Source organism: Meriones unguiculatus, chromosome 1 (genome assembly GCF_030254825.1).
Source record: "Meriones unguiculatus strain TT.TT164.6M chromosome 1, Bangor_MerUng_6.1, whole genome shotgun sequence".
In the NCBI taxonomy this organism is placed as follows: domain Eukaryota; kingdom Metazoa; phylum Chordata; class Mammalia; order Rodentia; family Muridae; genus Meriones; species Meriones unguiculatus.
Genome location: NC_083349.1, coordinates 172,992,606 through 173,112,565, shown reverse-complemented (window position 1 = coordinate 173,112,565; position 119,960 = coordinate 172,992,606). Strand labels below are relative to the sequence as shown.

Here is a 119,960-nt window from a genome sequence, read left to right as displayed (position 1 = left end):
TTTGATTTACATACTTTTCCATGCAAACTAGAGTATTTCTTTGTATATGATTCATCATTTGAAAAATATCTGTAGTAGTATTATTTGTCTTATCATAATGTTATTTTTTATCAAGTGTGTGAAATACATATGTGATGTTCTTCCATATACAATAAAGATATTAACCTTTTATTGAAAATATATTTTTCCCATATGCCTGCCTTTTACATTTTAGGTTACAGTCCCACATAAACTTGTATTTCCCAGAGGTTAAGAACCTGTACTACTCTTGCACAGGACCTGAGTTCAATTCTCAGAACTTATCTCAGGTAGCTCATAGTTGCCTGTAACTTCAATTTCAGGACTTCTAATGCCTCTGACCTCCTTGGGCACTTGCACTTAAGTATACATACACACAATTAAAATGTTTTAATTATTTAATCTTGTAATGAAATACATTCATAATCTTGTGATTTTTTTGGTCTAGTCTAAAATGTTAACACTACTTTAGAAACAAATTTAATTTTATGCTAGGTTACTTTGTGATTTTAATATTTGATCACATTTATTTATTTAGTGTTTATGTGTTCCCATGCCATGGTATGAATGTGGAGGTCAGAGGACAATCTTCAGAAGTCAGTTCTCTCTCTCAACCACATGGAATCCAGGCACTGAATTAAGGCTATCAGCTTGGCAGCCAATGCCTTCACTGCTTTAATCAATCTGAAATATGGATTAATTATGCGGTGTGAGGCATATCAAAATTGATCCCACTTTTTTCCCTTAAAAAGATAGTTAACCAAAATAAAATAAAAGCTAACGATGAGACTGCAGATTTAGCTCAGCCTGTGTGAGGACCAGGATTCACTATCCTGCAGGAAGGGATGAGCAATAAGTTTAATAATTCCCACACCTCCTGTTGAGAAATCTGTTTGAAGTTTTCTTCTACTATCTTCATTTTCATAATATATTTCTATATCCTGAACACATGAGATTCTGGGAATTTATGAGTTTGTTTTTCTTATGCCAGTTTTAAGAATAACTATTATAGACTGTATTTTAAATATTTCTCTCCTCTAGATTTTTTTTTTAGATAATCCCTGCCCACCTGTTTATTCTTCAAGATTAATTTTAGAACTTTTTAACTAAATACTCTAGATTTTTGGTTACATCCATTTGGCTGTAATAATGAATGTAGTTTACATATTACTTTGTGGAGAATCTACATCTTGTTTTTTGTTTTGTTTTGTTTTGAGACAACTGTATCTATGTATCACTACATACATGTATCATCTATGTATCACTACATAGATACAGTTGGCCTCACACTGATGCTCCCTTAAGGAAACATCAGGAGCCATGCCAGGTGTAAACACACAGACACCTGGGCCAATAGGCTGTAGCTGTCGATGGAGGGGAGCTGGGGGGACATAATCTTTAGAGGCCCCAATAGCAAGCTCCTGACTTGAGGAAGGGGCCTTACCTGTCCTGGCCTGTCTTCCCTGTCCTGTCCAGCTCAGCAGTCCCTTTCATTTGTGAGGCCTCCATGCCACCAGCTTCAGCCTCTGCTCAGGTTCCCTCAGCTTAAGAGACAGCAGAGCCATGTGCTCTGTATTTTCTTCTCTTTGGGACCAGTGCCCTACCCAGGGCCTCAACATGTGTTCCCCAGACACGGGAAGGAAAGGGGAAAGGGGAGAGCAGGTAACCCCTGTGTGTAAAAGAGGTTTGTGTAGATCGCTGTATTTTGCAGCATTGATGTCAGTGTGAAAACAGGCCTCTTGGGGATTGTGTTAGCTTCTGAACCACACTTTAGTTTCAGAATGCTTACCTTGGAAAGACCTCAGAAGGAGGAAGGGGTTGCAGCATTGTCACAATTATACCTCAAGCCTTTCTGTATTTGGTTATAGACAAGCTTGGGAACACAGAACTGCTTGACATATTACGGGAGTTGTGTGGCTATGGGTGATGCTCTACATGCTTGTTGCTATCTACCGCAAAGAACAGAAACTGAAGAAAGCTCTTGGTCAAAGAGGATGAAAGCAATAGATCTCACAGCACCATGGAGCCTGTGTTGTGGAACAGCACTCACCTGCCTTTCTCTGAGAAGCTGGTGTGTGGGAGGGGGAGGGGTGATTCTGTCTAGGAAGAGTTTCAAAATGTTTGGGAATAGCCTGCTTGACTTTTACTATACTCTGGAAGCATTAAGATTTTTTTTTATCACATCTAGGTATGGTGGCATAAAGCTTTAATTTCATGAGAGACAGAGGCAGGGGGATCTCTGAGTTCAACGTCAAAATGATCTACATAGTAAGTTCCAGGCTAGCCAGGGTTACATAGACCATATCTCAAAAAAAAGGAGAAGGAAGGAAGAAAGGAAGGAAGGAAGCAAAGATTATTGGGGCTGAAGAGATGGCTCAGTGGTTAAGAGCACTTGGCTGCTCTTCCAGAAGTCCTGAGTTCAATTCCCAGCACCACATGGTGGCTCACAACCATCTGTAATGGGATCTGATTCCCTCTTCTGGTATGCATGAAGACAGAGCACTCAAATGTATAATAAATAATTTTTAAAAAAGACATGTAACAAGCGGCCCCACCAGTACCAAAAGAGCCTGAAGCGGGAGAAGAAGCATAGTTCAACCAGCTGACCAATGCTGTTTCAACATTTTCCAAGAACAGTATTTTTAAAATCTGACTGATGGATCCGTTCATACAGGGCTATAACCCTAACTGCTTGAGAGCCTGAGGCAGGAGGAGCACAAGTTCAATGCCAGTCTGGGCAGATTAGACCTTATCCCAAAGAGGGTTGGGGCAAAGGACAGCTAGAGATTAGCTCAGCTGTAGAGCCTGCCATGTGTGAGGCCCTAACTTCCAGTTTCTAGGAGCACACACTTGCACACATCACACATGTACATGTACTCACCAAACACATAGACCTCTGATTAAATTGAAAATGCTGGCACAGGCTTGTAATCCCAGCACTAGGAATACTGAGACAGGAAGATTATGAATTTGAGGCCAGCCTGGGCTACAAAGGGAGACCTTGACCAAAAGAGAGAAGGAGAGAGGGAGAGAGAGTGTGTGTGGGGATCCGTGGTTGAGTGCTAAGTGTAAAGCCCTGTGTTCGATCCCTAGCACTGAAGAATAAAATTTTTTCCTTTCTTATTGGAAAAATTTATATGTGACTAAAGTGTTGACAACGTCGTCATTCCCAGAACTTGCTAGCACAACCTTCACTCTGCCCACCCCACCCCCATTGCCTTAGGTTTTTTTTAGTATTTTTTTTTCTCTCCTCACTTTTATAAGGGGTGGGAAAACTGTCTTGAGCAAGCAGAAAATTTTATCCAAGGTGTTTGGCAGCGAATCTGGGTTCTAGGAAAGATTTATGTCTTGGTGTTCTGGCATGGCTTCCTGTTAGCTCACTTAAAATAACTGAATAAATGAGCTCACTTTATCCTGTCAAAGTGGAGCCTAGGACGGCTTGGTACCCAGCTGGGGTCCATGGGGACCTGAGGCAATGTTCATGTCTCAGTCACTTACTCTGAGCTCAGCCCGTTTTTATGTCTATCTGAGATCATTAAATCGAGGTGGGCAGGGGGCAGAGAGACCTAGGAATGAATAATGTGATGGAAACTCCAGTTGAAGTCAAGGGGACACAGCCAAGAGCATGGTTCACTTATGGGGATTCACTTAGAAGGCTGTCTGCCCCTACCTTGTCTCTCCCAGTCACCAGTCTTTGGGACAGGAGCAAGGCTAGTTGCTTTTGAGTTTTACCTTCAGGAAGGCTCTTGTAGAATGTTCTCCCTAGCTGCAAGGTAAAGAGGCAGGGGGCTGCCACAAGTTCCAGGCCATATTATGTCTTCTTTCCTGATGACTTGTTATCATTATATCACTAAACCCTGGAACAAGGTCGGTAGCTCCAGCAAAAGGAGCATGAATTCCTCCTGGTTGTACTTTTGGGGCCAGAGCAAGACCCATTGCTCTCATGTAGGCTGACAAGATGGCTTGGAGGGACCTTTTTCCCTCTTGATCTGAGTTCAATCCCTGGGACCTATTTGCCAAGAAGCTTTGGTGTCATCTTAAGTAAGCAGAACTACAAAAGCATAGAAAGGGTTTTGGGGAGATGACTCAGCCTTTTCTTCCAGAGGACCTAGGGCAGGTTTCCATTATCCATATGGTGGTTCACAACTGTCTGTAACTCTAGTTTCTAGGGGATCTGATGAGCACCAGGTGCTCATGTGGTATACACAGACATACAGGCAGACAAAACACCCATGCACATTTTTTTTTAAGAGCATTAGCTAGAGTCCAGGTTCTACATCTGCCCATCCAAGCCCACCTGTATAACCCTCCACTCTTGCCCCATGCTGAGCCTGGTTCTCTCTGCCAGAATCCTCCATGAAGGCTGGGGGACCTGGAACTGTTGCAGCTGTTTGAATTGGGGTAACTGAGCACATGCCAGTGTCTGTAAGAGATCCAAGAGAAAGAGCGGTGCTGTCTTCAAAGAAAATGAGTTCTGAGAGGCGCCATGGACACTTTGTGCCACTTTATAAATGAATGTGAGACAATGAGTGACTTCATGCAGAGATCTGCGCCTGCTCAGATCTCTCCTGCATCAATACTACCCAAACCCCAATGACTCTTCAGCTACTTTGCATCTTTGCTGGTCTTCATAGAAATGCCCAGGTAAATGCATTCTCAGACCAGCATGCTTTAAACCAAGTAAGTAACAGAATGCTTCTCTTGAGTGACCAGGTCTATGAACACAGGGTAAAAGTCAGACTCCAGCAGTGGGAGTCTCCTTGTCTCCAGAGCAGCAGCCTCGGCGCCACCTGAGAATGCTCTAGAAATAGAAACTCTGGGACTGGAAGATGGCTCTAGGTAGAGTGTTTGCCGCACAGACATGAGGATTATGAGTTCAGATTCCCCAGGCACCCACATAAGAGCATCCATCAGTAATCCCAGCAACAGAGGGCAGACACAGATCCTAGAGGCTGACGATTGGTGGGTGGAGTTAGTGGGAAATCACTTACCTACCTGCTTAAATGAAATGGTACCCTATGCTGGTTCAATGAAGAGACCCTGTCTTCATTATATTCAGCCTCTGACTGCCACATGAGTACATGTACACACGTACACACACATGAAATACAAATTCATAGACCCCAGCACATACCACCTAAAGCAGAAACCCTGGGGTGAGGCCTACCATCTTTTTTTCTCAGCCCCTACAGGTGATCATAATACCAGCCGAGAGCCTCGTAGCCAGTATAGACCGCACTAGTGTGTTCTGGTTGTCATATCTGCATGTCCCAGTGACTCCAGCATTGCTCTGTTACCTTCTCTCCGAGTCTTTGCCAAAGCTGTTGGCCATTTCCTACATGCCCCTTCTCTCGGGGGTCATTTTGAAGACAGAGCTTGAGAAATCAGATGCAGCCTTTTACAGTTTGCCCAAGAAAGAGGAGTAATGTGAACGGGCTGCTTCATCAGGGCAAACACCTTGTTGTCTACACAGCCCAGCACAGAATGCCTCCTCACCTTTCTGTGTCCTCTTGGATCAAAATTCAGTAGTGAGGGGAGAACCAGCAAATAGTTGAGCACCCCTCTCCTACCTCAGTTCTCTCAAGATTAGTCTACAATGATGGGAAAGCGCCACACCTGAACTGTGTTAGGAAACAATTCTCCAGTGGGTCTCTTACATATCTATAATTTTTTCCTTTGGTTTTTCAAGACAGGGTTTCTCTGTGTAGCCTTGGCTGTCCTGGACTTGCTTTATAGACCACGCTGGCTTCAAACCCACGGAGATCTGCCTGCCTCTGCCTCCCTGAGTGCTGGGCTTACAGGTGTGTGCCACCGCTCCCAGCTCTAAGATTTTTAAAGGCAGAAGCCTTGACTGTATCTGGAACATTTGAAGGTAAGTTATCTGAAACCCGGAGCCTTAGAAGAACCTTCCTCCAGAGCAAAGGGCAGCGTTTCTCTTCTCAATTTCAATAGACACACGTTTCCTAAACTCAGGGGTCCTTTCCAGTGTAGAAACCCATCACATGTGGGGCCATGGGCTGGCTGTCTTCACATACCATGGGGTGGATCTCAGGGAAGTGGGCAAGAAAATGACATTCTAGCTGCTGATTATCCTGGAAATCCCTTTGCCTCAGGCCCACGAGTGTCTTCCCCAGCATCCCTGAAACTAGCAGACTAACTTGTTAGGTTGCAATCAGGGTGAAACAAAAGACCCTTCCTATTTCTTTTTCTGTTTGGTCGGTTGTTTGAGTGCTTGACCGATTTTGTGGAGACAGGGTCTCACTATGTACCTCTGGCTATTCTGGAAGTCACTATGTAAACCAGGCTAGCCTCGAACTCACAAAGATCCACCCACTTCTGCCTCCCAAGTGCTGAGAGGTGTGCAACAGTAGGCCCGGCTCCTAGTTCTTGACTTGTCACTACACTGCAACAGCTGATCATTTGAAATGTAGTGAGCATGACTAAAAATGGGATTTCTCGTTTTCACTTTAAATGGCTGCATCTGGCGAGGGACCAGTGTTACAGCAGCATGGCATAGAATGTCTTTGCATAAAACAGAGTAGCGATCGGTAAGGGCTGTTGTTCAGGGAACAACCGCTTTGAGAGATCAACATTGGAACCGTCTGAAGGAGCGCATTGTTAGAATACAGCTGCTGCTCAGGACACAGCAACCCTTCCCCTTTCAGGTACCAGGACAGATTCCCTACAGAAACATCTTGAATCTCTGGCTAACAGACTTCCAGGGTTTCTCACCTGGGGAAGTGAGTTCACATCAAAGGCAGGATTGGTTGGCCATACCACCTGTTCCCACCTTTCCTACTTCCTGCCTGGGAAGCAGAGAGCTTGGCTTGCAGGTCTCAGCTCTGAAACTACCCCCATCCACAGAAAAATATAAGGAGGACCCCCCCACATTCTTCTGCCACGTGGGTTCTGATTTTCTCCCTTCAGAGCCCCCTCCTTTCTGCTGTCTGTGGCATTAATCACTCTTCTAATGAACCCTATGCTTCCAACAATCTGTCCTATTGTCCCCTTGTCTCCACATCTAAGACCTTTTATCTATGTTATTTTCAGCATTTGAGTAGAATGGTGGACAGGCTAAGAAGATAAAGATGTCCTTTCATACACACCCAAAAAAGGTCTACTGTCAGGGCATCGAGCTGAAAGCAAAAATAGTCATGGTTGTCTGGAAATGGAAGGTGTTGCTGATAGAGGAAATGCCTTTTGAAAGAGGTTAGGAGGCCATTAAGGAAGATATGGTCAGAGAGGAGAAGCCACTAAGCAGTGACCCTTGCATTGCCTCATCCCCGCCATGTCTTTCTCCCCTCAGCTGGAGAATGCCACCCATCCTCACCTGGTTGCCTGGGACTCCCTTTGGGGTTCAGCTCCCCAGACTCCTGCCCCTCTCACCTCCTGGCTCAGAACAATCTCCTCTTTGATTGCTGGCTCCACCCACTGCCCGTCCAGTCATCTGCACCTAATCAGGAATAGCTGGGCCTGAGGGATGATAAACTGGGCTTCTCATTTCAATAAAGTTTGTGTAGAATATTGGAAACAGCTGTGGGCCTTGACTGGCCCTATAGAACCTGTGGGGGCCTAGCACTGGGGGAGGAGGATTGAGATGAGGGAACATCAGGGTAGGAGCCTGTTTAAAAAGATGCTTAGCCACCAAACCTGACAGAGTTAGCCAGCTCAGGTCAACATCAGCTTCTGCCAGGAGCCCCTGGCTATGCCATCAGAAGACACCTTCCAGCTGGTAGGTCTCCACCACCCAGCTGGCACAGACTTACATTTATTGTCAGTTATTTCTACAAATGCCACACCGTTGGTTTAACAAAAATTTCACTTCAATTTGCTCTCTTTAAAAAACTGTGATCTGTGCCAGGTGATGGTGATGCACACCTTTAATCCCAGCGCTGGGACACAGAAGCAGGCAGATCTGTGAGTTCGAGGCCAGCCTGGTCTACAGAGTAAGTTCTAGGATAGCCAAGGCTACAAAGAGAAATCCTGTCTTGAAAAAAAAAATGTGATATGCATATGAAGTAAAATTTACCATCTTACACACACACGTATATGTATATGTGTATGTGTGTGTGTGTATGTATATGTATATATATGTATATATATGCATATATATATGTGGGGTTTTTTGAGACAGGCCTGTTTTAAGTATAGTCATGTGATTTTATAACCCATCTCTAGAATGTTTCCCTCTTGCAAAACTGAAATTCTCTCTCAGTTAAATAATTCCCTGCTGCCTCTTCTTCCCAAACCCTGGCAAGCACCACTCAATTTTCCATTTCTATGATATGACTCCTCTAGGGACCTCATATCAGTGAAATCATACAGCGTTTGCCTTTCTGTGATTTATTGTTTTAATAATTGCACAATAGTATATTATATAAGAGCTAGAGAGATAGGTTAATCAGTAAAGTGCTTGCAGCACAAACATGAGAACCTGAGTTTGATGCCCAGAATCCATGTGAAAAACTGCACTTTTAACCCCAGCCCCCTCTGGGGGTGCAGACACAATTCCACCCTCCTCAGTGAACCCCAGGCCAGTGGGAGACTCTGCTTCAAAAAATAATTTGGATTCACTTGAAGCAGCTACATGCATGAACTCATACCTGCGTTCACACTTGTGTCCATGTGAACATGCATACACACACATACAAAATATTACATTATATGGACATATGTATATCATTCTGCCATTACTATACTGCAATATATATATATATTTACTTTTTTCCCCCTGTGGCTTAATTCCCAGACTTTGTTTAAATTGGCCAAAATGATTCATATTTTTAGTTTTCATATGCTTTGATCAGTACCATTCTCAAAAGGGTGACCTGGTGCTGTTTTCTCTCAACTTCCTTAGCTCCAGGTGTGATCATTCTGAAGTTTCAGTCTAAGTCCACTGGTACATGAGAAATGGTATCACATTTTTAAAATTTGCATTTCATTGACTATTCATGAGTTAGAGCAGATTTTCATAAATTCATTGGCCATTTGGGTTTTCTTGTCTATAAATCACCTATCCATGTCTCTTGCCCTTTTTTCTTCTAGGTTATAGTCCTTTCTTATAGATGGGTAAGGACTGCTGTGTGTATTGTAGATATTAATCCTTTATTCATGATATATGTTGAAATATTTTCTCCAGTCTGTGTATATCTGCTATCTTCCTTTTGGTCTGTAGAGTTCAGATTTACTATTTGGTTTAGAAAAATCTCAAAAAAAGAAAAATCTCAAACTCTAGATTGTTAGTCTCCTAACATTTAAATCCTGCATCTCTTTAAAATAAGAAGAGCTGGAAATTTCAGCTATTTTTTAAATGCAGACATGGTTAATTGTGCTTGCACAATTTTTGAATAAGCTGTGGCTGAAATCCCTCCTTTATTGTTCTCTATCAGCTGTGTGCATTGGTATGTATTTCTGAACTTGGTTCTTTAACTATCCCAAGTTGATATTGATCTGTCTTTTTCTTTTTGACCTTTACTTTTAACTTATGATTTGTTCAAGATGATTTTATTGTTTTTTTTTTTTTCCTAAAACCTTCTTGCATCAGGAGAGAGTGTCTGGCTGCTGTTATTTTTATCATTACTATTAAACAATTCTTGGGACTGAGGGATGGCTCAGAGAATAAGCTTGCCATCACATCTAATAACCCAACTCCCAAAGGCCTCAATTTCACATGCCGTGGTGCAGGCTCATGTACACACACACACACACACACACACACACACACACGGTGTGGCTCAGCTGTACTTCTTGCTCTTCCATGGGATTAGGTTCAACTCCTAGCACCTACATTAGGCAGCTCACAATTCCCTCTAGCTCCAGTTCCAGGGGAAGCTGACACCCCTAACCTTTGAGGGCACCTGCATTTGTATGTAGGCACACAAGTACATATGCACACATGTACACACACATTTACATAATTTAAAATAAATAAAAGCAAATACTTAAACAAGTAAATGTAAAACGAGCTTAAATTCTTTCCAGCTCTAAGAACCTGTGAATGCCAACAACCCTTCAAAACAAGCCAGGTTCAGGGTGTGGAGGTTGAGGGGTTGTTCATACCTCCTCGTGTGCTTCTTCAGGAATCAGCACCTACTATGCACATCACTGCTCTTTCTATAAGCAACAAGGCTTCAGGACCCAACTTTCCAGCCATGGTAAACAACAGGCTCTTGTTTCTCAGCCCTGAGTGTATATTCTCTACATTTAGCTTCTAACACTGAGCTTGGCCCCTGATAAGCTTATTTCTGCTCTTCCAGCTGCTCCTTCCTGGTCTCAGCCACTAGAGGGAGTGTGCAGGCTGGAGCGGAAAGCTGATCAGGCTCCTAATGCTCCCAGCAAGTAGCACCGCAAAGGTGCCTCCCTCATCCCAGCAGCTGCGGGCCCATCCTCCAGCATCAGGTGAATCCAGTCTGCAGACTTTCCACATTTGTTCGTTCAGCATCTGCCCTATGACCCACAGCCATCACCCCTATACTCCCACCCAAATGACTCCAACACCAGCGGCTGGGGCAGGTTACTCAAGGTACACACAAGCCCTTCCTTCTCACTCCAGGACACCACCACCAACTGAGTGGAATCCCCTCTTCAGAGGTCCCTTGCTTGAGAACCTCTGCTCTGCTTTCTCCAACCCTGAGCGTGGGAGGCGTGCTCGCACGTATAGCTTTTCTATACCTTTGCCTTCACTTGTTACCCTCCCCTTACCTAATTAACCCCGGGCCTTGTTATCAATTCCTTATGTTTAAATGTTCTTTTTCAGCTAACGAATGGTTTCTATCTCCTGACAGGATCCAATTGGCACAAGTAATGAGGAATTGAGGTTTTTCTGGGGCTGAAAGCTGCTTCTCTTGGCTGTCCTGCACACAGCTCCCCCTCCCTCTTCCATTCCCAGAATTATTTGGCTGCTAGTTACCGAGGAGACGGCTGACAATTTCCAGTTGCCAAGCCTCCCCCTGAAGCCTACGGAGACATTCTGGGAACTCCCTACTCCTTCCTTAGCCTTAGCCAAAAAACTTGGAACACCGGGCCAGGTTGAGGGGGAGGGCTTTGAAAAGAGAGAGAAGGCAGCCAGTGCTGAAAGATTGAGAGAGACTGCAGGTTCCTATGGACTCCGGTTTTTTTCTCCCAGGTGCCTGGCCAACAGTCAAAGGCCTTGATGGATGCCCGTCTGCTTTGTGCACACAGATACTCATTGGATTCAGTTCCGATGTTAACCTGAGCGTGGTCTTCTAAACTGGCCTTTTACCACAAAAATAACTGCCCCCCATACTATCACCTCAGGCCTAAAGTGAAGCCCCTGCTGCTTCTATCCAGGGAAGAGCCTGGCAGCTGACATCTGGGGTAAGAAACTTGGACATTTTGTTGGCACCAAGCAGTGCTTAACACCCACTGAGACCTAATGTGACAGCCCATGCTGTTTGATAGTAATGACAGCAATGCCAATCACAGCAAAGTGACTCTTACTCTACAAACTTACGTGTGCAAAAACACACATTGCTTTATTTCCTTAAAATCAAACAGAATATTGGAAGGGTTCCTCTCCCTTCTGATGTCTGCCAGAATCTAGGAGGTTCATTTCTGTATTTTGAAGAGGTCTCCAAAAGTTATATGTTGCTAAGGCAACAGTATTAGGAGATGGGCTTTTTAAAAAGTGGTTAGGACTCTTTCACTTGAAATGGGATTGGTGTCCTTACAAAAGGGATTTGTGAAGAGAGTGTATTCCTTTTTGCCCTTTGCCTTCTGCCACATTAGAACATGGCACTCATTCCCCCAACCCCTTGCCCTGAGACAAAGCATCAAGACACAGTCTTAGAAACAGAGAGCAGCCATTGCCAGACAGCCAAGCCTTCCAGCACCTTGATCTTGTGTGTGTGTGTGTGTGTGTGTGTGTGTGTGTTTAATTTGGTTTTGGGGTTTCTCTGTGTAGCCCTGGCTGTCCCAGAACTCACTCTGTAGACAAGGCAGGCCTCAAACTCAAAGATCCACCTGCCTCTCTTTTCCAAGTGCTGAGATTAAAGGAATAGGGCAACACCAGCCAGCCAACACCTTATTCATAAACATCCCAGTCCCACAACTTTCTAAACACCATCTCTGCTCTTCTGCAATAGACTAAGACACATGGGAGATACCACAGAAAGGCCTCTAACCCCACCACCTCCATCCAGGCTGACACTTTCTTTGTCCCTGCCTGGGGTGAGACTGGGCATTGAGGAAGGCATTCACTTCTCTGTCCCTCTGGGCCATGGCCTGCATTCCCCAGGGTCATCCTCTCCTGGGTGCCACCTGACCTCTGAGGAAGAAAACCTCCTCATCTCTGCTCTAACGACCCCCAAGACTTGGCCTTGCTCCCAACTCTTCCCCCAATACACCTCACACACCTACTTCATAGAGTCCGACTTTTAAAAAAAAATTAGGTAAATGTTAACTTTTGTTCCTAATCTCATGGCAGTGTAGGACTGGACACATGGCTAAAACATCATTGAGTTTATTTTTGCACAAGTATTTTAAGGTATATAAAATACACTATTATTTAATCAATGGATACTTTAATATTTGTTTTAAAATACATACAATACATAGCCATGAAATATTACTTCACATAATCAAATTAATAATAATTTCCTGATATTATCTAATAAATTATGTTACAGAGGAAAAACTGATTCAAATGAATAAGGAAAATGTGTGTGTGTGTGTGTGTGTGTGTGTGTGTGTGTGTGTGTTTTACTGAGGACAGAACCTAAAACCTTGCATAAGCTAAGCACACTCTCTCTCACTGGGTTACCCACCAGCCTTGTAATCACATTTTTAACCTATTGGGAAACAGAGGTAGAGAAAGGGAAGGCTTTACAGTAAGTGGCCCAGGAAAGGCCTGGTGTGAAGAGGCTCTTGGGACTGCGAGCCGGTGGAAGGTTATTAATTTCCAGACACTTCTGGCACCAGGAACAAGGCCTTCTTTCCCACAGCCCCAGCAGGTGTGCTAGCTCCTGTCACACCCTCCACTTCTCTCTTCCTTCCTTCCTTCCTTCCTTCCTTCCTTCCTTCCTTCCTTCCTTCCTTCCTTCCTTCCTTCCTTCCCTGACTTGCACATCTCCCCTTCCCTGCCACTCCAGCTAGGACCTCCTTCATTTCCTCTCTGGTCTCCAAGGTGCAGTTTACAAAGTGGCTGATCGGTAACTCTGGCTGGTCCTCTGTCCCTCTTTTCCTTCTTTCCATTTTGAGCACAGCAAGGATGTGCTGACAGTGTGCAGCCTCTGACCCGTGTCCTCTCCAGCTCTTCAGCTCATCTCCTGCTGGTGTCCCCAGGGCCTCATGTTGGCTTCCAAAAGGTGCACATGAAAAAGCTATCAACTTCCAGAAGCTTCCTCTCTGCTTCCTCTCCTCCAGCTGTCCCCATCCTTCCACACTCTGCTTCTCTCTAAAGCCCCGACACTGCAGAGTCAAGTTCCAAAATGGTTACAACAGGCCAGAGAGCTGGGTCAAAGCACACAGCACAAAGGACAAGCCAGCAGTTATCTCCAAGAGGCAGGGGTGAGTATAAGGCAAGAGGTCAGAGGACAGGAGTTATCTGGCCTCAAGTTTAAGCAGCCAGTGAGCTGCAGCCATTGCCTGTGGCAGGGAAGAGGGTGGAAACCTGGGTGCCTGTGTCATTCATGCTGCTACATAATCAAGAGAAGCAATGAAGTGCTTAAAGAACTGTGTCCCTTCAGATGTAAGGAGGTCTTCCCAGCCTTCCTCATGGGCCTGAGTAAGGGCCCAAAATGCAGCAGTGCAATTGTTTCCTAACAGCCAACACAGTTTACCTAACAAGAGCAGCAACACCCTCATGCTGTACCCAGCTAGAAGGATTTGGAGTACTCCCATGAGAAGAGAAGGAATTCAGCGGTTCTGCAGACCCCTGGCTGGGCAGCGTGAACCACCGTGCCAGAGTACGCAGAGACAAAGTGGAAAATATCCAGAGCTGGAGAGCTATATGCCATATGGAAAACAAAAGTGGACAGAATTTGAGCATGTTTAGAAAGTGTGCCTAGTACAGCTTTCTCATGGAGTTGCTGAAAGCGCCAATGCCATCCATCTTTTCCTGCCTTCAGACTCCCAACAGAAACTCGAGTGTCTTGTGTACCCCAGCTTGTCAGTCCACAAAAGCACATGAACTGAGTCCTGTGACAAATCTCCTCCTAAGGGGCTGGGGTGTCATTCAGGGGCTTGCCTAGCATGTGTAAGGCCCTGTGCCATCGTCAGCACAACACAAAGTTTGAAATAAAATGCCTCTCGCTAGGCATACACACATCGTATTGGTTCTGTTTTTCTTGGAGAAAACTGACGAATATGCCTGTTTTCCTGACTTTCTAACCTATGGTGTCCCTTATTTTAAAAACATGTGTGAACTGAGAAGCCCACCTGAATCTTCTGTGATTCTGCTGCCCCTTGAACAGAAAGAGATATTGGGGCAGTACAAACCCTTCTCACAGACAGGAACACCCTGTAAATGTTTCCTTATTCACATTGGCTCAGTTCTACATTCTCCCCAGAGACAGGCTACTGAATACCTTGAGTGGAAGGTAGTACAAGGCCCTCCACTCTACGTTCCCAAAGCATACCTAATTGCTTTTCTTTTTCCATTTTAGGTGTGTGTGTGTGTGTGTGTGTGTGTGTGTGTGTGTGTCCTCATGAACTCCCCCCCGCCGCCCTGTGCATGTTCATTTGAGGAAGCACACATGTAGGGGGCAATGCCTGTGTGAATGGAAGCCCAAGGTTGATGTCAAGAATAAACCTCATCCAGTCTTATTCAACGAGACAGAATCTCTCCATCAAACTCAGAGCTCATCTCACTAGTGAGCTTGCTCTGTCTCTGTCTCTGTCTCTGTCTCTGTCTCTGTCTCTGATGTTGGAATTACAGGTGCCCCTATGACATTTACATGGGTTCTGGGGATCCAAACTCCAGTTCTCAGGTTTGCATGGCGCGTGCTTAAATACTGTGCAATCTCCCCAGCATCTAATGGGGTTCTGACAATTCTGACTTGGAGTAACATGGAGATCAAAATGAGTGACCCATACAAACTGGTCTCTAGGATCAGGCACACCTGTCTTCACTACATAATTGGAATCTGAGTCTCAGGGACCTCCTACTATTCTGTTCACTACCTGAGCTGAGGAGCTTAGGGTCTCACAACTCCAAGAGAGCATACGAGACCTTGGCCATGGGTTAGGCCAGAAAGACAGACTGTTCTCTGGGCTACTATCCTTGGGCAAATTGAGAAAGGCCAATGTACCATAAAGAGTATATATGAACCCAAGAAAAGCCTGCCTAGCACTTGCCTGGACACTGATCCTGTCACCAGAACCTGACACCCGACATCAGATCTCCCTTCTCTCTGGGGTCCATGAATCTCACCCTCCCCTCAACCCTGTCACAGAGGATGGAAAAATCTGACCCCATCTCAGACTGTCATTCAAAGACCATGAGGGCAGCAGGACATGATAGGAGACACACAAGATGAGGAATCAGAGAACCCTGGAGAAAATGTTGAGTCCTACTCCAGTTCCAGATGCCACACTTCATCAGTTAAATTTAGCCAGGAGCACAAATGGTGCATCTACTGCATGGTAGGCAGGTGTGTGTGTGTACAACATGCACATGTGTGTGATATACATAAGGTGCATAAAAACTTAAGGCTTTATGAACTATGGCCCTACCCAAATCAAGAAATAGGACATTACCAAAATCTAAGTGTTTGAAACACACTAATATAAATTTTCATGCAATGTTCACAATATATTATAACTTAGAGTATAATCTCATTTTTCTATAGAGTTACCAAAGTTCCAAAAAGCTGGAAACTTCCTGAAATCCCATAGTCCTTCATTCATGTTTGGCTCCTTCTTCTACACCTCTTGCTACAAATGTGGGAACAACCCAGGAAGGGATAAAGGCCACCCATCAATGTGTTGAACTTATCGGTGCCCTTCCTGGGAAGGCCAGGGTCGAGCAGTTGGCTGGAATGGGGCAGGAGGCCTTATTCACCGCCACATTCAGTGATACTCTCTGATACCATTCCATTAGAAATGCAGGGGCCCATCGTCCTCTCAGCCAGGTCCTCTCCTCCCTACCTTATGGATAGAGTGAATTATCAGGTAAATAATTCATGAGTTATCAGGGCAACGAAGGTAATAGGAGAGCAGGGGTATCAGGAGGGTTTTGGTTGGCAACCTGATCCTGATCCTCATCCTCTCAGGACACTTGTGCCCTGAAGAGAGAGATTCAGAAGTTAGGCAGGACCCTCAGGTGCCCTGATGGGGCCATGGTGGGTGTGAGTGCGGATCAGGGACCACTCAGCTGCCGGCTGCTGATGCTCTTCTGTCTTCTGCATCCAGGGGCCTCAGGTGAGTGACACTCAGGTCTTCCTCCATCCCTGTCTCATCTTAAAAACAAACAAAAAACAAACAAAAAAAATTAGACTCCTGGTCTCTGGGACCCTTCTCAGACTATAGGATTCCTACTCATTAATTTGAGGTGGAGGCCATGGGTTTGTACTCTTAGATGGTTTGATGGATGGATGTTGGGGAAAGCAGGCTGGCAGAAGGACACCTCTCTACATCAGTTAGCATCTAATCAAGGAATTCCCTCAGGCTTCCTCAGGGATTATCTCTTACCTTCAAGCCCCAGAAATAGCCCAACAGACTCTTTGAACCCCACTGGTCTGCCTGGGCCTACAGAACAAGAATCAGGCTCCAGGAAATGAGGGGGAGTGCACCCTGGAATCTAGGTCAGCACAGACACCGTGGTTGTCTCTTGTGTTCCCAGGCCAACCCCACTCAACCCCCAACAACCCCAGGGAGGAGGATGTGTCTCTCCAAGGAGTACGGGGCAGCTCAGTGGAGCTAGACTGCAGACCCGGTCCTGCCCCCATCGCGGTCCTCTGGAGCTTCACTCCACTGGGTTCCCTGGTTCTCCAGCCTATAGCAGTCACCAATGGAGCCTCTACAAGGATAGAGTCTGGGGCGTCAGCTCTGGGGGTCGTGAGTCTGAGGAACAGCAGCCTGGTGATAGAGGAACTCCGAGAGGGTGCCCATGGCCACTTTCTATGCCAGACCCTGCTCGTGTCTGGTGGCCAGGTCCATACCACCTACTTGTACCTCACACTCACCGTGCTGGGTAAAGCACCAGATCTGGTTTTTGCCAGTCTTAGGCTGACCTGTCAGCTGTTTTGTATCTCTTTGCATGACTTCCCATTTTCTTTGCATGTGGTATGCCCCAGATTTAAAGGGTAGCTCTTCCTGGGAGTGAGGAAACCTGGGATTTGGAGGAAGGGATGTTCCAGATTAAGTGACTGGACAAGCCCATGGACAACAGGGCAAGGTCCACTGGACATTGGTCTATGTGACAAACCCAAGGCTTCTCTGTCGTCTGGTCAGTGCCTGTGTCCAAGCCTCGGGTGCAACTGAATGACTCATCCCCGGTAGAAGGACTCTCCGTGGTGGCCACGTGTGCTGTGAGGGAGGGCACAGAGCCATTGACCTTCTCCTGGCACCATCACACACCCCAAGGCTCTGGCGAGGTCCTGGTGGGTCTTTCCGAGCCGAGGCTCCAGCTAGATCCAGTCAATCGGACGCACCTAGGCTGGTACGTGTGCAGTGCCAGCAATGCCGTCAACCAGCTGAGCAGTGATGGCGCCTTCCTAGATGTCATCTGTGAGTTGAACTTGGGACACTGGCTGCCCCCTACCTACCCAAGTTTTCTTCCGGTTCCACTCCCCAAATTCTTTCACAAGTGTGCCCCAGCCTTCCACAGATTCCAAAGGGCAAGCTGCAGACGATGATTTTCCCATCATGGCCCAAAATGCCTCTCATGTCAAGGTTTTTAACCTTTGAAAGTCATGATTTCCCCTCCCCACTCCCCCGGGGAAAGGGCGTCTGCATAGTCAGAACCTTACTTACAAGATGGGGATGAGCCTGAAAATGGGTCATTGTGTTGATTACACAGGGCTCTAACTGGTCAGTGGACCCCTGGGGTTGCAGGGAAAAGGGCCATAGAGTAGAGAGGACAGCAAGTTGGCCCAAAAGTTGAGGCTGAGAGTGCCGGTTAGAAGCCAGAAGGTGAAGGCTGAAGAAAGACAAAGCTGCTCCAGTGTCCAGTACGATGGCCACACGTGTGTCTTCGATCACTTGAGAACAGGGCCAATTTGAGCTCTACTAACAAGGGCAAATCACATCCATGATTTTGAAAACTTACTTGGAGTGAGGAAATACAAAATAGCAGAGCAGTAACTTTTAGATTAAGTAGCTATTGAAATAACGTCCTGAATATATTTGGATAAACATAAGTATTAAAATGAAACCTGGTGTGGTTTATTTGATTGGTTATTTTTACTAAGAGTTGACTATTAGAATTTAAATTCATATGGCCCCATGCATCTGTAGAGCAGTGGTAGTCTAGAGAGTTTGGTTCATTCGCTTGTTGTTTTTATTTTTTGTTTTTTGTTTTTTTTTGTTTTTGTTTTTGTTTTTGTTTGTCTCTAGGCTGGCCTCAAACTCACTATGTAGCCCAGGCTAGACTTGAGCACCTGATTCTCCTGCCTCTACCTCTTGATATTCAAGAGTTTGTCATCTGGCCCAGTGGTCCCCAGTTTTTAAGGAGCAGGGACTGATGGCGCCCTATCAGCCATAAACTAGGTAGTGTGTGGGGGTTACAGACTGCAGACATGGAGCCGTGAAGAGAGCAGGATATCTAGGGAAAGGAGTGGAAGCAGAATGGAGGCTGGCAGAGACTCCCATCTCCTCTGGGAATTGGAGAGGATGTCAGGAGTGGAGATCCTAATTTTGGAGCAGGAGAGAAGGTTGGCACCCAGCAGAGTGAATAGGGCTGTCTGTAAGGTTTATGCTCAGAATGTTGTCCCATGTTTTCTTCTCTCTGGAGTCTGGAGTGGCCAGACATTCCTATGATAATACCTCAGTCCCAGACACCTAGAGCAAGCAGTTATTTGACCTCGTTCTCATCTGCCTAGTAGGCTCCCTGCTTCGGCCCAACCCTGCAGTCCAAGCTCAGCTTTCACAGTGTGCGACTCCTGCCGCTAGCCGGTCCTTCCCACTATGGACTGTACTGTGCCTCTGGCTGGCTCACCCTTCCCAGTCTGTGATTGACAGGAGGCTCCAGCACAGGGCTTACGGACAGCTGCTGTGTACTGCGTGCTCCTGGAATGGGCGAAGAGAATCAGCAACAATAGCATGAGTGAATGAAAAGACAAAGGATGGAGAGGTGTGATGGACCCTCCTTGTCCTCCAGATGGTCCAGACAAACCTGTGATTACTGTGGAGCCACTGGGATTCATTGAGGACGGGTTCTGGGCCAGTGAGAGGGAGGAGGTGATCCTGAGCTGCCTGGCTGCATCCAATCCACCCAGTCACTATGTGTGGTTCCGTGATGACTCTCAGATCCACACTGGGCCCACCTACGTCATTGCCAGCGCTAGCCGCGCCCACACAGGCCTGTATACCTGCCTGGCTCACAACCGACATCTAGATACCCACACGCAGACCACTGTGCAGCTCACCATCTACTGTGAGTGTTGTGGGGAGGGAACCCAGACCTGGAGCTTAGCCTTGAATGTGCACTGGCAGCCTCCAGCTATCGGAGGGACGTGGTGTCAAAGTTGTTGGCAGTGGGGTAAGGGGTGTCTGGAGAACTAGAGAAAGGCTTAAGGGAGACCACGGGAAGAGGCTGGGAGAGGGGAAGCTCCTAGCTTTCCATAGTCCCCTTCCAAAGCTGCCATTCCCATGGTCTCAAGGCCCTGGACTGAGGCACAGAGAAGGGTGCTGCAATAACAGTGAGGCCAGATGCCCAGGGGCAAAGATGAAAACCAAAGGCCTTTCACAGGGGCCTCTGGGATCCCACAGGAACTCTGAACTGCCTACCCTTCAACTCCTTGTTCCTTGGCCTGAAGGTTTAGCATTTTCTTTACCAACCCTCACTTGCCTGTTTCCCTCTCCTTTGTCAACTCACTTCTCCGTGTCCCAACCTGGGCCTGGCTTGCTGGGCATCGGCAAGGGAGCTGCTTCAGCTCCTTCTCACCCACCTCTCTACCCAGATCCCCCTGAGGGGCAGCCCTCCTGTGCTGTGCTCCCTACCCTTGGAGGTGTGACCCTGCTATGCAACTGGACTGGGGGTTTCCCAAATGCCCAACTTCACTGGGCAGGGCCCCAAGGGATGGGCCCGACTGCCCCCAGCAATGTCACCTGGAGTTATCCAGCCACCGGACTTCCAAACGGCAGCATCTTCACGTGCATGGGACAGCACCCAACCTTGGCCATGCCCATTTTCTGCAGGGTCACTCTCTGTAAGTAGACACAGGTAACACCCAGAATGCTGGTATTCCAGGAGGTGTGGGTACGAATCAGGGGGCATCTAGAGGGAACTGGGGTCTTGGATTAAGGCCTGGACTTCTGACTCCCAGACATTTCAGGGAACAAGGAGATGGTAACACTTAGTTCTCAGTTTCCTGCTCTCTTCAGTTCCCACTTGGAGCCCTGGCCTGTGACACCCTCAACCTTACATTCTGTTTCTGCCTGTTACATGTTGATCTGGAAACAGACCTTCAGAGCTCTCTCTGCCAATGTATCTTCCTCAGTACAACCACACCCAAGACAGAGTTCCAATGTGATTTTGTCTTCAAAGACGGCCCTTACCATCACTGTTTTTCTACCTGTAATCTAGTACTCACCAACTTATATACTAGCTACTTAGTGTGCGTTCACATCTTTGTTCTGCCACGAGGTCAGCCCTGGGTAAATGATGAGGAATAAGAGTTGAGTGGAGGAATTAGCTGGGGAGAGGTGGGCCTGCCAAGCCCCTCCTCTTCCCACAGGGCCACACTGATCCTATCACTCCTTTCCAGGGGAACCTCCAGGGAACCCAACCTGCCGGACCACAGCCACAGTAGGTGACCAGTTCATCATGCTGAGCTGTGAGTGGCCTGGAGGTGAACCTCCTGCAATGCTGAGCTGGCTGGACAGACATCAGCAGTCTCTGGGGGACCCGCGCTCTTCGCCGGCGGTCTACCTTCTGCAGGCTCAGAGTGATTTGGCAGGCAGAGAGTTCACCTGTCAGGGCTATCACCCACTCAAGGCCCCTGGCTCCCACTGCCAGCTCAGGCTGGGTGAGCAGGACCTAGTCATGGCTTTGGGGTATGGGAGAGGGAAGCCCTTTAGAACCAGAAGGTGGGCAGTGTTGGGTTGCAAAGGTGAGTCGAGAGACTGATGTGTGTGTGTGTGTGTGTGTGTGTGTGTGTGTGTATACTTGCGACTCTGTTCTTGTGGAAGTCAGGGGACAATGTGTGGGAGTCGTTTTTCTCATTCTACAAGTGGATTCTGGGGACTCCATGTGAACTCAGGCTGTCAGTCTTGGTGGCAAGCTCCTTTCTACAGAGCCATCTTGCCAGCCCCACCCCCCCAATCAATAAATGAGAGAGGTTGGTCAAGGTCAGTGTTGTCCAATAAAAATATAATATGAGCTATATGTAATTTTTGTTGCCATATTAAAAAAAAGTAAGAAGAGGTAAAACATTTAATTTAATATAGTTAAAATTCTTTCCAATGTAACAGTGCTATTTATGAGTTATTTAACATTTTTCCACCCTGTCTTGAAAATGCAGCATATTTATAAGTTACCATACATCTCATTGTATACGGGCCTCATTTCTAGTGCCCAGTGGTCACCTGTGGCTGGTGGCTATGTTTAGTATTGGACATCACAGTGACTGCTTTTCTCATTTTGTATTTGCATAAAGGAGGTGCCTGACCATGTTCTTGGCTTTCAGTGTTTTATGTGTCAAAGATCTCTCTACCTGTGTCCGCTGCTTAATCTACGGTTTGGCTCCTCCTTTTGTCTTCACCCACTCCCCAGTCTACGAACACGTGAAAAACAGGATTCAATACTGAAAGATTGGAGATGTCAGGAGAGTGAACAGGAGCTATCGTATGATACAGGCCTCACCAAATGATTCCCACCTGCTCTCCGAAGTCTCTGAGACGAGCATGCTTTGGTGGGCTTTAAGGATATCCTCAGCCAAAATACTTCCTTCCTGATTACTCAGCTTCGGAAATTCCCTTGTAAGAGATTTGTTGGCACCTGACTGTCACGGACCTTAGGAAGCTGAGATACCTTTTCTGTGCCAGCCGGGAGATGGCAGGCCAGTGCAGGAAGGAGACCCCTGGTAGGTGCTGTTGCAGAAATGAGTAAGCAGAGCCCCTACCTGACGTTACAGACACTAGAATGTGGGAGAACATTCAGGAAACCTGCAATGACCAGCAGACTGTAGAGCAAACCATATCAGAACTCTGAACAGGAGGGCCGAGTGGCCTAGGAAGAGCTGCCTTCTCTCTTCACTCCGGCTACGGGCTTCCCACCAGCCAGGGGCAGCTGCTTATTCAGCCTCACCTTCTCTGTCTCTGCAGAAGCCCCACAGCTGGCAGTGGATGAAGCCCGAGTGTCAGTGCTGGAGGGAGAAGAGGCCTGGCTGGGCTGTGCTCTCCAGCGGGGCACCCCACCTGCTCAGCTCATCTGGCTGGGACCCCAGCAACAGCAGTTTAAAGGAAGTACTTACGGATTTGTGCTACACCCTGAGGGCACCCACCTGCGCCTTCAAGTCCGAGATGCTGACCCAGCACACCACAGGGGCACTTACCAATGTGTGGCCCGCAATGCCTTAGGCAATAGCAGCCGGAATGTGCTGCTGGAGGTCCTGAGTGAGTGTCAGGATGTGTGTGTTCCTGTGGCAGGGGATGTAGGTGACCAATGGCTGCAGAGGGCTTTGCAGAAAGTTCTGAAAATCACCTTCTCCAAAATTTGGGTTATCTCCTAGGGCATGACCCAGATGGGTCATGAATCAGATCATGAATCTTACGGAATCTTAAATATACGAGCATAGAACTCCACACCCCTTCATTTTGTCAACGAGAAAATGGAGAGGGAAGCTGCTCAGGGATGTATGCACCATCCCACCTCTCCTCTCTGCAGACGGTCTGTCCGCAGGGGAAAGCCGCGTGGCTGCTGCCAGCCAGATGCCTGTATGTATCTCCATCTTCACTCACCTCCAGGGTATCCAGCCCCTCCCAACGTCACCATCAGCCACCTGACCTACCGGCGACAACGGAGAGAGGTGCAGCTGCAGTGGGCCATCCACGGCCCCGGGAACCTGACGGGCTTTCTGGTGGAGCAGAGGGCCAGTGTCCCAAGCTCAGAAGCTGGTGTTTGGGAGGTAGCAGCTAGTGACATCGAGCCAGAGAGCAGGGACCGGCGTCTGGGAGGGTTGGACCCAGGGGTCCTTTATGCCTTCCGCATCCTGGCTATGAATCACCACACTGCAGGATATCCTTCGGAGGTGAAGACACCAGGTGCTGGGCTGGCAATAGGGAGGAACTCGCCTTTCCCCGCCTCAAAGAACTGAAACCTGGCCCCTCCTCCCTTCACAGGGTACCCTGCTCCAGTCCTTTGCTTCTACCCTTATGGCTCCCTTAGCCTATCTATGTGTGCATTCTACTTGTCCTTTACTATTGTTCTTTCCTCTCTTTGGGCAGCTCAGGAAGCCCCAGGCATAGGAGGAGACCCCTAAGCCAATTTCAATACAAAGAAACTAGAGAAAGAATGGGATGCTGAGGGTTTAAGAGGAGCCCATTCTGTGCCTCAGTCTCACCTCTCAAGGAATAGGAGGGCTCAGTTTCCTGTTGTTCCCTCTGTCCTGGGAATTCCTTATTTTATAGCCTAGCTCCTTCAGCCCCATGATGCCAAGAGAAATAGTGGCCTTATGTATCTTCTGCCAGAATGGGGATTTGGCTGGAGATGTAAACCATCAGTACCAGGCAGCCAGGACACCCCCATCAGTGGGAAAGGGCTGAACTCCACATTCCCTGGGTCCCCCTACAAAGGGTAGCAGAGCCTTTGGGATGACCAGGGCACCATCTCTGTACCCCGTGAGGCACTGTTGCCCAAGTTCATTGATGGGGCTAATTAATACAATCCATGTTCTCACCTCCTAGTGGACCCTGCCTTCAGTGCCTACCCAGCTGTACTGGGTGCTGCAGGCTCAGGAGTGGTGGTGACATTGGTGGCCTCCCTGTTGGTGTTCCTGTATGCTGCCCGGCACCCACACACTTTCCCCTGTGAGTGGGAATCTGAATGGATAGGCTGCTTGACTGCATAGGGTGGCCAGGTGTAGACCTACCCATAGGAGAATCTAGACTTTTTCTTTGCTGTGATGTTTTGAAGGTCAAGATCCCAGCCATCCTCAGGTACTGGGGCCATTCCCCTTAAGCTCTTGAGACCCTGGTATGGGAAACCACTATGAAGGAGAGGGCCATTTTCCTGGGCTCCATGCTGCATTGGTCAAGTGATGCTCTTTCATTTCTTCCCACAGGCCTCAGTCGTCTGCTTGTTCCCATGTGAGTGTGCAGCTTATCTTTTTTGGGTCCAGACTTTTCTTAGCTGGAAAGGAAGCCTGGGAAGGTGCAGATGCCCCTAACATTCCTTTCTCCCTTACCCACCTCAGGGAGCACAGACAGCAACAGAGGGGCTCCAGGGAAAGCTTTGAGACACCAGCAGGTAGGCACCATCTGTGCCAATGACTAGAGTCCACTGCCGGTTGCCATGCATGCTGTGTGGTCTCTCTTGTCCTCTGAGAGCAGCTCCCCCCCCCAGCATGCCCACTCACTCCTCGGCCACTCATGCTCTCTTTCTAGGCACTGAAACAGCAACTACGAGCTCAGGTTCAGACCCTGTACAAGAATCCACTGATGCTCCAGTGAATGTCACCATCACAGTGACTGCAACTCCACAAGGTCCATGACGCCTCAAACAGGCCGAGGGAAGGCAAGCAGGGCAGAACAATCCCATCAGACTTCAGCCCTAAAACCAAGGAGGCAACTCGCCCTTCTGCATCCAACACACAGATACCAACGACTGCTGATTCATTATCCGAACTCGAAAAGCGGTAAACGGTCCAGTTGCACTGCCCACATGACAAAACAAGACGTGATCCAGCTTGTGGCAGATAGAGAAAAATACACAACGGGAGGCAACGGGGAAGATATCTGAGAGCAACTGAAAATGGCACATACAGGGAATGTCTCTGACACCGGGGAACTAAGAGCTAACTAAGGTCTTTCTAGAACAAAAAAAAATCAAGAAAAGAAAAAAGGCACTGGTTTGAGCAACCCCTAACTCAATTATAGCTAATGTCTAGCAGAGATATTCAATTACAACTTCTGAGCGGGTTGCTCAGGCCATGTTTTATTGGCAGGAAGAACTGGGTGCGTAGGTATGAGTTCCCTTTGTCCAAATGCAGCTCAGGAGCATCACTGTCCCTGCAGCGGTCAGCCTCCTGGAATCTGCCAGCAGAGGTATTCAGCAACACTCCAGCCACCGGGCCTCGGGGAGCTGGCTGACAGAGAGCAGAGGCTGTTCCAAAGTCACACTCTTGACAGCTGCCAGTGTGAGTCACTGGCTCCGAGTGTGTGTGAGCTTGAAATCTGGGTGAAACACAAGTGCATGCTTGTTTGTCTGACTGGAAGAATCAGGACTCAGAGCTGCTCTGCAGAGGACTCAGAGGAGAACAAACAGCGACAGAGCCAAGGCTGATCTGCCAGCAGTCTGGAACGCGGCGCCTGACAGGAGACAGAAAACTGGGGAGAAACCTAAGACGCTTCTTTGGTTCTCTTACATTTAGGCTTTATTTAGAAAAGGGTTTCAGCGTTCTGCACAGTTCTCAGGACGGGGCCTAAGAGTTAAAAGCAGTTTCTTTAAGTATGGGAAATACAAAATGGCCACACCCAACAGATGGGATTCTGTTGTTTTTCTGGTCAGGGAAGATGAGTGACTTCCACTATTTAGGTCGGTAAAGCAAGTTGCTTTGGAAGTACAACATCCCACCCTAAAGCCCACACTCCAAGGATCCTGCAGCAACAGGCAGATGGAGAAGAATCTCCTCTCACTTTGCTTCTCTCTCATCCTCCTGTTTATCTCATGCTAAGTTCCCTTTGGGTCCTTCAGACTCCCCCCACAGACAGCTGCCCATGGTCCTGGTCCCTCTTAGTCCTGGCAATCAGGACAAGGGAAAGGTGGCTGGGCCCTTGGGTGTTCAAGGGATTTGCAAAGCCACAAGGTGGAGGTTCTGAAAAATTTCCAAATAGGACAATTATACATCCTAGTCAAAGCCACAGGCCCACCCTGTGAACACAGGAGTATGTGGGTACCCCTCTTCACAGGCTATTGTGTGTGGAAGCAGCATTCTGTTTTAATATAAGATCATATCAACCAAATAGAACCTGCCAGAACTACATCATTTCGAGTATGTACAATTTCAGACATAGTATCACAACTTTAAGGAAAATAAAACATTTTTTCAATATAGTACAAAACTGCACCTCAGAGTCAATGCTGTAAGAGCAAGCAATACGGGTAAAGGACAATTCCAAATAGTTTCTTGGTAGTCTGATGCTGGCAAGAAGTGACATGATCAGCCCGGTAGGATGCCTTGGTCTTCAGAGACTGAGTCTATACAAAGAGAACCCAGCAAAAACTATTTGACAACAAGGTCACTTCAACAGTTTAGAATAACACAATTAACCTATACCTTGTACAGCGCTTTTCACTAAAGTCAGCACATAATTGAAAAACACAACCAGGGAGAGGTGACATGATTTACTAGGACCAGGTTAAGTTTAATCCACAACATGAAGTGGCCCTACCGACTTCATGGTCACTGAGCCTATTGAAGGCCAAACCTCTACAGGGTTGGGAGAGGGAAGGAGTGGGGTGAGGGTAAGGACAGGGTGCCAAGGAGAGACTCTCGAAGATGAAATGCTCAGCAAAGAACTCTGCTGGTTTGGGATGAGGGCAGACAGAGGGAAGCCCCACCAGCTGCAGTCGGAGCCTCACCGAGAAAGGATGCAGCAGGGGTGGACAACGGCACATGTTCTGGACTGGCTCCACAGAGAGTGAACCTAACACTTCCACAAAGCAGGTGAGTGGAGGCAGGGGTGGTGGATCAGGAAAACTGGGCTCCAGGGCAGGCTCTAGCACCCTCATGAGCTCGGAATTTCATGCCCGCTCTGTTTGCTGTGGGGTTGGATGCGAGAACACGAACAAACAGGGAGCTAAATACACAGTAGTTCTCCGCAAATGCACGCTATGCCCACATTTTCCTATGGCCTCTTGATTCCTGGGGAAGTGACACTCACTAGGACCATTTCCGGTGACGGTGTAGGGCATGAAAGTTCAGAGAAACTCACACTAAGGAGAATTCAAACTCCTAAAGGCAATTATATAGATTTATATTTATATTTATATATCTCAATATATAAAGCCATTTTTATAAATAAAATACAATAAAAGGGATAACACTTAAAACAGCGTTACTAATCATAAATAAAGCAGTCCACAAGGAGATTGCCCTAAAGATAAAGTCATTTTTCTATTCCTCATGGGCAAGCCCCATGTCAAATTCAATCTTTAAAAGCAGTTCTGATCTAAGACGCATGCCAACACACTTGTTTCACGAGTCACGGTGACCAACTGACCGGCCACAGACATCTGCTTCCTGCTTTCCTGAACCCCCCTCTGAGACAGCTTTGTTCTAACTCAACTGGCAAAACACACAGTGTGTCTCTATGTCGAGCGCACTAGGACTTTGTCCTTTGCAAGTCACAGATGTAAGGCTACGGCAGCTAGCTGCCTCCCAAACTAACTGCAGCTCTCTTCTACTACAGACACGAACCCTGGGATCGTCGAACTCACTTCTACAGCCCCCGCTACCCTGCTATGGGGTTCTATTCACTGCATCTACAGGGGTAACTCTTGTGTAGTGGCCCTGCTGAAACAGCACATTTCCACTAACAGTTCTATTTATAAAAGATACAGACGTATGTAAGGGAATACTGACAAGTTTATATAGAGTTGATTACTTCAGTTTCTTATTCACTTTCGCTGCAATTTGTGGGAAACTAAAGCAAAATGTATCCTAGGATTGTTTGATTCCACATAAAGAGGATAATTTTCTGGTTTTGTTTCCCAAGGGATACACCATCTAAAAACAGAGCAGCGATCCATCAGGGCCTGGTTCAAGCTACAAAATGCATTTGTAGTGCCTAGGGTTTCTGTTTTACACATTTGGAGGGAGAAAAGAAAAAAAAAAAAGCCTTCCAAAGGCAGCTGTAATGCCCTTGTCACTCAGAGAACAGTAACTGTGATGTACAGACCCTGCTGACCAGAGCCTGAGCTCACAAACCCATTCTTCAAACTAAGCCTTTCCTGACACTCTGCTGTGGTTTGGATACTGTTTTCCAAAGGCCTACGTGTTACAGGCCGGATTCCCATGGCAGCATGTCTAGGAGGTGGTAGAATCTTGAACAGGGGACCAGTGTGAGGTCTTCAGATCACTGGAAACATGTTCTCAGAGGGACCTGTGCACTCTGCTCCTGTTCTTCATGTCCTACCTGTGGCTTAGAGTATAAGCTATTTTGCTCCACCATGCATAACCACCATGATATGCTCCCTCAACACAGGTCCTTTCAACTACAGACTAAAAGTTCTAAAAGTGGGAGCCAAGATAACCTTTTCTACTTAGAAGGTAGTCACCTCAGGTGTTCTGTTGTACTGGCAGAGCTTACTCAAGCATGCTCACTCCTGTCTTCCAGGATATTGCCTATGTTGGAAGTGACAAAAATGACAATCTTCAATTGGTGTAGCAACGTGAGCACAATGGAATAGAATGAAGAGCTTCACGTAAATAGGTCCCTTCAGGCCCCCTCTTTCTTCTTCTTTTTCTTTAAGCTATCACTTTAAGTCTTTTTTTTGTACATACCCTTGCAAATAGTGCAAAGAGCTCATGGTGACTATTTTGTAAATTAACGTAATTAAAGCAGTGGGCCATGAAGGCATTAATTTTCTTTCTGAATGTGGTTCCCTTTCTACATAATGCAATAATCCAATCAGACCTTACATACTTCCATGTTCATAACACTGGCTAATTGATCATTACTTTTACCCAGGTACAGGGAGAAAATAAGTCGATATTAGCCCTTTTCTGGAAAGCAGTCATAAAATTTGTCAGCTGAGTTTGCAATTATAAACATATGATCACAACTACAGTTGATTTCTAAATGTTCTCAGAAAGTCTGATAACATGGGAAAAGTGAAAGTTTTCCATCCAGAAATGACTGGTGGCAAACTCCAAATTGGCTTGGGCAATCCTCCTTCCCACAACTAAATAGGCCAAAAGATGGGACCCAGCACAAGTTCCTACTGCCATTAAAGGTTCTGGGAAATACAAAATGATCCCCCTCTGCTCCAGATGATTGAAAACTATATTTAAAAAGTAGGGTGAGGGGGTTCCTATTGAGGGAGAGAAAGAAATGGAAGAGGGAAAACTTAAGGCATAAATAATATAAAAGGGCACACATTTTTAAGATACATTCATGACATTACTGCTACAAAAAATAAATAATGATTTTCTCTGATTTGAATTAATGTCCTTCACACAGTTTGTCCCCAGGCCTGTGCTGTGCAGTTGCTGGCTTGCAGTGGGAATGTCAAGAAGCCTGTGTGCGTGCTCAGGTCTCTTGGGCTTGCTGAAGGACTGATGACAACCCATCCAGAGGAAGGCCAGGAGGAAACCACGCTGTCTTCTCAGTGCAGTCCTCCAAGACAGGTGACAAAATAAGGGGATTCCAACTTAAAACTTTTTCCTCTGCTTCTGAATGCGCACTGCTATCTCCTGAAAAGCAGGGAGATTTGGATACATTACAGACTAATAAACGATCTTCACACGGCTGTTTCTGAAAACAGTATGTCAAGTAAACACACACACACAAAAAGGCCACTTAGATTTGGGTTGAATCTGAGAAGAAAGTACATTTATAAAATCAAATTTTCATGAGTTACTATATAAGTCATTTTGAAAAATTAAATTGATTTCCCCTTAAAAGCCCCTAAAAAAGCACCTTAAATAAAGCTTATAGCTCCTACAGCGAACTCAAAGAAATGCAGGGCCCATCCTCACAAAATGCACTGTCCCAGCAAGTCCTCTGCTATGGTACTAATGAGCCCACACTGGTTTGGATAACTTCCCCTAATGCAATGGGATTAGCAAGCTGAGCCATCTATTGCTATACCACCCTGAGCGTGTTGGCAGGGTCAGCTTTGGTTAGTATCTGGATGGGAGAGAATCTAGGATGAAGAATGTTCGAAGACTCTCTTATCCATTCTTATCTTTTCTTTAGGTACCCAACACTCCCACTTAAGTTTCCTAAGCTATCTGTGAACTGACCACAGAAAACTTCCTGATACAGTTCTCAGGCCACTGGAGAGCAGAAACGTAAGGAGCAAAATGCCTCCCTGTACCTCTGTTGAACTCCGCTGTGTCTTCTGTGGAATCAGAACTGACGTCACTTATGTTGTCCTGACAGCATGTATGCTGGGTAGGTGCTGCTGCCACACTGCCCTTGATGCTCTCCTTGGGTCCCTGGCCACAATCAGGAGTTGTGGAAGCTGGACACACAGGCACCTTCATGGCACTGAGGGGCTTCATTTCCAGGCCATCCTGAGGATAGGAGGCTACCACTGGGACCACAGGAAGGGGACTGTTGGTTTTGGTGAAACACCTGCAGAGTTTAAGCCAAGAAACAGAACTGAGTGTTTTAAACTGAATGTGTTAAAGCTTATTTTTAAATATAATGAGTATTTTATTTTTGCTAACTTTTAAGAATTATGCTTAAAACTAATAAACTCATTAGAATTTGAAATACCAAGACCCTGAAAATTACTGTTATAGCGTACAGTGATAGGAAAATGTAGCAAAGGAAAGCAGCCTAAGAACAGAACCTTCTATGAGGACCTGACCAACATACTTCCCTTTAGTCCACTGCCAGAAGACATCTTCCATTTCATTAACTAGTTCTTAAATACAGCACACAGAAATTAAAAAAAAACAAAAACAAAAACAAAAAACACCCAGCTACTTCAAGGAATGAGAACGAACAGAAAGTTTAGACACATGGCCACATGAGAGAAATGACCTTCTGATAATCAATATGAAAGGTGTGAATTCAGACGGTACATTGGTTCCTTTTTCTCATTGCTATAATAAAACACCCGACAAAGGCCACTTAAGAAAGGAAAGGTTTACTGTAGTTCCAAGTTCAAGGGTGCAATGCATCGTAATGTGGACATAGCTGGACACAGCATCTGCAGTCAGGATGCTGGTGTTTCATTTGCTTTCCCCTTTTGACTTATTCTGGGACTCCAGCCCATATTCAGAGTGGGTCTTCCACCTCAGTTTATCTAATCTAAGAACTCCCTCAAAGCCATGTTCAGAGGTTTGTCGCCTAGGTGATTCTAGAACCTGTCACCTGACAGACAATATTATCCATCACAGGTGGAAGAAACCTCCCTCTCAGCACTGGAAGAAACATACAGACTAGCCATTTCAAAGTAAAGAGTTTTAGGTTTGTTTTTTCCATTGCAGAATTAATTCACTTGAATTTATCAGTACTGAACATTTCATTTCAATTCCATTCTGCAATCATTCCCTGCCTCCAGCTAAGTGTTTTCAAACGAAAAGTTTGAAAACTTCTATTTCTTTGATTCTTCTGTCTCCTCCAATCGCTGTCATGCTCACTCTGCACATTTACCATTTAACATACTATGCTTTTTCAGACCTGAGGTTTCTATTTGGATTTTTCTCAGCCGAAACATCCATATTCCCTGGGTATTTACTTTCCTTGAAGCCCTTGAACATATTTATAATATCTGCTTAATGCTATTGTTTGCTAATGGCGATTTGACCCATCTCACGATCTGCTTCTACTGTCCTAGTGTCTCTCCCCACGGGGCACCATATTACTGTTTCCTTAGGCATACAGCAATTCTTTCTCAAACGATTTCTCCTTACTTTTCCTGGTTGTTTTACTGCTGTTGAATTCTGTCTCCTGACACATTCTTTCTCAGGCCCTTACCCCAACACTAGAGAAAGCCTTCAGGCGAGACCTGGACCGCCTCTGAAGGTGGGGCTCCAGTTTAGTTTCTTCCTGCAATGGTTACTCCTGAATACATCTTCTCATTGCCGTCTATTGAAGATCGAGCTGTTCCTCTGTTACTAGTACATTTTGTTAATTTCTAAAATTGGGACTAAGAAAAGTTTGAAAATGATACCATATTGGGTTTTGATGTAACACAGACAAGAAAAACATAGACGCAAGCAGGTATATGCTAGAAATAAATCATTTGAAAGAGTAAAGACCAGAATTCTTTATTTCCATCTTTTACACATGGGAGGGAAGGTTTCTAGGGCCAAAAAAAAAAAAGAAAAGAAAAGAAAAAAAGAAAAAGAAAGAAAAGAAAAGGAGTCCAATTCTGCCAGCTCAAGTCATTGGAAAGAGCATTCTGAGCAAGACGATACAGGCGAGTCTGAAAGAGAACAAGAAACCTGTCAGTAAATCCAGTCATTAATTTAAGTAAACCCAACTTCTAAGTTCAAATAGAAAAAATACACTAACTGTATAGTTAATGGAGTTCAGACACCAGGGATCTAATTTTAACTTTTGATAATATGGGAAAAACATGAATACGACCCACATTTTTCTGTGCAGGTCTTCAGCCAGTCTAAATGAAGGAACAGGGACAGGCATGAACACACTCGAATCAGAACCAGAGTCCTGGTTTGGACATGTCACATCAAAAGAGTAGGTTTTAATTCTGATTTGCTCTCTTCACTATTTTATTCAACTCAGTTTATTTATTTTTTTTTTTTGAGACAATTTTTTTTTTTTTTCCCCGTGTAGCCCTGGCTGTCCTGGACTGGCTTTGTAGATCAAGCTGGCTTTGAACTTACCGAGATCTGCCTGCTTCTGCCTCTCTGAGGGCTGGGATTATAGGCTCGTGGCACTGTGCCAACTTCCACTCAGAACTTTTGACAGTGTTCATATGATCAGTGTCTCCCTCCCGCATTGTATTATGTTGTTAGCCCCTCCCACTCTCCTACTCAGTGGACTGAGTTGTCTGGCTTTAAACTTCAGTCTCCCAGGGGTCAGGCAATAACTGTCCTCAATGTCACATAGCCAGGCACTTGTCCTTGATGGTGCCACTGTACTAAGTGAACTTCTGGCCACTGCTTCCCTTTCTCTGAAGGAATCTGAAGGTAATGAAAGGCACCAGGAATCTGAGTTAGAGGACAAAGAAGGATCAGAAAGAAAAGTTCATATAAAAGAAGTAAAGTTGAACTAAAGGGAAAACCGCCAGAATCTGAAAAAAAAAAAAAAAAATCAAGACAGGTCCCTATAAATATAAGCATTACAAGTAAAATTAATTCATAGAGCTAATGTGAACGAATTTCATCATGTTGAAATAACAAAATACCAGGGACTCACCAGACAGTGAAAGGCCTTCTTCCTTGCTCTTGGTTTTCTCTTTTCCTGTGCTCTTCTTTAAATTAAGGCATGTTGTAGAGGGAATTTGTGAATGAAGTCTAAGGGCTTTCAACATCATGATTTCTAAAGAACATTTGTCAGAGTGGCGTGCAGTTATATTCACGGGGCAGGCCCGGGGACCAGCGAGGCAGAAGAACAAGGGCTTCCACAGGGATGCCACTGATGAACGGTAATGTCCCGGGAGCACATATTAAACACATCTTAGCAGGAGAAAGTACAGCTTCTTGTTACATGTTCTGTAGCATGTGTTTTTTAAGTAAGTAGACCAGAAAGCCACACACTCCATTTTGAACTGTACCTCTCCCTCATCAGTGTCTGGTGGACAGTAATACTAAGTTACATTTGTAAAGTCTCTAGGACCCAGATTTCACCATGATAAAACACACTGATTTAAAATTTTCTAGTACATTGAATCTTGACTCAGAATCGGCAATTAACCACTCGGGTAACCAAACGTAAGCAATTGCACCTCCTTCCTGTTAGTGTACTTCCAGATGTCAGTGTCAGCAACGGGAAAACAGCCTGGACTTGAGCTGGGCATGTGGAGATAAAAGCTTATGGTCCATAGGGGGATGTGACCTCTCTTCTGAATGTGATCAGGGACAGCCCGAGGAAATGAGTCTGTCACTGGTAATGTCCTCAGACATTTTCTAAGGCAATCACCACAGAGTATCTGTAAAGATGTAAATTAAGAGACCACATCTCCACAGAGTGAAAAAGGACACAGCATTCACTGAGACTTTTACTAGAAATAAGAGGTAAATTGGGGTAGACCTTCTTTCCAAAAAGAAGGGATTGAGCAGTTAGAGATGTATCAGAGGTTAAACATCACTGCTTTTCAAACAAACAAACAAAGAATGTTGCTTCTGTCCAGTGCTGTTCAGTTCCCAGCATCAAATCAGATGGCTCACAACCACCTATAATTCCAGCTCTCCAGGCAATCCAACATCCTCTTCTGCCTTCCAAAGAAACACGTGGCGCAAAAAACACAGACACATGAATAAAATGTAATAAAATCAAATCTCAAACAAACAAAACAACAACACAAGGCTGGTTTTGTTCCCCTCAAAGTGGATAGATAACCATATGTAAAAGAAAAGCGGAACCTTGGACTTTTCTGCTTTCTTCTCTGGCATTATAGATAGTTCTGAGGTTGCTAAGTGGTCAGAAATACAAGAGGGGTTGGGTTATGAAAAACGGACTGCTAAGAGGAAGAGTTTAAGTATGGTAGACAATTAACAACCACCTCGGTCCATCAGACAGTCACTGGAGACTCCTATTAAAACAATATCCTCGCTTCATCTCTGCATCCCATTCTCATCTGAGCACATCTGACATTAGTTGTGGATGGGCACTCCCAGACTGAGCACATACAGACATTTAGGATTATCACTACACAAAAACTTGGCAGCCATCTGTAATATCTGATTTTCTAGACACTATCCCCAGTGGCTTTCTTTCTCTTGATTATCAGCCATTCAGCCTGGACTTCTTTTTCTTTCCCCAGATGAATTATAGACATTTTTTCCACGCTGATTTTTACTTCCTGCCCATTTCCAGTCTCTCTAGGACCCTTAAAGTTAATCTCTCATTCTTTCCTGATGGGACCTCTATTCACTCATCTGTGAATTTCATCAGTGTCTTCTCTACTCTCGCTTACAAATTATTGAGACTGATGTCAAATAGGCCCAATTTAATGTCAATTCCTTCCCATTAAACTAGCCAAGCAACTAACGAACCACAATTGATTGCATATCCAGAACTGTACCGTTTCATCTGCACTGAGGAGAAGAGAAAGGCAGAGAGAGTTTGATTTATCTGATTACAATCTGTTTAACCCTTGAAATGTGGGACAGCACAATGTTTTCTCAATTATGTCTTCAGTGGAGGGGGTGCTGACCAACACAATGGTTTCTCCATTACATAGTCAGCGGAGGGGACTGGCTCCCTGCATTCAACAGGCCTCCTTCAATACTTCACCAAAATCCTGAAAATGTTTTACTTTTCAGTTAAGAGAATACAGGAGGGCAGGCAGTCATTTACATGCCCTGGGATGCAGCAATCCCACCCCCACCCCAGACTGCTAGAGGTGCCTGCCATCCCTCTTACTGGTTGCTAAATTTTTGTTGTTGCTGTTTGTTTGTTTGAGTCAGGGTATCTCAATGCATCTCTGGCTGTCTTGGAACTCACTATGTAGACCAGGCTGGCTTCAAACTCACAGAGATCCTCCTGCCTCTGTCTTTGGAGTACTGGGATTAAAGATGTGTTACCACATCCTGTCTGTTTCCCAAACTTTTCACATCAGTACTCCAGTTAATAAGCGAGTCAACTTTACTCTCCTGAGTTACTGTTCAAATAGGGGAATGGGAAAAGGAATTCATCAAGGTAAGCAACAACTGTTTTCTTAAAGCTCTACTCTAAGACATGCATTTCGGTTTTAAACCTGAGAAGGCAGAGGAAAAGGAGGAGCAAGTTGCAGGGCAGGTGAGATGCTCTATAGAGAGACTCTAAGCGAGCCCTACCTAGTTCTTACTCGCCTGTGGAACAGAAACTTCCAGGGCTAACCCAGATCTCCCACAGCACACTGCTGGGCAAGGAGCTCTTTGTTTCCTAGCTTTCTTTTCCTATGCTGTTTCCTAGAGAGATGGCTGTATCTGGCAACCTACACTCACCCTTTCCCTAGCCTCTTCAACAAGCTGTAGTGTCTTACTTATCTATAAAGTCTCAGTCCCACACTGCCTCTCACCTTCCAAACTATGCCTACAGTGTTCTTGAAGGCCACAGTTTTAGCTGCTTAAAAATCCTTCACTGACCTGCTGTGGCTCTAGAAGACACGGTTTCATTAACCTTTTACTTCTGGTCCTTTTCTTTAATATTTTCTAGGAACATCAACCTTTCTTAAGTTATGTGGGGAATTTGGGCCTCCTGCTTTAAAGAATCCACATAAAGAGAGCACTCGGCTTGGAGAGCGTCAAACCCAACTTGCCTCCTTTACCTCATTTTATAAATTCTTCATAGTTAGCAGAATGCTACCTGCTTAGGGAAGTCTCGTATTGCCTTTTCTTTTCTTTTTGTGGATCTAGTTTTAACTACATTTTCATCTTTATGATGTTGTTTTGGAAAACACTAGACCAGGAGCCCCAACAGGCAGGGACGAGCCTGTTTGCTTAGTTCTATATCCCCTGCACCTCTGGCTCACTGCAGACTGGCATCAAATGTATGCTGAATGAACAAACCTTCCTTTGCTTTCTCATTCTCCTTTCCTCATTTCCATTATTCTTTGAAGATATTACCAAGGCGGTGAGAAAAAAAAAAAAGATAAGTAACATCTTAGAAAAAGAATGAGTGGTTGAATTTCAAAATAAACAAAAGCAAATCAACAGCTCAAGTAATGTGTAAAATTAACCAGCCAAGGCTATGGTCTTCTTTAAAATTTGAAAATATCAAACTGCAACTATAGGTACAGTTTGAAAAAAATGTGAAATGGATGTTCCTACATCTGTATTGCAGTCTGAGCAACTCCACCCCAACAGCAGCATTCTTGCCCATCTCCTTAACTGGCAACAACTGGTATCAGAGCCTGAAACACCTGAAACCAAATTCCTCACTTCTTTTCAATGTATGGCTTTATTAGATTGCCTATTTCTATGCTCACCACCAATCACCAAGCAGGTCAGTCACATATGACAACGTCTATATATTTGGAATCTTCTTTTAAAAACATTATATTAAATTATAAAAAACATTTGTTTGTTTAGTTGTTGTGGGTGTATACATGGGACATGGCACATGTATGGAGGTCAGAGGACAACTCGTGGGAGTTGGTTCTCTCCTTCCACCAGGCGGACCCTCGTTAATCAGGTAGCCAGGCCAGGCGGCAAGCACCTTAACCAGTGGCACCATCTCACCTGCCCTAATTTTTTTAGATCCCTATCAGGCAATGGTTGAGTCATGATGCCAACTTGAGAATTTCACTCCCCCTCTCTAACACAACCTATGCACACCACTATGTGTCAAGCAGAAACATGTCTCTGGACAGACCACACTCCTCAAAAAGCTTCGTGTGAATTAAGCCACTACTTGATCTGTTTCTCAGCATTTAACACATGGCAAGATCACAGGTTTAAGCAGTGGCAAAGCACAAGACTACTTACTCTTAGACCAAGGATCCCCTAATTACAACATTGTAATGCGTAAGGAGAGTTGAGATCTGTGACGACTGCAAGAACCACGAAGGATGGAACAAGACGCAAAACCACTTGTTAAAGTAATCCGCCTGATTTCTACCATGTGTCAGCCAGCTTCATGAACTTCCTCTGTAGTGTTTGAGAAACAGTCTTGCTCTGTAGCCCAAGCTGACCTTACACCCATGGCAATCGGACCTTCTCAGCCTCTCAAGTGCAGGATTACTGGCAGGAGCCCCCACACCTGGGCTTACAAGTTCTTTCACATGTTTTCTTAACAAATTGTGATAGTCTGTGGCAACTCTGAATGAAAATGCACTTTGACACATGAACATTTTCAAAATGAGTGTCATAGAACTGAAATATGTAGCTCTTAGTACACAAAATAGGCAGACAGCTCTTGCTAATATATAAGCCTTTACACGGCAGGTAAACACGAAAAAGTAGCAATGATTTATTGCTCTGTTTTGAGAACTTCTAAAACAATGTACTTTTTGTTTTCTGAGACAGATCTCGCTATGCAGGCTTGCTTTCATTCCAGCACAGCCCAGCCTGCCTGCCTTAAAAGGGTACACTTTAGATACTTTAGATTGCATGGTTGGCTAGATTTTCCTGGTGTCACTAATTCCCAGGGGTAACTCTTAACCTTTTCCTTCGTTTAAAAGCTACAGATTGAACCCTTCTTGATAATGCATGATCCAGACTTCAAGCTACACTCCAGGTATTTTATGTACTAAGTTTTCTAGTTAGAGAATTTTTAGGACTATGTAATTCAATACCATCGTTATGGAAAAGGACTAAGATTTCTGATCCAACTTCAATAATCCTTTTGAATTGATATATACAGAATTACATAAAAGAACTTAGAGGCCCCACCCCCCTATATCAGGCTGGCCTTGAACCTAGAACTCTCCTGCCTCAGCCTTGCAAGTAGCTAGGATTGAAGGCTTATACTATCAGGTCCAGCTAAAAATCAAGATTCTTATCCAAATGTCTAATATTTCTTTGCAATTAACAGCTAATATATATTTAAGGTAATAGTATGGAAGCTTTCTGCTATTTAGTGTATCATAGTTGGTGAAATTCTGTTTGTGTTTGAGACAGGGTCTTACTATGTAGCACAGGCTGGTCTTGAATTTTTAACTCTCCTGATCACAGCTCCCAAATTTGGGGACAACAGGTTACTGAGATTATAGACATGTGACACCATGCCTATTTTCTGTTACCCTTTAAGTTCCACATGCACACACGTGTACCCATACCCATGTCTACACACACACACACACACACACAATTTTGTTGTGTTTTTTGTTTTGTTTTGAGACAGGGTCTCTCTATGTAGCTTGGCTGTTCTGGAACTCACTGTGAAGACAAGGCTAGCCTTGAACTCACAGAGATCACCTACCTCTCCATGTTGAGTGCTGGGACTAAAGGCATACATTGCAATGGCCCAAATACAATTTTTCTTAAGTACTTTAAGATTTTAAGAATTAAGGAAAGAAGAAGAAAAGGGAAGAGAAGAAAGAGGAGGAGGTGAAACACTGCAAAAACTAGTAGGAAAATTTCAACAACATTATTATGGAAAACTACCATATAAACAGGAGATCGTTTTTGTTTTGCTTTGCTTACTGCTTGAACATAATCAATTGCATTTATCCTCATCCCAACACAGATGTCAAAATAAGAAATGGGAAAAGGCAAAAACTATATATGGAGAGGAACCCTACCCTTCAACAACACTGTTAAGAAACAAAGCTGTTGGTATTATTACTGTATGTCTAAAGAAACTGAGGCACAGAAAAATAACAATTATAGCAGATTAAAAAAAATACAATAGCTTTACACTGAGGATGGTGGAGTACTGTGTAGGAGGCTAACTGTAGGGAACCAGTGAGGCAGCAGCACAGAATGGTCACAGCAATGTGGCTGGGCACAGTTAACATACCTGTTGTTGTTCCGGCAATTCCGACAGTTAAGGCATTCCAAGGGGTCAATCTGAGGGACTGCTGTGTACATTCCTCCTCCCTGGTCACGACAACATTCAAGGAGAAAGAAAAGAAGAGGCTGAAGGGGCCAGAGACCATTTGCCAAATACGCAAATACACATCGATAACAAAAGGGTGTGTGGTACATTTGCAAGTATTACATTGCCTGAGCAATGTAAAACTTATTCACAAGTGAGCCCTGCCGGTGTTACACTAAAGCTGAACTGCCACATTCCTCCAGGTACTTCTTTACTAGAAAAAGGCAAGTAAATGGAGGGAGGTCAGTCACTTCCCTTCAGTATTTCAAATTTATGCCTTAAGATATATTATGCATCATAAGCGCCGACTCATGTTTTCTTTTCTAGCAGTCATGGAAAAAGCTTATGTGATGCCAGTTAGAGAGACAGGGTGTAAAGTTTGTTTGAATGATGTCACAAGATCAACCCATCTTCATTTTCCTGTAATTATTTCGATTAGGTCTGTTCACTGGACGGCAGTTTTAAAACGTCATATTTTTCCAGATGGAGTGGACTCTCAGCCAGCAATGACTTGGAGGGAATATTAATATTCTGGTGTTGCTTTTGGCGGAAACTCCTCGGCAATTAAGAAAAATGCCCAGATTAACACATACCTCATTGTAAAATGTTCACTTGACATACAGAATGGCAAACAGGAAGTTAAAGACTGACTGGCCTTAGAATCAGAGTTCTGCGTTCTGAAGAAAAACAGCAGAGCTGAATGTGAAGGGTGGGAGGGGTCGTTACAGTGTGCCCACACCTCAAGCAGACCTTCAAGGTTAGAAAAGGTTCAGGCAATTGCTTTTGCTTTTACTTCTCATTTCATTTATCTTGTAACATCAGCCAGTACCTAAGCAAACCAAGACTAGAAACTTCTTTCAGTAACCCTGATCCACCTAACAACAGGAATGATTAGGAAAACAGAGAGAGAACATCCCTAGACTACAGTCAGTCCATGTGTGCAGACTCCACAAGTTTAGAAAAATGATGCCGGTTACAAGAGCTGCTGAACTTGTCAAAGTCAAAGTGATTTTCATGATCACTAGTACAATTTTAATTTATTTATTTCTTCCCTTTTAGAAGAGTAAGAAAATGAAGAGTTTAGAATCACAGCTGGCAACTTCTAAAACTGTGTACCTAATGGGGCAGTTATCATTTAAATGGCAAGTCAGCTCTGAAAACCCAGAGATCCGTGTTGGAAGCATCAGTCTTAGGAACTTATAGGAAGAGCAGTGCTGTTCCAAGCTGAATGCTTTCTCTGTCAGCTTCCTTGACTGAGGCTAGGTAGGAGTGGACTAGGAATAGTTTTTAGAAAGTCTGAAGGCAAGCCATGAGTTGTTCCACAAAATAATGAAATTATTATCTTTTGGTAATAATACACTTTGTAGAATGTATAAACATTTAGTCACACAAAAACCACAGGTTTTTAGCTTTATGATATAAATGTATCTTAAAGTTTTGTGGTGGTGAGAGTTTTGGTTTCTTTAAAAACCCAGTTATGTTATATGATTATGTTCCTGTTTTAATCCTGGCTGTTTCAGTTTGTCCATAGCCGTTAACTATGATTGTCTCATGCTCTGAGCGCCGCGGTTTTTGATAGCTGCAGATAGATTAATTCTGGTGACTCTGGAGAGGGTATGAATGGGAGAGTCCTGTGCACTGCCCCCCCACCCGGTCCCTGCTGCTGTGTTTGCTGTTGCATTTGCTGGATTGCTGGGTATTCTGATAATGAAGACTGGACTTGCCCAAAGGAACCCAATGCCCCTAAACAGCAAGAATTAGTCTAAAGAGGTCTGTGGCCTCTTTTTCCCTCTAACCTTCTTTCAACCCTTCCTAGAGTTGTGGAGTTGGAAGGGATTAGGGTGGAATGAGGATTGGTGGTAGACATAAAAACCCGAAAAAGAATGCCTACATTTTGTTTTGTAACTCTAATATTCCAATATCTTTACTAAATTGAAGATGGAAAAACAACTTTTACAGATTGTAGCAACTGTCTTTGAATCAGAATAATAGTAAAAACTAAACCAATGTTTAACTTGATCAACTAAACAAATTACCTGATTAAAAGATAAAACGGATACCCAGCCAGAGACTATAATAGATCAAACTTCTTTGTTCAAGAACTCTATAAGCAACATTATCTAAACTATGCCAGTCATTCTAGTCCCATCACAAAAGACAAAATGTGCTAACCTTCTCACAAATAAGGAAGTTTCAAGGGCTTGCAACAGAACTCCTTGTGGCTAAAGAATGCTAATACTCTAAAATGTAAAAGCTTATACAGTTACAGGGTTTAAGAAAATACTAGACAAAACAAACTCATGATGGTTCAGAAGTCATCAGCCTGTGGAGATCATCTGCACGTTCTTCATAAAGCTGGATGTGTTATTCAGTGTAGAACACTTGCCTAATATAGGGAAGCCCCAGGGGATACCTCCAGCACAGAACAGAGAATCTGAGTTATATCCTAGCATCTGGAGATTTTTACCTATATTTACAAGTGTTCTGAAAGGTCAAGAAGCTGAGCAGCACCAGGGCCTACACTGTGTACTACAGTAGCAGGGACAGAACTGGACTTGCTTCTTCAATGGGGAGCAGCAGCCACCAACCACCTCCTTCCACAGGGGCATCCCAGTGTGCTTCAGTCCAGTCTTCCCTCTGCCAGACTTAACAGCATTTGAGTCCTCAGACTCAGCTCCAAGGAAATCAAATGCCTGGTCTTTGCTCAGCAGTGTTTCCATTTTGTTTCAAGAATAACTTCCAATGTGTTCTTTCCTGCATTCTACTTTGTGGTAAATAATTTAAAACTAGATGAAGCTGGCAAATATAGCTTTTACTGATGTCAGAAAACCAACGATTCCTCTGGATCTGGAGCTACTAGAGACACGGCATACCCGCGTGCATGACTTACGAGGTGCTTACAGAGAAAGAAGTCAAGATCACCAGTCCTGTCACCCTGCTACCCTGCCACCCAGAGAAGCAATCATTTATAATGAGGTCTCTTACATTCACTAGATGGTGAGGATGCTCAAACTCCACACACGTCCTGGTTAGCGAGTTTGTGTGTGCAGAGTAAAGCCCTCCATTTATGCTTCCATTCAGGATCCCGTTGACTCCATTGGGGCCTTTATGGTGGAGATGAGAACAGCCATTGCTGAGGCTGCCTTTGCTGATGAAGCCTCCATGAACACTCCCATTGATCCGGGCCGTTCCTGAGAGTGTGGTGTACTCTACCATCTGTCTATTAATCTCAGACCCCTGGTAGAGATATCCTGGAGGATCATATTCTGTTAAAAAGAACAAACAAGCCCAGAAGGAAAAGCAAAGTCAGATACTGAAGAAAAATACCTTCCTGCTGAGAACTTTTATTAATGAAATCACTAAGAAACTACAAACAAGACTAAAGTAAAGCCTGCTGAACTATTCTCACAAAGCTTTGGTTAAATTGTTGCTGTTACATCTTTTTACAGTGACTCTGCTAACTGAAGGAAAAGTTTACAGGGAGAAATCACTCCCAAGGGAATAAATCATGAAGAAGCAAATCATCCAAATGATGGCAATGGTTGAGTAGGAGTGCTTAGATTCCCACGCACTTCAAGAGTTCAAAACAACTGTCAGAATAATGAGTAAAAAAACCAATGCTTTAAATAGCAGGAAGCACCATTTCTAGGTAAAAACAGGATGATAGGTGTCCATTTGCTCGCTATTCAATAGCTCCTGCTATCTTCATGTATGCCAAGGGTGTGAGGTACCAAAGGCAAAAAAGGTGTTTCTGTTCCTTATGTTAAAAGCACTTGAGCAAATTCTGATTTCCAGAGGGACATCTGCCAGATACATTTAGGAAAAGCTACAATACCCCTGAGAATCCTAGCCTCAACACTATCCCGATCTGTTGCCTGGTTCTCCCTCACTCCTCTCCTTCTCCTTGTCTTGTGCTTTCCTCACAGATGTGTATCTTCCTGTGTACCTAACCTGTGCTCCTTCAGAGGCCCTATAGTCTTATCAGTTACCTCCATTGTTTAGCAAAGGGTCTGACAAGCAGGAGACAATGAGTTTCATCTGGTGGCATAAATGGCTGAATAAACACTCTCATGATGACTTTTTATTTTGTAAAGATATTTATCATCACAAAGGAAAATGGCTTCTTATCAGATCAGTCTTGCTCAGATGACTTACAACAATATTTTACTATTCAACACACTCAGAATTTAAATAACACGTTAGAACCACTTAGAATAAGGTTCAATCAAATGGCACAAACTTTGCTGCCCGACATCCCCAATCCGGTCGTGTCTTTTTAGGAAGTTGCTGTCTGATCAAAATGGATGATTTTTTTTTTTTTCCATGAGCTTAAAAGAATTGGACAATGGTCCCTGGAATTACTTGTCACTATTGGTTTCCTCTTGCTTTTCTTTTATTTCCTTATTCTTGAGCCAAACAGGAGAATCTTTCCCTCACCAAAATCTGATATCCCTGCTTGATTTGGTCATAGTGTTTCAAATAGTGGGGAACAGGACAGGAAGGGTGTTGGTACTGAAACAACACCATCATCAACATTACAATCACACCTCTTACTTGTGGTATTTGTGAGACAATACACAGAGTCGTTTGGGTAGAGCAGTTACAGATGCAGGCACATCTTATCTCCGCTCATGACAACCAATGACAGTAACTCAGAACACTCTTCACTACCTTCCTTTCCATCAAGCCATTTCTGTTTCCTGTTGACTAGACTTGCACCAATATGAAGACATTCCTACAGTGATTCCAGAACTGATGTTCAAGTACTCATCCTCTTTGGTGGTCCAACAAAGCCAGGCTTTCCCAGCACCAAGACAGCTCTGTTTACTCAGAGACCTGCTTAGCTTTGGCTTTGGTGTTTACTTCTACTGGGCAATTTAATTTGATGCTCCACTTACTTTGGCTGGCAGCATGAATGGTTGTAAAGTCACCTCCCCTGAGTGGAGAGTATCTCAGAGCTTTCATTCCATGGCACAAATACATGAGAGTGTTATGAATCAATATTTATTCTGACAATATTTTTTCTACCCATCTTTAGAAAAATATAAGGAAATACTTATAAATGACTCACTCTGTACGGCATTCTGTTGGCGACTTTTCCACAAACACAGTGCAATGAAAACCATAAGAATGAGGACCATAACACCAAGCACACAGCCAACGATGAGGTACAACATATCACTGCTCCTGGCAGGGCTGGTTGCAGGCCCCACGTTCCCTCCATTTCCTGAAGAACTGGGAGGGGTACTCAGCTCCTTCATGGGATACTCTGAAGCTCCAGGAACACGCTTCACTGGATGAAATATTTAAAAAAAAAATTAAGTTAGAGTGAATACAGAGTTTACGAAATAGACTCTCCGAAGGAGGTCTGGCTAGAAATGCAAGCCGGTCTGTTTAGACTCCTCACAGAGACGATCTGACCACCAATGAGTCATAGAGAGGGATCCAAATCTGAAATTCTGATCTGCCAAAGTTTTGGTCCACAAATTTTTGAGAAATTCTAAGAGCCAAGACACATACAAATTGGTTTGACCTAAACAGCTGTATGATAATCCGCTGAACTGTATTTGCAGAAAACTCCCAGGGTTGAAATAAAATACTGCAACTTATAGACAGAAAACAAACAAACAAAAACAAAAACAAACAAAACCCCCCTTTCTATGTGATATATTTTCCTCTGAATAAGACTTGGAATTAGTGTTTTATTATTCTACCATGTAAAAAAGGAATTATCAACATTAAACAATTACCTTTGAACTACAATAGCAATTACAAACCCCACATGCATCCTATAAGCATCCCCAATGAAGCCTACTAGAGTCAACTGTCTCTTAGCTACTTCTTGGTTATTCTGAGCAACTGTGATCACAAGTGATATTTAACAAGTGTGATGCCAACTTCATTCTCCCACCTGCAAGTCCCGTGTTCTTACTACTCTAAACATCATAATTAAGTCCCACTCTGTCATAAGCTGAGTATGGTGACCTACAGCCCATTCCCGTATGCCAGGATCCCTAGGTATAAACCAAGCCCTACCACTTGTATCACTTTCACCTCCACAAACCTGTTTCTGTGTTCAGAAAACAGAGAGACACAAAAGAGCTCCATCTTAAGGCTGTAATGAAGAGTGCTATGTTTTGTTTGGCTGTCTCCAAACCCTTGTAGGAATGTAACCTCCATGCTAACAACATTAAGAAGTAGAATTGGTGATTAGGTTGTAAGGGCTTTATCCCCACTGAAAAATCAACGTCATTATTCTAAAGGTGGGTTGGTCATATAAAAATGGGTTTGAATTTGGACCCTTTTGTTTGGTCCCATTCACTTGCTCTTCCACCATGCTCCGATAAAGCATTGGAGGCACTATGCTCTGTCCTCCCAGGCTCCAGTCAATAAATTTCCACCAGCTGTAAACTACAGCTGATAATGAAGTGTGCCATTCTGAACACAGCTGTAAGACTAGAACACACATTACGACACTGTTTCAGTCTCTTCCTTTTTGGCAGTGCCAGGGATGTAATGCACCACTTTTCACATGCTAAGCAGGTACCCTCTGAGCTACAACTCTAAACCAGTACTGTTTCATATTGCACCTGGTAAGATGTATGCACAGGTATGTGTGTGTGTGTGCACATGTGTTTTCTGATGCCCCTCAGAAGCCAGAAGCCAGTTGGATCCTCTGGAGCTGGAGTTATAGCACGTGTGAACCACATAACATAGATGCTGGGAACCAACTGCTGTGCTCTGTGAAAGAGCAGCCTCTCCAGCTCTGCCTGGTAAGATTTTTAATGTCTTGAGTAGAGAGATTACATACTTTGTTTGATTACTGTGAGGATCACAGCACTCTAGATACAAGCAAGAGATCCTCCCGAGTCCATTACAGTATCTGCTTTAGAGAGGTATTCGGATATAGGCTACCCAAATGAAATTCAAGATCAGGTTTAGGTGAACAGATGTTTAATGTGGATTTTAATGGGAGAGTTTTTCAGCAAAAAGACTCATGATTGAGAATTTATAAGAGGGAACTAAGCCTGGCTTTGCAACTCAATACCGAGTCTTTGTTTCCTTGTTTTATTCATTCCCTCAATTTCAAATAAAAACCGTAGCAGGCACTGACAGCTACTCTGAATATTCAACAACTTCCTTCTTCCATGGTACCTAAGTCTTCTTTAAAGGTTCCTTCTTAAGGACTGTGGATATAGCATACAAACCCTTGATTTGAACCCCAGAACCACATAAACTGATTATAATATTGCATGCCTATAATCTCAGCATTTAAGAAGGAGGCTTGGAAGTTCGAAGCTATGTAGTGAGTGTGAGGCTAGTCTGCATACATGAGACCCTGTGTAAAATGAAGATAATTATGATGATAATGATGGTAAACTTAAAAAAAAAAAGGCAATACTGGATCTCAGCATCCCTACATGGAAAGCCAGATCCCTGGCTCACTATGAGCAGTGTTGCACTCAAGTCCCACTGACATCCAGGAGAAGGCAAAGAGGAAAGGGAAGACACAGAACTTCCTAAATGACCACAGATCTGGTTCCCTACTTCTTACTAAGCATTGGGACAATTGAGATCTCCAGCAGGGACTTTGGTGTTGCAGACAGTTGAGCAAAGCCTCAAGGTGATATAAAGACGTCTACTCCTGCTCTATAAACATTCAGATTAGCACCTCTTCTATTCTCATGTGGTGTTTTCTTTTAAAGATCTTTTTGTAGGCATTCTCTGTGTGTATAGGCAGAGTTGAGAATGACAACTTAGAATCTGTGACTGATATCTTAAACTTAATACAGTACATATGTAAACATGTAGCTAGTATATGAACCTGCTATTCAAGACTATTTTAAGCAGATTGTTAGGGCTTGGGTGTAGCCACTAAAGTCTTCATGTGCTGGAAGCTTGGTCCCTATTGTGGCCATGTTAAAAGGCAGTGAGATCTTAAAGAGAAAGAACCTACAGGGCAGTGCCTGGATACCTGACTCAGAAGGAACTGAGGTCCTAGTTGTCCTGAGAGAGCTGTTAAAAATGGAAAGCAACGGATATCACAAATGCTCACGTAGACAACACAAGGTACTCCTCTAGGGGCAGTCTGAATGCATGCATCTAGCAGAAATTTCCACATATAAATATGCCAATAATTCTAAGATATACTTTGAGTTTGGAATTCTAAGAACTGGCCAGGAAGAAAGGCAAACTTCCACATCTCTCCTACCTTTAGTCTCGCAGATCATCACATTGCTGAACTCACTCTCCCCACCTTCATTAAAGCACTGCATCTTAATGTCATAAGAGGTTTCTGGCTGCAGGTGACCAATTGTGTGCCACTGCTTTGAACCTAGAAAAGACACACGAGAGACAAGCTGGAGACATCACATAGCCTTGATGACACTTGGGTGCTCATTTAGCATTTTCAGAACGAGAGTTACAGTATCCCTCACCATTTCATACAGCTTGTGAGATAAAAATATACTCCATGTAAGTATTTTATTTGTTACTGTTTCATGGATGAACAACATTTCTACTAAGTGGTATGTAAAAGAGGTGAAGAGATAAACTCAATTAAAGGTTATCTGTGTATTGATAGCAACACTGGTTTTATTAAAAATTAGTGGCAAGTCTCTAATAAAGTACACAGAGGGGAAAAACATCTCAAATCCTCATTTCAGCCCAGCAAGTCCAGTCATTATGCCTACCCACTAAAATGTCACAGTGCTAATGAGATAGCAAATAGTGTGTGATGCTAAGAAGGTGACCTGTTGCAGAGGCTTTCACCTGTTGCAGAGTTTCTTCCATTGCTACAAACACATCATGGGCCAACAGACAATCAAGCACTTTAATAAACTGCTGAGGATCCACAGAAGGCAAGCTCTGCTGTAGAAATCCTTAGCCACTGCTCCCGAGGCCACTTCTTTTGAGTCAGAGTCTCAGAACAAGTGTCTCCACTATTAGGATTCTGTTATCTGTGGCAGGAGGCCAACGTTTCATTTAGAAACACTCCCAAACTGAGCACTGTGGTGTAAATCACCCTCCGTTTTCACTTTCATGGATCTGTGACAAACTTTCATAAACAGGGACACTTTTGCCAGATTTAATTAACTCTTCAAGTACTCTTAATCCCTTCTAGAAAACGACTCTTCAGACTGTCTCCAATGTTTCTTAGAAATCCAAGCATACCACTGACCGATTTAAGAATTAATTAAGGGGATAGAAAAAAAAAAAACACCAAAAAACCCACACCACAGGCATAAGTCAAATACTGACAGAACCAGTATCACAGGCTCCTTCCTAATTCAACACAGACATAAACATTCCAGCCCCCTTCCAAGTCACCAGCACAAAAACTCCTCGTTCACACAGACTGGCATTTCACAGGGGAGAAAATGCACTTGTCCTGAGAGGCTCCAGGAGTGGGTTCTAGACTTCTTATACCTGTAAAGAGACACCCCCCCCCAGTTTGATTTTCCTGTTTGTTTTTTTCTTCACTAAAGAACTGGCTGGAGCTAGAATGGGCCTATTTCTAAAATATAAAAAAAAATATCTCCTGAGTCTATTTCTCTCTCTAGCTTTTGGGCTTTCTTGGTTCTGCACCTAGCTATAAACATCTCAATTAGACCCAGAGCACTCACTGTAGAGAACAAGTAATTGGGAGTAAAGCTTCTGAATGGTTTTTAGGAGAAAGAGTTACAATATACACCTCGGATTTATATTTCACTGTTGTGTCCAATCTTTCCAAAAGAAAGCAGAAACTACAGGTCAGCAAAGAAAAGGAATGTTTATATTTGATAAGTGAGATAGCTATGTGCACTATTGAGTCTAAACCCAATCAGTCAGTGTACAGCCTCTGCTAAGCCTCAGGCTTAGAACTACAGAGCGGAGTAACTTTATACACTGATTTCTCTGGAACTCCACTTAACACAATAAAAATAGTCCACACAAAAACACTAGCAGGCTGAGAACATTTGTAGTTTATCTAAATGTAGCAAAGAATTAGAAGATCAGACAATATAAGAAATGTGAGTGTTCTTATAGCCTTTACCATTAGAGAGAGAGAGAGAGAGAGAGAGAGAGAGATCTAAATTTTGAATCAATATGCAAAAAAGTAATCAAATCTTTGAAGAAAATTTTAGGTGTGTATTTTAAATGAGCATTTTGTCCTTGGATTTAGAGAATAAACCAATAGCCTCCATCACCACCAGAAGAATTTCAAATGCGTAAACTTGAATATAAAGAATAAGCAAATTACACAGTACAGTGGATCCCACTTAAACATCTAACTGCTCAGTGTGATGCATTTATAAACAAGCTTGGGGAGAACCAATGGAAACTCCCATCTGTGAGCACCGCTATACATGAAGTGCTGTTAAATTCTCTTCAGTCCCAGGCTCACATTTAGTTCACAGCGGTTTCAAAGATTCCTCTAAAGAGCACAGTTTAAAAACTGCTAACCCACAGGGATTCCTAGAAAGTACAAGCAGGAAGGTGAGGAAGAGGGACAGACACAGAGAGCTATTCACGTCACTCAACATCTGCTGTGTTTAGAACCATCTTATGCCAAATGTTTAACCAATGTCAAGAGTTTTAAAAATAAAAAACTGATATCCCCATTCTTCTAAATCATCTAAACTAAAACAAAGGCTTGGGCAGAACAAAATGGAGAAGTCATAATTATCTTTCTGCTTTTTCCTACAGCCTTTGATTGACAGAAAGTATGCAAGCTCAAGAGCCACACACACTATGTGCAGTGCGCTGAATGTTCCCAAGCCAAACGCCCAAGGCACCGAAGAGAGCCCTGCTGCCATTCCACTGCCTCCTGTGTTCCCTGTGTTCATTTCTCTCCCTCAAGATGGCCACTGCCTTGCCTTCTGAGAGCACAGAATAAGTGTGCCACTGAAAATTACAGAGAAGGAGAAAGAATCATTCCTTCATTCAAAGAGTAGTCCTGTGCAGCTACCATACTCAGACTGTAAAGTTCTTATTATGTTACAAAAGTAACTCTACTGAATAATTACTAAAAGAAATCCTACAGGGGCTGGGAAGATGGCTCAGCAGTCAGGAGCACTTGCTCATTTTGTAGAGGACCTGATTTGGTCCCAGCACCTTCACGGCAGCTGACAACTAACTACAGTGCCAATGGATCTGACACCCTCTTCTGACTTCTTTAGGCACCAGGCACACACAATACACAAACATACATGCAGTCAAATATTCATATATATATAAGATAAAAAATAAAACCTCAAAAAATATTTGATATGATAGAACATACTAACTAATTTTTTAAAATACTATGTATTTAATGGCAGGAAGTCATATGGTAAATCCTAGGCCTAGGGCAATTTTCTGACAAGTTTTCTTGTAATATGTATTTATGTATACAGGAATGTATTGTGTGAGAGAGAGAGAGAGAGAGAGAGAGAGAGAAAGAGAGAGAAAACTCAGAGCCTAGAACTTACTAAGCACATGTTCTACCACTGAACTATATATCCAACTAAGACATTCAGACTCATGGTCTGCAAACAGAGCTTGGAATAAGTTTTTCTCCCACACCAAGAATTTATCTAAGGGAGTACCATGTGGCTTGCTGCCATCTTGAAGCCATGTGACTTAGCCACCATCTTCATTAATTTGCTATAACATGCCATGTTAGATTCAACTCTTGTTTAGATAAGAGAATACCTCCGACCTGGGCTCAATCATGGTGCTTTGAGAATAGAATCTAGTCTCTATCCAGATAGGGAGCTCCAGAGCCAGCACCTGCGCTCCTACCTTGAAGCCAACAAGGAGCATAAGGGCTTTGGCAGGCGCTCAGATCAGCTTAACATCCTTCAGGACCAGCTGGACTCCTTGACTGCTGCAGTGCTCAACAATGAGAAAGGACTAGCTCTGACTGCTGAATACAGCATGGCAATCACCTGAACCAACACAATGGATCAAGTTTAAGACTCTCCTTTTGACCAGAGGACTCCCTCTCTGATGGACCCAGAACTATCCTCTCCCACAAAGACCCTCCTCAGCAAAAACAAACAAACAAACAAAAACCAGCTATAATGCCTCTACCATACATTTTTATATCCTCTCAGTTAATATATCCTATATATATTAACTGTTAATTAATAACAGTTAGCAATGCCAGTTTCCTGCTGAAGGACTATGCTTCCCATCTTCCCTTGCAGACTACAGAGGTCATTTCTACCCATATAAGAGGCCATATCCCCTCTTCTTCTGTCGGCATTTTGGCTATCTGCACAAAGAATGGCAAAGATGTGCCCTCAACATGAATAAACATGGTTCCACCTAAGGTTTAAAAAAAATCCCATCTAAGATATCACCAAGAATCAAGCATCTGGCTTGTACTCGATGCTTCCAGACTCAGGGAACCTATTACCCTGTGAGAGAATCTAGACATTTGTGTTAGAAAGGTCTTCCCTATCTCATTTCCTTATAACCATCTGTCTTGGTTATAAGACAGAAGCAGCTCCCTTCCTACACAAATGTCTGCCAGTTTGAACACAACTCTCATGTTGTTTTTTGTTTTTAGCCCAAGCAGTGACAGATGCCCACTGCTTTTTTTTTTATTATTTTTATTATTTTTACTCCATTCACAAGTGCACAAGTGCATCGATTCATCCAATACCAAATGCCTCACCACCAAAGGGTCTGGGAACACAGCAGAGGGAATAAAGATCCCATGTCCAAAGGAAGTAAATATTTAGTAAGAAGAGCATATAATTTCATATACTCATTTATCTATATTTTGATTAAATGCTATGAAATAAACACAAAGGGTTTAATTTTGGTTAGAACTTCAGGGAAGATCTGGTCTGAGGAAAAGGCATACAAAGTCCCAGAAAAGAGTGAGAATACCCATGCAAATTGTTAGGAAAGGGGAACGGTGGGTGACAGGAACCATCCTGCACCAAGGACCTGAGGCTGGTGTCCACGATGAGAAAAGATGTAAAAGGCAAAGGGTGGAGATGAGACCAAACAGGTCATAACAGCCATCAGCCACTGCACCTTAAATCCAGCAGAGGAGCAGCACTGATGTCCTTCAAACCTGGGCTGTTTCTTATTTCTTCTACAAAACACTCTAGCTTCTCAACAGCTCTAGGAGTAGGTAGCATGCTTAAAATGTGATTGTCCCAGTACAGAGGTCTACAAACTATTTGAACAAGACTTTAGTAAGAAGTTACAACTGATTTATACATTCAAGTTAGTGGTCATTAAAAAAAAAAAAGTCAAAATCTTTTTCAGATGAACCACTGACAAGTCATCTTCTCTCATATGTTTATAACTGCCTCTGCAACAAAATTAGGCCATTGGAGGAAGGGAGGGAGGGAAAGAGAAGGAAGGAGGGAGAAAGAAGAGAAAGAGAAAGAGAGAGAGATCTGGGGAATTTTGGCTTCATTAGAACAAATTTTTTTTCAAGATAAGTCTTTGACTGTTCTCAAAGACACCCCAAATCAAACTTTCAGAGCCGCTGAAATTGAGACAGGTTCAATATCATTTTCTTCAAGGATTAATTCATCCATCTGGGCTTGAGAGACAGAACAAGCAACACCTGTCCTCATCTGAACCCTGTAGATATATTTTTCACCCAAGAAATTTCGGGTTTTAACCAAAGACCTGTTCTCCTGGGTAACGATGTTGATGGGGAAGTGCGCATACACAGACCTCATCTTGTAGCGGAAGCCCAGCGAACCACCCTTGATCATGTTCTGAACATGACTGCAGGTGGTTCTGACAGTGGCCAGTTCCTTTCTGCTACCCCACCATTTGTCAGCCCGGAGCCTCTTCCTTTTCTTCCCAAGAAGACTCAGCTCTACACTGATGTGATTGAAGTCCCTCCGCAGGGTTCCCCTGGGGCCTCAATGACTGTGCGCCCCTTCAGAGTGATGCTGACATTTTCTGGACTGTCGACCATCTGACCACTGAGAATGGTCTTCATTCTCACAGTAGATGGGTCAAAGAAGCATTGGAACAAATTCAATAGCTCAGTTCTAACTCACTCCAAGCCTGTGATGACAGGTTCAGGATGTCTAGCTCCTCCCCATAAAAACACCTTTACAGGGGCCCCATCCAACCAAGGGACTCACCTTCAACAACATCCCTCTTATAATCACTGTCATTGTCACTATCTGTTGGTCGATAATAGATATAAAATCCTTGAATGGGAGTGTTATTGTTACTTGATGGAATATACTAGAAAACAGAAGCAAAGACTTGTCAAAGGCAAAAATAAAAGTAATATCTAAATTTCCTTATCTCTATGATGATGTTTCTCTAGCTTTGTTTTGCAATATATGTAGTGGCCATTTTTTAGCCTGATTCAGAGATATTCAAAGGTATCTGAGCATTTAGCTTACTACAGAACTAAACAAAAATAAAACAGCATACATTTCATTAGCTTCAAAAATAAATGTACACTGGGTCAAAAAGAATAAGTCATTGTAGATGTTTTTATATCCTCAGATGAGGGTAGACTTAATCTTACTTTTGTTTGAGATTAAAAGTGTATATACTAAGGGCATATCTGTATTCCAGCCGGATCAGACTGTAATCGTGGGCATGTTTTCATTCCATCCAGATCACATAGACCTAGAAGGTCTTTAGATGTGATCCCTTGCTAGAGCAGCCACATTGTTGAATTCAAATTCCTCCACGAATCATAAAGTGTTAATTGTTAACAACATTTGGATGAGAGCAAAATAATAATTTTATTTTAATCCTGTCTCTTAGAATGTGTTTCGGATAAGCATCAGCACCTTTCTATTTCCCTGCAATTAGAAGCTAAACAGCTCATAGTGTCACATCACAAGAACATTATACTGCTGGCATGAAATCTTATTGATAAGAAGTTCACTTACGTACCGTCCACTTTAGCATGATCTGAGTATCGCTGACAGCCTCTGTGTAGGCAATATGAGGTCCAGTTATTGGGCGGTTGGAGAAACGATTTGGGAAGCCAGCCACCTGATAAGGACGGGATGCCGAGCTCCGAAAACTCTCTCCATAATGGTTGATAGCAATGACCCTAAATTTGTATGTTGAACCTTGGGGGATGGCACAAAAACAAAACACTTGTAAATATTTAAAAAAAAAAAAAAAAGTCCTGTAATAATGCTATGATGCATCTGAAGAATAAATTAAAATTCTAAAGAAAGTTTTCTTATCACTCAAATACAATCACTGGAAGTTTTTCAGTCTAAAAATATACTACTTAGTTCCACCCATAGCTAAAACTGCTGCCTTCTCCCAATACAATTAGACACTAACATCTGCTACACTTGAATATTCAAAACTGCAGGAGCAAAAGTGGTCATGAGCCCAAACAAAAGTATAAGTTTATTCACACTTTTTTTTCCTTTTACTAACAATCTTTTTAACAGCCTCAAGTTTTGGGGGTAATGGGACTAGAGAAACAATTTAAAATCTAGGAATGAAGAATAGTTGAGGGGTGGGGATGTAGCTCAGTGGCTGAGTGCTTGCTTGGCATGCACAAGGCCTTGGATTCAATTTCCACCACTAAAACAACAAAAATAGTTAAGCAGAGGATGATATACTTATAAAGTTAGACATAAAACGAGGGATGCAAAACTGTATTTATGACAAGATTCCAGGGCATATAAATGCACAGAGGGGACAAAAAGGCTAGGAAGAAATATACCAAATTATAAACACTGTCTATGCATGGGTATAGTTCAGATAGTTTATTCTCTTCTTCATATTTTATTTTCAAAATAAGCATTTGATTATCACTTTAACAACAATAACAAAAGTATTATCACCTGGTTCTAAACTGCGTACTTCCACAGAAAGTTTGGAGGGAGGGATATCCTCAGCAGCCACCAGCCAATCACTACTCCTCATCCGTTTATATTCCACCTTGAAGGCAGTGATTGGAGAACCACCATTTGCCCGGGGAATCCAAGTTACGTAGACTGAGGTCTCTGATGCCGTAGAGATAGTAGGCCGATCTGGTGCCTCTGGGACTAAAAATTGGAACATTTATTTCACTATCACCACGGTATCAGAAAGAGGGGTAACCTAAATTCCAAACCCTGTGCTAAAGGTCTCTCCACAATTTTTTTTTTTTTTTTTTTTTTTTTTTTTTTGCCATTGTCACAATTAAAACCTGACTCTCTGTTCTCTTTAAAAGCTGATGGGAAATAAGATGTAGAAGGAAGGAAATACAGGAAACAGGAAGGAAGGAAGGGAGGGAGGGCGGGAGAAAGGAAGAAGGAAGGAAGGAAGAGTCAAATGATTACAGATATGAAAATTAACTCACAAAGAATGAAAGTTAATGAATATGATAGTTTCTGCTACTGTTTTAGATTTATGGCTAAAGCAGTGTACAAGTAATTATGTTTTTGGTTATGGTATATAAATAATTCTCACAAATGTTATTTGAAATGTTTTCCAAATTATATAAAACAAACCAACAACCTACTGATACATTGTTAACTATTACCCTCCTTTAATATGCCTCAAAACCCCAGGAATTACTGCTTTGAAACAGTCTGTGAGTACATGTATGGATACAATATGACAAAATCAATACTAACAGGGTAACAAGAAAGGGAAAGGATATGAGGAAGACAGGAACAGTGCCACAGGAAGATGACACCAACATACAGAAAGTGGGTCAGAGTCATGTCCAACAGCTTGCAGGGAACACTGCCAAGGCACAGGTGTTGTCCTATGCCACAGGTTAGAAGGAAGAGACCCTGTGGCAGATGGAAACATCGGGGGTGAGGTCACCAGCATTTAAATCAGAGGCCTAAATTCCCTTGCTGAGTAAGCAATCTGGATTCCTTCGGAAGTCCTAAGGAGGGCCCACAAAATAGTTACACTGCACCCCTGTAAACTGCCATTCTGCTTTCACTTTGGCCACTTGTGAATTCTGTGGACATCCAGTTCTCAGCCAGCCAGTGGGTCTTTTGGTGTGCAGACAGCTGAGTTTTTAAATGGACATGGAAGGGCAACCTGAGCCATGATGACAGAATTGGTGAAGACACTAAGGAAGGAAGCCTGTCTTTCTCCTGCGTCCATGCTCTCAAGCAACTTATCCAGTATCTCTTCAACCCTCGCTTCTAAGGACGGAGGAAGTCACACTGTATGCAGAAAGCCAGGGTGTGTTACAAAGCAAATGGCTTAAAGGATAAACAGCAGCAGGTATTAGCAGGCAGCCGGGTGATACTTACTAGATTCCTTTCCACTAGAAAGCAATGGAAACAGAATGAGCAGAAATGTTAATGCAGATCTTTACAGAAAATCGAGTGACTTTCTCAGGGTGACTTTGCAAGATTCAAACTCACCAACTGCCACAGGTCAGATAGGAAAGAAAGTTACTGAGGAGAGAGGAACACAGTCAGCCTCTGCAACCAGAGCAGCAGCAGCTCCACCCCCGCCTCTCACACTGAAACCTCACAGCCTGTTTTCTTATCTGGAAAGAAGACATGCTCTCCTCCTGGTAAGCTTGTTATAAGCAGCAAGCAAATGATTTTATATGCGTATTTCAGCTTGGAGAATTCAAAGTAATCTTCACCTAAATCCATAATCTTTACCTACAGTCTTTGATCACCCACTCATCTTGTAAAAGGCTCCTTGCAGCCCACACCCGAGCTCCCTCAGCTACATCCTCCTTCGCCTTCATTCACTGGTGTCATCTTCATATTTCTCTAGGTGCATCTTTTGCATTTCTTCCTCTTTAAAATCTTTTAGGTTTTTTTTTTTTGCGTGGGTAGCATGAATGCACCTATCTGCTTCCTTACACCATCATCATCTCCAACAACAACGCCACACTAAATGAAATCTAATCTCTACACTGAATGTGATGTGTCACTTGTCCATCTGCTATAGAAGGTGTTTCTGCGTTTCCTGTTCCTTCATCTGGAAGCATCATTCTTGTCTTCTGGGGCTTAGCTCAAGTTGCCCATCAGCCCTGCGAACACTGTGTGACCTCCTCTGTATCAAGCAGATGAACTGGGCATCTCTCCTCGGATCCCAGAACATCAGGAGTATAAACATAGGCAGAATGGACAAGCGGGCTGTCACTGGCATGGCTGTGCATATTATCTATTCTGTTGCTATGGGTTGAACTCTCTTCTTTTTAGCAGTCAACTCACAGGTGTGTGTGTTCAGATGTCTGAATCACCCTCTATACTTTAAATCCTTGAGAGCAAGGACTATTTTATCCCTGCTGTGCTGGCAGTTACTGACTTCTACATGTTGAGTTAAGTGACTAGTCTAAGGATGTCTTCACACTCACAGCACTGATATTCACATATGTAGTGTGCTTAAGGTAACCAACAGCAGCTTTAAAGTGGGGTTCCTCAGCTAAGTAAGGTTCACAACACTGAAGAGGGCAGCTCAGAGAACTAGGATCAGTTTTTGTATGAGACCAATTCACAGGAAACTATACAAATGTAAAAGGGAAGTATGGATACTCGTAGATCATAGTAGCAAGCTGTTAAGTATTCCCTATATGTCCTGACTTATCATAATTACCAAAAATGGCTTGATAGCAGGGTATGCCGCTGTGGCACAACACTTGCCTGGCATGCACATGGCCCTGTGCTTAATTCCCCAACATTACACACACACACAACCACATTAGGCTAGAGTTAATAAAATGTTAAATTTAAAATTACAACGAAATTTTACCGCCCATTTAAATTCCATAAGATTAATTAAGTATAGCAATAAAAGTAGTTGACACATAAATATGACACATAATCTTTTAGCAAAATAATCTATCACTGGTACAGATATAATACACACTTAGATAACTAATCTCTCACACACGCACACAAACACATACAGAACTACTTTCAGAATTTAAAATATAAATTATTTTCTTGCCAAAGAGAAGGAAAAAAAATCTTTGTGAATTATAAAGACTTAGTTGTAGAACATTTTTATCATGCTGAATAAAGTATCATGTTGTGGCACTAGACTGCTAACGTTTAATAGTTGAAATGGGATCTGAAAGAGCAATGCTCAGGCTAGAGACATGGTTTCTTCTGGAGAAGCATTTGCTGGGCAAGTGTGGACCAGATTTGGGATCTCCAAAACTCACAGTCCAGCCAGATAGTTGTGGCAGACCCCAGAATCTCAGCTCTCAGCAAACAAGAGACAGGGTTTGCTCAGCAAGCCAGTTAGCTAGATTAACCAGAATCAACCCCAAGCGAGGGAAAAACTCTGCCTCAGAATATACAGTGGAGTGTGACCAGGGAAGACACCAGCATTAACTTCAGACCTATACTCATTACTCTCACTCTCTCTCTCTCTCTCTCTCTCTCTCTCTCTCTCTCTCTCTCTCTCACACACACACACACACACACACACACACACACACACACGCGCGCACAAAATAGCTATGCAGTGTAGAACATAACCTAAATGAACAATGTCCCATTCTATCCCATCCATGGAAAGTGAAACAGGACAGTGACATTTATCAACAAAGAAGATAAAGACTCTACCTCCACTATGCCTAGAGGAATCTGTAAGCACAACTCCAAAATTGCTGTTGGAAGCCTCTGAAATAACAGGCCGCTTAGGGATGCTGCCCACAGGTGGAAAAGATGCCTGGGTGTTTTTTGATGATGCCATTTTTTCTGTAAAGTAGTGAAACAAAGAACAATAAGCTTATATACATTAAAAAAAATAGAAAATACTATAAAACATAACTTGCTATGAAGATCTGTATTTCTGTGTTAAACACACTATCTCCCTCACACTTAGCTGATGTCAGGAACTAGGACAAATGCTTTGTCTTTCTCTAGTATTATTAAGAGAACTCTAAATGTGTCTTTCTCCATGGTACTACTTTAATTGACATGTAGAAAAAAACAACTGTGATGATTGGTTCTGATGTAAGCTTGCCACAAGTTAGAATCATTTGAGTACAGAACCTCATGTAAAGAACTGAAGACCCATGCCAAATCCTTCTGGTAGAAGGCCAGATTTGCTTGATTGGCTTCCCTTTTTCCCTAAGTGGATTCATCACGCTGCTGCTGTTGTTGCTGATTTCAGTGTTTAAAGTCTCTATGACTGACTGAGGGCCAGGAGCTCTTCGTGAACCTTTCTGGCTGTCTCTATCTCTCTGTCTCTGTCTACAATGTCAATGTCTATGTACTTGTATTGGTTCTGTTCTTCTAGAGAACCTTCCATGTCTATGTCTGTCTATGTCTATGTTTGTATCTATGTTCTTGTATGGGTTCTGTTCTATAAAGAACCTTGGCTAGTATAACAACATAAGCAGGAAAGCCATATGAGGACTTGAGCAAAGATTCCAATTAGCTCATTTTCCTTCTTGCTGAACATATTCATTCCAAAATAATATTCATAATTAAGGAACTTCTGTTAAGGTTGTTTCACAGAAAAATGCAATACTAATTTTAATGTTTCAGCACACAAAAATGAAATTTTTGTTGTTGTTGTTTTCTAGTTTTTAAAGTAAAAGTAAAACAGCTATTCAGTGGTTATAGGTCAAACTATAAATAACTAGGGCCTAATGGTGAAAATTTAACTGAAGATTCATGTAAAATGGAAAGTACTCATTTCTGCTGGACAGCGAACAAACGGGGTCTTTTCCCAAAGCCACAGAATGCATTCTTCTTAATCCTCAGAGGCCATTTCTCTTCCAGCAGTGGGGTAGAACATGCTTCTTTAGGGTTCCCCTCTCTGCCCAGAAGGATTTCCCTTCATCTGGGCCACTCCAGCATAGCCTCTTCTACCTAGACTCCCCTCACAAGCTGCTTATCAGGAAGGTCCTTCAGGAACTGTCATGGTACTGCTCATGTTGTTCTGTCTTTTCCCCACCCTACGTTCATCCATTACGCCTGACTCTGTAACTCCAGCACCAATGTTCCGGATCCTCCTCGCTCAATGCGCATCACGAGTAAAGACTTGGCAAGTTTCACAGAGTTTTGTGTGACCGAGCCACACCGTCACACACAAACCCAGACATCTTCCCACCTTGCTTCATCACTTTGGCCCTTTGGTGATCCTGGTGTGCACACTGAGCACACCACTCTTTGCTCCTTGGTACATGCCAGTGTGTCTGCCAGGAACCTCCTCTCCCTGATGTGCAAAGGCTTTCCACTTCCCCTTCTTTAAACATCTTCATGCTAATACTGCACACATCCCTAGCTACTTATAATAACTCCAACTCAGACCCTTCCCAAGTCCATCCCTGAAGTTATTTCTTTGTTCACTCCACCCCACAATGTGCTTAGAACTTAGAGATATGCTCCTCCCACCTGAACATGAGGATTAGCTTTGTCTATTTTCTATATTGCACAATGCACTGTCAGCATTTGATAAATCCCGGAACTGAACTGAATGTTGTCTAGAGCTGTTATTTGAGTGTGCATTTATCTTCCTCATCAGAGCCATAAGCTCCACTAAGCTGGATCTCAACTTGAATATCTCTCATTTACCTGCCTCACTCATCCTAATGCTGCTCATCCTGAACTTGCAAAACTATATATGAAATATTATAATGGAATAAATAATATAACCACCTAAATATAAACTCTCAAAAGGTTCTACAGTGTGTGTGTGTATAATGGATTTATATCTTATGATTTCTACTATCCAAGAGGATTTTTTTTACTAATAAATTGGCATTAAGTAGCCAGTTCTCTTTGATGGAAGACAACACTCACCTTTGCTGGTCCGGAAGGTAAGCATGGCAGGCTGTCCTTCACCAACTGCACTTCTAGCCACCATTAAAACTTCATATAGACTTGATGGCTCCAGCTCAGTCAGATGCAGCTCATTTTCACTCCCTGGGACACGAACCGTGTGCCAGCTGCCCACTGTACCAGTACCATCATCCAGCTGCTCAAGAGAAAGCCAGAATAATGAGAGGTGAAGGACAGGAAATTACACAAAAACTAGCATTCGTCTAATTCCAAAGAAGGTTTCAGGTTATTGTGAGCAAGAGCTACAATGCCTTTCAGCTTATGAAATGTATTAATCTTGTTAAGGTATTAATATAATTAAATTTTGCTTTAATACAAGCTTGCAGAGGAAAAATATCACACAAAGAAACAACACATACATGCTCATGCATGACCAAAATAAATAACCAAACCGTTTAAAGATACTAGCATCAGTACGAGGCCAGCCTATAATGAATGGTCATAGATGATACCAGAGGACTTTGCCCCAACAGGCAATCTTTATTTGATGAGTATTCTATAACCTTAGCAAAGGACAAAATTACAGTTTTCAAAGTTGATGCCCAGTGGTTTAAAACATGAGATTTGATAGAAAATGGTGACAGGGACTAGAGGCAGCGTTCAGTGGTAATCACTAGCCTAGCTTGAAGCCTTGAGTTCCATACCCTAGCACAAGGTGGAAAGGAAGAAAGGAGAGAAAGAGAGAGAGAGAGAGAGAGAGAGAGAGAGAGAGAGAGAGAGAGAGAGAGAAGAGAGGAAAGTAAGTAGGGAGGGAAAATGTTATGTTACTTTGGATTCAAACTTCAATTTGGGGAAAAAATAGTTATACATTATTCTTACTAGTTTCTCAAGATCTGTCAATCTAGCATGACTGGTGAGGATTCCTCTGACAAACATATTCTGGAACACTCGCTTTCTACCCTCACATAAATGTAAAACATAAGGAAATGTCTCACACATACACAGGGTTAAGGAATAAGAAGATGAAAATGAATGAGCAGGCATTACCTTTCGGTACTTCACAAAATAGGCATTGATGGGCAGCCCGCCATCCCTCCCTGCCCTCCACACCAGGTTGTACGTGTCTGGCATGTGGGTCTGTGGGGGGCTCAGGATGTTAGGAGCATCAGGGACGGAGGCATTGTTCTCTGCTGGCAATGCCATTCCACTGGCATGCACCTTCACTGGAAACACGTTCAGCAAGCTGGACTCAGAATCATCTCTCGGGTCTCGTTCATCATTCTGAGCAGCTTCAGAAGGTGTGACTGACTCTGCTCTTGTATTTGTTTCAAAAGGAACTGCAGAGAGGGAGAGAGGAATAAGGGGAGACTGGTTGAAGAAGTTTACTTTTCCAGCATCTTCTACCCAGTTAGTATCAGTGCCCACATTGACATTATTACCACAACTTGAATCCAAGACATTAAAATAAGTGACATTTCACTGTTTTGTTCAGAGTGACATATAATTTCTGTTGTCAATCTGTCTGCTCATTGGAAAACAAAGAGATAGTTTGGAAAACCAATAGCATGACACAACAGTTGACCAGTGAAAAGACATTTTTTTTCTTAGCTCTATATTAATATTCAGGGTTTTTTTTGGGGGGGGAGTAACTAACTCAATTTGAAAGACTTGGTGAGTTTAACATAATGAATAATGTATTCTACTGTGAACAAAGTGATAGAAGAAAAACATGGACGATAGTGAGATGGCTCAGTGGACCAAGACACCTGCTGCCAAGCCTGACAACCTGGAACCACACAGTAGGCTCAAACCAGCTGCTACAAGTTGCCCTCTGACCTCCACAGGCATACCATGTTATTCACACCCCTCCCCACATGCACAGCAAATATTTTTTTTTTGTTTGGTTTGGTTTTGATTTTTGGTTTTGGTTTTAATGGCCAGTATTGTTCTCTCACCCTCTGGAAAACTGGTTTCCAAAGTTACTACCAGAATTCCCACTTATGCAGTGCCCTCCAGCCCTGAGTCTCAGCCTAAGCCTCAGGAAGCCCTGTTTCTTCTGCCTGCACTTTTGCTCTTATGCTTTGGCTGCTCCACAGTCATGTGCCAGCTGGTCTTGTGTACAGATTTTCTAGACAGACTTGAAGATGAGGTTCCACTTCCACAAAAGTCCACATGAGAATGAAGCTACGTTGGCTGTGTGCTTTAATTATAGCCAACATACAAATTACTGACCCCAAAACAAGAAAGTCAAAGGAAAGAACAGCCCAGATGGATGTAGAACAGAAAAGAGTGGAATGAAATAGCCAAAGGGCTGTGTGAGTCATTACAGTAGGTACTTATCAACAGGTATTCCACCTGTGATGGGCCATCTTGATGGGACTTCTAATCTCCACAGAAGCAAACCTCTAGACATGGTCAGGAGGCAGTTTCTAGACTGGATTAACTGAAGTGAGAAGATCCATCCCTAAAACAGGTAGCACCATTCTCTGGGCTGGATCCTGGGCTGAGAAGAAAAAGGGAATGCCAGCTGGACACCAGTGCTCCTCTCCCGCTCTGCTTCTTGACTGCAGACGTCACGTGACCAGACAAAATCCCAGCATATAGGGACTGAGGTGGGCACAGAACTGCTATGGTAGCTGCTGGGAGAGGAAGACTCGGTTTTCTTTAATGATGTGGCCTCTGGTAGGTTAACCATGCACCCTGGCAGCCCCGCTCCCAAAACCAGCTGCTCAATACAAAGTGGACTTGTTAGGAAAAATAATCTCAAAGTTGGGTAGGACAGGATGGTAAGGTAGAGAGGGTCATTATGGGACGAGCTGGAGAAGAAAGGGCAAACATGTTCAAAATAAATGGTATAAAACTCTCGAGGAATTAAACTATCATTTAAAAGATGCCACTCTATAATGAATAGAACTAGAAAAGGTCATCCTGAGTGAGATAACCCAGAAGCAGAAAGACACACATGGTATATCCTCACTTATAAATGGATATGAGACATATAATACAGGATAAGCATACTAAAATCTCCTAAAGAAGCTAAAACACAAGGAGGACCCTAAGAAGATGCTTAATCCTCATTCAGAAGGGCAAACAGGATGGACATCAGAAGTGGGAGAAGACAGGAAACAGGACAGAATCCTACCACAGAAGGTCTCAAAGTGTATAGCAGGATATCAAAGCAATATATCCAAAACTATTGAGAATTTCTTTTTTTTTTTGCCAAGAATGGTACATGTTATCTAACATGAATCATCTCATTTAATTCTTGGGTGGAGAGGAGTACTTCCTCCCGCTTTACAGGTGAAATGGAGTTCCAGAATCTAAGATGACAGCTTATAGAAGAATGTTAGTAGGAATCTGTGAGAAGAACAGGAAAATGTGAGAGATCTGTAGAGACAAAATAAGCTGTCAATGTAATAAAACCTAAGGAATGACAGCTTGGTTTCCCTCCGGTGATATTAACACTGGTCCCCTATTATTCACTCCTTTATAAAGGGGAACATTTACCTGTACAATGAAGTCTGACTCCTGCTAAAAGAAAGGTATGATTTTAGAACCACATATAAATAAAAAACCAACAAGACCCAGACTAAAGTGTAAAGTCAGGTTCCTGTTAGTTTAAGAAGAAAAATGTCCTAGAATCATCCTTCGTCAAAGAAAATAAGAAGCTAGTGTGAAGCAGTGCAGAAGAAAACTAAGGTCACTGAGACAACTTCAAAATATTGCTCCTGGAAGGAGCATGTTTACCCAGTGAGTCAGGGCCGAGCGGACATTCAGGGAGGATGTTGTGCTTGCTCCTACTGAAAAATGAGCTCCAACTAAAGGGGATTAGCTGTGGCTTGGGTGGTAGGGAAAGACTCTTGTTTCATTAGTAGTTTCCTGGATCCTCCGGACAGCTGACCACTGGGAAGTGGTGGTATCTGGCCACAAAAAGGTTTCCATACTACGCACCTCAGTTTATAATGTGTCAGGAAAATGCTATTCTGCAGCCTGCCCACTGAAAGAGCATCACAATTCCATTTCTGTTACTTCAGGTGCTGTGCAGCCTGCCACAACTTTTAAAATGGGGGGGGGGGGGAGATTAAGTAATCTCTACTGTTGCAAATAATACACTTTCAGTCATTAAAAGATTACATTAGATACTGTTTAAAGATCTCGGCCCAATAAACTCATCATAAATTAAAATATTAAGTGGAAAAAGTACATTTAATATTCCCGACCCATCAGACACCATCACTTGGCAACAGCACAGGTCTATGTCCCTCTCTCCTGGAATGGCTGACAGGGAGGAACAGCTCACGGCTACTGCCCAAGGTCAGAGCACCACAGCTCTTCTCCCAGGAGAAGGCGTTGTTTCTACTGAATGTGTATCACTTTCATACCACTGTTTTAAATTGAAAAATTTTAAGGGAAATCTTCTTAAATTGAGGACTGCCTAGATTTTCGCAAGTGCTCAGAGATATTATCTCTATTTCATTTTATCCTTAACAAAACTCTGTAAATGGCATTTACCGGACAGGATTAAAGATCTAATGTAAGCAAGCAGGATTATAAAATTTAAGTGTCTCAGATATCTCATACTTAAAGTGTGAGAGAAAAAGTGTTAGCATTTAAATATGATGCATACAACAGATATTATATGAAAGTTTATTGGCAGGCGATGGAGAGAGAGAGGGAAAGAGAAAGAGAGAGAGAGAAAGACATGGTGGGAGGAGGTGGCCCAACAAAGAGAGGGGTGAGAGCAAGAGAAAGAGGTAAGAGGCAGGGGTCCTTTTATCCCGCCCTGTGGGCGGTGACCAATGATGGCATCACGGTATCCAAGCAACCTGGGAATGGGCTGCTACATCAAGACTTATGAACTAACGAAAAGTATCTTGTTCCATCAGCTACAACCATAACAATCTATATCTCCTTGTGCTGCTGTGCACAACAATCGCACCTGCTAAGTTCTATCCAGCAGCTCGTGCAGACCTGCTAGCAGCTAAAAATTCTAATCTGTGCCACTCTTATTTTCCCTAGTGGAACATGTATATGCAAATCCACACATATGTGCACACGCATACTCATATATCTAAATTTATATAATACTCAACTGCTTCTGAGGCTATTAAAGTCAGCATCTACCTCCTCCTGCCACAAACATCGCCACGACGAGTAACTAGAATTTACCAGGAATTAGACAGCAATAATCATAACCTAATACATTATATTTATAGAATGTTTTCTATTACCAGACAGCACTGTAACAGTTTTCTTGTCCTGACCTCTTAGACTTGTATATGAATCCTATGAACAGAACATTAGTGACACAGATCAGGAGCAAGCAGAGCTCAGCAACTGGCCTGTGGTTGCAATATTGAGCATTATTTGAGCACAGCCTGTAGACTTCATTGCCACACACTGTACCACCTCTAAGATGCACTGGACAGCACGTGTAAGAGTGCAGGTCCCTAGCTTTCCCACACTTCTCTTCTGGCCTCCAGATCTAGAGACTCCCTTTTGACAACAGAAAACAAACAGCTATGCTAACAGCCAAACTCTAGCACCAGCATTTCTCTGCCAAGACCACCCAAGGCAACTCCTCCGCTTTTAGGACATCTATAGAGGACAGGACAGGAAAGAACACCCAAGCTAGCCTGGGAAATAATTAAGGCAGGGAACTAAGGAGCCCCAGAGCCACTATGTGCAGAGAAGAGTGCGAACTCCAGGATAGACACTGACCTTGAACCCACAGGTCTATGACCAGAAGAGACATCAATCAAAGGATTCAGGCAGAAAAAAAGGTCACATGAAGCCCTTTAAGGAGTGCCTAGGGCAAGAACCTCATGTCCCCATTCTAAAGCAGTACTGCATGCCCTGTGTCTCAGAAGACAAACACAACAACAATCTGCTCAGCTCACTGACAACCGACTGATAATCAACTACCTTAACAGCCACTCCACAATCTACACACATCGGGAAATGCTGCTCTACATGCACACTGGTGCAAGGTCAGAACTGGAGACCTCAAAAATCGCATGAAACTATGAAGTCATAGCCATGTCAAATCAATGGAATATAATACTATTATATATCCCATTAGAAAAATAACATATAGCCACATAGGGGTATTTGATAGAACCCTAGGTCTACCTTCTCAAAACAAGCCAAGCCTTCAGACTTTGGATCTTACTCTTCAAGCTCTCCTCCTATGAAATAACCTCTTCAGTGCCTTCAAAACCCAAAGCCATTAATCATGAAGACAGATTATATTTTGAGCTCATTCCCAAGTAAGAGTTAAATAAGAAATGGAGACCAAAGCCCACGTGGTTCCTGTCCAACAAAATACCTCCAAACACAGCCCTGCACTTCATTGCAACTGGGAAAACATACATCCATTAAAATAACATTTCGAATCATCTTTTCCCCTACAATAAAAAGGTACTGTTCTACTGAGAAAAAAAACTGCTGAAAGCAACTCACCAACTGTGAGGAGCACTTCCGACTGTGAGGTGCCGTGTTTGTTTGTAGCTTCACAGGTGTATTTCCCAGCATGCTCCCGAGTAACTGACTGGATAGACAGAGAGCTTGAGCCAGCTCGGGACATGATGAGGTAGACAGGCTCCAGGTCCAGGTCCCCAGGTCGGAACAGGTGGGACTTTCGGGACTTAGACCTAAGGACCTGTGATGGATGGCTGGTTATCAATCCATGGCGGCCGTACCAATGAATGACGGGGACAGGCACTCCCGTGGCATTGCAAGACAAAGTCACAAAGTCTCCGTCCATCACCTCTACATTTGCTGGTGTGGTGACTATAACAGGCTTCTGTCCACTGTCTATTGGAAACATAATACGCATAGTCAAAACTAGGAACATGATAGCATCTGCCCTGCAAAGTAATTTCATCCTAGCACAGAAATGATACTGCAAAGATATCCCTTTTCTGATTAGTTCTCTTCTCAACTTTCACCCTGTAAATCTGACAACAAAAAGTGGAATGTTTCTGGGGCTGTAGAGGCACTTGCCACCAAGCCTGACAACATGGGTTCAATCCCTGCAACCCACATGGTTGGAAGAAAAATAACTTCCACAAGTTGTCCTTTAACTCCCACACATGTAAACACACACACACACACACACACGTGTCAACATAATTGTGAGAAGCAGAGGAAGCCCTGAGTAAATGTGTAAGGGAAGGATGAAGTTCTGAGTGAATATTTGCAATTGACAAGAACCTCAATGCCTGAAACCCATAGAAATTGGCAATGCCTTCCCCAGTTGAGAGTCAGGTTCAGGGAACTGGCAAAGCCTTGCTCTGGTCCCTTTGTGAATGTTGACAGTGTGTGCAAAAAACAAATGACTGCAGCTTTGTCCTCCTGAATGACTGCAACCTGAGACTGTGCCCCTAGAAATCCTCCTACCAGGGGTAGCTAACCTCTGCTCCTGTGCTGTCCATAATGAAAGCACTGAGTTTCCAGGTTATTGCCTTTCAGGTGTCCTCCATTAGAGTGGGCAGAACCCACCCAGTGCCAGCTTTTCTGTGCCCTTCATTCCCTCATCACCCTCTCAGGCTTCCAGTTCCAAGCCATGTAAAATGTTGTGTGCAATTTTTTTGCACATGGGGATGTAACCCTGGCTGTCCTAGAACTTGCTCTGTAGACCAGGCTGGCCTTAAACTCAGGGGTCCATCTCTCTACCTCCCAAGAGCTGGAATTAAAGGGGTGTTCTACCACACTTGGCTTACAGTGTGTAATTCTTAAAAAGGAGAATTTTCCACAGTTGTAGGTTCCTCTAATTTCCTACCTAGACTTCTTATCCTCCTGAAAGGAATATATAAAACAAATCTATTGAGATTCCAACAGGTGAAGGAGAACCTCAGACCATAACATAAAAAAGGTAAAGTATAAAACTAGATAATATTCCTTCAAGAAAATGTTCAGTTCTGGTGAAATCTAATTAGAGAAAGCCAGAAAGAGAAAGAGAGAGAGAGAGAGAGAGAGAGAGAGAGAGAGAGAGAGAGAGAAATCTGTTTTAAGTGAAAGCTGACATATTATTTCTTACCATGGACATGAACACCATTTTTGTTTCTAAATCAAAATGACACTAAGTCTTTTTTTTTTTTTTTCAATGTAGTTTATTCAGGAACCTTGAACAATCATCTGACCCTGGGGAGACACTAAGTCTTACCTTCTGTTTCTGGTATTTTCTGAAGGGATTTTTAAGTGAGGTCACAGTAAAATATTGAGCAGCATAGAAGACTTTTTTTTTCAACATGTTTCTTTCTCTCTAGACCTACTTATCGTGTTTGATAAAGCCAAGGAAACTTGATCTTCATAGATTTCTGAATTTTTGCCAAGTGAATGAGTAATAATGCTCTCACCAGCCATAACATGAACATCCCTGAGGACTGACAAAGTTGAACATCTCCTGGCAGGTTTATGTACCATTCATAAATGCCTTACATGACTTGCTAAAGCATTTGGCTCATAGATCATACAAATACCCCGATATATTCCTCAAAAGCTCTCCCTTGTGAATTTATCTTTATGTACCATGTGAGTTAGAGACTCAATTTTGTTTTCTTTTTCATTTTGATAATTAATTGTCTCAAGTCAAAACCTGAAACAGATATTCTCCCGTGGAGTGTACAATACCAGTTCAGTCAAGTCCTTTAATGTAAATATCTTTTTTTGTCAGTCATTGTCGTATCCAAGAGTCTACTTGTTCCTGCAGCAGTATAACACTTTTGAAATTATTACTGGCTTTTGATGTTTAATGCAAGTGCCCCATGCATGCCTTTAGAGTGTTCTAATTATTCTTGGACCTCTGATTATCTTTATAAATTTTATAATCATTTTCTCAAGGGTACACACACACACACATACACACACACACACACACACACACACACACACACACACACATTCTCATGTAATCCAGGCTGGACTCAAATTACTTACACAGCAGAGGATGACCCTAAACTCCTGATCCCCTGCCTCTCCCTTCCAAGTGTTGGTGATGGGCAGGTGCCATTAAAGCCCAGCTAAGGTCTTCAAAATATTCTGATAAGATTTCAAATGAAAGACAGGCGTGGTGGCACATACCTGAAATCCCAGCACTTGGGGAGGCAGAGGCAGGCAGATCTCTGTTAGTTTCAAGGCCAGCCTGGTCTACAAAGCGAGTCTAAAACAGCCAAAGCTGTACAGAAAAGCCCTGTCTCAAAAAACCAAAAAAGATTTCAAATGCAGTAGCATACATCTACAGAAATGTTTGGAAAGATCAGATAACTGTATGATTTCAAATTTTGCTATCCATGGCCTAGAATAACTTTTATATAACTTTGTTACTAATATAAAAAGTGATTTTCAAATAGTGTTTATTGTTTGTTGTTGGTATACTGAAAGGCAAATGATCTGTACTTATTTAGATCTTCACCTAACTTCTTGCTAAATATTAGTATTTTAATAAGAAAGTACATGATAAATAAAAGCTAGCAAGCACTTTGGATATTGTACAATAGCAATATTGTTTGTAAATTAATAACTATTTCGATTATTTCCTTCTAATTTCTTTTGTGTCTTTCTGTACTGGCTGGATTCTCTCATACATGGATGGATACTAAGAGTGAGTTTTAAGGACAGTACCTTTTACATTTTTGTGGTAAGAGATATTTCATCTAAGTCTTTGTTAGATATCTTTAATTAAGTTCTATTCTCATTTTTCTCACTGTCTTGCATAATCTTGTCTAATTTTTTCTACTTCTAATGAAGTAATTATGGTTTTTCTCTTTCATACAGTTAATAGCATGAACAGCACATTTTATGGCAGACTTCTGAAATAACTGCTTCAGCAAATACATATATACTTTTTATTTTCCTGGCTTGCCGATATTTTATTTATGAATCCTTTTTTTAATTTTATTTTTCTCATTAGTTACATTTTGTTAATTCTGTATCCCAGCTGTATCCCTCATTCCCTCCCCAATCCCACCCTCCCTCCCTCATCTCCTCCCTGCCCCTTATTTATGAATCTTAAACCTATGTTCACAAATAAGACCTGTCTTTAGCTTACTTCCTTATCCTATCCTTCTGTGATTTTGGACTCAAGACTATACTGACTGAAGAGTTTCCATTTCCGCTTTTCTCTGGGAGAGTTGTGTAATATCTGGAAAGGTCTATTAGTCGCCAATTTGGTAGAATCTACAAAAACATCTGGCCTGGTGTTTTCATTATTGGAAAAATTTAACTCTTAATTCAATTTCTGCCATAGCTGTAGGAAAAAAAAAAAAACAACACTCAGGCTTTTTATTTTCTTTAAGTCAGCCCTGCTAAGTTCTATTTTCCCTTAGAATTTGTCCCTGTGATAGTTTGAATCTAGAGTTCCCCACAAATGCCTATGAGTCAAAAGCTTGGTCACCAGCCTGCCATGCTACTGATAATGAAACTATCAAGGGCTTGCAGATAATTCACAAGATGAGGCCTAGGTGAAAAGAAGCAAGGTTTCTGGGGATGTATCCTTTGAGGGAAGACTAGGAACCTACCCCCTTTCTGTATCTCTGCTTCCAAGCCAGGTCAGCAGGTCTCCTCTAGACTTTCTCCAGCCGCCACACTCTCACTGTGCTGCCTGCCATACACCCAAAGCAGCAGGCCCCAGTGACCATGTCTGCAGCTATGAGCTAAAATAAAGCCTTCTTCCCATTAAATTGATAGTCTCAAGTATTCTGTTAGTGGTAGGAGGCTAACACCATAGCTCTGTTTATAATTTCAATTTACTGTCCCAACAGTTACTTTATGACTTTTGATTTCTATAATGAGACTTACAACTTCCTTCCCCACTTAATGTTGTCCATTTATACCTGCTATTTTACTTAATCAGTTTTGCCAACGACTGTTCACTTCATTAGACTTCACAAAGAACCAATTTCTACACTTATTAATCTTCTGCTTTACCTTTCTTTTCTTAGATGCTCTCTGCTCTTGGCCTTGTTTCATCTTCTGCTTTCTTCAAATCTACTCTAATGTTCCTTTGATTTACTCAATAATTTTCAACCTTACTCGTTTTCTTTGGTAAGCACATAAGGCTATAAAAGTCCTAAATTCCATGTTGGCCGTCTTCCCACAGGATATGATTGATTGTGCTGGCTAGTCTTATGTCAACTTGACACAAGCTAGAGTCATCTGAAATGGGGGAACCTCAATGGAGAAAATGCTTCCATAAGATACAGATGTAAGGCATTTTCTTAATTAATGATTGATGGGGAGGGCCTAGCCCACTGTGGGTGGTTCCACCTGGGCTGGTGGTCCTGGGTTCTACAGGAGGGTGGGCTGAGCAAGCCTGGGAGAGCAAGCCAGTAAGCAGCTCCCTCCACGGCCTCTGCATCAGCTCTGCCTCCAGGTTCCTGCTCTGCCTGAGCCCCTGCCCTCACTGCCTTTGATGAATTGTTAATATGAAACTGTGAGTGAAAGAAACCCTTTCCTCCCCAACTTGCTTTTGCTCATGGTGTTTCACCACAGGAATAGTAACCATAAGACATTGATCTTTGGCATTTTTATTGCCATTCAGCTTAAAGTATTTTAAACTTCCACTATGATTTCAAAGTGTAACTTAATGTTTCCAAAGGCATGGTAATTTTCTTTAAAATATTAGTTTTATTATTAGCTTTTAAATTTGTCATACCAATACCACGGTCAAAGAAGTGTTCCTGAAAGCTTTATAGCTCACATCATAAACAATTTCCCTATTGGTAAATCGATAAGGAAAATACCCTAAAGTTAAATTTTCAAATGGGCAAAAGATAGTCAACATGTAAAAAAGTAAATCTTAATGTCTCACAGGCAAATGAAAAGATACCTACCTTCACCAAGAATAAAAGTACAGACTAAAAGGTATTTTCTTTCCCTAATAGGATTTCAAAGATTAGAAAGAAAAAAAAAAAGTGGGTTTAGGAGATGGTTCAGTTGCTAAAGTTTGGATTCTACCACCCATATCAAGCTGAGTATGCAAGCCCAGTGTAGGGAATGGGGCAGGGAAGCAGATCCCCAAAGGTCACTGGCCAGTCAGCTTAGCCCGAGTGATGAGTTTCCGGTTCAAAACATAAAAGAATTAAGGAAGACACCCAAGTCCAACCTCTGGACTCTGTGAGCACATGCACACACACATACACAAACTGACCCCACTACTCTGTCATGGTGAAAGTGTAAGGAAACAGAAAATGTAAAATGCTCATGAAAGGATGAACTCATGATAATTATGAAGAGAAATTCAATAATATCTATTAAAATATCTAATATATACATAGGTTTATTCTGAGAGTTCACTTTTAGGAATTTCTTTTAGAGATACTCACTAAAGATTATATACTGATTTATATTTAGAGATTATATGCAGAATAATTGAGATGTTCATCACATCTCAAACAGCTATCAACAAGATGCTAGCCAAATAACTACAACTATAAAATGGAATAGCAAGCAGCCATTTTTTCCAAAGAATAAAAATATGCTTTCGTGAAACACATGAGAAGAAATTCAAACTATAGGTTAAGTAAAATATTTAAAGAAAAGAATTCTACCATAATTTGTGTTTTTAAAAACAATATAAAATGTATATATATATATGTATACACACCTTGTATATGCACATAGAAGTTTATTCAAGAAACTGATAAAATCAGTTGGTCCTAAAGAAAAGACGTGGCTGGTTGTTGGATGATGGCAGGGATGGGGATGGCAAGAGAGACTGTAGTTTTTAATGTACACTCTATAAACTATGTAGCAACTGTGTAAAATTCATGTTTTGTAACAGTTTACTATTTAGGGCCTAGAGGAACCCAGGAAATCACACATGCTATTCCACACCCAGCCTATAAACAACTTTTTAATTGAAATTTTGTTTTGTTTTTTTGGCGTTTTGCCTGCACATGTCTGTGTACCACTTGTGTGCCTGGTGCCCATACAGCTCAAAGAGGGCACTGGATCCCTGAGGCTGGAGTTACAGGTGGTTGTGAGCTGCCATCCAAGGGCTGAGAATTGTGCCTGGGTGCTCTGGAAGTGCAGTTGGTGCTGCGACCTGCTAAGCCATCTGTCTATACCAGAACGATTTCAAATGAGCTTGATTAAATAAGGTGGTGTCGTCATGGAAATGGCAGGCTGTCACTACAAAGGACTATGGAAAACAAACACCGTTCTTGTATGGTGATGGCACTATTTTCTTTCAATAAACATGACTTGATGGATGCTGGAGAGATGGCTCAGAGGTTGAGAGCACTGGCTGTTCTTCCAGAGGTCCTGAGTTCAATTCCCAGCAACCACACGGTGGTTCATAACCATGAGATCCGGTGCCTTTTTCAGGTCTACGGGCACACATGCAGGCCTAATACTGTATAAATATTAAATAAATAAATTTAAAAAATGACTTCATGTCTAATTACTGAAAAAGCCTACCCATGAAATAAAATTTCTTGTGATTACATGACCTGAAAGCATACCTTGTTCAATTTGAAGTCTTCCAGTAGACTGCATAAATCCAATCCCATTGTCGGCTATACACTGATACAGCCCAGAATCTTCCATGGTAACCCCAGTGATCTTCAGTCCATTCCCTTCGGTTAGATGCCGTGAGGAGGGGTGAATAGGCTGTGCATTATGAAACCACGTACGGTTGGGAGCTGGGTTCCCATGAACATCACAGGTGAAATGTACGGTGGCTCCCAGAGACACCTTCTGATCATGTAGTCCTTTAGAAATTGACGCATGCTCTGAAAGTAAAGCAGACATGTGTAACTACTGCACAAGTCATGGAGAATCTGTCTCTAGCACTGAGTAATGAAATCTCTGTGTTCTTCACTAATATCCTTCCATCTGCTGTAGTCATCAAGAAATACTGAAAAACCTACTTTTAACTTTCACCAGTAGAATAAATATGTAAATACTAGTCAGGGTCTTCTTTTTCATATTAATCCACCCACTTTAGACCCCAACACCTATGCATACACATGCACACATGCATGCACACATACATCAAACTCTCCCTGGTTGGCATGTAGTTAGGATGAAGAATAGGTTATGCCAAATGTTCTATGCCACCCAGAGATACAGCCCATTCAGCATCCCTTTACAGAAATGATCCCTGTTCTGGCTAGTGGTGTGGATGTTTCTTGATATCCTGTGTCTCATTTTTAGCTCACAAATATCCTTCAAACATCAGTTGGGCCAGGAAAATGGCCCAATTTAGAATGAAACCTTCATCATGAATATGTAAGGCCTTACCTAGCACATTAACCACGTAAGTGGCGTGTTTTATATCTCCGGACTTGTTGCCCACCACACAGGAATAGTTCCCAGAGTCCACTGGGTCGATGCTAGTCGTGACAAGATGAGAATACAGCCTTCTCCAGTTGCTTCCTGACACAGCGTCCTGACCATCCTTCAGCCAGTACACTCGTGAGGCTGGGACCCCACTCACCACACACTCCAAGGTAACAGGGCTGTGAGGAAGGACAGCTAACTCCTGAGAGAGAGCAGGGTGAAGAATGTGAAACCCATCTGAAGAAGGACCTAGAAAAAGAAAGGAACACAAAATAATATTAGAAATGGCACACTTAAACCCTCTCCCTCAGCTGAGCTGTGTCTATCCCGGGAGCAGCTTCCATTTCTCCTTCATGTGACGAGGCCCTACGCAAAATATTTTTTCTCTGAGAGTCAAAATAAAAATACTTACTGATTTTTTTTGAAGATTTTTCTAAATTTTGGAAACGTAGGGTTTTTTAAGCCTAAAGCCACCTAGCCCTTTATTATGTTCTTCCCCAGCTCAACATCCATAATCCATAACTCAGACATGATTTTTGTCATATCTGATAAAAAGCCCATTATCTCTTGATTTTATACTCCAAAAGTTAACCACCAATCTGCTTATCGTGGTTGTAAAATTGTTGTTTAAAAAGAAAAACCGTTTCAATGGGGGCTGGAGAGGTGGCTCTGCAGTTAAGAGCACTTGCTGCTCTTGCAGAGACTCCAGGTTCATTTCCCAGCACCCACATGGTGGCTCACAACCATCCACAAATGAAGTGCCAGTTGACTGGTTATGCTCCTTAGGCACCAGGCACAGAATGCAATACATATATGCAAGCAAAACTCTCATACACACAAAATATGTAAGTATTTAAAAACTAAAAAAAAAACAAAAAACAGTACAGTACTACCCTGTAACATACTGATGGATAGAGAAATGACACAGTGGTTAAGGGTTCTGTCTGCTTTTCCAGAGGAAGATTCAGACTATTCCTAGTCTGAACAACCATCTGCCTCTCCACCTCCAGAGGATATGCACAGACATAAATGCAGGCAAATACCCATATACACAAAATAATAAAAATAACATTAAAACAAAACAAAATAAAACCAGGATTGAACTCTCCTTTACCAAGGCTTCATAAGCCATCTTGTGAGGACTCCCCCTTCCCTAGCCGCCATCATCCTCCCAAATACTTACGACTCACAAGGAGCTTCCGGCCAGTGGGTTCAACTTTCAGTTCACTTGTGACAGGATTATAAGCAGCACATTTGTATGAGCCCTTATCCTTTGAGGATACATTCAAAATCTGAAGATTTCCTGAGGGAAGGATTATGTAGTTCCCTGGGGAAGGTAGAGGGATGTAGTCAGGGCCTGGGGATGCAGCTCAGTTGGCAGACTCCTTCCCTAGCACAGAGCCCTGGGTTCAGCCCCAGCAGCATGTGGGAGGTAGAGGAAGGAGGGTCAGAAGGTCAAAGTCAGCCTCACCTACAGAGTTTCAGGCTCTCCCTTCCTGCAGACCCCCATGACTCAACTAGCACTAGCAGAGACTTGAGATTTACATATAAAACTAGCAGCAAATGTGCAGCCAATGAAGAGAAAGGAAAGACACGCCCAATCGAGCTCATATACCAAAACCCCATTAGAAAGCCTTGAGCAGACGGTCAGAGTCAGAAAGCACAGAAGCCTTAATTGGACAAAGACACACTAAGCACAGAACCATCTGGACGAAGCTGAACCTAGAGCCGCCATGGTGTTCAGTCACTTGCTGCTCACCATGTTTCTCAGCACATATACATGGAGTAGCTATTCTCTGCCTCTCATGGCCTGGGCACACGTGACACGGCGATGCAGAAAGCAGACAAAGGCCCCACATCAATGCACCCAACGTTCCAGTGTAGAGTATGGGGGGGCAGATAAAGGGGTGCCTAACAAACAAAAATATATATGGCACACACCAGGGGTGACACCGTCTACCAAGTAACAGGCAAGAAAATGACAGATCATCTTATTTATCCACGTCCCTGTGGGCCATCAGTGGTATCTAAGTATGTCACTAGGTGACTGAGGAGCAAGCTCCTGGAATCAGTTGTCTAAGGAAACTCTCTGGTCTCGGTGTCCTCCACCTGCCCTCTGAGAGCACATCCCAGGCAGGACTCACCTGTGGAATAGTTCAGCCACTTCCCCCGGATCTTATAGCGCACCTCAGCTTTGGGGTTACTCTCTGGTACCCTGCAGCCAATGAAACCCGTGTTTCTCTCTTCTGCAGTAATAACAGGCATAGTTGATGAATCGAAATCACCCAGAGCTGGAATAAACAAGTAAACAAGTGAATGCAAAACAATTCAAAGGAAAAGTAAAACTTGGAAACATGCAGAATGGCCTTTCGTGGCAGCTAACCCCTGTCCTAAAGATGGCAGGATCTTTTTGTTTTGTTTCTGTTTGTTTTTTTGACAGGTTTCACTACGTAACATTATGTAGCTCAAGCTGGCCCTGAACTTGTGATCCCCCTGCCCCAGCCTTCCAGCTGCTAGAATTACAGGTGTGTAACATCACAGCCAGCAGTAAGCCTTTTTTCATTTGAGAAAGGTGCTGAAGCAGAGGTGTGTGGCTGAAGACTGACAGCTAAGTGAGTCGCTGCCTTCAGGAACTGTAAGGGAAACAAACTGCTCCAAAAACACCAAAGAAAACTGCAAAGCATAATTACTTCCATTCTGTCAAGATAAACTCTTTCCCATCCAGAGGGATCTTCCTCAAAACTCACTTTCCCCACGATAAAACGGCTTCTGGGAGTGAACCCAGGGCAGTATAAAACACAGCAGCGCACTGAGCCTGGACGCACCGACTTGGGACTGTCTCAGTTCAAGCAGTTCACTGAGGGCTGAGCAGGCTCTTTATTACCCCACCACCCAAGGACGCCAGCTGCCTGCCTCCAGGAAATCAACCCTCTAGTGTGTGTCTTGGAGCTGCGCATGGGTCACAGCTCTACAAAAACATTTACTCTTCTCAGTTATGACAAACTCACAACTCCAGGGGAATCCAGATTTGTTCTGTAAATAGGGGTGCCCTCACAAAGCCGTTTTCCATTACTGGAAGCCATCGCCATTTGAAAGGCAGATGGCTCAAACTCACTAAGAGAAACCACACATTCCAGATTTTCCATAAGTTCAATTCTTCACATTCCTTTCTTTACACTCAGTTTTCCCGCCTGCTTCTTTAGCCTGGTTTAAATTACATAAATTAAAATCCCCTGGTAATTGAGGGAAATAAAACAATTAGATGTGAAAGAAAGATAAAGGAGTATATAAAATAAATGAGTGTCAAAAGCCAACATTTTTCTTTGTCTGTACCAATATTAACGACTTTAGAAGATGCACAAAGATACTGCCCAGAATTCACATTAGAAAACTGTCCTGTGCTGTTTTTTTTTTTTGGGGGGGGGGAATAATTTCCACACTATTACTAGAGATTAAGCTAGAAGATTAGGCTGGCCACAGAGGTTCCTGTATCTTTCCCCAGCTACCTGCAGCCAAAGCAAGGTTAAGATAAGAACTCCTCAGACTCCTCTCATATCAGTGCCCAAGTTCTTCCCACTATTGAAATAAACAGGAAGGAATAGAAAGCCCACAGATTTCGAGAAAAACATCAGCTAACAAGATTCTATGTAAACTCACCTGCGGTTGACACCGCTGCAGGGCCACTCACAATGGCGCCCACACTGTTATTGGCAACGCACTGGTAGCAGCCAGAAAGGGAAGGGTTAAGAGACAGAATAGTCAAAGTCCCACGATGAATCTTAATCTGTTCTGTGTTTCTGTCCAATCGTTTTCCATTATGCAACCATGAGATTCGGGCAGTGACAGGTTTAGCAGAACAATGTAGGACCACGGGTCTACCAAGCTTCTGGACAGCAGAGAGTGGCTCGGAGATAAAATACGGTGCCAAGTCTACAAGGGAACATTGCCACGTTCAAAGAGAGAAGGAGGAAGGGGGAGAAAGCAGAAAAAAGGTATATTAAATGTATTTCATCTGCATCTATAACCAAGGCAGTCGCTTATGTCTATATGTGGTAGTTCTTAATGCTTATAAAAAATTCATAGGTCCATCTTATAGGTCCCAAACTCACAGAGATCCTCCTGCCTCTGCCTCCCAAGTGCTGGGATTAAAGGTGTGCCACTATGCCAGGCCCCTACAGTGTTTTTAACAGGTAATAAATGCTACACAATAAATACACGTTGTTATACACACACACATACACACATATATCCATCTTCACCTAAGTATAAAGCAAAAAGGTTAAGACGAGGAAAGGCTTCAGCCCAAACCTCATCATACTCCTCTTACCTGAACTCACAGAAGGACACAGAATCACAAGAACATACAGCAGTGTCCATAAGGCTCCGAGGTCTGGATGCATAGCGCCCAACTACAGAAGTAGGCAGGGAAAACTTCCAGAGAAAGCCTAGGCCTCAGCTCACTAGAAAACATTTAGGAAGAAAGAAAATTTAAATCATAAGAACCACTGACATCTTTAAACTGAACACCTTATCTTAGACTCCTCATGATCCCTATCTTCTCAATCCACACACACTAGACACTAAACCAGGGTTAGCAGCTTTATTCCTTCTTCCTGGGGATGAGGACACTTTTTAGTGGAGAACTACTCAGAGCTGATGGAGAACACACTGACATGGGTTAAGAATGAAAGAGGATGAGCCATCAGGAGACCCTGAACCTTGGGAGACAGATGAGGGCATGGTGGGTGACAATGAAATGCAACTGTATTTGGGACACCATCTAAAGGCAGAACCAAAGAACATACAGAGGCTGGGAGATGAAGTGTGAGATGTAGAGGCATGTCAAGGGTAACTCTTGGGTTTTGGTGTAAAAAGAGTAAAGAATGCCTGTTTACTAAAGTAGAAAAATCCAGAGAGAAAGCTACAAATTGAAGGCTGGGAGAGTAAGTGGTTCCATGTGCCTCAGAAACATTCAAGGTATCTACTGGACACCCAGCTGCTACAATGAGGTCCAAAGTTGCTTAAATGAGTCATAGGGAGAAGTCAGAGCTGGAAATGTAGATTTCAGATGTTAGAAAATATGCTTAGAGAACAAGAACCGTTAGAGATTGAACAGTGAAGGAGCAATGGGAATGCAAAGAGAGGAGCAACAAACGGGGTAAAATCCAGGAGAAAGCTCTCTCTAGCTTAAACCAGGTGAGCAGCAAAGCAAGACAAGTTGTTATTGGAAAGGTCCAATGTAGATGGCGGGTCAAGAGTTGAATGATTCAGCAGAGAAAGGCTAACTCATTTCAAGGGAGGAAATGTACAAAGCAGGCAACAGTGGGAGAAAAGATAAAGACTTCCCAAATGTTGCCATGTAGCAGAAAATCCAGGAGAAAATGGCTACAGACTGACAAATGGCTCTGACAAATGTCACCTGAGGAAAAAGTTGTTTCTCTGATTGCTATTGTTGTTGTTTTAAGCTAGAGAGAGTACAGTACATTTAGAAAACTTTTGAGAAGTCCATAAATCCCAGTACTGGCAAGGACATAGACACAAATCACTGCATATTGATCGGTGGAAATAAGAACAGTGAGTTCTTTTGGGGGACAATTTAAAAATATATAACAAAATAATGTACTCGTGAAACAATTATTTTTTCAATATTCATTATATAGTAGATACCATCCTAAGAGCTAGACATGGGGCAATTGCTATCACAAAAATACAGGAACACAGATATAACTTTAACCCTTACATTCTAGTAGGAGAAATGGACAATAAGCAAGATAAATAAAATGAGTAAGTTTAACAATGTCTGTGTACCCTTCCGCTATAGCTAACTCCCCTCTAAAACCTAGATATCTTCCTACTTTGCTCTCACTCTTCCATGGAACTTATCTGGTAACATAGGTTATCCTCCTTAAAATCAAACATATTCAATGTTGTAAAATTCTACTTTCTAGAAGAAAGCATTCTATAATGTCCCTTAAAACAAAGGACTACTTTAATATAATGAAATTTCCATATGTGCAATCATATTTAATAAAAACTGACATCCAAGTATATTCTAGCTATATCATTTGTTCCTTCCTTCATTTATTCACTCGTTTGCCTAATTTTAAAACTCAGCAAAAGTGTACAAAACCCCTTCCCCTGTTCTAGGCATTATGCTGGGCAAGGTAATCAGGAACCTCTGAAGATCCTGCCCCGTGTTCCTGCTTGGCCAGGGCTGGAGATAGACTCTCTGACTATGGAATACAACAAAACAGGATGACTGGCTATAGTAACTTTAGGAATGAGAAGTTTATGTGCACAGTCATCTACACAAGAAAGGTCATGTTCACCACGGATAAAACTACGCAGTAATATAAAAGCACCAAATCCTGTGAGTCAGCGTCTCAGGATCTGCTCATCTGAGCCCCAGAGTTGGAAAGCTTACAAACTCAAGCCTATCTAGATCACTGACATCCTTTCCCTTTTACCCCCTGGCGACCCCCTTTAAGGAGTGGGAGCAGATGTGCCGGCACACGCTTTCGCAGAAGGGGTCAGATGTGTGAAAACCCTTCTGGTTTATTTAAATTCTCCTAGTCTAAGGCTAAGGACAGGCATGGCAGTGGAGAAGGCAGAGTAAACATTCACATGACTTGTTAACAGGAGACACTTTCTGAGAAAAGTGTGGAATGGAGGATTGTTTCTTCCTTTTGACAAATCTTTCTTCAACTATTTATTTATTAAAAGGCAGGAGCATGGATTTTACAGTGAACTTTAACCCTTGCACATGACCTAATTTACAGCCAATCTTTAAAGTTTCACAGCTCATTATTTCTACCTAAATGCCTCCTTGATAGAAGCCTCCTTGATAAAGCCTACTGAGGTGTTTTCTCTTTTTTATGAGAAAATAGTTTTTTTTTTTATTCTTTACTAATTACACTTTATTCACTTTGTATCCCCCCTGTGGTTCCCTTCCTCCTCCTGTCCCAATCCCTCCCTTCCTCCACCCTCTGCATGCATGCCCCTCCCCAAGTCCACTGATAGGGGAGATCTTTTCCTTCCTTCTGATCCTAGTCTGTTAGGTCTCATCAGGAGTGGCTGCGTTGTCTTCTTCTGGGGCCTGGTAAGGCTGCTCCCCCTCAGGGGGAGGTTTCACTGTGTAGTTATGGCTAGCCTCTAACTATGTAACCTAGACTAGCCTCAAACTTGCAATGATCCTCTCTGCCTCTAATTCCTTGATGCTCAGATTATAGGCTTGATCCATCATGTCTGATCATTCAGTTACTTTTAACATGATCTCAGGTAATTTTGGAAGTTAGAGAGAACCTATGCCCCTAAGACAGTTAGTAAACATCTGTGGGCTTGACTTCTGTATGTGCACAGCTCAGTGTTAGAGGACTGTAAGGATAATAGAGCAGCAACGGAACCCCATTTACAACCTCATCACTATACATCACTCACCACACAGAATGTGAGACCAGAATAAATCAGAGGACCCATGAGTGATACAATTAAAAAAAAAAATCAATCAATGCCATTTTCAAAAGTATCATTTTTGTCAAAAATAATACCCTTAATGTTAGTGTTACTACTATTGCAGTTATCATTCTCTTTCCTCTCTCCTCCTTCTCCCTCCCATCAACCCCCTCCCCCCAACACATACACACACCTAAGGCTTCTCTAACTCATGGTCTCAAAAGGAACTGATCTGTCACTTTCGTATGTTCAGGTGAAGTTTATCCCAACATAATCACACCCTTCCACTGCAGTCCTGAAAAAGATGCTTTATGGTCACTGTGCTTCCAGGAAAGGCTTTAGTAGTAAGGATGCTCCCACAGACTTGAGAGTACCAAAAAGAAAAGAGCAGCTACAAGAAGCAGGCCTATTTATCTACAAATCAGGTCCACTCTTTCTTCCACACTGAAGAAAAAAAAGTACAATGTCATCAAGCAGAGTTCTGCTCCTTGGGTCTTGAGGTTCTGAGAAGAACTGCTGTTTCCTAAGCTACTGAGATTTAAGCCTTTTCCTTCCCTCCACACAGGTGATTTGTGCATATAACAGCCATAGTTTCTGTGCCATGCTGGGCTCAGCAGAGGCTCTGCTGGCAGTGGAAGGCTAAAGGTATGCCTCATCTTAGCTCAGAAAGGAAATACTTCCCTAACGTTTGCTTAACTCATTGTTCAGGTTGTGAACTTACTGCTTTTATAACCCCTCTTCAACATGCTGCCAGAACAGTCCTTTGGGGAAAGCCCTTCCTGAGTTTTAGATTTGATTACTTTGTTTTTGAAGCATCACTTCTGCTTTCCTAAGGCTGATCAAGGCTCTTTTTTAATTACTCCTCTCCCCAGCACCCCCCATCTCCCCCAAGGCTGATCAAGGCTGTCTTTCTGAATTAACCCCCTTCCAAGCCCTCCCTCCTTCTCTTCCCATAACTGTGAACAAAATCTTGGCTTTGGGATCAGTATAGTTCTTCGAAATAGGAAATTCTTTAAGTTGGTTTGCATTTTAAAGGAATCTTTTTCTTCATGAAATGTGATCTTAAAGAAAGAATTGATTCCTATTTTCAATCAGTTTCAAACTGTGCCATTCAGCACCTGCTGAGGAAAAAAAAAACAAAAACCATTTTTCTGCAGTAACTGAACTCTAGGACATACTTAGAGAAAAAAATCCCAGTTAAGTGCTGGCAGATTAATCCAGGACAGTTACAATCAGGGAATTCAAACACAAGACCTTTAAAAACCAAAAACAAACAACCACCACCTGCATATTAATCATATACAACTTTGAGTCTCCTGTTCTTCATTCAAAACATTTAATTTAATGAAGCTAACATCACATCCTGTATAAATTTTCACATAATCTTTCTCTTGTAACAGCATTCTTTTAGTTGACTAGTGAACACAAGACATCTTTGGGGGAGATGCTGTGAGAAGTGCAAAGATGAGGGAGGAGTAAGTCCTGAACAGAAGTAAGTTACAACTCGACTGGAAAAGGAGCATGAATGCAACACCAGAATAAAAAGTTTATACACGCAATAAGAAAGCAAAAGGTATGTAAGAAGAGTTCAAAGCACAGGAACATATTTTTCATTCAGCAGATTCTTAATGCACACTTGCTGTATACCAGCCACTGGGCTATCAAGGAAAGTATGGTGTCTACCATGTGGGCTTATTATGTCATGTGAAAGATGATGGGTGCAGAAGCACTTATAGTGCGGACTTCTCAAACAGCCACTGTTCAGAGAGCAACTTTTCTTTTTTCAAGACACAGTTTCTCGGTATAGCCCTGGATGTCCTGGAACTCACTCTATAGACCAGGCTGGCCTCAAACTCACAGAGATCTGCCTGTCTATGCCTCCCTCATGCAGGGCTTGAATGCGTATGCCACCACATCTGTTTCAGATAGCTGCTTTTGGTCAGAGTGGCTGCTGAACAGCTTTTTCACTTTGTGGATGGCTTCTTTCTGTGCAGTGTATCCTTTCAGAGGCTAAAGCACAACTCTTCAAAATAAAGTCGTGTCTTGGCGTTACACCTTTAAAGATATAATCAGAAATTTATGATTCATTTAGTGAGAAGTAAAAAATTGAATTGATGTTGATTTTAAGACCCCCCCAAAATAGGGGTCTTCGTGGACAGGTGCCAAGTAGGAAGTCAGTGAGAGTATTCTCCTTATTCGTCTAGAGCCATGGCCCTATTTCTACGGGTCATGAAACAAGTCTATTTCATCTTTATTTTGCAGCAGAGTCTTTTTCCTTGTTGGAACTTTAAGTGAACTGGGAACACAAGACAGCTAAAAGTCATTACAAAAAAAACAAACAAAAAAACTTCAAAGAACTTTTTCATAGTCCCTATTGTCTATCGCCTTTACAAATCTGTGTTCGGTGCCCAATAGATGTCTTTTTCTTATCTATGAAAGGTGGCTTTCATTAAGATGAAGCCTAACATAATGTTTCCACCACAATCAATAAAGATCACTTTCACTAAGTAAATGGGTTTGTAGGAAACGACAGTTTTTCAGAATGTAAAGCAGTTAAGTGCGAAGAGATGGATGAGAAACAGAATCAACACATGCAGGTAGTAACGGCAGAGGGGAATGGGCAACGGAATCATCTGTGCAGGTCACACAGGAAGGACAGAATATTTACTTCACCTAGACCTGGGGGTTAAGACTTCTCAGTGGAGGCAGGAGAACTGCTGCAAGTTCAAGGGCAGCCTAGGCTACATATATAAGGAACCCTGTCTCTTCACTGGAAGACAAACTACAGTAGATGAAATCAAATTAATAAATCAGGGATTGTGGGGGGAGTGGTGAACGGGGTAAGGTACAGATTCTAAGCAAAAAGGATGGACAGTGTGTATACAGAATCTACACATAGAGAGTAAGATAGTATATGGGTTGGAGCCTGGAGTGGGAAAGTTACACAGGTACATAGAAACTAGAGCATAAAAATACAATATAAATCATATTAAGGTATTTGGCTTTCATCCTGAGAGGAGGAATATTTTCTACAGAAGGCATGCTCAGACCTGCACCTCTGAAAAGCCATTTCACCCTACAATGTGGAGAATGGTTGAAGACAAGTTAGAAGGCTGGTGTAAAAGAAAAATGGACTCACACTAGAGAAATTGCCCAAAACTTTACAGATTTAAAAATCCTAAGACCTGGACATACTGAAATGATACAAAAGGTAAACCTGACAAGATGAGGTCCACAAACAAACCAAGCCTGGGAAAGAAAGTTCCGCTCAGACATCACTGGAACCCATTTGTCTATCCATTTCCTGTTTCCTGGCTGCTCTGACAATAAAGGAGGAACCGAAGTGACTGTCTATATCTCTGAGTTAGACAAGTGACTGCAAAGATGATGTGCATTTTCTCAGACAGGAAATTCATGAGAAACAGCAGGGGCTTTGTGCATCCTGTCTGGAAGGTACTGCAGGGCAGGGGGTGCACCTGTGGAGATGCAGAGTGGGGATTTAAGAGCACTGATGGCCCAGCAGAACAGGGATTTGTGAAGCAAGGTAGAAATCTGGGGGCCAACAGCAAACAGAACTGCTGGCCCGAATAGAGGAGGGTACCCTTTCTGAAGAATCAGGGACCTCTCGTTCAGGGGTAAGGGTCCCAACAAAGGCTGCTGCTGGAAGAATTTAAAAGGTGGAGGCAGCCAGGCACAGTGGAGCACACCTGTAATCCTAGCACTCGGGGAGGCAGAGGCAGGGAGGCCAGCCTGGTCTACAAAGCAAGTCCACGACAGCCAAGGCTACACAGAAAAACAAAACAAAACAAAACAAAACAAAAAAGGGGAGGCGGCCAGGCATGGTGGCACAAGTGTGTCATCCCAGCACTGGGGGAGGCAGATGGATTATCCAGGAATAAGACTGAATAGGATTGGTGTAAAATCAGTCCTTAAATGTCACTAACTAAATCTCAATACCTCCCCATGCACACTTCTCACGTACCTTTAAAAGGTGCTATGACCTAGGTTATCAAGCCTATCCCATATCCCTAAACTCTCACTCCTTCATAATTATTAAAGGCTTTGCTGGGTGAGTCTCCTCACTGCATACATGAGGTCTCCCAAAATGAGAGAACAGCTAGCATCCATCCTTCAGTAATTTTACAACAGGGACTGGAGGAGGGTGAGGCAAGGAAAAGCAAAGTACCATCATTTTAGCCACAACACGCTCTCTAATCATCTGTCATTCTGGCTGGGGTGGGCCGGGATAGCCTTACAAACTAAAGCATCCTTTAAAGCAGTGGTGTCAACCAATAATGATGGATTCACTCTGGGACCTGCTACATAGCCTGGAGGTGAGAGAAGGAACCTGTCATTCTCACAGGACTGTTGTAAGCTCCTGACTCAGAGTCCTGCTCTCTCGCCAAGTGAAGCCCTCTCAATGTGAAAGACAGACAGTGGCATTCGTGCACTTATTAGTGACCTTGCCATCATTCCGGTCATTCCGGTCTTAAGTGCTGGCACCTACAGATTTTGAAGCCTTTTCCCACCTCTCCTGTGCCTCACTTGAGGCAGCCAAACACACAAACGAGCCTGCTGCCTGAAAAAGTGTTTCCTTTCACTGACAACCAGCAAGAGTAGACAGAGAAAATGGAAGTGACGTGGGAGTTGTGGCACCAAAAAGGCCAAATGAGCAAAGAAATAATCAACTCCACATGAGCCACTCCAGCACTGACACAATGGAATGGGCCTAGGACTAACCCCAGGAAAGGTCACAGGGATCAAGGGTCACAGTACAAAAAAGGCAACAGCCAGGGGCAGCCAGCTGCAACAGGCATCAATGTGGTCCTAATTAGACACCAAAAGAAGCCCTGAGTGCAGTTAGGCTCAATTCACAATATTTGTGTGTTTTTAAAAGAGACACAAGTGTTCCTTTCCACTCTTTCTAATGGATGACTTCTTCCTGCTCTTGAGTACAGGAAAGCGAGAACTGTGGAGACCAGATAATTCTGGCATCCACCATAAACTGTACAGAAGGATTATGAATATTTAAGAGCATAGCTGCATACAAATGGTGAAATGCTAAAGAGGAACTTGGGAAGGATCACTGAAAAGATAAAATACAGCAAATTTCAAGGAATTACTGTACAATACTACCGAGTCAACACTTGCCACAAATGCATCACTCAGTGGATTTTCAAGTTTATTGTTGGCATTGGCTTCGTGGGAAAAAATAACAGAATTATGGTAACCACAAAACAAATGCTCAAAGAGAAGTTTTTTAAGCTTGCTAAGAACTAGCTAAACTAGAACAGACTGGTGTTGTAATGATGCCATCAGACACTTGGCTAGCCTTCTGTGATGGGGGATGAGAAGGAGGAAGATGGAAAGAGTTGAAAAAGAAATGATTAGGTAACATTACTAATACTGTTGTTTAAAAGCTCAGAATTTCACTTACCAAATGATGCGCTATGCCAGGAATTTTCCTGGCAGTTTCAAAGCACAATCCTCACTGGGTCAGGTTTAGATTTCATCTTAATAATGTAAGGAGGGGGCTTAAGGAGGAACTAATTCCCATCAAGTATATAGTAAAATATAAGTCAAGCAGTGATAAAACAGCAAATAAGGGGGAATCAGAATTCTTAGAAAGGCATCTTTGGTGCAAATAAACTTGTCAGTGTTCGGAAATCACAGATCTGTCATGGTAACTTTTATACCTCTCTACCTGTTGAGTCATTAGCTTTCTAGAATCTAGAACATACTGGTCTTAGTTTCAGGTTTTCTATTTCATCTTTAAACTTAACTATACAAAAGAATTGAAGAACCCTAGATTTCTTTGCTCCATTAAGTGATGAGAATTAGGTCAGACACAGCTTCATCAAACCCGCCATTCTACCACGGATGAGCAGCTGTGCACTGATAATAGGGCTCTCCAGGCCCATTCAAAAGTTGACACACAAGTCAATCACAGATTACCACCTAGCCAGCACATAACGGGCCCAACGTGACTGGTAAGTCAAAACAGAAGTAGAAGCACACAGTGGTCCATAGCAGGAAACCTGCACTTCAGAAAACATTACATGATCACAGACGTTAAAAACAAAATAATGATTGGGCTACAATGCCCTGGTGAACAAGAAAGTAGGAAAACAGGTCAATTAAGTTCACAGTGTCAAAAAAGAAAAAAAAAAAGAAAAAGAAAAAGAAAAGTTCACAGTGTCTTTGTAGATGTGGCACTTCAGAGCATGAAGCACTTGCCCAACCAGAAAAGCCTGAGAATTCATTAATGACACAGGACCAGCCTGTCTACAAATAATTTGCTAGAAAAAATGTGTTAGGCTCAACCTAAACCAACCAGAGGCTATTATTGCACTGTTACATTACACTGGGTGCCAATAAACAGGGCAATCAAAGGAAACAAGTCTGGATCCAGGCTTATTATAAGTCCAAGACATATGTGTATATACACAGACACATACAGATACAAGAGCCAATATGGAAGACAAACATCCCAATGATGCTACTCAATGTACAACTTTTTAAAAATTTCTCTATTCATTGTTTTTTTTAAGATTTATTTATTTAATGTATGTGTATGAACATACACTTTGTTTTCATGCATACCAGAAGAGGGAATCAGATTCCATTGCAGATGGTTGTGAGCCACCATGTGGTTGCTGGGAATTGAACTCAGGACCTCTGGAACAGCAGTCAGTGCTCTTGACCGCTGAGCCACCTCTCCAGCCCTCTATTCATTGTTTTCAACGCCAATGTACAAATGAGATATGAAAATCATTCTCACTATTATTCCTGCTTAACCCCACAGAGCCTCGACTTCAATATCATGATCCAATATTTTCATTAATATTTCAAAAATAATCAACGACATAAAAAGTTTTAACATACTATAAACAGTACTTGATAAACTCCAAGTTTCTTGGAACAGTAACAGCAATATGAGAGTAAATATAATTCTAAAATTACCATCCACTATGTCATAGTTTTACTAGATTAGGCGACCTTATATTTGTAGAATATACTTTCTATGTCAGTATACATAAAAAGTCTTGTTTTGACACTTCTTGTCATTGTTGACTTTCAGGTATATGAAGATTTTTTTTGTAGTGACTTTCTTTTAAACTTCTTTCTATTCTTTTTTTCTTTTGAATAGCAAGAAAGCTATAGGTTGGATTGATAATTTAACTTTTCCAACATCTCTTGATGCAAACCATTATTTTAAGAATAATTATGAATGGGATTGTAACTTGTAGACTGAAAATCACAAGGAGGGCCAGAATAGGAGAGATGGCTCTGCACATAAAGGCATTTGCTGCACAAGCATAACAACTGAAGTTTGACGGGTCCCTGGAATCTGCATAGAGCTCCAAGGACAGAACAGACCCCATAAAGTTGTTCTCTGACCTCCACAGGCACACCATGACATGTGTGGCCCAGCATGAACATATCACATGTGCACACACATAAATAATACATTTTAAAATCTTAAAATATTTAAAAAAAACAAATTTTCAATAATTTTTACAACAAAAAGACTGTTTCTACTATTATAACAAAATACCCAGGACTAGGTAGAGATCTATTTGGCTCTCACAGTGATGAAGGCCAAAAGGTTCAAGAGATCAATGTAGTATCTGGTAGGGTGGGGTCTTTGTGTTGTACCATTCTGTAACCGAAAAAAAAAAAAAAAAAACAAAAACCAAGCAACGGAGTAACAGATGTAAGGGGCATCATTCATCAGAAGCCAGGATAACTCACACCTTGGGGTGGCATTAGTCCCTCATGAGGGCAGAGCTTTCACACCACCTAACCACCCATTAGAGAGCCCACCTCTCAATGCTACTCTGAGGATTTATTTAAATTACATCAAGTGTCTATAGTCAAAAGACCTCAGAAATAAAGGATGGGTAAGGGATGGGGCAATAAAACAGAAGATTATAGCGATCTTGAAAATGCTATATCTCTTACATTAACACTTTTATATAATCAGTAGAATTTCAGGTGTTTTTATTATAAAAAATCAAAGAGATAGATTTTATTTGCAAATATTTTTAAAACAAAATTATTGGTTGGCCATCTAAGCTGATATATTTCCCTTTCCTTAACTATGTTCAGGCAGAGATTGGCAAGATGGCTCAGAAGGGAAAGGCACCTGCCACCAAGCCTGACAACCTGGGTTCGATCCCCAGGTCCCACATTCCACATAACAGACTCCAAAGACTGTTCTCTCTCTGTCTCTCTGTGTCTCTGTTGCTGTCTTTCATTCTCTCTCTCATTCTCTCTCTAAACAGATAAAAAAATGTAATAAATAAATTTTTAAGCAAAACAGCAAAAGGCAACAGGCAACAGTCAGCCAGCTCAGTGAATAAAGGCCATTGCTGCACAGCTAGGCCACCTGAGTTCAACTTTTGGAACCTTGGTAAAATTGGAAGGAGACAACCAAACACACAGTTATCCTCTGACCTCCATACACATGCCATAGCATGTACATCCACATGCATACTTCACATATAGACATAAATGATTTAAATTTACTTAAAAAAAAAAAAAGAAGAAGAAGAAGATTCAGAGGAAAACATTTCCTAACAATGTGGCATGAGTTTTCTTTGCAAGAAAAAAAGCTCCAGCCTTAGAATTCTATGACATTTTATACTGCTCTACTTACGAATGAAGAGAACACAGAAGTCTGCATTGTATCTCCTACATTACATTTCACCTCATCCTTCGTAAACTCCAAACACTGCACTGATGAAAGGAGTGAGCAGAGAGAAGCTCCAAAGCCGAAGCCCAGTGCCTCCATGAACAAGACAGAGTGTGTGTGTCTACTCATGAAACAAATAATAAATACTTTCTGGGTAAGAGACATGACGTTCATAGTTTCATTGTAAGAACTTAAGTGATGGAAATCCCTTCACTTTATACTCAAAAACAAAAACAAAAGTGTAGAAATCTGCCCAGTAAACCCTTGTTCTGTAAGTAATGTCCGTGACTTCATGGTTGAAGTCATCAAGGCATTCATGGAATTCTGCAAATACTGTCAGAAATGTGTATATAGTGAAAACAAAGTTCTTCTCCTGACTTAAGTCTTATCTTTAAAAAGAAAAAAAAAAAAAAAAACCAACAAATAAAAGAATATTACCCATTTGAAAACTACTCAGGTGGGAGACAGCAAGCTGCATTCGATTCATGCATGGCATATGTGTGTATAGAAATACCACCCAGAACCACATTAATATATGCAACTAATGCAACTAATACATGCTAATAAAAGAAATTGAAACAAGTGATATCGTTTTCAGCATTAAGGGTGGGGGAGGAAAACACTCAGGTACCAAGCTCTCCAGGAATCTACATTTCAGGCGTCTCCTCTCGCCACATAATCACCTCCCTTCTCTCTGCAGGCTTTGCTGCCAACATAAGCAGCTCAGGGGCGAAGCCCAGATGGCAGGTGTGGGTGTTCCAGAACATCAGATATTGTTTTGTTTATCTGAATTACAATCTTGGCTCAAACGACCTGGGGGTGCAAATAAAACATGCTGCTAATTAAAATAACCAGCAGCAGTACTAATAAAACATCTAAAAAGCAACTATTTTATAGAGAGAGGCTTTTTCGGAGCTTGCCTCCTAACCTCGGGACACAGAACAACCAGCTTGCCATTAAAACTAGCTGAGGCATCCCAGTTTCTGCTAGAGGAGGATAAAAAGCAACTTAAATCCGGAGCCAGGCAGAGTCAGACATGACATGGAGGCAGCGTAGCTACTTGACAGGCATCTCACATGTGGACAAACTCCTGGCCTACAGAATTGCAAAGAAGCCACAGCTTAATATCAGCTACCATGTTGATGACTTGCTGAGTATACACTACAGCCAACACTTGCCGGGTTGTGGGGTGTTGATAATCAAATTTTTAAATTTTAAAACACATGTGTGTTGAGATTGTGGCTCAATCTTAGGACAGTTGCCTAGCATGAACATGGCCATGGGTTCAATCCTCAGCACAGCAGATGATGGTAATGATGGGGGAGGAGGAAAATGTTTAAACCACCTGTGTGTCCTATGCATGAATGCCAAAATCTGCCAAGCAAGTATTAATTTTTTTAAACTAAGAACTGTTATCTGTTATGATTGTTTCATACAAACAAGACCAAAAAAAGAAAAAAAAAATGGGAATTTATTTCACAATGAACATAGCATTAGAAGCAATCATTTTGCCTTGGCTATTTGTTTTGTTTCTCATTTTACTCCAGGCCAGTACAAAATTATCACTAAAAACCAAGCTGGCTTGAAGATAAATGTAAAGAAACAACTAAAGACTTGGGTTTTCACTGTCTTAAATCAGTATAAAATTTTTTTACTACTTTTATCTGCATTTATTTTATACTGAATTTATTATTCCCATGCCATCAGCTTTCGTCTCTTCAGTTTCTTCTGAGATATTTTTTTTTTCTTCTGTGCATCTCTTCTGGCTTCGGAACAATTTGTTCCTTTTCAGTGAGGATCATCTCAGTGTGGCAGGGGGAGCTCATGTATGGGTTAATCCGGCCATGAGCTCTGTAAGTTTGACGATGCATCTTAGGTGCCTTGTTCACCTGGATATGTTCAATGACTAGAGAATCTACATCTAAACCCTTAAGTTCAGCATTACTCTCTGCATTTTTAAGCATGTGCAGCAAAAATTCAGCACTGTTTTTTTGGCCACCGACCCTGAGTACAGCCCCACTGTTTGGCCTGGGCGCTCCTCCTGACTCCACCATTACACCGCCGTAATGGCATACACTGCTTCTTAAAGTGACATCTTCCAGACACTTGGCGGCTTTTCAGATATGCATACATACCCTTGATGGCCTGGGCGGTTTCCTGGGTGTTCTTAAAGTGAACACGAAGATTTGAACCTCTTGATTTGCATGATTTCATAGAGTTTTCTGGGTCACGAGAGTAGCAAACCATCTTCACGGATGACCTCTGGCCACTTTCAGGAAGAGCGAATCAATATACTTTTAACAGCCGGATAACACTCTTTATGAAACAGGCTGCCACTTCCTCCTACCCACACCCTTATCCCCACGTCAGCATCACTGCTTTCCTCAGTAGAACAGGTCTCTGCCACTCACAAACAATCAGCCATAACAGAAGCCCATCCTGAACCTTCACAATTATCTTTCCTGGCAAATAGGCTGAACATTTAGACCCTTCAGGAAAGCTGGAGGGTCAAAGTCAGGTCACCTACCGTACTCAACCCTACATTCAGCTCAAGTAAGACCCCACTACTCACTTAATCTCCACACACAATGCTCTAAAATCCTGGGTTTTTAAACCTTCCTTCCTCAGCAATGGCCTTGACTTTCACTTTAATCGGACTTCCCATGTGTAAAAATTGTAGCTACATGAAGGGAAAGTGCAGGCCCCACTTTACCGGCCCTGTTATACTGCAAGGGAAGGGAAGAACCTAGCCTAGACTACTTGGGGATGACAGTATGTGAACCAGTTCTAAAAATAAAGAGCTTTTCAAAAACCATTTTCTAGTGGGCCCTTAACCACTTAACCACTCTGTCAGCTTCATGCAAGAGAAGTTTCCACGTTTTGCTCACTACTGTAAGTCCAACACAGAGAAGAAGGTGTCACAAAGTTAATTCTTCATACACTTGATAAATGAATCACCTTACGCTACAAGAACCCAGCAGTGTTTCTGAGAATGGCATAGTGGTTACTTGATGAACTACTGATTTTCTATGTTAAAAACCCCTGCTAAGCCAACAAGAAATGGTCAAACATCATCAGAGAGCTGCTTTAGAGAACTTGCATTGATGTTCTGTGCTCTGACCACTGAACTGTGTCTTCTGATAAGGGCCTACATTTTCATTACTTATTTTTATGCTAGTGTTTACTCAATCCATTTTATATCAATCTTTAAAAGCTCATAGCCAACATTTTTATTACATATAATTTAAGACAGGGTACCAAGAGGATTGATTAGCACAGCATATAATATGGCACTGAAGACAGTCCGGAGGCTACAGTGAACACAGGTCAAAGAGGGACTGTCATCAAAAGGCCCCTTTCCGCCCAAAGAAGACTCAACAATAGAGAATTTAAATCACCAGTCTGCAAAACAGCCACTGGGAGGCTGAGGAACAACAGTGGATACACAGAAGCCTCAACATTATCACTGCTCATAAGGTCTTGTAGCCAAACGCACATATGTATGACAGGGATCATCAGCACAGGCTAAATAGCAGGATTTTATCACACAGTGAACTATAGTCAAAGTAGCTAATCAGCAAGATCTTATAAGTCGAGGATATCTGGAGTTGTGAAACTGGTGCACAAGAGGAAGGTAACTCAGTGCAAAAAATTCCAACCGCAATAAATCCTAAAATCATCAAGTCAATCTGTCTATTTCTTGCCAGCACCTGCTTTTCAGTCTTGAATATGGAAAATATCTAAGTAAAACCAAGCACACTTATTCAACAATCTGTCACAACACCAACTTGACTTACTAGTGAGGATTTAGTTATTTCCTGTCAGTGCAGGGAGCATCAATTTGTTGATTTATTTACATAAATAAACTTCATTTTCATTAGTAGGTATGAAACTAGGATTTTAAAATGCTGTATTTAGATCAGAGGTAAAAAAGAAGGAGTCAACTGTTTTGGCCAGTAGTTCTTGGTCAGTTTTTATGGCACCTTCCCAGTGGTAACTGTGGGTTATTGATGAAGGTGTAGGGCTACCACACACATCTTCACAAAATCTGGTTGAGAACCATGTTAGGAGATGAAGCAAGAATTATATCTTAAAAAATACAAGATGTGCATTCTCAAGATTATAAAAGCTAAAACAGTCTTGTAAATGCTACCCAACTCCAAAGCCACAAGACTGCCACCCTACAAAAGCTCTATAAATGCAATACAGCCAAGCTTTATCCTCTCTTTTATAGGCCCCAAATGGGGTATCTTAAAGCCTGTGCATTGGTGGAATTGTGGTACAGAGTTTTCTCCAGAGTATGAGTTCAATACCACTACAAAATTACTATGCTTCCCTGAAAGCCTGGATTTCTGTGTGTGGTGGGGTGGCGGTGGGAGGTAGGAGTTGAGGGCAGCTGGATCCAACACCCTACACAGAAAAATGCAGGTAGAACTTTTCACACAATCTAGTCATACCGTGTCAATGGGAATGGCCAGAGCAGAGGACAGCAGCTATATGCCCAGATGTATAATGGCCCAGATATGCTATTATAAAGGTCAAGTTGGTTTCTTGCAATTAGAAAGCAAAGAGTTGAAAATGCCTTAAAGCTAAACATTTCTAAATTGATTTAATTTTATTAGTTTTTTTAAAAAGATTAATCCCATTATACTAAGGAATATATAATATCAAAGCAATCCATGTTAAAGATGTTATGCTAGGAAGCAGGGCCTCAAGTAAAGGGCTGAGGCTACATGGAGTGCAGAATGCAAATGGACCATGCACAAGGCACCAGGCCAACTCCAATACCAGAAACAGTATAAAGTCAAGTTACTTATACACTGAAAACTAAGACACTATTATTCTAAAACTATTTAATTGTCACCTAAGATATGGTATACATATTAATACATATTACTATAGATAGAATTATATCAGACAGTTTAAACTTGGCAAAAACAAATCAGAACTAGTATCTACTCTTGTTCAGTTTTTTTTTTCTTTTCTTTTCTTTTCAAATTAAAAAACAAAAAAAACCCTCACAGACCAGTATCATCAATCACCAGGAGGGTCTGGTTCTGATATTATATGAGCTCTGTCAGCCTTAATCAAATTGCCTGCCAGATTGTAGATAAGTAATGACTTGCTTAGGTTAAGCCAAGCCAGAGCTTTTCTTCTGCAGTATATACATCTCTGGAGTGAAAATAAACAGCCTCACACCTCGCTCTGGGAGCTGCACTGGGCTGTGATTACAACTCAGCTTTCTCCAATGGAGGAGGAGGGGCAACTTCAGCCCCAAGGATATCTACTTTTCCCTTTCTTCTCAAACTGGACACCAACCATTTTAAGCCACGTCACTAAGCAGTTAATGGGTATTCTGATGATCTAGGCCTAAATAACACAAGTTAGACATGGTGAAATGCTTCAACACTGGCTTCTGTCGTAGCCAGCATTACTGTGCTAGAAAACAAAACAGAAATTGTTAACAATTGACCAGAGTTATTTAAAAAACACTCAAAACATGCAGAGCTTAAAACCCCACCCTCACGTAACCAGGAAATAAAAAGCAAAATTTGGTCTCAGTGTCACCAGTCACATTTTGGATATAAAGACTACTGGAGAACAACCTGTAAGGTCAGAGGCAGGACATACCAAGTTAGAGATTGTATTTGTTCCACAAAAACAACAAAAAAGAAATAAAGAAATGAACTTTGCTTCTAAAAATGTCCCCTTTGCTTTTGCTTTTACTATAACTGAAAGTCTTTCATGTTTCACATTCAGCCAAGATAATGCTGTAAAAGAATGTCTAAGTATCCAAGTATTTTTTCCTGTTCCAAAGAAAAAGGTTAGAAAGCCAGGATCCACTAACTAGGCGGAGAAATGAAATACAAGACACCAGGGAGTCAATTTTAGCTTAGCAAAAATTCATTTCAGTGTTTTCCATTAGGTCAATCGACTCTAGAATGTCGAAATTGTGGTTTAGAATTATCAAAGACCAAAAAAAAAAAAAAAAAAACCCTCAGAATTTAACAATTTTCATCTACTACTAAGTACATACAAATGTGCACTTATGACCTAAAATAAGCCTTAAAAGAAAGTTAGAAATTTCAAATAAAACTTGTCCAGCATCCAAAAGGGAGATTTTTGAAAGGCCACCTGACTCTGAACTACATTAAAAACTTTTACATCTGACACCAGTACTCATGGAGGGCCTTCATGATTTCCTTGCTTGCAAAATCTTTACTATCTCATACATTTCTTATAAGTAGAAAAGAAAAAAAAGACAGCTGTGAAACACAGTGCAAAGTAGAAAGGGCTCTGTAGAAGTTGTTTAAGAAATAATCAGCATCAGAAACACAGGGAAGAAGAAATCTATTCTATATAAGGAATAAAAAGAAGCACAAAACAAGAGTTTGTAATTGCTCCTGCTCGGCAGGGGCCTGAGGACAGGGTGTCTGTGTCTCCTCCTGGGCCTGTCTGTGCATGCAGCGTCCAGGCTAGGTTAGTGCCTCTCGTTCTCAGTCTCCTGAAGGCACCATTCTTAGAAGTCTGCAGGGCACCCCAAAAGAAAGCGTCTTGCTCTGCAAAAGCAATACTTCACTCTTTTGTCACCGTATTATTTATTGTTAGATTCCCCAAGCGCACAGGCAGCATTCAGCCTAGGTGAATTAAGACACAAAAGACGCTAGTATTTCTCAGTGAATTAAAAAGAACCTTTACAAGCAAATGGGGACCTTGTTTGCCTACTAAATGTTAAAGTATACCCCCCCCAAAAAAAAAACTTCACATTTCAACTGTATTTGTGCAAGAACTGCTCAAAACTGTTTCTCACTCTGAGTTGTTGAAGAACTATAGAATTTTATTATGTAGGACCTCCTGGTTTGATTCCATACCTGCTAACATCTATAATTCCAACTAATGAAACATGCTCTCCTGTGTGTGTGTGTGTGTGTGTGTGTGTGTGTGTGTGTGTGTGCATGTAAGAGAGAAACAGAGTACATACACAGCCGCCTAAGAAAACAAGAGCCTAACCAAATGTTACAGTTTCTGCTTATGGAGCTAACCACTTCCTTATCTTTTCCCTAGTAATCTACATATTGGAAAAAAAAAATCTCAAACTAAGAAGTAATACACTGAGAGGGCCCTTTAAATACTTTTTCTGATCACTTCCAAGGGTGAGGAGGATACATTTGTCTGGACTTTCCCAAAGTTCACATTTAGGAAGCCTACTTTGGGAGTTAACAAAAATATTCCTATTAACATTAGTAATGTGCACATAGTCAAATCCCTGAACTAAAATTTATTTGATGCCATAAAGGCCTGATAGCAAACCTCTGCAAGCTGCATTGTATAATTTAAAACCCCACTGTGGCCGCTGTCATAGCAACAAATGTGAAATTATTCTAAGACCTAACCACTGTGACAATAGTTCTTTTTAAAATACATCCTCAAACACAAAAGAAATAACAAATCATGACAATTGTGTTTTCTAGCTTAATAGGAGACCATGGTTAACAACCAATGCTACAATGATTCAAAATTAACTTTAGCTGGCCAGGAGATTAAGAAAAAAGAATTTAGCTCAAATACATGATGAAATTTATACGAAAGACCTATAGATAATGACAGTCAAAGCAAAACTGATACAATTTATTTTAAGGACAAAATCCAACTAAAATACAAAATAACAAATTATGGTAACTAGAGCTTGGAATCAGGACTGAGGAGGAAATGAATCTGTTTATTTTTGTTATAACCTCAAAAGGACCTTGTGCTGTCTTTTAAAGGTGCTATTTTTCCAATAAATGTAAATAAAACTATACCAATTTAGAAATTAGAGCAAAACCAATCAGAATATAGCTTGAAAATATTAGAGATGTACGTATGTAGGACCGAGTTAGGAAAACACTTAACCTGTCTGCACCACCTCAGTGGAAACGTGTGCTTCTCAGCAGATCAGTGTGCATTCGCTTCTGAGTGAGCATCCAAGGCTCAGAGGAAGATGAGAACAATGCCTTTAAAATGGAGTCCTAGAGATGGCTCAGAGGTTAAGGGCACTGGTTGCTCTTCCAGAGGTCATGAGTTCAATTCCCAGCAACGACATCGTGGCTGACAACCATCTATAAGGAGATCTAGAGCCTTCTTCTGGCAAGTAGGTGTACATGCAAACACAACATTGTATACATAACAAATAAATAAATCTTAAAAAAAAATGGAATCCTAGAGCCTCCAGTAACCTCAACACTCAGGAGAAGGCAGGAGGACAGCCCCAAGTCAAAGGCTAGCTTAGTTATACAGGTTCTGAAAATAACTGGCCAGTGCTTTAGCCACTAGAGGTATTTGTACACAGGCCTGAAGACCTGAGTTCAATCCCAGATCCCACAAGGTAGGAGATAATAGAATCCCAAGAGTTGCCCTCTGCCTCCATGCATGTCACACACGTGGCTCATGCATACCTGCACACACAGACACACACAGACAGAATCACACACACACACACACACCAAATAAATACTGTGATAATGAAATAATAAAATGGTAGTCATGCAGAGGATGTACCTATGAGGCAAGTCACGGACACAGCACAGTAGTAAATCTACTGTGGGGACCTACACGAGATTTCAGATCTATTAAGAACCTAAAACTTTCTTCTCGTGGATTTCCTAGTCCCAAGGTCCACCAGAGCTAATGTTCAGATTAGGACACCAACGACTGAGCATCATTTCCAACACTGCACTTCTCCTCATCCTGTCACACACTCACCAAATGTTTTCAAGCTGTGAGCTACAAGCTTCTGTCCTGACAGGAGCATGGGTACTCTGGACAGAGGTGAGTGAGAAGTTTTTCTGTTCAAGCCAAAACTGTTCACTCCACAGTTCCTACCCTGTGACTCACCATGTTGTTATTTTGTTATACACGCTCCCTGAAGACAAGATCAGGAAAAGAAGCCAAAAGAGATGGGCAGGGGGAAATGTCTCCCCCCAGATCAGGATTTTTTTTTTCTTTTTATTGGACTGAAAAGGGGCTGCCAAGTTCTGATGTCACTAGAGTAATCGCACAGCCTGATAAAAGTAGTATTTTATCCATTAAACATTTGTTTCCCTTGCCAATTTTACCTTTGGCCAAGAGATGTGTACAATTACTCACTGAACAGATACCAAATTATTATAAAACAGAGAACACTAATTACTGCTCTTCTGATACCACAAAAGCCCAGTAACTGTCAGACATTTCCCTGGCAAAAAGACAGAAGCCAGGAAGGTTTTCTTATTTGTTTGTTTTGTTTTTGCTGTTTACACACTCAAGGGAGCTCCTGTAATAGTAACCAGTTAAAACACAAACAACATGACCTCAGCTCTCAGGCACTAATGATGTTCCACAGAGCAAAACATGCTTTAAATACATAAAATTGCTGAACTGTTCAAAATAGCTGACATATAGCAGAGTACAGTAGTTGTTCTCTTAACATTTACCTTAATTTTATTACTTTCTGAAACCTTCTTCAGTCTTCATGATTGAGAGCTACGTGATCGTTCCTTAAACTTAACACTGATTTGTATAAAACTGTGTTGAGGTCACTTGAGGATCTAGAAGGAAGAGCCTGGTATCCCACCTGACTCCTTACTATTGTGCTCCTCACCTTTGAGGTGGAACACCTCGGAAAGCAGGGGAAAGATTCACTTTGAGGCGTGACTTCAGACATCTCAGTCCAAGGTGGCCAGCTTCACCTCCACAGGCCTGAGGTGAGGCAGAACACAGTAGTGGATGGCTGTGGCACAGGAAGCTGCTGACCTCAAAGCAGCCAGAGGGCAAAGGAAAGAGAGAAGAAAAGCCCAAGAACTACCTTCTTCAAAGGCATGACCCAGTGACCTACTTTCCTCCAATGAGGCCTGGCCTTCTTTTAGCCCATTCTGTAGTAGGAACCCATTAATGAATTAACCCATAGATAAAGTTACCTTCCTCATGATTCAATCAAACCTTCAAAACATGAATTTAAGGTGGAGGGCACATTTTATATCCCAACCATAACAACATACAGAAGCTTGTTAGAAAGGGAAAATCTTGACTTCTACCTGTCCTACCAAACTAAAATTTACATTTTAACATCCCACCAAGAATTCAAATGTGCATCAGGATTTTCAAGGCATTTTAGTGTTAAATAATCAGTAAGGTGAGAATGGGTCATGGTCGGGGAAAACCACGCTGGCCTTATAGCACAATTTTGACAGAGGTGGACACATTATGACATGACAAAAATGTTAAGAAAGTCATGTTCCCAGCCTACAAGAGAGAAACACCAAGCTGGGAATTTAGCTCAGTTGGTAGAATGCCTGCCTAGTAGACATACAACCCTAAGTTCTATTTCTGGAACCTCATAGGCCAGGCATGATAGCACATGCCTGAACTTCTACCACTTGGGAGGTGGAAGCTAGAAAATCAGAAGTTGTTGAGTCTGAAGCCAGCCTAGGCCACAGAGACCCTGGCTCGAATAAGAAAGAAGGGATGTGGAAAGAGAGAGACTAAAGCATGGTGTATTCACAATGCAATCCTGGGGGTGCCAGACGCACTAGCACCCCCCCCCAAAACACAGCTCAGTGGTAGAACATTCAAGGTTCAATCCCTAGTACAACAAATAGAAATTTAAGGAGCTGAAGAGATGGATCAGCAGGAAAGAGAACTCACTGCTCTTGCAGAGGACCTGAATCAGGTTTCCAGTACTCTCGTCAGGCAGCTTACAACTACCTGCAGCTCCAGCTCCAGGAGATCCATAAGTTTTCTTCTGTCTGCTTGCACTCACATCCGTATATGCACTCATAATTAAAATAAGACACAGAATTAAAATAAAGGAAAACTTTTCAAAATGTCAGAAACTTGAGGACCTTTAAGGGGAACAGGCAGATGATCAGACTTGGGGTTGAGCAACATCCTTATTCAGGCTGAGGATGGATAGTTTGGAAAACAGGAGCATGGGGGTGAGTTAGCAGCTGTTTAGAAACCATCTATAAATTTTATTTCTTTGGGGGTTTTATTTTCGGGGGGGAGAACCTTACATTTCTTATCCTCCCCCGCTTATTTTTTTAAATGGAAGCTGAAAAGATAAGGAAACAGCCATCAAGACAAGACAATGAGCAAGACCTGCTTCTAGGGACAGAAGAGGGAGGGCAGCTATATGCACACGAAAAGATGGAACAGTAAGTTCTTGGGCTGGGGTCAGCCCAGCAGGTCAAAGAGCGGGCAGCCCAAGTAGACACGGTCTTCAATTTTAAGCCAGGGTCAGTTTAGAAAAATGTATGGTTTGGAAACAGGACATATTTTCCTCCTTTAGAATTATGCTATGATGTGTATGTGGCCTAACTATACCCTGAAACTTATTTCATCGAACCCTGGCATGCCCATAAAGGCCCTTAGAGGTCACTAGTCCACTCTTTCACCCACAATGGGATTCTTTACACATCATCCTTGGCAAATACTATTAGAACAGAAGGACCCACAGGCTTTCAAACTGCATGACTGTGCACAAGGAGGCTCTATTTGCTGGACAGTTCTTTGCTTTGGAACATAGTCTGCATCTACAAGTGCCCCTACAGGGAAAAAAAAAAAAAAAAGATGTAGGCTGGAGAGATGACTCCGTTGTAAGAGCACTTGTTGCTCTTACAGAAGACCTGGGTTTGTTCCCAGCACCCACATGGTAGTTCACAACCACTGGAAACTCCCAATTCCGAAAACCTGACAACCTCTTCTGAGGGCACATACATACATGCAAGCAAAACACTCATACCCTCAAAATAAAATAAATCTAAAAAATAATTTTTAACAAATGAATCACACATGACCACTACAGCTGTCCCCACCATCTAATGATATCCTGGCCATAACAGGCTCCTTGGGAGTCAGAGTAATCCTTTCCTACCCATGGCTATCTGTGAAAAATGACCTGTGTCAAGGAGCTATGAATAGAAAGATTTAATAAACTTACAAATGCTGAAAAACACAATGTCTCCTGAGGAAAAATTGGCTAATGCCCAAGCAAAACATCCAGAAAACCCTCAATCAACATTTCTTATAACATAGTACAAGCTATTCATCTCAACTACAGTCCCCTACAATTTTTGAAAAAGAAAAATTTCATATCCATCGCTATCACTTTGGGTTTTTTGTTTTACTGCTTGTGAGATAAATTTCATTCCCCATACTAAGGAATTTCAAAGAGCATAAACAGAGAGCCTTGTCGTAGCGACTGTTCAGGGGTTGGGTAAAACCCCCTCCACAACAGAACTGTGTGGCCTTGTTCTTCAAAGTTTCTTTGGACCAAAGCAGCATAGCTCTACTTCCCTCAATTTTTGATATACTTTTTTTTCATCCAAAAAACAGTATCTGCACACAAAACCACATATATATGTACATAAACATTCTGCAGTTACATTTTCTACACAACGAGCAGGACACTATCGTTGAGCTGGTGGTTATTTCTGTCAATTCTAAGTATTGATCAGGGCACTTAATCCCAAACATAAAGATGACAAGCTATCTCATATACTCCGTTTTCTCTATCTTGAAGTTCCTTCCTTTACCTCCAAAAAACAAACAAACAAACAAACAAAAAAAAAAAACAGAAACAGAAAATGACTGTATTATCTGAGGACTTGGTATACGGAATTGGAAACAAAGGTGACCAAGTGACCTCCAGCTCAGTTTCATATTTAAAAACTGATGCCCCCCCCCGCCCCAAAAAATAGCCACTGGGATCTGGTCTTCTAATAATATGTGAGGAAATGTTATTTTTCTTTTTCCTGCCAATGACCATATACCCCATGTGCCAATAAAATAAATTTCAAAACACACAAAAGATTCTGTAATGACTTTAGAGTCATGAGCAAGTACTGCCTACGACAGCACGGGTAAACTGCCCAGACATAAGGAGTCATGCAGGAATACAGCCATGCTATGACTCCATTTCAGCAAGTTCAAGAACAGGCACAATTGCTTTATGGCCTGACTGAGCAGCACATTTGCCTACATGGGGAAAGGAAGGCCAAGGAAAAGCAGGAGGGAGCCTTCCCAGGCAAAGGAAATGCAACTGGATCAGCTAATGATTGCACAGGTAAGTGCATACCCAGTTATGCACTTGTCTGCTGACTACAGGGTGCCCTTGCGCATACCTTTGCCTAGATTGAAAAGGCCCCACACAAAATGCTTTCCAAGTTTCAAATGAAAGTTTAAGAAAATTTTAACAGATCAAGTTGTAGCAATTACATGGGACAGACACATTGTCATGAACTTCCAAGACTTCCTCCTTACTTAGAACTTAAAAGGAACCACTTTTGGACCAAAGTAACAAACTAACAGGCACAGGCGGAATCAATAAAAATAACAGCAGCTAACATTTATAGAAGTTTTACTATCTGCCAAATGTTTTACTTTCATTAACCCATTTAATCCCATAGTGGGACATATTCTATCCATTTAATCGCCATTTTTACAGATAAAGGATTCAAGGCTAGGTCAAGATCATTGCCCAAGCTCACAAAAACAGTAAGAGAAGCTGAAAAGCAAGTTCTATGTCAGTCCCTTAATTCAATTTCTATTACAGTAACAAAAATAAAATCAACTACACAGCTCCAAGCAAGGAAACAAGAGCAGGATTGGTAACTAAGTTCAATAATGTAGCCAGCTTACGCTTTTTTTTCTCTATTAAAAGGCACATCCTTGGCATTCAAGAACTGAAGCTCTGACTCACATTCCAACTCACACACAGCAGAACAAAGTGTTCTATAAAGGTTTTCTGTTTGTTTGTTTTTTAATTATCTCTGGCCATCAAAACATATTATACAGCAACTAAACCGTGAAGCCAAACATGCACCGACTGCACAATTTAATCTACTTCTTAGAAGGCATGTCCAGGGTGAAGAAGGAAAATGAGTAAACATATTCTCAAAGGGAGCTCTCTATTCTAAATACGTGGTACTATGAAAACCTGGTGCAGGACCACATGGGAGTGGGAAGAAAAGAACTGGACTATCTACATGATGCTAGTGAGCAATAAAGTATGTCACAGCAGCCATTGAACACACCCCTGCATTCTACATGAGCTGAAAACTGTTCACAATGTGATTCACATTCCCAGAAGATGAAAATCAATTAACAATACCACCCACAAACTCCAACCCGTCCTCTGTGGAAATACACATGAAGTGAACTGGGCTAGTATTCTGAAAAAAGTTGTTTCAAAAATATACCAAGGGTAGAGGAAGAGAGGGCAGAAGGGGCTACACCAATGCTTCTCCACAAATCTGCGCCACAGATTGTACAGAATGTTTTTTGAAATCATATTTTCATTTACTTGGGGCTGCTGGCAAGTCTGAAGAGCAATGGCTCAAAATACTAGAAAGCAACAGGATTCTTTAAAATGCTAACAGACAGGAGAGACAAAGTGAATTTAAATTCTATAATAAGAAGAAACATAACAAGATCATATGGAATTAAAGTTATAAACTAAAATATGCCTATTCAAACAGGCATTTCATTTCTGCACAGGCAATTGACTGCCATAAAAGCCTGACTTTGCTCTCAAATTTTAAGTCATTACACAATACATCAACCCTTACAGGCAAGATGTAGTACACTGTAATACAATTTCACATATTTATCCAAAGATCACTCAAAGAAAACTTACCAAGGCTGCAGATGTGTACACGCTTGTGCGCAGAGGGAGAGCGGAGCAGCGCCTCTCTGTACTTACACTAGGGTTCGCTTCAGTGCTAAAAGCACATCACCACAGCCCTGCCTGTAATAAAGTCCCCCACTAGCAGTCTGCCTTTGGGTTGGGCTTTTCTCTTACAAGATAAGCTGTTAAGTCATGCCTTGATTTTAGATCTGCTAACATATGGAGCCTTCTAATGCAGCCTGCAATCCGCCCCCACTCCTCCCCCCTCCCCATCACTACTCAGCTCTACTCCCTCTCCACACATACACATACACACATACAAAAAAGGCACTGCAGGGCAGAAATTCCTCAGGTGCTCGCTAATGGAATTCCCAGGGTCTAGGAGCCGCTTCGGGGATCAAGAGATCTCACAGCCCCTGCTGTGGTAAGGAGCAGCGAGTCTGTTCCATTTAATCAAATACAGAATGAATTTTCAGCTCTATTCACTAGCTTGTCTCCAGGGCTCTCAAAAGGCACCAGGCAGCTAGAATCACACACATGTGGCTCTTTTAGGCAAGTATAATTAGTTTGATTTTAAAAAGCCACATTAATAATATCACCTCAGGACCATTATTCAGGGGACAGATGACAATGATACTGTATGTTTTAAGCCTGACAATGGAAGGAAAGTGCACAAACAATGAGAGAAAACTTGAAGGATTTTTTAAGGGGAAAAAAAAAAACACAGCTTTTCATTTCAAGTAACCCAGTATTTAAAAAGTGACATTAAGTAAATTCTTGTGTACTAGCCCTTCATTTTAACAGTAAACAAATACAGCCCTCCCCTCCTGTGCACAGTCCATGCATGCCACCTACACAACAAAAATTTATTACATGGGGTGTTTGGATACAATGTAAAAGTGTAAATAAGAACAATGTAACATTTTCTAATTCAATCTAGGTGAGTTAAAAAAAAAAACTCTCAGAAAAAAAGCACCAGTCATTATTAACAAATAAAATAGCCCAATATTAAAAACTCTTCCAAAGCAGTACAGTTAGCAACCAGACTACAAATTCCTATTTTAATTAGTCTATAGTAAGCATTAAGATCATTAAGCCAAAGAAAGCCTATCTGGTAGGTAATTGTACTGTCCTGGCTATAATTCTACTTATTAGAGATGCTGATCACATGATGTTAACTAATAACACATTAAAACAACAAGTTTTCCAATCCATTATCTTTTATATTTTTGATTTCACAGAGATCACGTTTAATCCCTGCAATCACTTCTCTAGCATTTTACTTAGACACATTCATCAAATTTTAGTCTACATGTTTACAAAAGAAACGTCTACAGAGAAGAAAAATCCCATTGCAATAAAAAAAGAACGAAAGAAGCTGTCTAGAGAGCCATGAGAGTACACACACACAGTGGGAAAACAAGGGGAAAGCTTAAGAACCAGTTATTAAATTTTACCTGACCCTTGCAGAGCACCGCCCTATGACACAAGTGCCTATCCCTGGGTACTCCTCTATATATGCCTTGATGATGGGGGAGGGTCCTATCTTAAAGTGAAGTTAACGCCTTCCAAAAAAGAAAAAAAAAAAATCAGGCCACCTGCAAAACCCACCAGAAGTTAGGGAGATGCCGGAGCCAACCTACACAACTTAGATCGGTGTATGTCAGGTCCTCAAGTTCTTTGTACTTCCCGATTGAAAGTCAGTGTTGTTTAAGTACTTTGCACAGCGGAGGCTGATGGGAACCACAGCAGTCAATCAAAGCATCCCAAGTGAGTCACTACACAAACAATAGCACAGCACCTCTAGTAACTGATTTTGCTAGGTGATTAACTATTCAAAGACAGACTTCCCAAATACTGCATCCGAGTTTTTGCAAGAAAGTTAAACAATATACATGTGTGTTTTGTAGAAATATAAACGTTTCTCCTTTACACACTGCCAAACACACACCCAAGGCACGTCTTTACAAAATGAAACAGGTTTTCTCCATTCTTCTCATATAACTTAAAGTATGCAGCAATTTATTTCAACATGTGTGTAACAGAGACTACAGTATCCAGTGCCTCTCTGAGTTTCTAAGAATTCCGTCGAGTTTAACACTGATCTAAAATTTCCAGAACTTTTCTTAAGTTTTTCTTTCATCTTATCCTAAAAGTTAAACTAACTATATCCCACATTTTCATCTAAAAGTAGACTGGAAAGGAAGAATTATTTTAAAAAAAAGTGACAGAATGTCTAGAATTAAAATTACAGCACCTCTTCTCCAGTCCCTCACACACCTCCTTCTGGCGACAGTCCTTGAGCTATGCCAAATGTCCATTGGGAATCCGAGGGGTATGGTATCAGTGAGGCATGGACTCTGAATTAACTCACTTAGCCTCTTTCATCATTCCTGGCATTGGCCTGAGACAAAAATCTCACGTTACCTTTTAGTCCAAACTCCTGTTTCCCAAGGTGTCTGATTTAGGACACAAAGGCTGGCTTTCTGCTAATGAGGTTCCCTAAATTCGACAGCCCAACTGGGGAACAGTCTTCCCTTAAAACACCTGCCACCCTCTGTGGCCCCCATGAGGAAAGGCAGGCATTCTGTGCAGGGTTCCTTTCTCCAGGGCCTTCCACCTGATTTGGTGGGGTTAGGGAGAACAATGAAGCGAAGGGCAGGGGAGTCTATCTATCCCCCCTCGGTGATTTATTACTGAAAATTCCTAAAAGTGGAGAGAAAGCAACAAAGGTCCGAAGCTGCAGGCTGAAATAAATAGCGGTGTATTTAAAGTATTTAGTAAATGATAATGCGAGCCACAGAAAGCTTCACAGAAGAGAAGGAAAAATACACTCCCTGGGGCTGGGAAGGCACTGAGTCTGTGAAGGCAGAGAAAGATACATTGTGCAGGAAATTTCTGTTGCGTCTCCCTACACATAAATCACTGTCTCTCCCCGGCACTCTGCGGGGACTGCGAGGGACGACAGGGTCGGCTCCCTTGGGAAAAGAGCCCGCGCCCCCTGCTCCCCGCTACGCCGCATCCCACCTGCCCCGGCAGATCTCCGAAGAAGACCTCAGCATGTCACTGACACCTCACCCCGCCTCCTCCTGCGAGGTGGCTCCGCGCGCCGGAGGATGCGGCGGTGCGCAGGCTGCCAGGCATCCCTCGGCTGCCCTTCCACCCCAGACCCCAGCGCTCTGGGGGCAAGCCGGCCTCTGCTTCCCCAGGACCTCCCGCTCCCGAGCCGAGGGGCCCCGAGCTCGCAACCCCGGGCCACCCTCGAGGACCCTGCCGCGGGACCCCCGCACCTCTCCGCGGGGCTGGCTAAGCCCCCAGACCTCCTGTGCTGCAGCCGGCTCCGAGAGCCACCCTCAGGTCATCCCCCGCGCGTTGGCGGCGGCGGCGACTGCGATCCGGACGGGCCCCTCCATGCACCGGGCAGGGCGGCCGGAGGGTGCGGCGCCTCTCACGCGGGGCGGGGGCGCTGGGGCGGCGCGAGGACCCCGTCTCGTACCGAGGCGCGCAAGCCGGGCACCCGGGCTCCGGGAGGGGAGCTGGGGGGCGGAGTCCCGGGGCGCGCCCCCGCGGCCGCGCTCCTCCCCGCGGAGCGCGCGGACGCCCGGCACCAGAGCCCAGGGAGGAGGGAACCGGCGGAGACGGAGGCGGGCCGCAGACGCCGGGCTCCCCGGCCCGCGCCCCGCCGCGGGGTGCGCGCGCAGCCTGCCAGATCAGCGGCGGGCAGGGCCGTACCACTGCGCAGAGGCGGGGGGAGCGCTCCGCGCACTCGCGCCTGCGCGTCACCTGTCCGCCCGCTCCGGACCGACACCCCCGCGGGCAAGTGCGGCGTAAGCGTCGGGGCTGCACACCTGGGGAGGACCGGCAGCCTCGGCGAGACACGGAGGCGCCCGTCAGGTCTGCGCCCACTCTCCCCTCACCTTCGCTCGCCCGGGTGAGGCGGCATTCCTGGCCCGTGCACCCTGCTGCACGTTCCCGGGCTCCCGCCCATGCCCCGCCCCGCCTGCCTACCTTTTGAGAAGCCACCCAGGATTGCTCTTCCCTGGTGACTCTGCGGTTGCGATTCCAGCGCCCAACCTAGTCCCTTTGCCTTTTTCAACTCCCCATGTTTAGTTCCTTATTCCTTTGATTCCCCAGGTCACCCATTTTGCCATCACTGGGGCAGGTGACAGAACTCTGAGAGATCGGGAAAGGCTCAGTGTCGCGATACAAGCATCTTGCCTTTTGGCCCTGAAGTCTTCCCAATTCATCCTTTGGACCTTTCTCCAAGTTATCTGAGCTCAATTAACATTAATTATTCAAAGAGAAAAAGATGAACATTAGTTGTTCGAAGAGAAAAGGGGGCGTTGCTATTTCTAGGAGGTGGTTGTGGAAAACGTGATTATGATATTCTGTGAGAAGTACCTGCCACTCACTAGGCATCCTGGGATCATAACTTTTATCAATAATTATTGGGATTTTTTTTTCCCTTGCGCAGGGGCCATGCTAATCTCCTCTGTATCATTCCAGTTTTAGTATATGTACTGCTGAAGCGAGCATAATTATTAGGTTTCTTTTAACCCCATGGCCACTAATAAGTTTAACTTCAAAAGATCATAGCTACTCTGCTGAGCTTCAAAGAATTCACCCTTACCTTTTTGCTTTAGTTAGGGTGCAGAGTCTTTATGAATACCTTAGAAAGAACATCAGTATAAGAGAGGAAAAAATAAAAAGTTTTAACTCTGTCTTGCCCTTCTTTGTTCCATATTTTTAAGTTATTCAGGCAAGGTATAGGGAAAAAAATGTTTATTCAGCAAAAACCCCTTCCTATAGATTTGACTGAAGTAAAGTGTATGCACATGGAGTAGAAGTCTAGTAGCATTCTAAAGAATCCTCTTCCTCCCCTAGACACTAGCTCTTGGACAAACACTTCCAGCTTCTTTGGGGACTCAGTTGAATTGGGGCACTTCCTACCCCTAAATCTAGCAGTGTTATTCAAATATCACTATGCCCATTGTGACTCAGAATCAAACCTGAGAGGCAGCCGTGTAGATCTGATTCCTCCTCTACTGCCCATTTGCAAATTGAATCATCTTAGACACAAAATGGTTTTTCATTAATGAACCACTTGTCCATTCAACATGTATGTTAAAATTATTAAGTACTTACTCCATGCCACCAACATATACAGGAGTACATAGAAAAATACTACGTTTCTCAAGCTTCAGAGAACTCACAATCTCATAAACAAACAAGTACACTAGGACGTCTTTCAGGCAGTGAACTTTGGCATTAAAGGGCAATGTAGCCAACTCTGTCTAGAGTGTAGGAGTATGGTTCTTTTAAAAAAAAAGGGAGATTCTTAAAATAAGTAACTCTTGGACCTAGACTTGAAGGAGAGAAAGAATTAGCCAAGTTAAAAGTGATAAAGATGGGTCTTGGCAGGCAAGGAGTGTAAAAGCAGTGGAAGGCAAAATCAAACAAACTAAACAGCTCAAAGGAAGTTCAAGCTCTCTTCTGTGCTAAAGCTTAAGGAACCAGGAGGCAGGAACTGACGAAGGCAGTGTAGAAAGAAGCACATGGCACATGCCAGGTCTCAGGACTATTAACATACAGGACTTACTTCCAGGCATTAGGGAATCAGTGCAGGTTAGGAGTGGGATATTATCAGATTGTATTTAGAACAGCCATATAGCATACTTCAGTTGGTGGAACTGTCTAGGAAGGATTAACAAGTGTGGCCTTGCTGGAAGAGGTATGTCACTGGACTCTGAGGTTACAAAAAGTATGCTTTCCTCTGCTCCTGTTTGTGACTCAAGATGTGAGCTCTTGGATGTTCGTGCTGCCTTTGTTCCACCATCATGGTCTCTAAACCTCTGAAACCATAAGCATTTTATATCTGTAAATTGCCTTCGCCATAGTGTTTTGTCACAATAAAAACGTAATGACAACAGGAAGTTACAACCAATGATTGACTGCCATCATTGCTTTGGACTTATGCCAAGGACTTAGCACACTTCATGGGCCAAGAAGCATAATAGGAAAGGGAAGACACTGGGGTGCCAGAAGTCTCTTTAAAGGTTTGCTCCTGTGGCCAAAAACCTTTCACTGGACCCTATCTCTTCTTATAGGTGCTACTGCCATTCTTTGAAGGACATTCTATAGCCAGTCTACATCAAGTATAGAATGGTGTTTACCTCACAAAAGTTTGAGAGACAACTCAGGAATAACATGGAGTTCTAGAAAGTTCTAGAAGTGATAGAACTTAAAGCCACTTAAAGCTTTAAGTTCTCCAGTAATTTAAAGCCACTTAATGACCTTAAAGTAAAGGTTGCTTGATGAACACAAGCTGTGGGAATAATGTTTGAGGAAAGTGTCAAGGGCTCAGAATATTCATTAGGATAAATAGGAGTCGAAACATTAAAATTGAAAATCAGTCACAAGATTGACGGCTATTATTGAAGCCCTGGCTGCCATTGAGGATTGTGAATTTATAGTGATAGTTTATGATGCGGTGTGGATTTTCTCCATCAAAGTGTAGCTACTCAAGCAAAGAAAACAGAGCAGTCCAAATTTAGAGTTTAGCTGGGGGGGGGTGTAGGAAGAAAACATTATAGAGGAATGTCAAGAAAATAATTAAATCATCAATCATAGAATCCAGACTGTGAGCTGGAAAAGGTTAAGGAAGAATGTAAGACAGGAAGAAAATGGCAGATTAAAGAAAAGGATTTTTTTTTTTTTTCAGTTTAAAAAGCAGTTATTACAGGATTGGGAGGGGGGACAAAACAAAAGGTCTTTGTTATGACCAGAGTTTACATTTCAGAAGCAGAGCGTTGCCAAGTATCAAAGTGCATTAATGGTACCGTCGAATGTGTTGAGGTAGTGAAAATAGTACAGTCGGGGGACACTGGGAGAACACTAAAAAGACCTAAGAATGTATGAGTACTATGTAAATACTAAGAAAGTAAGAAGATGTACTTTGAAAAAAGTGCCATGGTGGTAAGCAATCAGGTGGGAAGATTTTTAGATGCTAAGATTGTGCGTCCAAAGAATTCTAGGCTGACCTGGGTGCTTTGGTGACACCAAGTAAATGTTAAAACCATTTTCCCAAAAATGACACCAAAGAGTGACTACAAATTCAAATTCTACCTCATTTGTTTTCTGGGACATTAGTTTGTGTTGTTTGTTTGTTTTCTATATTGTTTTGAGACCAGGTCTCACTATGTACCCTAGGCAGCCTTGAACTTGTGACCCTCCCGTGTCATCCTCTTAAGCCCTGAGGTTAAAGGTGTGCGTACCTAGCTCAGTAGTGACTCTGCCTCATTTGACTTTGGGAAAGCCTTTGCTAAAGAGTCTTGATTTCATTGTTCGCCAAGTAAGGACAACAATAATACCAAGAGTTAATGGGAAATTGAGATGAAAAAAAGCACTTAATATAGCACTTGGCTAAGAAAAGCTAGACATTCTAGCAAAAACTTCAAAGGTAGATATAATCATCACAGTGCTTATATTCTTCTTGGTAGGTGGTACACATTAGCTTCTTTCTATAGAAGATTAGAAAACATGTGCTGAAATGTGAGGTCACTTAAGTAGATTGCACAGCTAGTCAGTGTCAGAGCTGGTATGAAGATAGGTTGTCAAGAGTCTTGAGGCTGGCCTCCTGCCATACATTTATGTGGGGGAAGGGACAGTAAGAGTGTCTTCGCTATCAGCTCAAATGAATTGTTTTATTAAAAATTTTACTGAATATGAAAAATGTTCAACATCCTTAGCCCTCAGGGATGTGCAAATCCAAAGTGCACTGAAATTTCATCTCTTCCCAGAAAGAATGATGATCATCAAGGAAACAAATGAAAGCAAATGCTGGTGAGGAGGTGGGGGAAGGGGGTGGCGAAAGAACCCTTACACACTGCTGGTAGAAAGTCAGCTGATATGGAAGTAAAAACAGAACTACCACACGGTGCGGCCATACCACTATTGGCTATATACCCAAAGCAACCTAACCACACAGCAGAGAAAACAGCACACCAGGGAATGCAGCACCATTCACAATAGCCGTATACCAAATGTATGCATAAACAATGCTCCCTTTAAGCTTGTGTGTGTGTGTGTGTGTACGCACGCACTCACACACACACACATACACTAAGTAAAGTTGACGTTTACATAATTAATATTAAAAGATTAATAGTGTGCTAGTGAGATGCCTCAGGAGATAAAAGCACCTGCTGTGTAAGCCTAATGACCAGAGTTCAAATCCCAGACCTCTCTGTCAAAGGAGAGAGCAAGCTCCTACAAGATGTATAAGGAGACAGCTGAGAACTGACTCCTGAAAGTTTTCTTCTAACCTCCACATCCATGCTGTGCCGTACACATAATCCTACTTACACAAACCACACACACACTAATTAGTAACAATAATTTTCGTAATAAAATAAATGATGGTTAGCATTTCGACATATCTACAGTGAACTCTCATAAAAAGAAATCCAGAAAATTTCATTCACAGTAGCATAAAAAAAAAGAAAATGTAATAAACATAGCAAAATCTAGTCAAGAAGGTAAAAGGTCTGTCAGGGAAAATTGTACAACATGGATGAAGGCAATTATAGAGTAATAAATGGAAAGATATCCATGTTCATAGAGTAGAAGAATTAATGCTATTACGATGTCCACAGTACCCAAAGTGAGCCACAGACTGGATGTAATCCCTGTGAAAATTCCAATTTCGTTTTTCAAAAAAGTAAAAACAAATAATTTTAACAGAACTAAAAAAAAAAAAAAAAAAACGTACGTAGCCCAAAACAATCATTTGCAAAAAGCAAAACTAGAGACATCGTAGATCCTGATTTCAAAATACATGTAAAGGTATTGTAATTGGAGCAACATCACAGTGACAATAAAGACCAAACATCAACCAACGGAACAGGACAGAAATCCTAGAAATAACCCAAGTAATCACAACCAATTAGGTTTTAACAAAGGTGCTATGAACTTACAGTTAAAAAAAGCACTTAGCAACAAGTGATGTCAGAGACAGTGGCTATCCATATGAAGAAGAGTGAAACTGGACTTTTATCCCACACCTTGAATAGCAATCAAAGTAGAAGGAATACAAATCTGAGGAAAAGCTGCATGACTTTGGTATGTGAAATGATTTCCTCGATTCCAAAAGCACAAGAAACAAAGCAAATCTAGACAGATAGAATGGCCTCAAACTGAAAAAAAAAAAAAAAAATGTCCATGCAGCAAAGGAAACAATTAGAATGAAGAGATAATGACCCAGTCAGAAGGGCTTATTAGCATCCATATACCTAACAAATGGCTATATCCAAAATGCATATGGAATTCAAAAACTCAAGGAATCAAATAATCTGATTAAAAATGAACAAAGAATTACTCAAACAGAAATTTATTTGAGAATTTTTTTTTTTTTAAGCTCAATACCTCTACTTCTCAGGGAAATGCTAATAAGACCACAATGAGACACAGCTGTTAGAAGGCTTGTTATCAAAAAGACAAATGGCAATGCTGGCAAGCAGGTGAAGAAAAGGAAAGCCTTTGTGCTCTGTTGGTGTAGATGTAAGTTAAAACCATATGGACACTTTTTGTCATTTGCAGAAAAATGGATGGAACTGAAGAGTAGTACCATGTCAATCAACTCTTCCAACTTCAGAAAGGCAAATATTAAGCTCCCTTTTATTTGTGGCATCTAGGGGGAAAAGGTGGCATGAAAGTGGAAGGGGGATTATTAGAGAAGGGGACCAAACAAAGATGCAAAGGGGTTGAATATAGTTAAGGTATATTACAGGCATGTTTGAAAATGTCAGGTGAAAACCATCATTTTCTACAAATAATTTATGCCAGTTAAATAAACTAGCAATTCCACTTCAGAGATACTCGCGTGTGAGCACCTGCACACACACATGCATCCAACAGGATTAAAATCAGGATGTCAGAGCATCTACACTGCATGCTCATCTCAGCATTACTCATTGTAGTTGAGACATGGAAGTAACACAAACGCCCATCAATGGAAGGATAGATAAGAAACCTGTGGCATATTGCAAAACAGAAAACAACACAGTACTTTTATCATTTTCAAAAATTTATTGACTTTTGGTGTTGTCTTTGTTTTGAGAAAAGTTCTCACTACGTAGACCAGGCTGGGTGGGAGCTCCTAGAAACCCACCTATCTCTTCCTCCTGAGGGCTGGGATCCACGATGTACACCACCACTTCTGGAACAATAGAATTTTAAAAAGAAGGGAATCCTGTCATTTACAACAATGTGAGTGAAGTAAGTGAAATAAACCAGGAACAGAAAAATAGACACATGAAATCTAAGAGTGAGTCTTAGAGAAACAGAGACAAAATATCTGAAATAATCACCTTAATGCAAGAAACTGTTGATTTTGCCTCATAACTTTGGGGGTTTCAGGGAAGCATGTCACTTGGCCTTACTGTTTTGGGCCAGTAGTGGCTCAGTTGCATCATAGTGTGGAGTATAGTTTTCCCTGTGGTGCTGGGAAGCAAAGAGAAAGACAGGAAGGAAGGGGCAGGAGTTCCAGTGCGCCTTTTAAGCGCACACCCCCAATGACCTAACTCCTCTCCACAAGACCCACCTCCTAAGGCTCCAGCACTTCCACTACTGTTAGGCTGGTGATCAAACCTCCCGTATGTGAGCCTTTGGGCATGCTAGATCCAAACAACAGCAGCCTGTCTTTCAAGGCTGACGTGAAGTAGGGGTGTCCAGTTCCCAGCACAGCCAGGTCTCAGGTAAATGACTTCAGTGGAGGGAGACCGCCTTCAAGAGGGAAGGGGAATTTAGCATAAACCAAGAAGTGGGGCTGGAGTAGCAGTAGAAGCCAAGGAGTGCAAGCAGATAGAGGTGAAGGCTCAGGACCCCAAGTGGCCCTGTGGTTGGAGCAAAGGGTCACCAAAGAGAGGTTATAAAGCAAGTTAGCAAGAAAGGGTGGGGCTTTGAATTGTGGGTAAGAGCGCAGGAGTATTTTTGGAGTCCTAATCAGGATAATTGATCTTTATATTTGCTCTGCATCTTCTGGCTTATGAAACGTTAGTTATTTGTTCTTCTTATCCAGTAGGAAAACAGATCTTACTGTCTGCAATTTGACACCAACTCACATTGATGTCTTGAGCCTTTAGAATATTCTTCGACTACAAATGATGGGAGGGGAGGATGTGACAATTATCAGAAGGTGCCCTATTTAGTGACAGCAAGTGTGGTCAGAGGTGATCATCACCAAATTGATTCAGTCTGTTAACAGTATACAAACTAAACAATAATTTCTAATGTTTAGCTCTTGGCCATGACTTTGGGATTTACTTGTTCTTATTTCTATAAAGAAAAAAAAATTATCAATTTAAAGCTGGAAAGGGGGAAGGGAAAATAACCATAAGTCAATTGGTTTATGGCCTTTCTTTTTCACTCTTTGCTGAAAGTGGCAAAGTTCAAAACAACAGCGAAACCCCACAGTAAGTTGGACCCAGAGGGCTAAACAATAACAGAAGTCACTTGTCTCCAATTTGGATAGTTTCCAAATTTATACAGCAAAGTTACTATTAAATATGCAGGAAGTTCTGATTATTTATGATGTAACTTAATATTGACATGTTATTAAATGACCTGACCCCCCCCCCAACCCTAGCCATTGGAATTCCGTGACTAATGACTGCAGAATCCTGACTGCAGGAAAACCCTCCTAAGGAGCCTAAAAGCTGGCAATCAACTGTTTGCTTCTGCAATCAGCTTCTCCTCCTCCACCTCTTCTTCCTCCTCTTCCTCCTTTCTCTTTTCAAAAGAAATTCCAATAGGTTGACTGTATTCTCGCTGTCTTGTACATTTCCTGAACTGTGTGCAGGAGAATTTCACGGAGAGAGGGATTTCTATGGCCTTTTTTATGCTGAACAGGCTAAGCTCCGGAGACTCCCTGCCTAAACCTATTACACACAGCTCACCTAACGCTGTTATGGGTTTGTAATGCTAGATTAATTTACCCATACCAGGTCGGAGAAAATGACTTTCCACGTCTCCTCTGCACTGGCAAAGAATGTGCAGGTTGTTTTACAGAAAAGAGAAAGACAGGCTCCTAACCAAGCCCGGAGCTGAACAGACATGGATGCCACCTTCCATGTCACTCAGAACGTTCAGCAAAGGAGTCCCTGTCTGAAATATGAAGGAAAGCAAATGGCAAGGAATTCGGCATATTTGCAAAGGATAGGCAGCTAACAAGTGAGTTACTTGAGGCTGGATGGTCTCATAGAAAAAGCTTCGAGCTGAGAATTGGGAAACCTGTCTGGTATAATTTATTCCCAGCTCCCTCATTATCCTCCTGTCTGCTATGTGGGCTTGGGCCAAACCCTTAGTTTCTATGGTAGAATTTCCCCTTCTTCTCGCCCAAAAGGAAAACGAGCTACAGTATATCAAGGTCTCTAAGGGTCTGGCATTGTCAGAGAAAATTCCAGCAGCTACAATCCACCCCGTATAGGTTGAGCCAACATGATTTTGGATTTTGATATGATGTCTCGCTGTGCTCGGGATATCTACTATCTAAGGCAGTTCTGACCATACGAGCCCTTGGGGAAGCAGAGATCTTCTGACCAGCTGACTGTACTTAACTCAAGCAAGTTTCTTGTCAGCAAAACAGGCACAAATACACAGTAGGGTGCCGGCATGTTTTGAGGACGGAAGGTATATAACGCAGATAACAGGGACTCCAGACACGACTGTTCTGACTGCTCACAGCTTGGTCTGGACAACCAGTTTCTTAATCATTGTGATTATTTCTTAGTTCAGAAGCAAAAAAAAAAAAGTCTTTAAAACTAAATTGCATCATGTACAAGCCCCTCTGCGTGCCTCGTGCTTTGTTGTGCTCACCTGTGAAACAGTACCAACCATCTATAACTGTTCTGAGAACTAAATGCCGGGGTGCTTCTGAAGCGCTTTGCCAAGAGGCAATCAATAATAAGTCACTACATTTAAAAGTACATAATCGACAATGAAAGTTGCCTTAGTTTTACCACTGTCACCACTTGTGGTTAAAAAAAAAAAATCATTGTCTCTACTAATAATATGGATGTTTGCTCTACTTAGCAACATTCATCTGTAGAGGACATAGACTCAGAGAGCAGTTACACAGACTGGATATGCTTGCTGCAGGGCAGGCATTATTTAAGTGCTTATTTAAGTTCAAGTGAACTCTCTTTGTCCTACCACCATGCAAGGAAGAAGGGAAAGGCGCCATCTTCAAAACTGTTTTTTTTATTCTTGGACCTCCCAAGGCTTGGACTGTGAGGGTAAATTTTGACTTGAAAACTTACCTTTCTAAGTTGAGTTTTTGTATGTGCCTGTGTGTTGAGAATTGATCTTACCATACATAGTCCAAACTAGCCTCAGACTCCTGGTCCTCCTCCCTCAACCTTTGGAGTACTATGATCACAGGTATGCGCCACCACAGAAGTCACAAGTCTCAGGTATTTTGCTACAGAAACCCAAATAAACTTTTACTGTGGCTTGGGATACATCCTTTCTGTTCACA

The 119,960-nt window shown here is 42.5% G+C and overlaps 2 protein-coding genes, 1 non-coding gene and 2 pseudogenes across 4 annotated transcripts; 1 reads left to right on the top strand and 4 right to left on the bottom strand.

Annotated features, from left to right (window-relative positions):
• The first annotated feature begins 16,215 nt into the window (after window positions 1-16,215).
• Window positions 16,216-24,851, top strand: Vsig10l2 (V-set and immunoglobulin domain containing 10 like 2). The gene is made up of 12 exons (XM_060383361.1): window positions 16,216-16,398; window positions 16,820-17,170; window positions 17,431-17,706; window positions 19,298-19,573; window positions 20,100-20,348; window positions 20,907-21,167; window positions 22,465-22,755; window positions 23,107-23,403; window positions 24,046-24,168; window positions 24,423-24,447; window positions 24,555-24,607; window positions 24,745-24,851. The coding sequence occupies exons 1-12, from the start codon at window positions 16,317-16,319 to the stop codon at window positions 24,849-24,851; spliced, it is 2,391 nt and encodes a 796-aa protein (XP_060239344.1). The 5' UTR covers window positions 16,216-16,316.
• Window positions 24,852-27,324: 2,473 nt separating this feature from the next.
• Window positions 27,325-109,850, bottom strand: Cdon (cell adhesion associated, oncogene regulated). Of its 2 annotated transcripts, XM_021656271.2 has the most exons (20): window positions 109,717-109,850; window positions 79,960-80,092; window positions 79,290-79,562; window positions 77,777-77,923; window positions 76,816-76,959; window positions 75,594-75,881; window positions 74,813-75,082; window positions 67,809-68,162; window positions 62,394-62,683; window positions 61,368-61,542; window positions 59,178-59,312; window positions 55,479-55,682; window positions 54,562-54,743; window positions 53,787-53,892; window positions 47,906-48,028; window positions 44,765-44,986; window positions 42,679-42,959; window positions 39,616-39,695; window positions 30,404-30,663; window positions 27,325-29,777 (listed from the first exon to the last, which is right to left on the bottom strand). In XM_021656271.2, exons 2-20 carry the CDS (start codon window positions 80,030-80,032, stop codon window positions 29,614-29,616), a joined length of 3,771 nt encoding a protein of 1,256 aa, XP_021511946.1. In that variant the 5' UTR covers window positions 80,033-80,092; window positions 109,717-109,850; the 3' UTR covers window positions 27,325-29,613. The 2 variants fall into 2 exon arrangements, with proteins under 2 accessions (XP_021511946.1, XP_060227545.1); XM_060371562.1 differs by lacking the exons at window positions 27,325-29,777; window positions 30,404-30,663 and adding an exon at window positions 32,284-32,467.
• LOC132648968 (large ribosomal subunit protein uL6-like) lies at window positions 52,420-53,778 on the bottom strand (annotated as a pseudogene).
• On the bottom strand, window positions 93,276-94,044 carry LOC110560387 (large ribosomal subunit protein uL22-like; annotated as a pseudogene).
• Window positions 109,851-110,854: 1,004 nt separating the features above from the next.
• Window positions 110,855-110,962, bottom strand: LOC132651201 (U6 spliceosomal RNA). The gene has a single exon (XR_009589024.1). It is a non-coding gene; the product is annotated as a U6 spliceosomal RNA (small nuclear RNA).
• Window positions 110,963-119,960: the final 8,998 nt, after the last annotated feature.

What these genes read in the sequence shown, in the direction of transcription:
- Cdon (XM_021656271.2), bottom strand. Translation starts at nt 80,032, where the DNA reads ATGCATCCAGACCTCGGAGCCTTATGGACACTGCTGTATGTTCTTGTG. An exon ending in TTACGTGGTTAATGTGCTAG is followed by an intron (nt 75,083 to 75,593) that starts GTAAGGCCTTAC and finishes CTTTACTTTCAG; the next exon opens with AGCATGCGTCAATTTCTAAA. An exon ending in GATGATCTGCGAGACTAAAG is followed by an intron (nt 44,987 to 47,905) that starts GTAGGAGAGATG and finishes TATTTCATCCAG; the next exon opens with TGAAGCGTGTTCCTGGAGCT.
- Vsig10l2 (XM_060383361.1), top strand. Translation starts at nt 16,317, where the DNA reads ATGGTGGGTGTGAGTGCGGATCAGGGACCACTCAGCTGCCGGCTGCTG. An exon ending in CGCCTTCCTAGATGTCATCT is followed by an intron (nt 17,707 to 19,297) that starts GTGAGTTGAACT and finishes CTTGTCCTCCAG; the next exon opens with ATGGTCCAGACAAACCTGTG. An exon ending in TTTCTGCAGGGTCACTCTCT is followed by an intron (nt 20,349 to 20,906) that starts GTAAGTAGACAC and finishes ACTCCTTTCCAG; the next exon opens with GGGAACCTCCAGGGAACCCA.